The sequence below is a fragment of the Dermacentor andersoni genome, chromosome 8 (assembly GCF_023375885.2).
Source record: "Dermacentor andersoni chromosome 8, qqDerAnde1_hic_scaffold, whole genome shotgun sequence".
NCBI classification, from domain to species: Eukaryota; Metazoa; Arthropoda; class Arachnida; order Ixodida; family Ixodidae; genus Dermacentor; species Dermacentor andersoni.
Genome location: NC_092821.1, coordinates 104,942,861 through 105,087,039, shown reverse-complemented (window position 1 = coordinate 105,087,039; position 144,179 = coordinate 104,942,861). Strand labels below are relative to the sequence as shown.

The window sequence follows — 144,179 nt, the reverse complement described above, 5'->3', positions numbered from 1 at the left end:
ACAGTTACACCACGCGCTGTCCGGGTCGCTCGAAAGGACACTTCCAACGCGTACACTGTCAGTGTAAGCCGAAGACCACACGCCATATACGGTAAGGGTAAACTGGAAAAACACCTTCATCACAATGGCAGGTTTAGCAGAACTAGCACACGCAACACACCGCCTGGATTAGCGGAAGGATCACATGCAACACGTTGCCAAAACATGCAGAAAGAACACACGCAAACCTTGTCGGGGTTAGTAAAAACCACGTACGTGACGCATGGTTATAGTGTTGGCACAAAGAACATGTGAACTACGTCCCCATGATTCGTATAAAGAATGCGCACAACACAATGCCTGGGTTCCACATTTACACATGCGATACCGTGCTATGGTGGGAAGAAAGAAGGCATGCAACACAATGCCATGGTTGGCACTAAAAAACATGCGCATGATGCTGCAAGGGTCCACAGAAAGAACACGCCATAGCCCTGTTTAGAGGTCGGCAGAAAGCACATCTGCAACACAATGCCTAGGTTTCCGCATGTACACATGCAACACTCTCTCAGGATTGGCAGAAAGAAAAGAAAATGCAACACACTATCTGAGTCGACGAAAAGAAGCGCGAAACACTTCCGCAGAAAGTACTCCTACATCAGCAACCAAATATCGGGGTTGGCATAAAGAACACGCGCAACAAACTTGCGGGGTCTGCAAAAAAAAAGAACATATGCAACAGAATGCCAAAATTAACAGAAAGACTATGTGCAACATTTTTCCAAAGCCGGAAGGACACTCGCCAAAATGCCAATATTGGCAAAACTAACCCATTAAAAACACTGTCACGTACGGTAGAAGTAACACACGGCAGAGACTGCCAGGATCAACAGAAAAATCACATGTAACATGTTGCCGTGGTAGGTAAAACAGATGCAACGTAATGACAGTCTAAGAAAAAAAGCACGTTTAACGTACTGCTGGGGTCAGCGGAAAGAATACATGCAACACATCGCAAGGGTCCCTGCCACGCTGCCAGGGACAGTGTGAAAGAAAAGTGGTAGTAACTGAAAGATTCAGTCGAATACGGCAAAACAGTGCTTATAAAATAATTTTTCACTAAAGATGAGAAACAGCTGCGTAACAGAAAGAAAGAATCTAGGTATACCCTAAAATTGGCAGATGAAGGACGGCACCTGCCACTTTTAAGAAACAAATCTTAAAGGCGCCCAATCAATCACACACTTAGTGAAAATGACTTCTTCAATTTATGTAAGGCAGAAATCCTTACTGTAGGGGAATGGGACGTGTCGCTATTCAGACAAATTCCTTACAGATGCTTCTAGGGTGTATCACATAATTGCACGCTTCTTGAACCTAGCAGCAGTTTCTTTTCTTCCAGTATTTCTTTCTTTTTTTTTCTACCGTCCGCATCGTAGTCACTGCTCTGTCGTGCCTGTACATTTGGGGCTGTGATATGTGCTGGTGGGCGCAATACCAGGCGTCGTATTCAACTCGCGCCAAAACTGCGCGCAGTTTGGAAAGTTTCGTTCACGTCTACGTCACGAATGCGTCGAGCGTCCGCTTCGAGCCCGCCGCACGCGTCCTCGCTTAGATGAGTACGACGCTGTACGGTTGGTTGCCCAATTTGCGATGCCCGCGATGCCTATAATCGACGGTATCCGGCGTCCCTGATATGCCGCGTCGTCTGCCCGATCACATGAAGCTTGCGGCGTATGCAGCTCCGGGCCATGGCACGTTACCTTGAAAAAAAAAGCCGATGCACGGGGTTAACAGGCCCTTCTCTTTCCTATAAACAATTTCTTTTTCTCTCCCTCCCTCTAGGAAATAGGCACTCTTGCACTAAGCTTAAACCCAAATCCTGACTTGATTGTTCAAGTACACCAGACCGCGTACATTCTTGGGTGATCGGTCAACCGATGCGAATAATATTTTTGAAATCTCGGACAGAAGATGCAAAATTCTACCACCCGTAACAGTCTAATGTCTATATTTGGAGCTGTAGAATTTTCCGCACCTATCCTTCCAGAAGCTGCTAACTTTTCAGCAGTTTGAAGCTGAAATTCGTACCTCCGCAGCAAAAAGCAAATGACATTCCACAAATTTATTTTGTATGAAACTCTGAAGCTGGCAAGATACGTTTGCGGAAATCTTACTTTGCGTTGTTACACTGTACAGGCGTGTTTTGCATAAGTCTCTGCATGTTAGCGGTTGCACTTGATTTCGGTGTATAATGACCGTATTGTCCTCGTTGCACAGCATAATTGGCGAGTTTGACAGAACTGCCATGTCTGTTCTCGCTTCGTAGAGACAGAATTCTAAACTTGGTGCTTCATCTTTCCTAATTGTTTTCAATGTACGGCAGTTTCCTAAATAAGCACTCGAACGATTAAATCAACATAATCTACTCCAACAGGTTCCGATGTTCGAACTTTCACTTTTGAATGCAACAGACCTCATCCTCGTTGTTTCCTAGAACGCCATTAAAAACAATGTGTTCATTACCACGTGTTCAGAAAGAAGCTCTTCAACGTTAAGCTACCGCCTGAATCCTTCGAACAGCCTTCACGTGGCGTCTTCAGATGTGACTGCATACCTGTAGTTTCTATAGCCTTAAAAAGACAAACAAACTGAATTTCTTCCATCAACAGTGACGAATCTCTAAGGAGAGCTAAAGTCTGGACTTGATTCTTTTTTGTTTCAGCACAACACGAAATGCACTTAATGCCACGTTGTGTAAGACATTATTTATGCGCTTCTGACGCATTGGTGTGTCTGCAGTGCTTCTTGATATTTTTTTAGCTTTTCATGTGTTTCTTATTCTTGCCTGAATAACAGATACGGCAATATTTGGAACAGCCGAATCTACGAAGGCTACCTTCCCACTTTTCTGCAACTAAAATTCAAGGATTATGTGAGGCGCCTTAAAAAAATTTGTGAGAGCTTTCATAGGAGGGGGAAGGGGGAGGGAGAGATGAACGCCGGAAATTTTACATTGTTGAGCGCAAGCCGACTAAGCCAGAAATAAGGAGCGAAATCCGTGCCCGAAAGGCTGTTTCTTGAAGATTGGGAATGACTACACGCACCTTGAATTTGCTGCATGGCGACGAATGACGCAACCAACAGCGTTAACAGAAACTGGAGTAGTATGTCCTTTGTAGATGGAGCGACCACTTCTTTGGTATTACGTACAGGCTCGGTATCGGGCTTGTTCTGAAGGCACCGTTAGCGAGGCGGACACTTAGGTGGCGAACAGGATCCATCACCTTGAGAGCGCTGGGTGTAGCAGATTGATGTTAAGTACGGCGCCATAGCCTAAGCGTGATCGTATAAAACTCCTGTGAAGGCCTTTGAGGCACTTCCTGTCACTACCTTATGTTGTAGGCGACAGAATTTTCAGAGCGCTCATTCTTTTTAAGCATTCCCTTATGGTATCTTATGGACGAATAAAGGTAGGTTCCGAGTCTTATAAGATGCCTAAAAATTGCGTTCAGTGTTAACAGATAAGTGCTGTCCATGAAGTTCGATATTGGGATCAAACAGCTATTATTTATATATATATATATATCTATATATATGTGTGTGCGTGCGTGCGTGCGTGCGTGCGTGTGTGTGTGTGTGTGTGTGTGTGTATGTGTGTGTGTATGTGTGTGCGTGTGCGTGTGCGTGTGCGTGTGTGTGTGCGTGTGTGTGTGTGTGTGTGTGTGTGTGTGTGTGTGTGTGTGTGTGTGTGTGTGTGTGTGTGTGTGTGTGTGTGTGTGTGTGTGTGTGTGTGTGTGTCCGGTGTATTGATGCCCGCTGACGCGCCAAGCCAGCACAATTTGCGCGTTGAAAAGCTGAACGCCTTCTCCGAGCTTGTTTGAAGAAATGAAAGTTAATGAGAGCAGATTTTTGGGAGAGTTGGTACATATACACGATGGCAATATAAAGAGCGCAACTTTTACGCAGACTGATGGTGAAAGCAGACACACACAAGCACTTGTGTGTGTATTTTCAGCCTACAGGCTGCGTAAAAGTTGCGCTGTTTATTTCCATCATCTTTGAAGAAGATATTTTCTTTTACTGTAGGTGAAATTACTCTTTTCCTTTTTTTCTACTTCCACAAGGTAGCGAATGTGCTGGATGATTGCCATTACAGCTGACACAATGAGGTGTGCTAGCTCAATTTTTTAGGGGTGTTCTTGGCATGCATATTTCGCGTCCGTGGATTGACCACAACGGCAGCTCTGCGATCATCGCCTTTGAAGTAGGAAGAATCGACGAGGGTTGTAGATCACATGGTATGACACGTGTTTTTTTGTATGTGCAGCTTAGAGAGTTCCTGGAAGAACACTGGATTCAAATGTAAGAATCAGGCTTTTGGTAGAGATCTCTTTGTCGTCTCGTTTTATTACAATAATTTGAACGTCTTACCGATGCTCCAAAAGCTCCGCTATTGTGAGTTCAAAAAGATTCGATTCAGAGATGGCGCCATACATGGTGTGACTCTGACTGGGTTGTCGCTAAATGTTGCAAGTTACACGAGTTTTTCCTTCAACAGCTTGCCACGAATCCCCACGAGGAAGTCGGCGCTCGCCCCTTTTACTTACCTTGTGTCCAGGGCCAATCGTTTCAGTTGAGCTCTCGGCAAGGAGGAATGGCGGATTAAGTCTCACTGACTATTTTTGGCTCTCTACTGTGAAAGATGTGCAAACGGGAACAATTTTCTCTGAGCTGAACAAAAGACTTCAAAGACTCTCCGGTGCGCCCTCTTTGTTAAAGAGGGCAAATAGGTGGTCGAGAGAACGACGTAGAAGCCATAAACACTTATCAAATTTCAGCAGTACTGCCAACCGCCCACCATCAAGCACAACAAGATAAAGCGACGAGGCTGAAAGAATTGAAAAGGCCCACTCTACGTTGCCACTGTAACCTAATATAACAAACCTTAGGTGGGCTACACGACACCAAGTTAACACGAGCCGCCTGGGGGAAAAAATAATTTTGAACGACATTAGATGGCATAGTTGGAAGTAAGGTAGATCACGAAGAAAAATATCGGGAAGTACTCAACGCTGGGCGAGGTCGCATTTCGTACTGACGAAGAATAGCGCGAAAAACAAAGACAATTAAGAGGAAGCTTTAGCTCGGGTGCTCCTATCTAAATACATGTAAAAGGAGAATTCGTTTTTCTCGGCAACCACAGCACCAAAGTTGACGGAGTTTGTTGCATTTAAAAAAAACACTTAAAATCTAGTGACTGTTGGTTTCGAATTTTCGATTTATGTCGCCAATTTTTTATTAAAAATTGGCAAAAATGGCAAATTTTCAGAAAACGAAACTAGCAAGTTTACAACTCTGTAACTCAGCAAGAATAGGTGATATCGCAATTCTATGAATTGTACCTAATAGCACATCTAAAGCGGACAGATTTGACATCTTATACATGAATCTCAAAAAATTTATTATTATGTAATTACAACTTTTGCAGAACCCTCGTAAACAACGTAACAAACTCACGTAACATGTAAATTGACATATTAAATTTGTCCGCTTTGAATGATCTAATGGATGCCGTTTACAGAACCGCGATATCTGTTCTTGATGCAGAGCTATTAGTTTGTAAACTTCGTGCTTCTATTTTTTTCAAACTTCTGAAATTTTGTAAATCTCTTTAACAAAATTGAAGCCCTAAATCAAAATTCCGCTTCCAACAGTCACTAGAATGTAACTTTCTCTCTCAAAAGCAACAAATTTCATTAAAATCGGTCCAGGGGTTATCTCAGAAAAACGTTTTTGCGTTTTTACATGTATTTGAATAGGCCGCGTCGGAGTTGGGCCCGAGCTAAAGCTTCCTCTTAAGGACAGGGACAGGAAAAGGTGACCGGCCGTGTTCCCCGCAGATGGTTAAGTCCGGAGGGCGCCGCCTACGTGAAGTCGAGACAAAAGATATACGTCACCTCCACCCAGTGGCCATAAATGTTCAAACACTCGGCATCGGCTGAGCCCCGTGATGACCTTTCCTCCGGGCACGGCTTAGCCACTCACGGCGAAGCGCGGGAGGGTCCAACCCTCATGTGCTCAGGTGCGTGTGTCGCAATGCACCAAATACCTGCTGACACACACAGACACCATTGCGGGGGTAAAACCTGTTTCACGTGGTGCGATTTTCGTCCCAGCGGAAGCGCAATTTCCGTCGCATGCGACAAAAATCGCAGTCGCAGGCGTTTCTAAGCCCCCTCCCCCCTCCCCTGCGACGGCGTCCAAGCGGTTGGTCGGACATCGCACCGATCGCTGGGATTGATGCGAGGAGCGACAATCCTGACTAATTTTTGGAAGCCAACAAAAGAAAATAAAGAAAACGGAGGGGAGGAGATCCATAGAAATTGTGGCGTGAGTTATTTTGCGGTTTCTTTTGGTTATGGCGGTTGTCGGCGAAACGTCTGTCATTCAACAAATCCAGAAAACTGCAACTAATTGAGTGGAGCCGTAGATTGGGCAAGGGGTACTTGCCATTGGCACCTACACGCGAACAAGTCACATAAAAACTCGCGTTTCAGATTCGGTACTACGATTTCTATGCGTTTGTTGACATGCTGGCGCGTTTTCACGTCGGCAGCGGGTGCTGCCAACGTGAAAGAAAATACGTACTTTTACAGACCTTTCGGGTATTCACGCGCTTTGCGAGTTTTATACACTACGAGGTGTCCGTCCGAAAAGGCACGCGGCCTTCGAATATCGTCCCGATTTTCTGGTTTGTCGCGTACATGGTACTCGCGATATGCGAAAAAATTGATAGTGGCTTAGATCAGTTATCCCAGGATATACGTAGCGTAAAGGTACGGTGCACCGACGAGTCTTGTGATCGTCTTTGACACTCTCTTGATCCTGCCGCTGCTGTTGGGAGGCCATAGCACGGTGTTGAGCTTCTTGGCAACGTCTTTTCGCTAGGCGTTCTTCGCGTTGCTCCGGTGTCTCGACCGCACGTTTTGCCTTGGCACGCTCGTTCTTTCGACGCTTGACGGCCAACTGCCATGCGACAACCTCGGGGTCTGAAGAATTTCGGTTTTGCAGTCTTTTGCGCCGAATGGCAGCGGCTCGACTCTGCTTAACCTCCATGTCGAGCGAGCTGTATCAACCGTCTCTCCCGCGCATTTAGACGCACGGTGCGCCCTCCTCGCTCATGCGCAGTGCCGCGCGGCGCCGCAATCGTAAATGCAGCAGCGGGCGCACACGGCGCCGGCGCGTCTGCGGAGACTGCGGCGTCACACCTCTGAAATGCGCCGCACTCGGCGGCGGCGAAGAGCGCGCGCTGGATGCGGCCGCGGTGGCGGCGAGGGCGACACAGCTGCGCCTCTTGTGACGTCACGCGGCTCTCGCGCATGCGCAGTATGGCAGGCGCAGAAGCACGCGAAGCTCGGCTGCAACCCGCGTAGTGTAGCTTTACGCTACGAGACACCGCAGTTGTAGCGCGGTATCCTTTTACGAACGGAGCAATTTGAATGATATGCAACTACGGTCAGGTGTTGTACCGAGGAGATATGACATGACAGCATAGTATCCGACGTTTGAACGTCTCGATACTAGCGCGTCTCGACTTCCATGCGTATTTATTTCCGGTGAATTAAGCGTCTCAATTCAAGGTGTCCTCACTTCCGCTGCGAGACGTGACTGCTTATCAAGCTCGCAAAGCGCACGAGCAAACTTTGTACAATGGCGTTTTTAACGCTTTGCACAGTAAATTTGTTTTCGAAGCGTTAATGAGCGATAAGCTAAACAGTTCTGTGACATTTGTTTCGTACGTACTGCTTTTTCTTTCCTGCACAGAAACTGTGATGCGGCATAAAAACAGCGCACAGCTCAATTCACCAAACACAGAGCAACAGCGTAGACAAGAGTTTGACGTAATAGTTCTGCGGAAGCCTGCAAAGTAGAAGGAAGTAATTAATAAGTGGAAAATGAGACATCCAGCGGCTGCCCCGGAAAGGCGGTGGTCCCAGGTTCGAGCCCCGACCAGGACGAATTTTTCTTCAACTGCGAAACTTTTCTTTCGAGGAACCCGTTTGGGTCTCCTTTGTAGCAATTGCAACGTTTGGATAGATGTCTTATTTTCCCTTTATTAACAGCGCAAACAGGTGGCATTCCGTTGTCAATCGCGCCCTTAGAAGACTGTGTTACGAAAATAAGCGCGACTGGGACGCCTGCCTACCAGCAGCACCTTTTCTATGCGGTCGGTACCACATGAATCCACTGTTTTCAGCCCCGCCGAGTTGGTTAACGGAAGGTCACCGTACCGGCCTTTGCAAATGGTGCAGGAGTGGTGAATATGAAGGGCGCGAAGACGACTTTACAGTGGTGCAGTTTGTTTTGAACCAGTTGGAGGGTCTGCATAACGCTAAAGAACTTGTGGAGGCCAGCATGAAGTCGGCTTAAGTTCGATTCAAAGTCTACTATGATAGAACCACCCGTCAGAGGACCGTCCGTATCGGTGACAAGGTAATGTTACTGAGAGCCTCAAGGAAAAACAGGCTCGAAGTACAGTGGGAAGGGCCTGCTGAAGTGGTTGCAAAGCTCTCTCATACCAATTACGTGGTGACAACCCCAGAGAAACGTAAAGAGGTGCACATTTATCATTACAGCCTCACGAAACCGTAGGTGCAAGGAGAGGCAGTGTAGAATATGACCCTAAACCTTCTTGAAGAGATGAAAGACAATCTGGTTTGCCTAAGTGGAGGAGGAATAGCGCTGAAGAGCTCCTGAAGACGACTGAGCAGAGAGAAGAACGGAATGGATCCCAGTTGTCTGATCTTGGCGAAATTATAGCAGAGTTTGATTAATGCTTCATCGGCTGACCGGGTAGGACTGACTTGACTGAGCAAGATATTGAGCTGACGTCCGAGGAGCCAGTGAAATCAAAGTGTGTTATCGATTCTCTCCTAGGCAGTGAGAAATCCTGACAGGGAAGTCAAGCATATGCGCGAATTGGGAGTAATTAAGCCCTGTGAGAGCGAATACACTTCACCTATGACCTTGGTGGAAGCTCCGGGTAAAGAACCAAGGCCCGTAGTAGACTATCGGAAATTAAATGCTCTCACCAAAGATCAAGTGTATTCTGTTCCAAATATTGATGAGAGGGTGGAACAGGTGAATCGAGCAGCCTATGTGACTACACTAGACCTTACTCGGTACCGCTCACTGAGCGAACCAGCAAGCAGATAGGCGTCATTCGTCACACCAACAGGCTGCTATCAACCGACAATGATAAGCTTCCGACTCAAAATGGCTCGTTTTTGTTTTTCACGCCTCATGGATAAGGTTCTAAAGCGCTGTGAAGGATTTTTCTTGCCCTACTTAGGTGACATCGAAGTCTTTTATGATTCGTGGTTAAATCATTTGGTGCGTCTTAGATCGGTGCTCAGCCGTTTGTGTTAAGCTGGGCTCACCGTAAAGATCTAGAAATGTTGTCTTGCAAGAGCGACTGTGAACTACCTAGGTCACCACATAGGTCAAGGTTTTAGGAAACCGAGTGAGGTTAAAATATAAGCAGTAGCAGGCTATCCTCGACCAAAAACTAAGACGGAAATTCAGGTATTTTCGTGGCTCACTGGATATTATAATCTTTACATGCGGGATTATTCAACTTTGGCCAGCGCCCTGACTGATGCTCTCTGTGGGACTGAACCGACAAATGCAGTCTGGGATGAAAAGAAGGAAGCTGCCTTCTGAAGTCTGAAGGCTGTATTGATTAGCCGTCAGGTATTGCGAGCTCCCGATTTTAACCATGAATACATGGTGACAGTATGATGCTCCTTTGACCTGGTTTGTTCAGAGAGGGCTGAGTGAAACTCAAACACGTTTGCAAGCAAGCAAAGACAGCTCGAAGAATCTGGTCGGAGTCATGCCCGACAATGTGGCAATCGACGGCGAGTTTCTAGAATTCATCTGGCGAAAATGAAGTCGTCTCTCTGTGCAGCAGCGGTGACTGATGCCCTCCGTGACTATTTTGGAGGGGAAAGGAGCTGTTATGACTGCAGCAGACAACATGCTGTTGGTCACACGCTAGAATGCGAGAACTAAGCTGGGAAGATAGTTGGAGGAGAGTTCCCACGCAATGCTGGGCCCTGCCAATTTTCCCGTAACAAGCTCCCCTCGTCAACAAACAAGCGCCACAAAGGGAAGAAAGCGTTGCCGCTGCTCCGGGGGAGGCCGAGACGACGTGAAGGGCTCATGCAGGTTTCTCGGAAGAAATCCGCCACAAACTGGTGCCTTCCCTATACTAAAAAGCAGCGGAGAAGACCAGTGGAAGTAAAAGATCTCTCCTGTTCACACGGTCAGACACTCTCTCCGCCTAGCGCCCGCTGGAACTTGGGAGGGACGCCGGTGCAATATTCCGTCTGCGACTCCGTTGTTTGTGCTTCTTGATTGAATGTCGTTCTGGTGGGTTGTGACCTGTGTGTGATTGTTCCAACCCTCCCTTCTGGTGGTAGTCAGAGGTGTTATAATGACGGTGCTGAGAGAAAACAAGCGGTTCTGGGCCATGGAACTGAGGCCCCGCCAGGCCATCATTGCCAAACACTTTATTTGTTCTGTTTTAGTTATTCAATAATGTAAATAAGGTTGTTCAAATGCCAGTAAATTTGTTGGTCATCGTTTTCCCAACTTCCGAGCTTCAGCTTCTTCAACGCGAAGGCTCCGCCACGATGCCGTATCGAGCAGGATTGGGCTAGGCTGCAGCGGCACCGGCACCATGTTTAATCGCTGCTTGCTCTTCATGCAGTTCTTCGGCTTCCTTGCTGTACCCCCCCTTTGCGGTGTCACATGGCTTGGAACTGCTTCGTCTGACTTGGCTCCCTCGGCGGTCGAGCACGTGGACGTCATCGAGTGCTTGCCCAAGAACTGCGCTATCGCTACCATATGCGATTACCTCGGCGTGTCCCACTTCAAGCTACAGCATGCCAGTCACCCCGATGCCCTGTCCTTTGATCAGCCAATCATCGACAACTCTCGGTCTGTGACGTCAGCAGCCGACGGTATAAATGTCCAGCGCGTGGATCGTCTCTTCAGTGGGCTAGGCTGCAGCGGCACCGGCACCATGTTTAATCGCTGCTTGCTCTTCATGCAGGTATGTTACTATTCTGATGCCGAGTGTATCCGATCTGATGATCGCTTTCTGCTGCTGCTCCCTTGCCCACAACGTCTTGTATCTTGCTGTTCGCATGCATTGTATTGCGCAAGTTGTCTCCTATTAAGCGGAGATGTGGAAATCAACCCTGGCCCGGGCCCTCGGTCTAAGTCTAGGCGTGCATCCGGTTCTGCTCCCGATGAGAATGACGATGCTCGCCCTTCCTTTGATAGCCATGATAAAAACGACCCTTCGGTATCCGATATGTTCTCTAAATTATTGGAGGGGCAGACCCAGTTGGCACGAGATGTTGCGGAAATTAAGTCTTTTCAACAGTCAGTTGCGCGTCGCTTTGATGTTTTAGAGTCACGTGTTCATGCACTAGAATCCACTCCTATGTCCAAAGACTCTAGTTTACTGCGTGATTTACGCGCTGAAATAAATGCCTTGACTACTAAGGTAACGGACTTGGTCTTAAAAAATGATAGCCTTGAAAACCATTCTCGTAGAAACAATCTGATAATACACGGTATTTCTGAAGTAATGGATGAAAACGCTACCACCCTGATGAGTGCAGTTTCATCTGTGTTTACTCAGCACCTGAATACTAGCTGCCCTCGTATTGAGCGCTGCCACAGGCTCGGTAGAGCACGCACTGGTTACATTCGTCCCGTCATTCTTAAACTTTATAACTTCAGCGACAGAACCGAGGTTCTTAGGAACGCTTCAAAACTCAAGGGCTCAAATTTCGTGATTAAAGAAGACTTCTCTTCTAGGGTTCGGTTAATTCGGAAAAAAATCTGGGATGCATCAGCCTCTTTTCGGGACAGCGGTTCTGTTGTGAAGTTGAGATACGATCATGCTTTCATTAACAAGGTTCGTTATAACTGGGATGACAGTTCAAACTCATTAGTAATGGCACCCGCTCAACGTGTTTCTTCTGAGTCTGGCCATTTGACTTCCCTTCCATCCACTTCCTGAATTCGTCCTGGTCATTTTGAGAACCTTGTTGTCTTGAATATAAACGCTCGTAGTATTGTTAAAAAATTTCCTGATTTATTGTCCCTTATATCTATTCATTCCCCCCATGTTATCGGCATCACTGAGACTTGGCTGCACAATGGTATTTATGAATCTGAGTTCACTCCACCCGGTTTTGTTGCCGTGCGCTTAGACAGAGTTAGCGGTACTGGTGATGGAGTGGCACTGCTTATCCGGTCGGATATACGATTCTCAGTCTTGCCTTCTCCTCCAGAAACAGAATCCGTGTGGTGTAAAATTTACCTTCACAATCGGCGTATTGTGATTAGTGTTATATATCGTAACCCCGGCTCTACTCTTGATGTTCTTCATGCTGTTTCAAACTTCATGAGTGAGATCAACATTGCTTCGTCGAATTTTATCTGTATGGGTGACTTCAACGCCCCTGGCATCCACTGGCCGTCATTGTCTGCAGTCGGTCGCGACACAGCTATTTGTAAAGAACTAATCAACATTTCCTTGTCCTTTGGTCTCACCCAGGTTGTTTCTAGCGCAACCAGATTAAATTCCGTCCTTGACTTAGTTTTTTTAAGCGCTAACCTAGCCGAACGTTACTTTTCTTGCGACGTAATCGATGGTATTTCAGACCATAGAGGCGTTTTAGTGTCACTCTCCTGTCCAATTTCTAAATCCCCCTACACGTTTACTAGTTTCCCTGATTTCACTCGTGCGGACGACAACTCCATTACTGATGCCTTATCTCATCATTTCGATACGTTTAGTGCACTTGCAGACAACCAGGACGTCAACTGTCTTGCTAATTACTTTGAGCGTCTTGTCAAATCATGTATCGAACGTTTTGTGCCCATTAAGACTAAGAAAAAAAATTCTGACATTCCTTGGATGACTCGCGATATCTTGCATTTGTCCCGTCGCGTTCGAAGGTTAAGGCGTTCCAGAAGAGGCACTGATCCCATGGCATTGGATAGGTTTCTTAAGGCAAAGAAAGAACTCAATCTTATGTTGCAAAATGCCAAGGATTTCTTTTTTCGCGTTCGCCTGCACAATTTGTTAAGGACTAACCCACGAAAATTTTGGTCTTCTATTTTACCTCGCGGTGCTTCATCCACTTCTTTCAGAATAGATAATGACGTCACCAACGACCCGGTGGTGATATCCGATGCTTTCAACAAGTATTTCCAATCCGTGTTTGTTTGCGATAACAACTTTATCCCGACACTTACCACTATAGTTTCTTCTGAAGCAATCACTGACGTTGAGATAAACTGCGAAGGCGTCCTCAACCTTGTATTAAACCTGGATGTTAAGAAATACACCGGTCCGGACGGGATACACAATGCGTTCCTTGTTCGTTATTCGTTGTGGTCATCAAAATATCTGTCAGTCATATTCAGAAAGTCCTTATCATCCTCTACTGTACCTTCTTCATGGAAGTTAGCCAAAGTGCTCCCTCTTTATAAATCTGGAGATAAGCAGTGTTTGTCGAATTACAGACCAATTTCACTGACGTCACAGTCATGCAAAATGTTGGAACACATCATTCATAAGCACATCACGCTCTTTCTGGAATCAAATAATTTATTGTCTAACATGCAACATGGGTTTAGGCGCGGCTTTAGCACGTTAACGCAGCTAGTTGAGTTCACGCATGACATTTCATTTAACCTTGACGTAGGCAACCAGGTCGATGCAATTTTTATAGATTTCTCGAAGGCATTTGACACCGTTTTACATTCTAAACTTATTGCTAAACTTAATGCTGTACTGAATAATCCTCATTTGGTTAACTGGATTTTAAGCTTTCTCTCATTTCGCTCCCAGTTCGTCTCTTACAGTTCGACTGACTCCGCTACTGTTGATGTGACATCAGGCGTGCCCCAAGGCTCCGTCCTTGGGCCACTTCTTTTTTTATTATACATAAACGATTTGCCACTTCACTACTCTTCTAACATCCGTCTCTATGCTGATGACTGCGTTTTATATGAAGTGATTAAATTTTCTAATGATCATTATCGCCTTCAAGAGTCGTTTTCTAGGTTTTGCGATTGGTGTAACACTTGGCAAATGAACATTAATTTCAATAAAACCGTTCTGATGTCTTTCTGCAACAAATCTTCCCCCTCCCTTTTCAGTTACTCGTCCAATGGCCGTACAGTAGATAAGGTTTCCGAGTATAAGTATCTTGGTGTAATTTTTACGCATAACATGTCATGGTCCAAACACATTGACTACATATGCAGTAAAGCACTAAAAAAGTTAGGTTACTTGAGGCGAACGCTAACCCGATCTCCTAAAGACACAAAGTTACTAATGTATAAATCTCTAATCCGCCCTGTTCTTGATTATGCATCTGTAGTTTGGAGCCCGCATAAGCAGTTGGAGATTAATAAACTAGAGGCTATACAGAAAAAAGCTGTGCGATTTATATATCATCGTTACGATCGAGACTTTTCGCCCTCTTCTGCACTTTCTTCCTTGAACCTAAACACGCTCTCTTCTCGTCGCCGTGTCGACTCATTAAAATTCTTGCACTCCATAGTCAATTCTTTAGTTAGGCTCTCAAATGATAATTACATTAACTTCACGCCGGGATCATCCACGAGAAGACATCATGACCTAAACTTGATACCCTACTACGCACGTACTAACATGTTCAAATTCAGCTTCTTTCCCCGCTCAATCGAAGACTGGAATTCATTACCTGGATCCATTCGCTCATGCTCATCCCAAATTTTTGCAACCGCCATCCCAGATGCATAATCATGGGTATAGGTATGGGCAAAATCAGGCATGGGTATGCCTGGCAGCATTTGTATTTGTATAACTTGTGTATTCTTTCACCAGTGCTCTTTTGCAAAAGTGTTTACTTGTATTTTTGTGTATTTTCTTTTTTATCTGTGCTCTTTAAAAGTGTTCACTTGTGTATACCGCTGTATACTCCAATGCTTTTTTTTGTACATTTTCTTAACCCACTCCTGCTATAGCGCAAATTGCGCTGCAGTATGTATAAATAAATAAAATAAATAAATAAATTCGAGACATGACCTAGAGCCGCAACAGTGCCTACAACACGTCCCCAGAACATCCTGGTATCAAGTACTACGCCAAGAAATCGTACGTGATTTGCTTGATGAATAGATGCGCTATCGAGGCTAATATTCATCCGCGTTATTCTTCGCTCCAGTACAGGGAACAGCATAAAACGGGCCTTGGATGCCGAGATGGTTAATCCTAACGGTAAAACGTAGGTTTGTGCGGACACTACTGTCCGTTGAGCCATCAGTGCCAAGTGCTTGTGGTGGTATCCGGATAGTTAAATGCATATATTGTCACATGTACTGTCCTGTATCTATTCTTCAAAGTACCTGATAAGCCCACCATGGCCACATTAAACGGCAGAGGCTACAATGCACTTTCCTGCCGCAATATTCGTGAAATTGTGTTCATTGTACTCAGTGCCGGCCTAGTTTCCCCTGAATTTGCCGACAGTTGATTAACGTATGTATGCAGAAACCAGTGAACTTCCAATTTGTTTCCGACATTGCCCCTTTACGACATCAGTATTAAGCCTCAGCATAAAATTGCATTTCTCACTTACTTCAGCGCATTCAATTCCTCTTATTTACGCTAGTCATAGCATATCCCAGTATTCTAAGTAACTACTTCGCCATAAACACTCCTGCCATTTCAATTGCTTCTCTCTTTGTACATACTGTACAACAGATGCAACAATGTGTATAGTATACAAACATCCTGTTTTTATGAACAATAGATTACACATTAAGCAAAAGCAAATAAAATCGTTCGGTTAAGTCAGTCAGTTGCATCCGTTACTGCGATAGATCGGATCATTTCAAGTGCTGACAGTTCTAGTACATCGACAGCTAATCAAGTATGCAGACGTACCCGAGGCACAAGCCAAGCCCAACAAGAGAAGCAAAGTTACTAATGAGTTTGCATTTACATGTGTTACTGCAGGAACTCACATAATGAATATCCTGCTTATACTGCCTGCCTAATTAAAGTATCATGCAAGTTGCAAGATATACAAAGGAAGCATTACATTTTTCTATCTGAATCTTTTTTTCTGTTAGATTGTGAGATGCAGCTATTTACTGCTTCATTCCATTGTCTGGTTCAATGGCATGTTTGTGCAGCTCCCCGAAATGCTACTCAGCCTGGCTCACACGGACTCAGACTCAGCCTAAATTCTAGTCAGCCAAGGTTCGTCTGACTCATATGCACAAAATACTACACAGCCAAGCTTGTTTGACCAATATACATTAAAATTCTACTCTGTCAAGATTATTCAGACTCGTATTCACCAAAATACTACCCATTTGTTCTTCCCCCGACTCATATTCGCCAAAATTCTACTCAGCCGAGCTTGCTCCGACTAATCTTCATCAAAATTGTACTCAGACGAGCTTGCTCCGACTCATTTTAATCAAAACTCTACTCACTCGAGCTTGCTCTGACTCATAATAACCAAAATCTACTAGGTCGAGCTTGCTCCGACTCATATTCACCAAATACTCAGCCGAGCTTTCTATGACTAATATTCCCCAAAATTCTACTCAGTCGAACTTGCTCCGACTGATATTCACCAGAATTCTACTCAGTCGAGCTTGCTCCGACTCATATTCACCAAAATTCTACTCAGCCGAATTTGCTCCAACTCATATTCAACAAAATTCGGCTCAGTCGAGCTTCCTCGAACTCATATTCACCAATATTCTACTCAGCGGGGATTGCTCTGACTCACATTCACCACAATTCTACTCAGTCGAGCTTCCTCTGACCCATATTCTCCAAAATTCTACTCAGCCTAGCTTGCTCCGATTGATACTCAGCAAAATTCCACTCAGTAGAACTTGCTCCGACTCAGATTCACCAAATTCTACTCAGCCGAGCTTGCTCCGAGACATTTGCACCAAAGTTATTCTCAGCCGAGCTTGATCCGACTCATGTTCACCAAAATTCTACTTAGTCGAGCTCGCTACAAATTATACTAAACAATATCCAATTCGTCGAGCTTGCTCCGACACCTGTTGACCAAGTTCTAAGCAGCCGAGTTTGCTATCACTCATATTCACCAAAATTCTACTCAGCCGACCTGGCCCTAACTCATACTGACCAAAATTCTCCTCATCCGAGAGTGTTCTGACTGGTATCCACGAAAATTCCACTCCGTTGAGCTTGCTCCGACTCATTTTCACCAAAACTCTACTCACCCGAGCTTGCTCTGACTCATAATAACCAAAATCTACTAGGTCGAGCTTGCTCCGACTCATATTCACCGAAGGTCTGCTCAGTCGAGCTTGCTCCGACTCATATTCACCAAAATTCTACTCAGCCGACCTGGCCCTAAGTCATATTGACCAAAATTCTACTCATCCGAGAGTGTTCTGACTGGTATCCACCAAAATTCCACTCTGTTGAGCTTGCTCCGACTCATATTCATCAAATTTCTGCTCAGTCAAGGTTGTTCCGTCTCATATTAATCAAACTCTACTCAGCCGAGCCTGCTCCGACTCATATTCACCAGAATCCTACTCAGCCGAGATCGCCCTGACCGATATTAACCAAATTTCTACTCAGCCGAGACTCCCCTGACCAATATTCACCAAAATTCTACTCAGCCGAGATTGCCTTACTTGTATTCATCAAAATTCTATTAAGCCAAGCTTGTTCTGACTCATTCACCAAAATTATATTCCGTTGAGCTTTCTCTGACTCACATTCACCAAATTCCACTTAGTCCTGCTCGCTCCGACTCATATACGCATAAATTCTACTCAGCCGAGCTTGCTCTGACTCATATCCACTAAAATTCTACTCAGCCGAGCTTCCTCTGAATCATATTCCCCAAAATTACACTCGGCTGAGCTTTCTCTGACACAAATTTATTGAAATTCTACTCAGCCGAGCTTGCCCTGGCACATATTCCTCTAAATTCTACTCCGTCAAGCCTTCTCCGGCTAATATTAACTAAAATTCTACTCAGCTGAGATTGCTCGGACTCATATTCACCAAAATTCTCCTCCATTGAGCTTGCTCTGACTCGTTGTCACCAAATTCTACTCAGTCGAGCTTGCTCCGACTCATATTCACCAAAATTCTAGTCAGTCGAGCTTGCTCCGACTAATATTAACCAAACTCTTCTCAATTGAGCTTCCTACGACTAATATTAACCAAACTCTGCTCAGTCGAGCTTGCTCCGATCATATTCCCAAGAATTCTACTCATTCGAGCCTTCTCCGACTCATATTAACCAAAACTCTACTCAGCCCGGATTTTTCCGACTCATATTCACCAAACTTCTACTCAGCCGAGCTTTCTATGATTAATATTCACCAAAATCATACTCAGTCGAACTTGCTCCGACTCATGTTCATGAAAATTCTGCTCGACCAAGCTTCCTCTGACTCATATTCACATTAATTCTACTCAGCCGAGATTTCAGGCATAAACGTATAGGTGAACATGATGTAGTGTGCAAGCTGAAGATGACGACGACGTCCACCATCATCAGCGTAACGGAAAGAATGGACGAAGCACGAAATCGCGGCAGCATGAAATCCCGGCCGAGGCGACAGCATTGTGATGGGGGCGAAATGCAAAAAAAAAAAGTACTTGTGTCCCGTGCATTGGAGGCACGTTAAGGATCCCCTGGTGGTCAGAATTAATCCGGAGTCCCCCACTACGACGTGTCTCATAATCAAACCGTGGCTTTGGCACACCAAAGCCCAGAATGCAATTCAATTCCAGGTATGGACAAACATAGCAAATCCAGTTTCGAGATTTTATTCGATGTCACTGTTAAAAACAGAAATGTTCTTCCGGTGGCGCACCTATATAATGCAACCTTCAAATGGCCATTTCAGGCTCGCTGCCGGTGCTACAAAGGCTGTTTTAAAGCTATATTATACTAGCAATAGGTACAGGGAAAAAAATCTTTTGGCTTCATTATCAGCGTTCAAGCAAGCGGTCCTAATAAAGCTTAGTTGTCTTCATACACGACCTCTCAAGGGCTGCTGGAGCGTTCTAAAACGAGCATCCGAATGCGTCCTGTGGGTCCAAAGAACAAGACGTCAAGAGAAATATGCATAAACTCCCCGGGCCAATATGGGAAGGAACACCGCGTTAGTTTTCAAGCAAACGCTGACTCGTGACGTGCGGATTCAAACCCCCCGACGTGCTAACGTGCGCCAATCATCTTTTCCCGCTGGAGATTTCGTCCCGTACCCGCTGCGATGGCTCTGGACCGCCAGTGACTGTAGCGCTATGCAGCTGAGCACGAAGTCGCCTCTTTGGTTGCCGGTCACTGCAAGCGCATTTCGGTACGGACGAAATGCGAGAATGATCGCTTACGTAGATTTTTAAGTGTGTGTTACGCAACTCCAGGTAGGCGAAACTATTTCGGAGCCGAGGCAACAGCATTTTGATGGGGGTGAAATGCAAAAAAAATGTACTCGTGTCCCGTGCATTGGAGGCACGTTAAAGATCCCCTGGTGATCAGGATTAATCCGGAGTCCCCCACTACGACGTGTCTCATAATCAGACCATGGTTTTGGCACGCAAAAGCCCAGAATCCAATACGGTGCCCTGTACATAGTCTGAGTGTCTGCTTTGGGACACAAAGCCTCATCGTTTGAAATAAGATACACAGTGGGGCGAGTTGTCCTAGATGCGTAGTTGAACATGGCGTAAGGGAAACAAGGAACAACAAAAAAAGGAACCATTTCCTTGCCGTCCTCTGCTGTTGCGCCATTTACAATTACCTATAATTTAATTCGATTTCGCTCCGTGGTGAAACACGCACTTATGTTCTGCAGGAACATTAAGCTGCTATGGTTGGATGCTCATAAATTTACGCCGCTTGGTTGTTCGTCGCCGTATTAGTCACCGAGTTACAACACGAAAGTATCTTTTTTTTTTTTTTACAGTGCCGTCTGTAATCGCAAACAGACGAGCACCCACGATGCATACATGGAGTGAAAAAAGGAGGTTAATAACGACTCGTCTTTCCGGTATTGCAAAGAAGGAACCTTATCGCGCGTGCAAAGCGTAGCGCGGAATCTTATTTGTTTGTCAAGATTTATTTCTTCTACTAGAAAAACAATATCCCCTTGACGCTCGAGCGAGTAGTAATTTAGGGGCCGTTTGACAAACTCCCGAACACCGAGACTCCTGCCAATCACACCTCCCTTCCCATTGGCGATTCGCCTGTAGCGCCAGGCCGACACCGTCGTCCCGACAGCGCTCTGCTGCCTGTTTTCCCCGAGCTTCACCCGCAACCAGAGCTTGCGTGATGCGCGTCCCACACGGAAACTCGACGGGTGACAACACAACACCCTCGTCGACTGGAGCGAGTACGTACCCACCACCGTCGACTAGCTTGTGCAACGGACTACAGCCCTAGTGCCAAAGGCGAAACGCGATGACGAAAGTAAAAAAAAAAAGAGAATAAATGCGGGAAAAGGGCAAGGTGGGGGAGAGAGGTAATAGGGAAAAACAAAACGAACAGACGGCAACAAAACGAGACAGACGCAGAAGCAGACCACAAGCAGAAGCGAACCCACGCCAACTCGCCATTAAAGCTCGGCCAGCAAAACCTTACTCTCAATCTGCAGTCCTGCTACAAGGCTAAAGGTGAAAGAAAACAAGGGAGGAACAGGCTGACGACGAAAACGGGACAACGGCGCGGTAAAACAAAAACATGGACTCGTCAAATCACAAGAACTTGGAAGCAGGCGACGCGTACGCAAAAAGAACGAAACCACCGCCAACTGGCCATAAAACTCGAACGTCCGCTACACTACTATAAGAGAGATCCTAGTTGCGGGGGCTGCTATTTTCCGCCCGCGGGCGCCCTCTTTTCGCCTCTCCTTCACCCCCGTTCACATCACACGCGAACACACCACGCCAGCTCTTAAAGCAACACACAAACGCACGCATAGGAGCTGGGACGCGATAGCGAAAAGGCCGGATCGAGGAAAAGGCGGCGCGATCGATGCGTGCGCCACGTGACCCGACCCCGTGACGTCACCTTTGACGTCATAGTGACGTCAGCGTTGACCGAGCCGGCACTGGCGGTGCCATTATTACGAGTGCAACAGAGCGCTGGACGGGGGCGCACGAACGGAAAACGCACGCACAGAGCCGACGGCTTCGACGCTGGCCTGGAAACGGGGTTACCGCCCGATCTAGGCCAACACGCGCGCGCTGCTTCGAAACGAGCGTCAACGGGTGGTACGAGAAGGAAATGAAAAGTGTATGTATATATAAAGGAATGCTGAAGGAACGCCCTGGGGATACATCGCGTTCCGCGCTGGGATTTGCTGCAGGTCGGGCAAAGTTGTATACGACTCGCAAAGCAATCTGCAGTTATTAAAAAAATAAGGCTAACGCTTTCTGCGTTTCTTTTCAGTTCGTTCAAAAATATGCAGCTTATTGCACACTTACAGTGGATGAAAAGTAGGGCTGTTCGAACAGTAAGATTTCCGAATCGAATCGTATACAAATTGCGAGAAAAGCGAGCTTCGAATATTGAATAGAATACTGAATATTTTCTTATTTGCAACAAGGTAAAAATAGAGCCCGCGTGGAGTCCGCATGGTTAAAAAAAGGATTATTTATGATACTACATATGGTACTTATTTAATATTCACAAGCCTCGTTGACAATTGGACTTTCGGTCAACCGAGGAGCTTAAATTGTGGAACATGCTGCTGCTTTGAGGTATCTAATGCACCATGACAGTAGCAGCACGGCAGTAGTAATGAAATGAAGGAACTTCACGTCACGAGATTCTGGTAGAGTGCTATGTTCGTTTAAGGAAGTGAGTGTAATACTTAAAGCACCGCGCATTGTCTTAAAGGAATGCAAACATGATGAAACTCCAGCCTAATAGTACATTTCTCGCCCGAATCAAGACAACAAATTCTAAGGCTGCCTAAAAGCGAAGAATTCTTATTGAAGAATAGGCCTTGCTTAAAACATGGCGGCTATGACGTATTTCCTGCACCGCGATCGCTTCCGGCGTATGCAGTTCGTAAAAGCATAGCCCCTTCGAGATCTGTACTTGTTACTCAGAGACAGATCGCTAGTGGTCGGTGTGCAACAACAGCTGTTCTCCTTAGGGCAGTACCATTGGGAACAGTCCTCGCACGCGTGGAAGATTTCTTAGCTCTAGTGCATAAACAGCTGTTAGAAAAGCAAATGGGCCAATAGTTCACGTCCTTTAGCGCAATTTCACGGCATTCACGTGAAAACTGGTTACTTTCATATTCGTTCCAGGTAGATCTGCTTTGAGAACTCACTGGCTCTAATACGTGCATTTCAATATGTGCCCTAATTTAATCAGTTGGAGACTTTATTGACGAAACATCGCTGGTTGTACAGTTAACGCATTTTGATTTCTTGTACACGCACGTAATATCCGCCTCTTGGGTTACATCAGTTATTTGTGTAGGTTATATTTGTTCTCAACACCCTCAAGGCCTGCAGGGCATTACAGCGAAGAGTGGGAAGACGTAATATGGTTGTGGCACACTTTGTTAGAGTTGGTACTGTTGGCAACGGCAATGATTGAGGCAGGGAGGCGGTTCCATTCTGTACAGGTGCGCGAGATGAAGGAATTGTGGTAAAAGCACTCTCGAGCGGCACATAGGCACTCCAACCTTGGACTGATGGTCAACGCGTGATCAAATGTGAGACGGACGAAGTAGAAGCTGGTCCTCAAGATCGGGATTGGCGTAAGAAATTTTATTAACAAGACGTAGACGAGAATTCTTGCGCCGCAGTGGGGACGTCAGGTAAACCAGGGATCGATTTTTACGGAGGAGACACTCGCGTGAGAAGAATAATTGGACAAAATGAAACGGGCGGCGTGGTTCTGAATGGACTCAAGAATGCTCGTGAGGGAAGCATGCCAAGGGTCCCATATGGAACATGCATATTTGAGCATAGGTCTTATTAGTGCTTTGTACAAGAATAACTCTACCGGGACAATTGCAGATGAGAAATTGCGCATAATTGCGCCCAGAACCCCCAGCACGCAATTAGCGTTGTTGGATATGAATTCCAAACGTAAATTCTCTGAGACGTCGTCTATTACGTGGACACCAAGGTATTATATGAAGTGAAGCTTATCAGTGCTGTAGTATTCCGAACATATATTACTGGGTTAGGATCATTTAAAATGACGCGAGATACGCATGCATTTGCACTTTATTAGTAGAGCTCCATTGGCCAATCCGAGCACCAAGGAGAAATGTTATCCAAATATTTCTTGTGGCATTGTGTTGTCAGAAGAGGTAGCGATAGTTCTGTTAATTAATTCGAGTTTAATGGTGCAAAAGCAACTAAGGCCATGCTGCGCCGGTCATATGACAGTACGAGCAATAGCTGCGTTACCTTGAAGTCGATGTAAATACCCAGTTTCATCTAAAACACGAACAAGTTAGTGAATGGCACTAGCGGCTCGTCACCCAATATTAAGGCAGGGTGTAAAAGTATATGCAAGTTATAGAAACTCTTGAAATGTTTCCGCCTCTTTGTTTCAGTATGTGGACATGGCATAATGATGGGGTTTACTGTAAGCCATTCATGGCATTTCTCGCAAGTTGGTGGGTTTTCTTTTCAAAATAGAAAATTGTGTGTTAGATGCGTGCCTCCAATTCGAAGTCGCCATAACATCACCTCATAGAACCGTTCTTGGTGGCTGCATAATTTCCATTCGCCAAGCAGGGGTTTAGTCACATGTAACTTGTTATTTATGCACGAGTTCCATTGTTGCTGCCATATTGATGCTAGGGCCTTACGAATCACCCGGTTACTGTCGTTGTATGGAAGTGTTATGTGAGTTATGCTTTCGTGCGCTGCCAGGGATACGCTTCTATCTGCTGCTTTATTCCCTGCTATCCCCACGTGGCTTGGGACTCAGCAGATCGTATGCAAGGTTCCTCCGTATTTCTTATTAAAGACCATGTTTAGGATATCGTCAAGCAGGGGTTCAGACGCGGAGTTTAAGTTTAGAGCTCTCAGGGTACTTAATAAATTGGTATAAATAATAGCATTCTTCTGCTTGTCGGTAGTAATTTTCTTAACTGCCATCCATATTGCATAAACTTCTGCGGTAAAGACTTAAGAAAAATTAGTTTTCCGAATGCTATTTCCCAATTTTTCTTTATGATCCAGACACTTACGTACTCTTGTGTTTTAGAGCCGTCAGTCTAAAATTGCGTGTTGTTCTTATATTTTTCTTGAATAGCTCGGAATTCGTGTATTGTGTGTTCTTCTTGAATGTCTTCTTTCTTTAGATGTGTTAGTGTCCAGTCACATAACTGTGCAAAATTACACCACGGGGGCAATCTTGGTGGCCTTTCAGCAACCTGCAGGACTTCATGAGGAACATCATAAGTCTGACAGTATTCTTCGTGTCGTAAGGTAAGTGGCAAAATCATGTTCGGTTTATTTGTGTAGTGTACTCGTGATTTGCACTGTGTTACGATATTGTAGCATATATGCTGCGGTGATGACCGAATTCCCAGTACATATAGCAAAGTGCAAGCAGCGCTCTGCGGTGCTGTAAGGAAGGCTCATTGCAGTCAACGTATAAACTTTGGATAGGCGATGTTCTGTAGGCCCCGCTCGCCAAACGTAGGCCGAGATTATTAACTGGATCAAGTCGTTTAATGTAGGACTGCCTATCTGCACCATAAACTACACTACCGTAGTCGAATATGCTACGTACAAGGGGCCGGTATATACACAGTACACATGTTCGGTCAGATCCCGAGTGCTTGTGCAATGAAGCCTTGAGGATATTTAGCGCTTTATTTGCTTTAATTTTAGTTGTGTTAATCTGGGCCAGGAAGTTCAGCATTGTGTCAAAAGTTACACCTAAAAATATGTAGTCTTCTTTGACCGGCAGCGTTGTACCATCCAATGTGAAAACTGGACTGCAGTGTAACCCTCGCTTCTGGGAAAAGAGAACTGTAACAGTTTTGTGTGTTGAAAACCGGAAACTATATTTGTCAGCCCATTGCGTAAGTTTATTTATCGTTATTTGTAGTTGTCTTTCGCAGGTGAGTAAACTTGAGGTGCGGCAAGCCACTTGCAAATCGTCGACATATTTTGAGCGCATAACAGATGATGGGATGATCTTACTAATAGAGTTTATTTTGACTATGAAGAATGTCGTGCTCAGAATGCAACCTTGTGGAACGCCTTTTTTTGTGCGTAAATGTGCGTGAAAGTATTGTGCCGAGATGTACTTAAAATGTTCTATTTGACATGAAATCACATAGACAATTTAGCATTCTGCCGCGAATTTCCAGATCAGCCACTTCTCTCAATATTCCATATCGCCACGTGGTATCCTATGCTTTGTATAAATCGAAGAAAACTGTCAGACAGTGCTGTTTGTGTAGAAACGCGTTATGTATTTCATGTTCTAGTCGTACAAAGGTGGTCAGTTGTCGACAAGCCCTTTCTGTATGCGCAGTGGTGCATGTCTGTTAGGCTTCTTGATTCAAGGGTGAATGAGAGTCTTATGTTTATGATACTTTCGTAGGATTTGGCTAGACAACATGCTAGTGCAATGGGTCTGTAGCTGCTTGGGGATGTTGCGGGTTAACCTGATTTCAGAAAAGGCACTACTACTGCATTTTTCCAATCTGTAGGCATCACCCCCGACTCCTATACGTTATTGAAAAATTTAAGAAGTGCCTCTACCAATGCTTGAGATAGGTGCACCAGCATTGTGTAGTGGACACGCTCAGTACCTGTTGCCGTTTTTTCACCGGCAGAGAAAACTCTGTTCAATTCCTGTACTGTGAGGACGTTATTATAAAGTTCGTTTGAAGCCCCAGTAGTGAGCAGTCTCCGTTTCTCAGCCGACTCTTTATATTTTAAGAATGCATTTGAGTAGTTTGCTGAGCTGGAGACATTGTAAAAGTGTTCGCCTAATAAGTCGGCCTGGTCCTGTTCGCCTAATAAGCCTAATAAGCGTGTTCGCCTAATAATAAGCCTAGTGTTCGCCTAATAAGTTGACCTGGGCATTGCCTGTTGTCTGTGTGCCTGGACATGTAAATAGTGGTATTTTCTATGATGAGCACTCTCCTTTCAATTTCTTCACCTGGTCCCACATTCGTTTTGATGTGACTATACTATTGATTCAAGATATGTGTTTTTGCTATGATGATTTCTCCGCCTTTCTTCGAATAAATCGTGCTTTGGCTTTGGCCTGTTTGAAATTCAAAAGATTGCTATAAGTGTGGTACCTCTTCGGGATTCCCCAGGCCTTATTTTGTTCCTTTTTGGCTTCAGTACACTCGTTTGTCCACCAGGGATTTAGCTTTTTGTGCACAATACCGGATGACTGGGGCATTGCCTTTTTTGCAGCTGAGATTTTAACCTCAGTGATTTTTTGTTAAGTTCTTCAACACTTAGCTCTGGCGAAAAGACAACTTCCAGTTTCGCGTTCTCCATAAAAACTGGCCAGTCAGCGAGCTGTAATTTTCACCGGCGTGGTCTAGTTACTAAGGTTTGTGGTGATGAGAGGAGCTTGATGACTGCGGGTAAGTGATCGCTACCATGTGAAGTGTCAAGGGCTTCCCATTTAAGATAAATAAAAAGAGATAGTGAGCAAAAGAGTAAATCTAAACAACTGAAAGTGCGGGAAGTCGGTGAAAACTAGGTCGGAGCACTTGAGTTTAAAAGGCAGATGTCATTGGACAGAATAAAATCTTCAACCAGCTGCCCTCTTTGGTCAGTTTTGACACTGCCCCTAAGAGTACAGTGAGCATTAAACTCCCCTACTACAACAGTGGCTCCGGTAACTGATCTGTTAAATTTTCTAAGTGTCTAGTGGTAAAATGGGTGTGGGGTGGAATATACAGTGAACAAATGGTGATGGTTTTGTGAGATAGAATGGTGACAGCTACGGCCTCGAAAGATGTACTCAATTAAACATTTTGCGTAGGTGTGCCGCCCTGCACGATTGTAGCGACTCCTCTTGACAAGCGGCTGCAACATTCACGGTCCCTTCGGACAACGGTGAAATCTTTGAGAATTTGACTATTTTTCGAACCGAGATTCGTTTCCTGAAAACACACTGCAACTGGCGAAAAGGTGTTGAGGACGTCTTTGATGTCAGCTATATTGTGTATAAGGCATCTGCAATTCCAGTGTACAATGAAAGCCATGATTCTGAAATGAAAAATGTAATGATGTGTGTAAACTTAAAAATTAAAGGTGACATGCGATAAGGAATAATACACGTTTGGTGGACGGTAACCATTCAGGTTACCTGTCCCTTTTTCAGCGCAGATGCAAGGAGCGTGTCCTTCTTAGAGCACTCAGAAGAACGCTGTTCCTTTGGCGTTGATGATGCCGGGGTTTTCGCATCGACCTCCATCACCTTCTCTGAGGCGCTGGATGGTCGAGAGCCAGGCGCCGAGACACGCGTCTCGAGCCTTGGTGTTCGGTTTAGTCTTGGGACCTGCGGAGCAGCTGCCTGCAGGGCCGTCTTGAATGATGGTGGAGCAGCACTAGCTGCTGCGAACAAGGGGGCGGATGCGGTTGCTACTGAACCACTGACTGTGACCCCTGTAGACTCCTGAGACCGATGTGGTGCTGCCCCCTGCCGCGCCACATTGGCATAAGTTGTTTGAGGTAAGACTGAAAGCACTTTCCTCGCTTCGAAAAATGAAATCGTTTCTTTTACTCTTAGGGCAATCACCTCTTTCTCCTTCTTCCAACAGGGACATGATCGTGAATATGCTGGATAATCCCCTTTGCAGTTTACACAGCGTGGAGAAGCGTTACAGTTTTCAGACGGATGTTCCTCGGCACTGCATTTCGAGCATGTTTCTTTGCCTCTACATGATTGCGATGCATGACCGAACCTCTGGCGCTTGAAACATCACCTTGGGTTCGGTATGTATGGTCTCACATTGATCTTTAGATATCCTGCGTCGAAAGAGGTGGGGAGATTGCTAGTACCAAATGTAAGAATTACATGTTTAGTGGGGAAATGTTCATCGTTTCTTCGGATTGAAATTCTTTGAAATTTGATGACATTTTGTTCTTGGAACCCCTCGAAGAGTTCCTCGTCACTCAAGTTGAGAAATCTTCCTTCAAGATAACGCCCCTGCAGGTGTTTAGAGAGCGACGGGGGGAAATCTTGACTTTGATTTTACGAATATTGGCAAGTTCGGAAAGCTTTTGCACTTATTCTTTGTTTCTGAGTTCTATTAGCAGGTCTCCGATGGTCATTTTCGAGGCTTCGTATTCTTTACCAATTTTTTCTACGAGGCATTTCGCCAACAAAAAAGGGGATAGCTTACGCATACTTGTTCCTTCGCTATGCAAGACGTGGTAACCTGGGAAGTTGTCTAGGTCGGTTCGGAGGGTGAAATGAAAAAGTGCATCGGTGCAACCACTTTTTAAAGGCCGATCTGTAAGTCGCGGGAACGCTTCTGCCATTGGATTGTTGCAAATTCGGCGGTGGTGGTAGCCACCCACCACCGAGCCCAACAAGGGGACGCTACAGGTTCCAAAGAACCTGCAGACGCCAGCTATACACCGCCACTATAACCTAATGTATATACCTAAGGCTGAATATATTACATACGGTTAACGCTTGCCGTCCGGAAATTCGGAATTAGGAATAAGTGAGGTAGAAGGCAGGAAAGGTTGAAAGCGAGAGAGAAAGAAAAGATTGAATAGAGGGACAGGAAAAGGTGACTGCCGATTTCCTGCAGGTGGGTCAGTCTGGAGGTGCCGTCTATGTGAAGCAGAGGCCAAAGAGGTGTGTTGCCTCCGCCGGAGGGCCTTAAAGGTCCAAACACCCGGCGTCGGCTCAACTCCCAGGATCCCCCTTTCCCAAGACACGGCTAAGCCGCGCACGGTTACACGCGGGAGGGTCCAACTCTCGTGTGCTCGGGTACGTGTTGTCGCAACACACCAAATGCCTGCTGACGCAGAAGCCCCTGCGGGGAGTGATAGTTCTATAAACAACACAGTCATCAGCAAACAGTTTGATATTAGATTGATCTTTAGTAGGGAGGTCGTCAACATAGACGACAAACAACAGTGGCACCAGAGCAGAGCCCCGTGGTGCGCCGGAGGTCACAGAGTAAGTCTGGAACCACAGCCATTACCGAATGCGTATTGTGAGCAATCGGAAATAAAACATTTAATCCAGTTTATGATGTTGGGATTGACGTTAAGCTTGCTTAGTTTATAGAAAAGTAATTCATGTGAGCCGTAATCAATTAAGAAAACCTAGAAGAATGTAGCCTATCATGAGGCCATAATCGTGAGGCCAGGTTGAAATCTAGGCACAGTGATAGAAAATCCAAGCACTGTAATGAATTCTCACTAAAGGACGGCGGATTAGTACGCCAGTTAATGGTGGGAAAATTGAAGTCACCAACTAGAAACACCGGAAGCGAAGGGAAACGTAAAGCTACGAATGAATGAACGTGGGTGGTTTAGTGGCGCAAGGGCCAGGTATGGCCAAAGAGCGCCATGCCAGTGTTAGTTCGCAGTGGAGTGATGAGTTCTATGAAGTTGATGGGATGTGGCTGTAAAAGGGACTAAAAATAGTATCTGTAAAGTGCGTAAAATGTACATGCAATAAGATTATGGCAATAACTAATGACGTGTACTATGAGCATTAAAATGCATTGCGAAAGAATAATACGATATACAAATTATGCCAGATGCAAAAATTGGCTAGAGCACTACTGCCTCACCAGAGCCCTTGAAACACAAGGGCCTGGAGGCATGTGTTATACAAAACTACTATCACAGCGGAATCCTCTGAACAGAGCATGCGCTTCAAATTTATTGGACAAATAACGTACAAGACAACATCTTTCAGGAAACTTAGGACTGTATTGGTATCAAAAAACGGTTCTGGACCGAGAAACATTACATGATGAAAAGGGACGTGCTGCAAGTATGCTAGGGGAAAATGAATCTTTCAGATTCGGCTTTCCGACGCTCCAGGAGGACGTGGAGGACGGTTAGCCTCTCCCCACATCTACCACAGGTTGGAGGTTCATTTCCAGTAACTAGAAAATTATGGTTGCCAAATGTGGGTCCTATTCTGAGACTACAGAATAGGACATCAGTTCGCCGTGATTTTGTTGCGGAGAGCCAGAAACCTAACTGTGGCTTTGTCACGTGAAGTTTAATATTTGTTACCGCGTCCCACAAGCTTTACCAGTGGCTTCGCAGTTTCTTTCGTAAGAAAGGCTTCAGATCTGTGACAGGGATAGCAGCGGTAGGATTAACAGCATGCGATGTAATTGACGAGGCCATTTGGTCTGCTAGCACATTACCCTCGATGCCTCTATGCCAAGATACCGAATGACATGCTGGAACAGGACGCTCTGAATAGAGCTCAATGAGTACCGGATTTTTCTGCTTACAAGACGACTTCAAGCTTTTACGACGCTTAGGAAGCCTGCGTATATAATTGTGTTTTGAAGTTTTAATCTCCTTATATGCTTCACAGCTGACAATAGAGCACAGGCCTCAGCCGTAAAGATACTTTTTTCCAGGTGGAGTACACCGGCTTCCGAGAAGGATGGACCGACGGAAGCATAAGGTACCCCAGCATGTGACTTAGAAGCGTCTGTGTAGAACTCTGTGCAGGAGTGCTTGTACTGGAGTTTCAGAAAATGCATTCGGATTTTGAGCTCTGGAGCGTGCTTTGTAGCTTCTAGAAATAGTATATCACATTCTAGCACCTGCCACTCCCAAGGAGGTAACATCTTGGTTGGATGCATTAAGCGAAGTTCGAGGAGTGGGACATGCATTTCATCGCTAAACTCCCCCACACACAGCGAGAAAGGCTGTCTTACAGAGGGACGATTACGAAAAAGTGTAGCGCATGCCATATCGTTAACAGTATTAGGAAATGGATGTTCATGATTAGAGCATATTTCAAGAAAATATGTGATGCTGATGTATGTTCTATGCAGATGGAGTGACCACTCATTTGATCCTACGTATAGGCTTTCAATGGGGCTAGTTCTGAAAGCGCCAGTGGCTAAGCGGATACTCAGATGGTGGACTCAATCTAGCATATTTAGCGCTTTCTGGGCAGCAGAGTTATGTACGATGGCACCATAGTAAAATCGCGATCGAATTAGGCTCTTATAATGGTTCATTACACACTTCCTGCCGCTACCCCATGTTTTGTGGGATATAATTTTCAGTAAGTTCATTGTTTTTAGATATTTTGCTTTAAGATATTTTATGTGTGGAAAAAGATAAGCCTGGAGTCAAGTATACTACATAGAAATTTATGTTCTTTGTTAACAGGGATTTGTTGTCCACACAGTTCTACACAAGGATCTGGAACCAGACCGCTCTAGTAAAAAGAACACAAGAACTTCTATGGGGTTAATTTTAAATCAGTTTTTGTCTGCCCACTTGGACACCTTCTTTAAGGCCTGCTGTGCCCGTCTCTCGCACACTGCGAGATTACAAGACTTGAAGCCTATTTCTATGTCATCCACGTTTCATCATCATTTGCTTTGCATAATCTTCCACTTAGTGGCTACTATATTGCTGTTTTATGCTGTATATTTGACAAATGTATGTGTTTTCTGACAGTAGGTCCCCTTTCACCCACATGCTCTGGGACCTCCTTCTGTATACTTACGTAAGCATGTATCCACTTATTATTGACGGAATAAAAGATAGCCAGTGGTAATGAGCCATGGAGTGTGTTCATCTGAACGATAAAGAGCTGAGCACGCCTCCCTGAGGTACACCAGTTGCCTGTATAAATGGACTTGACAAAACATTGCCGACTTTGACGCGGAAGGTACAATTAGACAAATACCTTCCTTTTAGGTTTAGCATATTCCCACGGATGCCCATTTCCGACAGGTATAGCAAGATTCCGTAGCGCCACGTTGTTTAATACGCCTTCTCCATATCGAGGAATATCGATAAAAAAAACAATTTAGGTACAAATGCGTTACGGATATTTCCTTCAGTGCGCACAAGATGATCGATTGTGGACCGCCTTTCTCCGAAGCCACACTGATAGGGATCAAGCATTTTGTTCAGTTGAATGAAATATATGAGTCGCCGATTAATCATTTTCTCAAACAGCTTACAAGGACAGGTTGCGAGAGATATACCGTGGTAACTTGCCACTGAGGAAGGTTCTTTATCCTGCTTTAAAACAGGGACCACAATCGCTTCTTTCCATGCGGATGGAAGGTATATCCGGCAGCCCAAATAGTGCTGAAAGGCGTGATTAGTGTGACTAGTGTGTCAGTATGTAAGTTTTTGATCATGTTATACATGACTCTGTCAGGTCCCGGTGTAGAGCTATTGCGTGCGATCAAGGCAGATCTCTGCTCAGCAATACTAAAAGGCCGGTTATAGGGTTCCTTCCATCTGCATTTACGTACCACTGACTTACATTCTTCTGTTTGTATTTAAGAAAGGATTGTGAATAGTGGATTGAGCTTTACATGCTCAAAGTGCTCCCCGAGAGAGTCTGCCTATTCTTGCAAGGTATTCCCTCGGTCGTTCACCAGAGCCAACGGATGGATTTGTTGCCCGTTTAGCTTTCTTAAGCTATTCCACAATTTCGCCTTCTGTGCGTACGAATTTATACCAGAGAAGAACCTCACTAAGCTTTCTCTCTCTGTCTGACGCCGCGTCGGCCTTCCCTGTGGTTTAATGTTTTCAAGCGAAAGCTTTATCAACCGCGTCGAGCCAAGTTTCGGCGTCACCAGCGATTTGACCTTCATTTGACCGCAGCTGCGTCGTAGCCTTGACAACGCATCACGTGACTCGCCGCGCCGAGCTCCGCCACCGGCTTGGCGCATGCGCTCTCCGCAGCTGGGTCGCCGCCTGACTACGTGACTCGCCGCGCGCCTGGCTAAGAGGAGCGCCGCGCTCGCCTAGTCAGTGCGAGCTTGGCCATGCATGAGAACGAGGCCGGGCCGTCTTTTCTGAGCGTTACGCGGAAGCAGGAGGCTTTGAACCGTCGTCGCCAAGCGGCGTCTGATCACCCCGCGGATATCGCCCGGCGAGCTGCTTCACTGGAGAGGGTCCGGAATGCAACAAGCATCACACCGTCGAGATCAATGTAGTGACCGCGTTCGGGCCCTGTCCGTTTGTGCTTCGACGCTGAGCCTGTTCGCGGCGTCTCTTGGCACATCTAGCCCTTGCGCTTTCCCTGTGGCACAGCAGTCGTCGCACCGTCGAACGATGCGTGTCTACCCAAGCTTAATCATAGTCATGTCTAGCCAACGACCTAGGGACAGCCGTCATACTTGGCTTAACAATGATTGTATAACTAAGTATATTAATTACAGCTAAATCAAAGGTTATGCAAGTGAAACCAAGACTTAATCAGGCTAAACCAAGCGTTCGCTTTGCATATCCAAGGTTAACTGAGCTGAGCCGCAGCCAATTTTTTTTTTAATTGAATCAGATTTTCTGCATTAAGCGATTTACACAATACGCTCCATGCCTTATTCTGCCTCTTTCGCGCCTCTCTACAGTCTTCGTTCCACCACGGAACACGTCTTGTATGTGAACCACCATTCGTTTCGGGGATAAACTTTTCGACTGCAACAATAATAAAAGCGGTAAAATGTGCAACAGCATCATCTATACTAAAACCGTTTATAAAATATCGTGGTAGATAAGTTGACTCTTTAAAATGCTCCCAGTCAGCCGATGCTAATTTCCATCCAGGAAAATGTGGGGGGGGGGGTTCTCATGCTAGTTATCAGGTTTAAGGTTACAGCAAAGTGGTCATTTGCAAAAAGTTTCTTGATGACGTTTCATTCCAGGTGAGGCAGAAGAGAAGCAAAGCCAACTGCTTGATCTAACAATGAATACGAGTTGTGTAGGACGTTGTAATAGGTCGGCTCCTTCTTATTAAGCAGGCAGGCACTAGAGGTCAGAAGAAATTTTTCATTGGATCGACCTCTCGCGTCGTATCGCGAGTCTCCCTACATCAAGTTGTGGGCGTTAAAATCACCCATGAGTATGTAGGGGTCCGGAAGCTGATCAATGAGGTTATAGAAATCGCTTTTTCTGAGATGTTAGTTAGGGGGTATATACATAGAACACACAGGGACCAGTTCATTAAAAAGGATTGCCCGAACTGACACTGCCTCAAGGGGCGTCTGAAAGGCGACGTGTTGACAAGCTACAGATTTGTCGGCAACTATTGCTAGACCGCCGGAGGCGTTAGCCTCGACATTGACTTTTCGGAAGATGGTGTAATTACGAACAAAGTTAGTGGTTGTAGATCTCAGATGTGTCTCCTGAATACACGGCAACATTGAATTATGTTAATGCATTACTTCTCTAATATCGTCAAGATTATGAAGAAGTCCTCTAACATTCCGTTGACCCGCCATGGTTGCTCAGTGGCTATGGTGTTGGGCTGCTGAGCACGAGGTCGCGGGATCGAATCCCAGCCTGAGTGGCCGCATTTCGATGGGAAGAACTGCGAAAACACACGTGTACTTAGATTTAGGAGCACGTTAAAGAACCCCACGTGGTCGAAATTTCCAGAGTCCTTCTCTATGGCGTGCCTCATAATCAGAAAGGGGTTGGCACGTAAAACCCCATAATTTAATTTTATTTTTTAACATTCCATTTTAGTATTTGTGGCTCCATTGTGATAAATGTCTCTTGTGCTGTGTGTTCAAGGGACAAATATTAACTCACGGGCCCTTTCCAGGCGCCATGACACGAGGTTTGTCTTTTTTGGAGCGATCGCGAGAATCTCGCCGCTTCTGGACGATGGCGGCACCATCTGTCGTCTTCTCGTCTCGTGTCCCGTCTACGTTTTGCGATGTTAACACCAGGATCTGGCTGGTCGTTGTGTCCATCGCCTCCTGCGAGGCGCTGGACACGCGTTCCTGCGTGTGCTGTGTTTGACGCCAAGGCCTCTACGCGTTGGACGAGACCTTTGGCGCCACCAGCCCAGAGGTCGATGGCCCCTTTTGCTGAGGTGGCGGAGCAACACCAGCTGCAGCCACCGGAAGGAAGGGGGGTGCAGATGGTTTTCACTGCCGGCTCACTGTGTGTGGGCCGGACAGGTGTGGAAGTCGTTGCGTCGCTGCCCCCTGACGCGTCACATCGGCAGAAGTGTTCTTGGGCAGGTAGGATACCCGCCTACGTGCCTCCTTGAAACTTATATTTCCAGTTACTTTAATCTTTACAATTTCCTTTTCTTTTTTCCAGAATGGGCACGACCGCGTGTATGAGGCATGCTCCCCATCACATGTTTACGCAGTGGAGAGAGTTCTCGCAAGATTCAAAGGTGTGTTCATGGGCACTGTATTTCGCACAGGTTTGGCAGCCTCAGCAGCTCTGTAAACAGTGGCCGAAACGCTGGCATTTGAAGTATCGGAGGGGATTTGAACATATGGCCTAACACGAAGCTTGATGTACCCGGCCTCGATGGACTCGGACAGAACACTTGAGCTGAAAGTATCAGGTGCTATGTCTGGATTTCTTTGTTCTTAATTTGATCTTAATTCGTTTAACGTTGATGACGTTCTGTTCACTGAAGCCCTCCCAGAGTTCAGCTTCAGTCAGCTCCAACATATCATCGTCTGAGACAACGCCACGGGTGGTATTCATAGTACGGTGCGGGTATACTGTTACTTGGGCATTCACAAATGACACTAGATTAGGCAGTTTGTCATATTGTTTCTGGTTGTGGAGCTCCAAGAGATCACCGCTTGCCATCCTGAATGCTTTATAACCTGTACCAAAATCTTCGATGGGGCCCCTCTGAGCGAAGTTCGCTCCAAGTGTACGAGGCACTTTTTGTGGGCTACATACGCTACAGCATGCCTGTGTTATCTAACATGGGGTCATCTTGTATACGCACGCTGGAGAGCCTTCAGGCACAAGCACTACGGATATGTCTTGGCCTGCCACGCTGCACGTCAACTAAGGGCACAATAGCGGAAGCACGGGCTTGTCCTATCGACATATACAGGTCTTGTGAACCTGTGCGAGCGTATCTTCGCCTGCTAACCAGACACTCACACCATCCACTGTCAACACTTCCAAGCACCAACCTTGACTGTGCTTTTGCTAAAGCTATTGCATGTCACGCAAGCATTATAACTGCAAGATTCCAGGCCACCGACATCCCCGCGACACCTCCATGGACATTGCCAAGACCACTAGTGAGGCTTCAGATACCCGGAATTATGAAGAAATCTCACGTTTCCTCCATTGGCTTGAAGCAGCTCACCCTGTCCCAAATATTTACATTATATAGTGGGACTGTACAAGTATATACCGATGGTTCGGTCACGCCATCTGCCACAACGGCCGCATTTGTCATCCCACAACTTGGAATTACTCAACGATTTCGATTAGACCACAAACCGACATCTACGGCTGCGGAACTTGCGGGAACACGGGAGGCTGTCCGTTTTATGAGAACGCAGACACCCCATAAATGGACGATATTGTGCGATGCCAAATCAGCGCTACAGGCGCTAAAATACTTTTTCAAGAAAGGACCATACTATCTGCTCGTGCTGGAAATCGTCGAAATTCATCACTGTGCCGAGTTAAGTGGCCACGCGATCACCTTTCAATGGGTGCCTAGCCATTGTGGTGTTTTTGGTAATGAACTCGCTGACAGTGAGGCAAGATCGGCCTCCTCTTCCTCTGATGAAGTACGGATTGCCTACTCGCGACCTGACACCAACTCCATGATCAAGGCACTCATGCAGGACCTTACAAAGGCTTACAGAGCCCACTCTGGTAACATTCACAGACGTCTACATATGATTGACTCAGACGGTAAATTCTGTCTGCCCCCGAAGCTTACACGGAGCAAAACATCATTGCTACACAGGATTCTGCTCGGCGTTGCTTTCACCCGTCGCTACGCACACCTCATCGGCCAATCGAACAGCCCTGATTGTGAACACTGCCAGATGCCCGAAACACTGCAACACGTACTGTGCGACTGCCCAGCATATATGCTGGAGCGAAGGACGTTAGACAGTTTCCTAGCCAGCGTTGGCAGACAACTACTGTCGGAGGAAGCTATCCTCGGCCCATGGCCTGACACTGCAATTTCAATGCGTGCAACAAAAGTATTGTTGAAGTTCCTGCAGGACACCAAGCTCGACGAGCGGCTCTAGCGAGGCAACTGTCTCATGTACATAAGCACTCACCACTTCTCTTATCATCATCATCCATCCCAATACTTTTACTCCCCTTCCCTCTTCCCCAGTGCAGAGTAGCAGACTAGAGCGCACTAACTCAGGTCGACCTCTCTGTCTTTCCTATCAATAAATTCTATTCATATATATATATATATATATATATATATATATATATATATATATATATATATAACCGGTGCGAACAATCTCATCATTCCTCGTTTCTAAGTCTTTTATCGAATATATATATATATATTCGATAAAAGACTTAGAAACGAGGAATGATGAGATTGTTCGCACCGGTTTGTCTGGTTTTTCAGAGTGAATGACACGGCAATGGCAGAAAGATTCTTTTTGACGACCAAAAAACTCGAAGACTTCATCGGTGCGCCCCCTCTTCAGGGAGCGATCAGGTAGCGGGGGGAAGGAACCAGGTGAGTGTATTTTTTGTAACAATGCCAGCCACCCACCGTGGAGCCCTAAAAGGGTACGCTGCAGGACCTGTGAAACAGGTCCTGCAAACGCCAGCTGTATGACCTAACTATAACCGAACTATACCTATACAACCTAATTATAACCGAATATGACATAACCTAGGTCAACTAATCACACAGGGTTAGCCCTCGCTGCCTAGGAAATCGGAAGTAATGCAGAAGAGAGGAGAGGACAGGAAAGATTAGAACTCATAGAGAAAGACGAAGACTGGAGAGGAGGATAGGAAAAGGCAACTACCGAGTTCCCCCTGATGGGTCAGTCCGGAGGTGCCGTCTACGTGAAGCCGAGGCCAAAAGGGTATGTTACCTCTACCAAGGTGCCTTAAATGTCCAGACACTCAGCATCAGCTCAACCCCCAGGATCCTCTTTTCCCCGGACATGGCTAAGCCTCGCACGGTTAGACGCGAGAGGGCCCAACCCTCATGTGATCGGGTGCGTGGTGTCGTAACGCACTAAACGCCTGCTTACGCAGATGCCACTGCGGGGAAACTTAGAGCTAAAGTGCTTAGTACATCGTGAAGGTCAGAGCAGAAATTATTGGATGCAGTGAGCGAGTGCTAACAGGCACAAGAAAATGAAGTACTAGTAGCCTACTGATAATTGTACGCACACTATTTCTAATGGTGTTGTCAGGACGACGGCGTAGGATTTTAGATAATCACGGACAGCGAGGAGGACACCACCTCCTGAGCGAAGACTACGATCGAAGCGATAAAATTTGTTAAGCGTTTGCGCACTCAAAGATTTCGCTCTCGGCAACTGCATCGGAAAGCCATGTCTCAGTAAGAATGACATTGTCAGCTGAGCACGTATCGATAACGGCAAACAAGGCATACTGCATAAGTTTAAGTTATGGGGTTTTACGTGCCAAAACCACTTTCTGATTATGAGGCACGCCGTAGTGGAGGACTCCGGAAATTTCGACCACCTGGGGTTCTTTAACGTGCACCTAAATCTAAGTACACGGGCGTTTTCGCACTTCGCCCCCATCGAAATGCGGCCGCCGTGGCCGGGATTCGATCCCGCGACCTCGTGCTCAGCAGCCTAACACCACAGCCACTGAGCAACCACGGCGGGTTGCATACTGCATACACTGCGTACATTTGTGTATAAGATAGACGCGGATTTGGTAGTGTGGTTTTTAGATAGCTACGAAGGGGCGGACGAACTACCAGGGTCAAAAGCCTGATCAAGAAAGTTATGCGAGAGACGCCCGAGGAAACTTCAGAAACTGTATCCGTTAAAGCGCTGTAGATGTAACACGTTTGCTTAATGTGCAGCCTATTGTGCCGTAACGTGAACTGCTGTCTTTGCCAAATTTTGTTAGTTCTTTTACGCGATCGCCTTGTGACCCGACAGAAGTCCTCACTAACTGAAATTCCCGACCCCCTGAGCTTGCCGCGCTGAGCAAGAGCAGCACCTTTACGCTTGAGGACGTGAGGATGGCAATAATTGGACAATCCTAGCCGATAAGCGGGAAAATTTCCGTCATCAGGAATGCCAAGATTAAATTTTTTTTCGCGCAGGACATGACGCACACACTTTTCAGCTTGAGACCAATTTTCCGATGAGGTGTTACCGATGCCGTAGAATGATAAATTATCCGTACGGCATCTGCCCCCGAGTTCATCAACACAGGAGTTCACTATAGTTTCATTCCAAATAACCTTGCTAACAGTGTTAGGCAGAGCGGCAGTTATCTGTGCAACACTGCGCAGATAACTGCTATCTGCCTAATGTGATACGCAACATGATATGTACCTAACATGATACGTATCATGCGACTCAAAAGCGGCTTATACGGTAGCAAAGCCTCAAGGCTAGATATGACACTTTCACTTACAGTTTATTTTAACTTCTGCTAGCATGTTAACTAATTCCGCATGCTGTGAGTTGGATTTCGATGATAGCGAAGCAATAGCAGCTAAGACGTCGTTATTCTGTGAAGTGTCGCCTCCGCGGGGACCTGGGTTTGGTTCAACGTCACCAGCTAAGACAAACAATTCGAAAACATGCAGACACTCGCAGATACAACTCAAAAACACTTGTGGACCAGGGAGTAGCAACAAACAAGTAACAAACAAGCAACAAACAAGGTTTGGCACAATGTGATGAGTTTCTACGAGCCTGCACAAGAAAGCAGAATGGGTTTTGAAGCGACGGCATTGCTGTCATTCCCCCCTGTCCACTGAAGACGCTGGGTAGACGGTCCGGCTTTAAATCCAAGTTGGGCTGCGATGTCGTTGACGATGGTGCTTTTTTTTAATATAGAGGAAGCCACGGCCGTCGGTGCTATAGAAACACTGTTCACGTCGGAGCTAGGCGATGCGACAAACAAGCACATTGACGACTGATCGGCGAAAGCTGGATCCCCCAAAGAAAGGCGATAGCCATGTATGCAGAACGAATGGAATCTGCGCAAAAAAAGCAGAATGGATTTTGAAGCGACTGCGTTGCTGTCTCTCCCCCTCCCCCCTGTCCACTCAATTTGTGCTATGTCCCTCAGTCGATCGATTCTTAAGAAAAATGGTTAACGTTGAAAAAAGAACACCTGGATAGATTGTGGCCTGGTACAAGGATTGGCTCTTCCTCACCTTTGATTTCGCTGCTTCTGCGATAGGCCCAAACAACGAAGAACGGTGGGTGACCTGCATTGTGACATCGCAATAAAATAATAACCCGCACGCAATGTCTGAAGCCGAAGTTAAAGCTTTATTTGCCTGCCTTTCTTTCCTACACGCGGGTTCCCATGATTCACATTCAAAATCAAGAAAGAGGCTGACAGATGGAATAGCACACTGTAGTATAAAGACTTCCATCTCTCCTTGTACAACCAGCCGCCACCGACAACAACCGCACGTGACGTCACTGTACTAACGTTTTAAAACTAACACGCCAAAGGTGACGAGGCCGCCTTTGACGAAGATAGGCCCTCATATCTAAACGTTGGCTAGCCTTTCTGAGGCACCTTATCCCTGTTTATAAGTATTATTTACATTATCACTCAGATACACACGGCCAGCTGACGACAAAATATTCGTTCTGGTATTGCGAGTTGGCCGGTGTGACTGGAGCGCCGCAACAGCAATTTTACAGCGAAGCTGTATATTGCTAGTTTCTAGCGGATCGACGTCCCTAGACCAAAAGACCATGGGCCGATCCCGCAAATGGTGCAATACTGGGCTGACCCGCGGCGCAGGTGAAGCAGACTTATAGCCCTCCGCCAACTTGCAAAAATAAGTTTGATATCTTGCACCCAAACACAACCCGTATCAGATATTAAGCTGATAAGAACAGACACTGCATTTTGACCCGCGTCGGCCTCGCCTACGTTCGCACCGCCCTTTCTTTGTCGGCGTTCCAAACGCTTGCATATCTCCTTTCCTTTCCTTCCGCTCTACCGTGGTGGCGGTCCCGTCGAAACATCGCGCCTGTCTAGTTTCCTTTCGCTCCTCGGCGCTGTGGTCCCGTCGTCCACGCTTATGTATACAAAAATCACGGCAAACGAGTCCGTAGCTATGTTCGAAATTCTGTGTCGCCTCTGTGTCGTATACTAAACAGCTTCGCTGGCCATCCACCTTCGCAGAGTGGAATGGCTCATAAGTTTGTTTTGTTGCGATAGCAGTCATACGGACACTCGAGGCGTGTTCGCGCCGCTGCCGTTGGCGCCACCGCCGTCGTGCTATCTCGCCATCAACGGCGCATGCGCCGCTCGCACGCGGAGGGTTATGGGGTTCTCCAGAGATGCGGAGTGCGTTTGACTGCAAAGTAAAACTGACGAAGCGAAGTGGACGCACCGTCTGCGCACCGCTCAGTCGGTTCGGTGCATGGCGGAGCGTGAGAAGCGGTGCCACGCTTCTCGTCTCGGAGGCCACGCGTTCTCACGCACAGGCGCACCACGCGTTTCGGAGGCCGCGCTCAGGCTTCGCGGTGGCGGCGCTAGATGGCGCCGAGTGCTCTTACAGTGAAAAGCGAAATAGGAGTCCCCCGCTGCAGTATACACGCCTCATATATAACTCCTTTCGACGATGGCAATACGCTGTATCGCTGTATTGATTCAATGGTAAACGCATTACCATCGACAGTCATCGTTGAGTTGGGTTTTTCCGAATTTATTGCATGTCACCCCCCATCGATATACAGCAGCCGCATTCTGCATTCGATCCCGCGACCACGTACTTAGTAGCGCAACGCCATAGCCGCCAAGCCACCACGGCGGGTCGCGAAGCGATCGAAACACCCGCTCAATTACTGAGGTCACTACTGGGACGCGGAGCGACGTTTTTTTGGCTGCATGAGTAGTACAGTACACTGCCATATCGAAGACATTTAAGTGCAAACTGATGATAGCGACCCGCCGCAGTTGCTTAGTGGCTATGGTGCTGGGCTGCTAGGCACGAGGTCGCGGTATCGAATCCCGGCCACAGCGGCCGCATTTCGATGGAGCAAAATGCGAAAACACCCGTGTACTTAAATTTAGGTGCACTTTAAATAACCCCAGCTGCTCCAAATTTCCTAAGTCCCCCACAACGGCGTGCCTCATAATCAGATCGTGGTTTTGGCACGTAAAACCCCATATTGTTTAACTGAGGATACATTTGCGTTTGAACCGTAAAGGCTACTCAACAATAGACCATATTCACACTATCAATCAGGTGATAAAGAAATATGCGGAATATAACCAACCCTTATATATAGCTTTCATTGATTACGAGAAAGCGTTTGATTAAGTCGGAACCTCAGCAGTCATGGAGGCATTACGGAATCAGGGTGTAGACGAGCCGTATGTAAAAATACTGAAAGATATCTATAGCTGCTCCACAGCCACCGTAGTCCTCCATAAAGAAAGCAACAGAATCCCAATTAAGAAAGGCATCAGGCGGGGAGATACGATCTCTCCAATGCTATTCACAACGTGTTTACAGGAGGTATTCAGAGACCTGGATTGGGGAGAATTGGGGATAAGAGACAATGCAGAAAACCTTAGTAACTTGCAGTTCGCTGATGATATTGCCTTGCTTAATAACTCAGGGGACCGATTGCAATGCATGCTCGCTGACCTGTACAGGCAAAGCAGAAGGGTGGGTCTAAAAATTGATCTGCAGAAAACTAAAGTAATGTTTAACAGTCTCGGAAGAGAACAGCAGTTTCCGATAGGTAGCGAGGCACTACAAGCGGTAAGGGAATACATCAACTAAGGGCAGGTAGTGACCGCGGATCCGGATCATGAGACTGAAATAATCAGAAGAATAACAATTGGCTGGGGTGCGTTTGGCAGGCATTCTCAGATTATGAACAGCAGGTTGTCATTATCCCTCAAGAGAAAAGTGTATAACAGCTGTATCTTACCAGTACTCACGTACGGGGCAGAAACTTGGAGGCTTACGAAAAGGGTTCTACTTATATTGAGGACGACGCAACGAGCTGTGGAAAGAAGAATGATGGGTGTAACGTTAAGGGATAAGAAAAGAGCAGATCGAGTAAGGGAACAAAAGCGGGTTAATGACATTTTAGTTGAAATCAAGAAAAAGAAATGGGCATGGGCAGGACATGTAATGAGGAGGTAAGATAACCGATGGTCATTAAGGGTTACGGACTGGATTCCGAGAGAAGGGAAGTGTAGCAGGGGGCGGCAGAAAGTTAGATGGGCGGATAAGATTAAGAAGTTTGTAGGGACGACATGGCCACAATTAGTACATGACCGGGGTAGTTGGAGAAGTATGGAAGAGGCGTTTGCCCTGCAGTAGGTGTAACCAGGCTGATGATGATGATGATGATGATGATGTTGATGACCTTTGCGTTGAGCGCGCAAGGAAAACGTGTGTAGCGTGCGCTGTGTTTCGCTGCTGCGAAAACTCAGGTAAATGAATTATTATGAGGCGTAGAGAAAAAAAAAGAAATGCCAGGCTCTTTTAGATCCATGGTCACAAAAATTATACCTACGCCATGTATCCCTGCTCGACTTCTTTTGAGGTATAGGTAGGGTAAGAATACGGAGGCAAATATGAATCATTTTACGAGTTCGCGTAGTAACTGCGTCAGTCAAACATCAGAACTACTCATGCACGTTCGTTAAGTTGGAAATCGTGATTTTCGCACGATCGCGTGGCATGGAGCAAGTCTTAATTAGCATAACACAGGTGCGAGAAACAAGCTTTCGATTGTGAAACAACGGGCAGAAACCCGGTGGCGTTACCACCTCAATAATGGAATGACAGCTAATACCTTCTGGAACTAGGTAATCACATTGGTTATTTAGTTAAGCTGCTAATTGGACAAGCGGCTACAGCCTGAACAGATGTTTATAGTGCTGCAAGTGCTACTGGGCTGTGTGGTGACGGCATGCGGTGACAGTATTTGACTGTGATTGTATGTCTATGCTCCTTTCTTTCTATATCTCTACTTTGCTGTCACTTTACCTCCCCCTCCCCTCTCTCCTGAGCGTAGGGTAGCGAACCGGATCTACACATCTGGTTAACCTCCCTGCCTTTCCCCTTTCTTCTGTACCTCTCTCTCTCTCTCTCTCTCTCTAGCTAAGCTGCACTGCACCCAGGATGTAATGCGAGGAATTTGCTAGAAAAACAACCACAAGCGCCGACGGTGCACGGAGAAAGCGACGGCGGTTTCTCGAACCGGAAGTCGCGGAAGAATACGTCGTACCCCACAATCCTTTGCGAGAATATGGGACCCGGTGATTCCTCAGCAGCAGTGAAAGTCACCGATATCAATGTATTAATCGTTTCAACCTGCTCCAGAATCCGCTTTCCCCGCCGACCGCAGCGCCACACCCTGACGGTTTTCAGCAGCGGATGTAAAGCAGGAAACACGAGAAGCGTATACTTATGTCGTTCGTTTCGAGCAGTTGCGCACAGAGGTCAAACTATACACGCTGATGCCTTGCATGTAATCGATGCTTTTAAACAAAAAAGAAAACGTGTTTTGTGCTTTTTTTTTAACTGTACATAGGTCTCAGCTGTGTGCAGCATGAATCAAAAACCTCGGCAACTGGCACCATAGGTGCGCTGTCCAACGCGTTACACAAAACGCCGTCAGTACAGATTCTATAGGTGTTGCCTGGCGCCCTCTCACGTCGCGTTGCTCTGGGCGTGATGGCGATCCACGTTTCTTCCAAATTTGTTTAATCAAACGGGGTGGATATTCGCAGTATATTGCGTTCCAATTCCGTCATCTGAAAGAAGCTGATTAGAGAGATTGAGCTTGCCCGTAAACGGCATCACAACTGTTCACCGGTACACAGAAGACAAGCGTCCTCGACCACCTCAATTGTATCGGACCTCCATGGCATTAAAGGTCGCGTCATTCGGGTTTCAGAGCCGCGGTATACCGTGAAATGGTAAAAGAAGCGGTAGCACACAATGCTCGCTTTAGGAAATGTATACACGCGCTCACCGCTGCTAGCATTCATCGCAGAAGCGTTACGATCATAATGACAATCGCAAGCACTCGCGCGCAGTCCTCACATGTTTTCAAAGTTTCGCCGAGAGCCGTTCCGTTTTCGTTGCTTTGGCGAAGGACAGTTTCTCTGCCACCCCGTAACACAGGCGCCCAATGCCAAGTCCTCACACTGGCGTTCGAAATAAGATCACACGCTCTACACAAGCAGGAACTGCATAAATATATTATTCGCTAAAAGCACTTTTTCTTTTTTCTAAATATCATCGGTCGACATGGAGTCAATTGTGCACATGTTGTCGGCCTTTCTCGCGCTGTCCGTGCTTTTTCTCTTTATTCTGCTGAATTTGGAGACTTTCGAGCACAGGTGTGCTGTTGCGCACGCAATGGCGGAACGGCTTCGCAAAAAAAAAATAATGGCGGAAAACTCTGCTCGATCGGCTGCCATACACCCTAACAAGCAGCTGGCAATCACTGCCCTAATTTTTGAGGGTGCGATGATTAATGAAAAAATGGACAGTGTGAGGGTTCGAGCATTGAGCGAGAGCGATGAATCCGCGGGTAAATACAGTGTATCTTTGTACCAGAAGGTCACCTGCTGGAAATCACGTGTTTAAAAACTTAACTGGACGTTGGAACACGTGACATTCGGATTGTCGCGCGCGGCTTGGAATGCTACAGGTCACGCAGCCATCCGCGCTTTTCGCTGCAGTGGGGGGAAATCAAGGCTCGCTCATTGCTTGCTGCTAATCCTATCGTTAAACCGGCGTAGAATAGGGCAAGCACAGTACTTTGCCAAACCCATCGCACCTCACCGCGTGGTGAAAGCAAGTTTCCAGTTATCGTCGTACGAGCCTGGGAAGTAGGAGGAGGCGAGGACAAGTTCTGTGTGCATTTCAAAAACGCTTACAGTCCCCTGTGAACAAAAGTGAGCACCCAGGAAATTTCTGGTATGTTACGCAATCTGCAATTATCCTGGGCACAATGGCACAATAGCCTAACCTGCTGGCCTAGCTGGCATGCAGTCATGGTGCACCGTGCACGGCGCTTGCTTGCTTGCTTGCTTTTTCTCCCAGCAGCCACAATTGAATGAGTTGCCTTAGGACCACGTTGAAGGTGTGGTTGCAGACATGTGTGCTTGAAGGAATGTAGAGTAGGGCGACTAGACTGAGCCAAACACTCAAATCAGAAGAAAGGATCCTTCCGCGTTTTGCCCACTTTGTAATGTTTAGTGGCGCCACATTTGACAAATGTTGGAACTGATGTGAAACAGCTTGATTTTCTTTTCTTTTTTTTTTTGCGCAGGTGGTGCAACCAGCAAAAAGCACCTGTGAGATTTATTATTTATCGGAAATCTTTTGTTTCAAGCACTGCTTAGTACAACTCGTGAGTACTAGTAATTACAAGACATTGTATGGCTCTACTAATGTGCAACACTCGTTGTGAATAAGCGTGTACGTGAAAAAGAATGTCAATTTGCACGGACCTCGACAGTAGAAAAATTTTCTCATTTCACTGCTGCCTTGTAGATACCTTAATCAAGACGAGGCAACTTTCTCTTCATAGAATTGCAGAGAAGGGCCTGCTGCTTGATTATTGAAAATTTCAGAGTATCAGCTTGAACATGTTTGCCTATTCTTCGGTAATGCGCGGCCAAGTATAGCCATAAATTGCCAATTGGAAGTAATAATAACTCATGAACTGTTAATTAGAACACTAAACATCTTCGCTTAGATAATAAGTGCACTGTAGCCTAGAAAACCACTAAATATTGTTGTTTTGCATTGAAAAGGAAGTTATTAATTCATAATCTTTTCTTTTTTGCCAATTTTTATTAGGGCCTATGTAAGTTTTTAATTGCGTTACACGCAATATTTCTTCACAGAAACCTCGTATAACATTTCATTTAAAGGCACAGCAAACTTCACTTTGTTATGTGGAACAGTTCTGTCGGAAACGCAGTACAGCGGAGGTTAGTGCAGCAAAAACGCCGTTTTTCTATCACACTGTTTTGATCGCCCTTGCGTAACGCTTCAGGCTAGGTGATATTACGAGGCGTCGTTGTAAAGCTCAGAAAGTAAGCTTTCTAATGCAATGTAGTTTACATCCATCCAATGAGCACAGAAAGCACAGTGCATCCGCAAACAATGACTAAAATGCGGAGCGCGTGCCGCCGGAGTGGGATCGCCACCTTACGCAAGCGAATGTCTTTCCCCTGGCACGATATGCGGACGAGGAAGGATGGAGGACGAGGAGGAAACGCAGCGTCCGCCGCCTGGCGGGGCGTAGCCCCCTAGCGAGCGGCGCACGAAGCGCGCCTTGCGCGCCCTCTCCGGTGCTGACGTCAGAGCATGTAACGAGCGCGCGAGCGCAGCTGTTGCGAGCAAGCGAGCGAGCGAGCGAGGAGGTGTGTGCCGGGAGAGAAGTGAGAGAGGAGGGAGTGACGTCGCAACCGCTCTGCTAGACAGATGTTCAGTCTATGCCAGGCAACTGGTTTCCATTCATTAGCCGGTTAAATATCATGTGACCTTCTTGTGCGTATACTCTTAAGCAAAGTTACACCCTTTGGAGTGCCCCTTCTGCCACACAACACTAATCGTTATCTGCCTTGATGCGTTTCCTTTCTTGAAAACGCCGCGTCCGCTACTTTCCTGTCGGGAATGCTATCATGCTGATAACGCGCATGCCCTTCGTTACTGGAAAGTACCGGGCTCGCAGCGTTAAAGAGAGGAAACGTATGAAGGCAGATGACGATTGTCGTTGTGTGGCAGAAGGGGCACTCCAAAGGGTGTAACTTTGCCTAAGAGTGATTAGCTATAGCGTCATTAGTGACGTCATTACTTCCGCTTTCTACTTCCCGGTTTCCAGGAATTTCGCCAAGTCGTGCTCACGTGGCGAGTCTCTAAAGTCTACGATTCTGTGCTTTAGTGTGCGGTAATCAGTGATTTCTAATTCTTATTATTCCAGACACTTCAGTAACTCAACTTTTAACTAACCTTATGCTCGGGTATCATATCTATAATGAGTCCCATGAATTTTGTACAGTACTATTCTTTTTTTATATATACTTTTCTTGTGTATATTGAATTTCGCCCCGGTCGTCTCAGGAGGTGAACCGGAAGTGTTGCGCAAGAAACAAGAGTGTCACTATAGAAGCCCGCGCCACTAATGATGCAATGGCCAAGTTCTACCTTTCGACTTGTGCAAAGACGTCGGCTCCAACAATCACTAGAATGCACTATTCATTTCTTGTTCGGCCTTATGCGACTACAAAAACGCAGCAAAAATGTTTATCCTGCGTTCTGGCTAAAAAAATATCCTCGGAAGAAGTTGCTACCAGCGCTGCCACGCTAAGGTAACATCGTCCGTCAGAAACAGCGGCAACAGATTGTCGTCGGAAGGCCACAGTGGGAAGGCAGCTTTCGCTACCACTGAATGAAAGCAGCGTTTTGACTGGAAGCAGCGTAATGAATGCGAGAGGATGTGCCTATATTTATTCGTGTGATTTTATTTTGAATTTGTAAGCCGAACAACTGTTTTTTTTTTTGCCCGCGTCAGTTGCGATTTTTTTTTTTTTACATCCTAGGTCTTGATGATACAAAGAACGCGTTGTGATGCCGAGCTCTGAAGGTGAAATATGGCCGCTGGGCCTCAATAAGGACTCCTCGCCTGTATTCATCAGCCCAGGAAAGAAAATGGCCGTGTCGGGAGAAGGCCTGGACGAGGGCTTCATTGAAGACGATGTTTCCAAGGGGAAGTTCATTACACGTTGTGTTACGTTTACAACCTACACAGTCTTAATTCTTTCAGAGATTTCATCAATATTACACATAATAACACAATCACATATATTATTTGCAATCGCATGACTATATGACAGAGATACTTCAGCAATTGGTCATTTTTGCCAATACATTTCAACCATGTGTATTCATATACATTATGCAATTATACAAGATTTGTATCGTACTCATTGATAATTACATTTATCTATATTTTTATTCCATATTTGTGCGTGCGTATGTTTTATGACTATGACTATGAGCAATGATTGACCATTTTCTATATATATATATATATATATATATATATAGAAAATTATCAGTCATAGCTCTCGTAGTATAGCCCTCTGGACCGTTTCCTTTTTTTTTTCTTTCGAAAGTAGTCCTATTAGGGTTATTATAATTACACGAAGGTATTTCGCCCTCGTCAGCAGCAGTCCTTGAGATAGTTATTCTGGCGGCTAGCTTCCCACGCTATGCGTGCCGCCCCCGCACCTGGTTAAGCTGTTCCTAGACGCTAGAGTTATACTATGTCCGCGCAACCTTGAGCGATCGGAAAGCGCGTTTTCCCCTCTTGGCCGGCGGAGAAGGGAGGCTTTGTTTCCGGCCGCAGAGCCCTCCACGTCTCAGTAAAGTGCCTGGTGGTGGTCTCGTGCGTACGATACCCTCTCGGTGAGCGCATATTCCCCCCTCATCTTTTAAGAGGTTCAATACTTACAAGCATTGGTCTCGCAAACCATATTTATTTCAAGGGAATTTTCCACGTCTCAATAATTTCTCTCGTCGTATTCGAGTGTTGATTGCCGTGCTATCGTTTGATAACGAAGCTTTCCCTCAAGTCTGAATATTTTAAGGCAGTTTTCCTAGTCTCTAAAGCCGCTCGAGTTCGCTCTTCTCCTCGGGCGGCCATTTTTCCAAGAAAGTATGCCTTCCAACTATCGCGGACAACATTAGTCCCTTTCCTTGTAAGTATGAGGCTCGGAGCAGGAGCTATGGCGCTTGAAAGTAACCTGGGGCCTGACGAACCAACCGACTGAGCTATCTTTCCGGGCAACATCCAACGGTCATGAGTTCAAATAACCTGTTATGTTCGTTTTTTCCCCCCTTTTTCTTTCTTTCTTTTCTTTCTTTTTAATGTCTTTTCCTTTATTTTATCACTGTGCGGGAACCCTTCTAAAATAAAAAAAGAAAGATATATATCTTCAATTATGTATGGCCACACATGTGCAGGTCATAAATACCAGGTTCTCTAGCCGAGTGCCATCCGTGCGGTATAACCGAGCTCAGATGGGTCCACCTTGACTGATCAAATAGGGCACCACTGTAGGTTAAATGAGGCGTACAACTCCTGCGGGACCCGCCGTGGTTACTCAGTGGCTATGGTGTTAGACTGCTGAGCATGAGGTCGCGGGATCGGATCCCGGCCACGGCGGCCGCATTTCGATGGGGGCAAAATGCGAAAACACCCGTGTACTTAGATTTAGGTGCACGTTAAAGAACCCCAGGTGGTCGAAATTTCCGAAGTCCTCCACTACGGCGTGCCTCATAATCAGAAAGTGGTTTTGTCACGTAAAACCCCATAATTTAATTTTTAATTTAACTCCTGCGGGGTCGGTAGAGTATCCGCCTCCCGTGCAAGAGGACCGTGATTCAAATCCCGGTGCCGCACAATTCTCCACCGGGAAATACAAAAAAAAAAAACGTGTGTTGAGAAAATTGCACAAACAGGCCTGGAGTGCGGCCTGATCCCGGTGACCAGAACCGATAACGCACTCTCTCACCAGAGCAGGATTGGCCACCCTGGTGCAGTACTTGGCCACAACCTCCTATATGAACACAACAATCAAACCCCGGCCCTCAGTCCCCAGCAGCTGCGAAGCAACTGACCACGGCGGCGGTCAGACCTGCGACGCTGCAGAGGGTGCTAAGAATCCCTGGCTCCGGACAGGCCGCCATTGGAATATGAACCTGGCAACGTTTAACGCTAGAACGTTATCTAGTGAGGCGAGTCTAGCAGTGCTATTGGAGGAATTAGAGGGCAGTAAATGGGATATAATAGGGCTCAGTGAAGTTAGGAGGCCAAAAGCAGCATATACAGTGCTAAAAAGCGGGCACGTCCTGTGCTACCGGGGCTTAGCAGAGAGACGAGAACTAGGAGTCGGATTCCTGATTAATAAGAACATAGCTGGTAACATACAGGAATTCTATAGCATTAACGAGAGGGTGGCATGTCTTGTTGTGAAACTTAATAAGAGGTACAAAATGAAGGTTGTACAGGTCTACGCCCGTACATCTAGTCATGATGACCAGGAAGTCGAAAGCTTCTATGAAGACGTGGAATCGGCGATGGGTAAAGTCGAAACAAAATACAGTATACTGATGGGCGATTTCAATGCCAGGGTAGGCAAGAAGCAGGCCGGAGACAAGTCAGTGGGGGAATATGGCATAGGCTCTAGGAATAGCAGAGGAGAGTTATTAGTGGAGTTTGCAGAACAGAATAATATGCGGATAATGAATACCTTTTTCCGCAAGCGGGTTGGCCGAAAGTGGACGTGGAGGAGCCCGAATGGTGAGACTAGAAATGAAATCGACTTCATACTCTGCGCGAACCCTGGCATCATACAAGATGTAGACGTGCTCGGCAAGGTGCGCTGCAGTGACCATAGGATGGTAAGAACTCGAATTAGCCTTGACTTGAGGAGGGAACGGAAGAAACTGGTACATAAGAAGCCAATCAATGAGCTAGCGGTAAGAGGGAAACTAGAGGAATTCCGGATCAAGCTACAGAACAGGTATTCGGCTTTAACCCAGGAAGAGGACCATAGTGTTGAAGCAATGAACGACAATCTTATGGACATCATTAAGGAGTGCGCAATAGAAGTCGGAGGTCACGCCGTTAAACAGGAAACCAGTAAGCTATCGCAGGAGACGAAAGATCTGATCAAGAAACGCCAATGTATGAAAGCCTCTAACCCTACAGCTAGAATAGAACTGGCAGAACTTTCTAAGTTAATCAACAAGCGTAAGACAGCGGACATAAGGAACTATAATATGGATAGAATTGAACAGGCTCTCAGGAACGGAGGAAGCCTAAAAGCAGTGAAGAAAAAACTAGGAATAGGCAAGAATCAGATGTGTGCGTTAAGAGACAAAGCCGGCAATATCGTTACTAATATGGATGAGATAGTTCAAGTGGCTGAAGAGTTTTATAGAGATTTATACAGTACCAGTAACACCCACGACGATAAGGTGAGAGAGAATAGGCTAGAGGAACTTGAAATCCCACAAGTAACACCGGAAGAGGTAAAGAACGCCTTGGGAGCTATGCAAAGGGGGAAGGCAGCTGGGGAGGATCAGGTAACAGCAGATTTGTTGAAGGATGGTGGGAACACTGTCCTAGAAAGATTGGCCGCCCTATATACACAATGCCTCATGACCTCGAACGTACCGGAATCTTGGAAGAACGCTAACATAATCCTAATCGATAAGAAAGGGGACGCCAAAGACTTGAAAAATTATAAACCGATCAGCTTACTGTCCGTTGCCTACAAAGTATTTACTAAGGTAATCGCAAATAGAATCAGGAATACCTTAGATTTCTGTCAACCAAAGGACCAGGCAGGATTCCGTAAAGGCTACTCAACAATAGACCATATTCACACTATCAATCAGGTGATAGAGAAATGTGCGGAATATAACCAACCCTTATATATAGCCTTCATTGATTACGAAAAAGCATTTGATTCAGTCGAAACCTCAGCAGTCATGAAGGCACTACGGAATCAGGGTGTAGATGAGCCATATGTAAAGATACTGGAAGATATCTATAGCGGTTCCACAGCCACCGTAATCCTCCACAAAGAAAGCAACAAAATCCCAATAAAGAAAGGCGTCAGACAGGGAGATACGATATCTCCAATGCTATTCACAGCATGTTTACAGGAGGTATTCAGAGACCTGGAGTGGGAAGAATTGGGGATAAATGTTGATGGAGACTACCTTAGCAACTTGCGATTCGCTGAACGTCAACTTTCATCGAGCGGCCGTGGCCGTACATTGCGAGGAGGGGGTCTTCTGTGTTTGCCGCAAGATGGCTCTGCGTGTGCGGAGAGCGCAGAAGAAATTTAGCGGAAACGTACTTCGCTACTCGTGAAACTACGACTTCTGTAAGTTACATGGTCATAATTACCGATATACACCGCAGTATAACTATCTAAGGCACGTTTATAAGGCAACACCGCATTCACTAGAGGCGGTTTTGTCCCGCTTTAAAGGAACGAACTCGTGGCTGAGGAAGAAGAAGAAGAGGCTTGTTGGAACAGCCACGTTTGCGATGAGCTCCGCTGGAAACAGCGCATCGGCCCTCGGCCGAGGATCACACCCACCGTCAACTACTGATTCCGGTAATTATAAAGTCGTTCTCCCTCGTCTACCGACTGGCAACACCGTTCTCAATTCAGTTTTCCTGCATGCTGACCTGGTAGGGCGGCCGTATCGGGCCCCGGACTTTCGCGATGCTCTCCTTTCAGTGCTAAATGCAACTGATATCCTCGGCGCTGGACAATACCAGAAGAGCCATTTGTGGTTAGTCACATGTGTTAACAGCATCGCGAAACAGAAACTTGTCGACAAAGGCGAGTTGCTGGTGAAAGGCCTCAAGTGCCTTGTCATAGACCCGGAATGCAAAAATATCAAGATGAAGCTTCTTTGGCTTCCCCCACACCTCGAACATAGACGGATTGTTGAAGCGCTAGAGCCATATGGCACAGTGCAGTCCATCACGAGAGAAATGTGGCGGTGTGACGGCATGGAGGGCTGGCAAATGACTAATCGAGACGTCGCGTTCACATTGAAAGATGGGGTTTCTGCCAGTAATCTGCCACATCTATTGAGCATATATGGCCACCAGTGCCTTATCTTGATTCCTGGCCGACCACCACTTTGCCTCCGGTGCAACAGAGTTGGGCATATCCGGCGACACTGTAGAACACCGCGCTGCAGTAACTGTCACCGCTATGATCACCCTGCAGATGCATGCATCGGAACCTACGCTGACAAACTTCGTGCAAATAGACCAGCTGAGGATGATGCCATCACCGATCATCTAATGGACGTGAGCGAAGTTGTGGACGCAACTGGCGAAACACTCCCTGAGTCTCATCGACAAGAACAGATTAAGCCGTCATCGGCTGACATTAGCGTTAGCCAGAAGCCTGCGAGCGAGGATGACACTAAGGCACCTGATGACGAACCAACTGTGTCTTGGGCAGAATCTCCACCAGTTCAAGATCGCCCACCGTCAGTGGAATCTGGATCGATGTGCGAGGCCGCCAAGAAGCGTCCACCGCCATCCGACAATCCATCGCCCTCGGCAAAGGAGGCTCGCGTTCCCAAGGTGTCAAAGTTGACAAAACCGCTCCGGGGAACACCTACACCTGCTGATGTACCTTGTGTTAACGTGCACAAGTCCATAGTGCATCACCTCATCAAGAAGGGAGTGGTGCACCTCTGGAGCAGCGTTTAGACGCTGCACCTACATAGGTAATCATGGCGGGCGCTCTTCCCTTCCATTTTGGCACTTTAAATGTCCGTGGCTTACGAAGTAAGCGACGGCAAGTACAGCTTTTTCATTTGTTACGCAATCGAAAATTAGATATTGCTGCTATTCAAGAAACAAAGATTGAATCCGACGAAAACACAGAAATAGCTCTATCTCCATTCATATCTGACTATAATGTTTGTGTCAGCCATGCAGTAGGCGTTTCCGCAGGCTGTATGTTATTTGTTAGCAAACATTTACAATGTGATTCGCTACATTTGTTTACAGATAGGGAAGGGCGCCTAATCTGCTGCGATATTGATATCAGTGGCACGAGCTTTAGATTTGTGTGTGTTTATGCCCCGAACAAGTTACGTGAACGCGAGTGTTTCTTCTTATCTCTAGAACATCATTTCTGTACTGATCGTGCATTGGTCCTCTTTGGAGACTTTAATTGTGTATGTAACGCGCAAGATCGTACATCACTGAAGCTGAGACATGATCCAAGTAGTGATGCGTTGCAACGCCTAATATGTGATTATCAGCTTGTGGACATTGGGGAAAATGAAAAGGCGGGATGTCGATATACGCACTTCCAGGGTACCTCGCATGCAAGGCTTGACCGAATTTACGTTTCACTTAGCGCGCTACCTCTTATTCATGGTTACACTGTGCATCCTATATTCTTTAGTGACCATTGCCTAGTCTCAGCATCTTTTGGCAGCCGTCGGTACCACAGTCGGCGTATGTGCTGGGAGCTGTGGAAGTTTAATAACCAGTTACTTTCGCGTGAGTGTTTCTTAAATCGCATTACTGAGCTTATAGCTCATGTGTCTTGCCGCAAGGATTTGCTACTCTTTGCTTTGTGGGAATTATTCAAACAGGAAGCTAAAATGATAGCTATCGAAGAATCATCAATATTAGCCTTTGAAAAAAAGAATAATTACAAAGCATTGTGTAGACTTTTGAGTGAATTGCATGAGCTTGAATGCATACATCCGGGTCAATATATTGATGATATTCATAAGGTCAAGGCACAGTTACAAACTTTGAACGCAGAAAAATACAGAGGTGCACTAGCGCGTGCGCGAGAGCAGCGTTTGATGGAAGAACAGCCTTGCAGTAGGGCCCTTGGTGATGAGCGCCGACACGCGCTGTCTAAACAAATACTAGAGATAGAGTATGGTGGAATGATTGTTAACGAGCCTACTCTAATAACTAAAGCATTTTTTGAACATTATCAAAAACTATTCCGAGACCATATGCCATTGGATACAGATGCTGCCAAAAAAATTGTATCATTGCTGCCCCAGTTAAATCAGGATGAGTACGATTATACAAACGAAAACATTGATATCAATGAGGTAACTTCATGCATCGATTCGTTAGCGAAGGGCAAAACGCCCGGCCCGGATGGCCTTACTGCCGAATTTTATCAGTGTTTTCGTTCCCTCTTATCGCCATTATTACTTCAGGTGTACCGAGAGGCCTTGGAAGTAGGGTACCTAACCGCCACAATGTACGAAGGACACACAGTCCTTATAGCCAAAAGCGATGATGAAGAGAAATTGCAAAAGGTTGACGGATATCAGCCTATCTCCTTATGCAATGTGGATTATAAAATCTTTGCTAAGGTATTAGCTAACCGTTTGCAAGTTGTAGTAAGATCTGTGGTCGGTGATCATCAAACATGTGGCATCAGGGGGCGGTCCATTCAGACGAACATTCATGTTGCGAGATCGGTGCTAGAGTGTGTAGCTGAGGGGATTGGACAGGTGGCAATGGTACAGCTAGATCTGGCTAAGGCGTTCGACAGGGTGAATCACTCATTCCTGTTTACTTTACTAGAGCATATAAATATCGGATCTCTGCTCCTTAGAGGTGTCAGGATATGTTATGCTAATGGCTCAACGCGGCTTATAGTGAATGGCTCTCTCTCCGATCCGATTAGGCTTTTATCATCAGTACGACAAGGATGCCCCTTGTCACCGCTTCTGTTCTGCTTGTATTTAGAGCCACTTTGTATGGGCATCCTTAAAGAACAAAATTTCCAAGGATTTAAATTACTGACTAATGAGGTTCGGGTTCTTGCGTATGCAGACGACGTGGCCTTTTTCTGTACCGATAAAAAGAGCGTAAAGACTGCTCTTGCAATTACAGAAGAATTTTGTGCTGCTTCTGGTGCAAGCGTTAACTTTGAAAAAAGTTCAGGTTTTTGGTTTGGATTATGGGCCACAATGCCATCACATTACGCAGGAATTCAATGGAAAGAAGATCTGCGTTATTTAGGTGTGCCTCTCTCACAGTATAGAAATAGCAACGCTCATTGGTCGGGGGAAGTTGGCAAAATTCAACGTAAAGTGAATTCATGGCGAGGGCGGAATTTGTCAGTGTTCTTTCGTGCTGAAGTGTGTAACGTTTTCTTAGCTTCCCGTCTTATGTATGTGCTCCAAGTACTGCACTGCTCAAGACTTCGCCTTTAGGCACTGCATCGCGTATTTGCAACATTCATTTGGAGTTCGAGCTGTGAATGGATGCGGCGCGACAATCTGTTTCTCCCCCTTGAACGTGGTGGTCTAGGATTAGTACACCTCTTCGTCAGGCAAATTGTTTCTCGCCTGTTTTTCTTTCGAGACCGTGACCATCCGTTCTTGCGTGAAATGTTGCAACTGCGTTTAGTTCATTATGTTCCTAACATAGTAGTGTCATCAAATGTCAAACATGTCCCACAGGCTCCTTGGGGCTTTCTCAAGGAGGTTGTTAACACATTTCTTTTCTTGAAAGTTAGATTCAGCCTTGAGTACGTGTTCACAGCGAGTCGAAAGCCAATTTCTGCGGCACTGGTTGACTCTATTTTCCCAGATCCTTTGTATCGTGCGCCTTATTTAAACCGACCTTATCAGGATGTACTTAAACACGTCCGAAAAATGCGTGTGCCTCCTGGAGTAAAAACATTTTTCTTTAAATTACATTCGGAAACACTCCCTGTTAAAACTTGGTTGAATTCGAGGGGTTGCTTTGTGCCGTGGTCAACAAACTGTCGGCTCTGTCCACGTGCCGAAACCATAGATCACTGTTTCATAGACTGTAGGGACGCTGTATTTTTTTGGGACATTCTCCAACGGACGCTTAAAAAGGACATTGACATGACTCCATACTCAATTAGGTTTCTACCGTTTAAGGTTACAGGTGGTCCTCCCTATGACATGTTCATTGTACTTGGTTTATACAGCCTGTGGAGAAGTAGACTCTGTGATCGCCATGCCGAAAGCCTGCGAACTACAAAATCCTTCTTTCGCGACAGTGCTGCGTATGTAAGAAGTGTGTACGCTGTGCAGGAACCTCCGCCAGACTGGATGCACTTGTTGGATGCATGTGTGTGTTTGCCTGAGTTTTAAGTGTGTAGTTGTGTCCGCTTTGTTATACACCTTCAGTTTTCTTTTCCATGTAATAAAGAAAAAAAAAAACTCGTGGCTGACTGGTAGCGTCTCCGTTTCACACTTCGGAGACCCTGGTTCGATTCCCACAACCCATCTTGCAAGGTGTTTTTTTTTTTTTTTATAAAGTGCCTTCTGGGATTTATCTGTCACGGTCAACGCCGCTGACGCCGACGACGCCGGCTTTTCTGCGACACGAGCTCCTTAACGCTGTCGCGTTAATATGCGCGGGTTGGTTTTCTCGACCGCGGACGCCTACGCCGACACCGGAATTTCTGCAACGCGGGGCCCTTAACGCTATCGCGTTAAAACCTTGGGTGCCAGTGTCATAAAAAGGGTCGCTTCCCCGTCTCTCCTCAATTCCTTTGACAGAACTTGGCATAGCGGAAGTGAATTTTTTATTATAGCGTAGAACGCGGCTTTTTTTTTTTGCTCTTCGCTTACTACTGCTACATTCCTTCTTATTTAAATAACAAACATTCTGATTAGAAATAATTATGCGCCTTAGGATTTTACAAAAGGCGATGTAAAGCACATGTTATTAAACCGTCTGATCCTGGCCCTGTTTGATTAATGACAGTCAATTATTTCTTTTGTTCGTTTGTTTGTTCGCTCGTTTGTTACTTTTTTATCTCCTCTATAGTGATCGGGGCGACAAGCATGCAACGCAGGTATTTCTTTTAATTGTTGCCTGTGCTGCTGCTGCTGCCGCCGCTGCCGCCGCGCCGCCACAGTGCGCTACCTTTGCTTTCCACTGAACTGCTTTGACCATATATAAGGAATTGAGAGCTCTTTTTGAAGAATTTAAGCGCGAACTGAAGGAGTTCCGGAACGGGTCTGATCGTGATTTTCGAAAAGAAATGCGAGAAATTAAAGCTAGCCTGGCAAGTATCAGTAAGGCGCATGAGAAGGTGATTGCCGAAAATCGGCTCTTGAAAGAGACTAACACCAGGCTTGAAACCCGTTGCGTGACCTGTCTCAGCAGGTCAAAGAGCAGGAAGGCAGGCTTGTTCAGCTTGAGCAACACTCCCGTCTTGCAAACCTTGAGATTAAATGAGTGCCTTTCCGTAAGGAAGAAGATCTTACGGAAGTAATCACTAAGATTGCCGAAGTCGTTCAAGAACCCGTAACACCTGCCGATATCTATTTCGTCTATCGAGTTCCTACAGCTAAGAGTCCCACTAAAAATAATGTTGTCGTACACTTCGCCAGTCGCAAGAAACGAGACCTGTTCCTTGAAAAGGCCCGCAATATTTGACTCACAAGCAGCGATCTTGGTTTTGATTCACAGGCTCCGGTCTTCATCAATGAGCATTTGTGTGCATCTTTGAAACGCCTGTTAGGCCAAGCAACTGCTCGTAAGCGCGAAGTAAACTGGAAATATGTGTGGGCGCCCAATGGAAAGATCTTTGCCCAGCACTCTGATAATGCACCTTGTATTAAGATTCCACGAAGCGAGGATACTGCCATAATGTCGGCGCATGCTTGAGATAATGTACCGTGAGGGCTGTTTTGTACCGTTCTTATCATTCTGTGACGGGAAGCTAACTGCGGCCGCTTTAGTCCATTCTTGTTTGCGAAACCGAGAACTTGTATTTTGTGTAGCCATATACGCCACCAGCTGCGAAGCCATCACGTTAAGCCATGGCTGTATCGGACACGTGTACTGATCAACGCGGATGCGCATCGGTGATGCGCAGTGTGTACAGCGCGCTGCATTCATGTCTTTATAAGCCACGCTCTCAATAAACCTTTGTTCTTTCCTGCACTGACCATGCTGCTGTAAGCGTCGTCTCCCTTGGCACGTTACAATGTCAATTTTAGATGAGAAGCACCTGCGTGTTCCCTTGCTCTGTATCTACAAGTTATTCTTACTTCTCTGCCACACCCAGTGCTGTGTCTATTATTTCCATCATGGCTGCTGTAAATTATTATGATCGGGTCATGCAATGCGACATCAGCAACAGTGTGAACGCCCACAATTATTTTTCCGCGGTGCATTTTAATATTCGTTCAATGAAAAATAAGCACAATCAATTTGAAAGTTCTTTGGGTAACCTTGCGGTGACGTTTGATTGTTTGTTATACACCGAAACGTGGTGTCAGCATGAAGTAGACCTACTGAAATTGCCATCGTATGCCACCTTTCTTCTAAATAGGCCTTCCCGCTGGGGAGGAGTAGTTATTTATGTTAGGTCTTCTTTGAACTGCACCATCATTACAGAATTTTCAGTTATAACCAATGACTCGGAAGCTCTCGCGCTACAACACAACACTTACATTCTTTCTGTAAGTTCCAGGCCCCCTGGTGGTAACCATAGCACCTTTTTCCAATTTTTGAATACTTTTCTTAATTACTGTTCACCAAATAGTTGTACCCTATTGCTCGGCGGCGACTTTAATATTAATATAAACGAAGTGAACGCTGATTCAGTAGAATTTCTTACGGCCATTGAATCCAAAAAAAAAAATTATGGGGTTTTACGTGCCAAAACCACTTTCTGATTATGAGGCACGCCGTAGTGGAGGACTCCGGAAATTTAGACCACCTGGTGTTCTTTATCGTGCACCTAAATCTAAGTACACGGGTGTTTTCGCATTTCGCCCCCATCGAAATGTGGCCGCCGTGGCCGGGATTCGATCCCGCGACCTCGTGCTCAGCAGCCCAACACCATAGCCACTGAGCAACCACGGCGGGTTCCATTGAATCCAATGGGTTCACCAACACCATCACATCTCCAACGAGAATCACGGTCTCTTCTTCAAGTATTATTGGCTTGTTTATTGGTAACATAGATATCATGGTAAAATCTTCGGGTACACTGCCTTGTGATCTAAGCGATCATCTTATTTTTATTACACTAGAGAAGCTCAACATGCACCAGTTCGAAGCAGACCTGTAACCTTTCGGGCAACTACTGATACCAAACTACAATCATTCAGGCGACTGATTAGTGAAACGCCATGGGCACAATGTATCAACTATTCTTCAGTGGATGAGGCTTATAATGCGTTCACTGTTAAATTTAAAGTGCTTTATGACTTACGGTTTCCATTAAAAACGAGACAATCATCCAAAAAAATTAAGAAACCGTGGGTTTCACCTAGCCTTTTAAGAATGATTAAAAAAGAAGACCGCCTGTACCACAGTTTTCTGGTAACCAGAAATCTTAATGATTACGTTTAAGCAGTTCAGAAATAAATTAAAAAATGACTTGCGCAAAGCCAAGCGTGATTATTACTCAGAAATTTTCTCTGGAAGCAAGCATAATCCAAAGCTAATTTGGCGTGCAATAAATGAAGTAATTAGCAATAGAAATATATCGAATCACATTGGCGAATTGATTATTGACGGGTCACCAAAGTCAGGCGCACTATTAGCCGATTGCTTTAACAACTTCTTCACCGAGCAAGCAACAGCAACATATAACGAATATGCGTGTTCTGTTATTTCAAGTAAAACAACCAGCTTAGTGTTCTTTAGCCCAACAGATCCGTTAGAACCTTTTACCGTTCTCATGTCCTTAAGAAATGATTCCAGCTCTGATTTAGAAAGCCTCACAATTAAAACAGTAAAGTTTGTTGCTGACTTTCTTGCAATACCTCTGTGTCAGTGTCATATCATTAGCCTTTCACTAGAATCCTGTGTTTTCCCTGCAAGAATGAAACTGGCCCAGGTAACAGTCATCTTCAAGTCAGGCTCGAAAAACGTCATTAGTAATTATCGCCCCATCTCTATTCTACTCCCTTTTTTTCGAAAGTGCTATAGAAAAAATTCAGCTCAAACTTTTGCAGAACTCCTTTGATGCTGATCATTTAATATCACAATCTCAATTCGGCTTGGGTAAATGTTTTTCTATGGAATCAGCTTTATTAGTCCAAAGAGAAATTATTTTACAGGATATTGAAAACAAACTCTTAAAACTAGGGATCTTTGTGGATTTTAGTAAGGCTTTCAATTGTCTAGACCCTAACATTCTCTTAGATAAGTTAAATAAGTACGGAGTCAAGGGACGGATACTTCAAATATTTAGTTCATATCTTAAAGACCATGAACAAATAGTGAACAGAGACGGCTTTTGTTCATCCAAACGTTATCTTAAATGCGGCGTCCCTCAGAGCAGCATATTAGTACCTTTTCTTTTCAATGTCTACATAAACGATGTGGTAACAATTTAGACAGAAGCTGATCTTGTAATTCACGCCGACGAGGCTTCCCTATTTATTTCTGGTCTTTAGGCCACAGAAATAATTTCAAAAGCAAACAACACCCTAAACAGCCTTTTAAATTGGTCTAAACTAAACAATCTCAAAATAAATACAACTAAGTCAAGAGCTGTTATTTTTCGCGCTATAAATCGTCACATAGGGACTAACTTAACCGTTAATCTAGGCAATAATATTATTGAGGTCGTCAGCCACCATAAAACACTGGGTGTTATATTTGATGAGCACCTTCGATGGACTGAGCACACTAAACTCGTAGCCCTAAGTTTATCAAAAGCTGTTCGAGCACTTTCCCAGTGTCGTGACATTCTTCCAGTACACGTTAAAAAACAGATATATGTTTCATTATTTCAATCACACATTGCATATTGTCATCTTGCTTGGGGCACGGCATCACCGACTAACATGAATAGAATTGTGAGCCTGCAAAAGAAAGCGATTCGTATTGTTGCAGACGAAGAGTACTGCGCACACTCCGAACCGCTTTTTATTCCGTTAAAAACTCTGCCCGTCAATGTGATGCTACCGCACATTATTGGTTCTTTATTCACCACTAAAGCCACGCTTCGTACTAACCTCCTTATCACAATACCAGCGCTCAAGGAACGCGTACTGGTAGCCAACACTCGACAATTAGAAAAGTGGTGTCTTCCCAAAACTCGAACGAATTACTGTCAACAAATGTTAAAGTATGTAATACCTTACATCCTGAACGATAATACAACCTTAATTGATGGCCCCGCAGTAAATAAACGTGCTTTAGTGAAACACTTTTTAAACAGAATTGCTTAATCGGTAGCAAATTTTTATCGTGTAGTTTACATTCGGCGTTGTGCGTTGTTTTGTGTGGATTAGTTTGGAATGATTTTGCAGGCATTGTCCAATTTCACTTCTTTTTCTCTCTCTCGCTCTCCGTTCTTATAGCAGTTCAATCTTTTTAAAATATTTAACGTGAAGGTGTACATGTGCGCACTTCAGTGGTGTGTATATATGCCATGTGCGTGTGTATATGTGAATGTATATGCGTGTATGTATGCGTATACATATGTATATGTATATATATATATGCGTATATATGGGCGTATATATGCGCGCCACTTCTACGGGTGTTTGCGCGTGTATGTGTGAATTTAACATGTCAGCGTACAATATAGTTTTGTATTGGTGTATGTATATGTAATTTCTTTTTCTCATTTTTCACAGCTTGGTGCGAGCGATTTCTTTCTTTTGTTTTTCTTTTTTTCTGGTGTTGCTTTTTTTTCCTTCTCGTACGGGTGTACGACATACACTGCTGTTTTGCCACTGTTGCCGCTTCCTGTAGGGCCCCAGGCCTTGTCAAGCTGCTCAATGAGCAGCTTTTTGTCTGGGGTCCATTTTTCCTTGAGGAAAATAAAAACTGATCTGATTCTTGGGGCATCGGCAACCTGCTACATAATGATTACATTTTCTTTTCAGGTTTGGTGTCGTCTTGATTTTCTTACGCCATTAGATTTTCAAATCGCTCATGAAAGGTTGTGTTTATGTATTCTTCCGTCATTTGAAATGTCTCTTATTTTGGTTAACACTTCCCGTACTGTACTTGTGGTTCTATAGTCTGTGTAGTTTCCGTTCCTCTCTCTTTTATTACTAGAGTTACGACTTGCTTTATTTCTTTAGGTAAACGCTTGTGCTTAATTTTTATAGTTGCGTGTATTGATGTGTGAGGTAACACGTGAAGCTGCACTCTCAGGGTTCTTTGAGCGCCTTTCCAGTATCCTAGTTCGTGTAACTATTGTGCCGTTGTCAGCTGGAAAGAGGACTTGGCACCCGGAGGTGCCAAGTCCCAGAGCTCAGATGTACTCACCAACCCAGCATCATTCAGTACATTGACGCCGGCACACTCCCTTCTACCCGGGTTTACTGGGCGAAGGGGGGGGGGGGGAGGCGGGAGGGTTTGGTTCGAGCCAACGGTCTTTCCCAGACAAGGAGGCCGCTGTGGAGCAGCACAAACTGAGCTACTGCGCTCACCACACAAACAGCCATGTCTGCCTTACAGGACTTGAGCCCGACACAACCTCGGATTGCCTTAACACAGACGAGGTCAAGCCTTACGACCATCGAGACCACCAAGGCCGTCCGCGGGGCCGCGCGACCGCACGAGAGTACGCCACGACCGGTTTTGGCTCTGGGTTCCACTGAGCCAAGCAAAACTCCGCGGATCGACTGGCACACGCGGCCAAGTCGAGCGACCTTAGGTGCACGTAACATAACTTGATGGAGAGCTTTCCACCCTACTCGTCAAAAATCACGACAGGGCGAGCCCTGAAATGACACTGTCTGTTCACTGTTACCAAAAAAAAAAGAGAATACCATAACACCTGATTTTCTAACGCTTAATTTCAGACCTAAATTCTCGGCTTCCCGTCCACAGATAGCCATGCGTTGCATATCACTTTGCTTGTTAGCTAGCAACACAATGTCGGATGGATGGATGGATGGATGGATGGATGGATGGATGGATGGATGGATGGATGGATGGACGGACGGACGGATGGACGGACGGACGGACGGACGGATGTATGTATGTATGTATGTATGTATGTATGTATGTATGTATGTATGTATGTATGTATGTATGTATGTATGTATGCATGCATGCATGTATGTATGTATGTATGTATGTATGTATGTATGTATGTATGTATGTATGTATGTATGTATGTATGTACGTATGTATGTATGTTATGAGCGCCCCAAGCTCTTGCTATTATACTGCCTAATGTCCCTTAGTTAAACAATAAAAAAATAAATATAATAAACGCTATGAACTCCCACACCCGAATTTTCTGATCCCCTATTGCTAACTGTGCTTTTGTACGTCTCCGTTTTTTGTCGTTTCCCTACTTTTCGTCCACCAATCCTCCAATCGCCTCTTACTAATGCCTATTGCGGACATGTTTGCTTTACCATTGCTCCTGCTGAACCCAAGGGCTTCAAGGAGGCCAGTGGTGCCTAAATCGACAGCTGGGTAGACGTCTTGACATTCTAATAAAACATGCTCCATAGTTCCCCTAGCTTTTCCACAGCAAGCACATGCTTCTTGTTCCTTCTTATATCTCGCTTTATAGGTGGTTGTTCTAAGGCATCCCGATCTCGCTTCGAAAAGTAATGAGCTTCCCTTTGAGTTATCATAAATTGTTTCTTTCCTGATTTCGTTTTTTCCTCTTAAGTAGTTACTCATGGCAGGTTTCCTTTCCATTGCCGCCACCCATGAGATTATTTCAGCCTCTCTGACTTTCCGCTTGACCATCTTTGTTGCTGTGTTGCCCACCATACAGGCCACATACTTGCTGGTAAGCTTCCTAGTTCTTTTCCTCCACTGTGAATCAATGTTTTTCCTGTACAGATACCTGAACACTCTACCAGCCCATTTACTTTCTTCCATATTCCTCAGGCGTTCTTCATACTCAATTTTACTGCGAGCTTCCCTCACTTCAAAACTAGTCCAGCCCATATCACCCTGCACAGCTTCATTTGTAGTCTTCCCGTGAGCGCCCAATGCGAAGTGACCCACTGACCTTTGGTTCCCATCGAGTCCTGATTGTACCCCTGATTTAAAGCAAACAACCGCATTTCCAAAAGTAAGTCCTGGAACCATTACACCTTTCCACATACCTCGGAAGACCTCGTACCTATTGTATCCCCACAGCGCTCTGTGCTTCATTATGGCTGCATTTCTCTTCCCCTTCAATGTTATTGTTTTTTCCTGTGTTTCCACATATCTATTGCCCTCGTTTATCCATATACCAAGGTATTTATATTCTGTTACCCGAGGTACTTTCTGGCCCTGTAACTCACTGTTTTCACTGAACACCATAACACCTGATTTTCTAACACTAAATTTAAAACCTAAATTGTTGCCTTCCTGTCCACAGATATTAGCCAGACGTTTCAAATCACTTTGCTTGTTAGCTAGCAACACAATGTCATCCGCATAAAATATACCTGGGAGCTGCTGCTCTACTACTGTACCCTCCTTTTTGTAAGAGAGATTAAACCCGATATTACTTCCTTCTAGCGCCCTCTCCATCCTCACCATGTACATCATAAACAGCAGCGGGGATAAAGGGCACCCCTGCCTCAGTCCCTTGTGGATATGAACTTTCTCCTCGCTCCTCATCCCTTGCCATTAAACGCAAACAGTATTTTCTAGGTAAAACTCTCTCAAAAGCTGTAGACAATCGTTACCTAAGCCTTCCCCTTTCAGAATGTCCCACAAAATGTTGCGGTCTACGTTGCCGTAGGCTCCTGTAATGTCTAAAAAGGCCACATACAACGGTCTGCTTTCTGCTTTTTATATTTCAATACACTGAGTAAGAACAAACAAGTTATCATCTAAACGCCTACCTATTCTGAAGCCATTCTGAAGCTCTCCCAAAATGCCATTATTCTCTGCCCATGCTTGAAGCTTTAATTTGATTGCCTGCATTGCTAGCCTGTATATTACCGATGTAATGGTCAACGGTCTATACGAGTGAATTCTGTCTTTCTCCCCCTTTCCTTTATAAATTAAATTCATTCTGCTTTGTCGCCAACTGTCTGGTATTCGCCTATCTTTTAAAGTATTTTCCACTGCTTTCACCAGAGCTTCCTTACTTTTTGGTCCTAGTTCATTTATCAGCCTAACGGGAACCTCGTCTAGCCCTGTGGTTGTGCGCTTAGGAATTTTCTCTTCCGCTTTCTTCCAGTTTAAATTTGTCAGCACCAGCTCCTTTTCCACTTGGGTCTCTTTCATGCTCTTTTTTTCTTCAAATACAACCTCGTCATTGCCTTGGAAAGATTCGGCTGTTACTTTTCGGATATAATTTATTGCCGCTTCTCCTTCCAGTCTGTTTTCATCTTCGTCTAGGATATGTTGTTGTATTGTTGTTGACTTCCTGCCTAATAATCTTATGTGGTTCCAAAATATTCTAGGTGCTGCCTTCTTTTTCTCACGTATTTCTGACACCCAACGTTCACTTTCACCTTTTAATTTTGCTTGCACCAGTATTTGAACCATAGACTTTTTCTCCCGGTATATTTCCCATTTACTGGTTACTTCATCCTGCGGCAACTGCGCCTTCTTTGCCTGCCTGTGCTCTCGAGATGCTTTCTGTCGTTCGGCGATCGCTTCTCGTATCTCCTTATTCCACCAGCTTTTCGGTTTCTTTTTTCCTTTCGAACGAACATGTTGTTTCTCTTTCCGTATTTCTGTCGTTATTACACTTAGAAGCTCATCAAATTCCCACTCTTTACTTGGCCATTTGCCAAGTGTTTCCTCAACTTTAGTGACTATATTTGCTATTTGTTCAGCGTTCAAATTTGGACTGGCCATTTTGCTCTCCTTGCTCTCTTTCCCAACTACATATCCCATTTTCAAAATGATGCGTTTATGGTCACTCCCTATGCTGCTAAACCCTTCCTCAACGATGGCCATTTCTCTCAACTTATCATGAATTCCTTCTGTCATCAGACAGTAATCAATGGTCGATTGCCGGTTTCCCACTTACCACGTGATCTGTCCTTCACACTTAGGCCCTGTATTCACGATAACGAGGTTATGTTGCTCACAAAGGTTTAGCATTGACTTCCCGTTATTGTCGGTATAGCCATCTAAATCATGTATGTGGGCATTCATGTCACCTAATAGGACAATTTCAGAACCATTCCCGAAACCCTTAATATCAACGCTTATGCATTCCACTAACTCTTTATCCTTCTCTGTGCAATTTTTTCCGGTCCACAAATATGTAACGCCCAGCCAAGTTTCTTTCCCACTCATTGTACCTGGTAACCAAAGATGCTCTTGAAATTGTGAATTCACTCTTTTCCATTTGGCTCCCTGATGGATGAGCGTTCCGACTCCCCCTCCCTTTCTTTTCGACTTAGTTCTGTTGCACCCTTCCCAAACATCATTCTCAATAACTGGCGGCTCCTCTGAGTCTCTAAGGTGCGTTTCTGTAACCGCATACACCCCTATTTCTTCTCTATGTAACTGCTCCTCAATCTCTGCCCACTTTTCCTTTCTTCTGCCGCCCTGCATGTTTATGTAGCCTATTGCATGGAGAGCTCTTTTTCTTGCTTTCCTCCTTTTTCTGTTATCGACGACGATGCTCTTCTGATGTTTCCCTAGGGGACCCTCTTCATTACTATCTACTCTGACCTCCTGAGCGCCCGTGGGCCCCCTAAAAAAGCAACAGCGCGACCACCAACTCGCCAGCTCACTTCTCGTGCCAGCCTGTAATTGAAGTGGATCCCGTCTCGTTTAAAACCACCACAACTTCTCACTTCCCTGTTTACTTCGACAACCTCGAAGCCTTTCTATCGGCTCATTTTCCATATTGCCTCATTAGCAGCCACTGCGGCTCTTTGTACGTGACTGGCACCTCCGGCACCGTGCACACCACGATCTGCACCTGATCTGCACACCGATCTGCACCGATGCGCAAGTCGTCCATCCCCTTCGCCAAGCACTGGGCTAGTCCTGGCCCTTTCCTGTTTAGGACGTCATTTAGCCCACTTGCTACTATGACAAGGTTGCGCACGTGGGCATTTTCCGCGAGCTTTTCTTTTGCTCGCTCCATGACAGACCCAGTGTCCGCCCTGGAAATGTCCCTACCACCACTGTTATGTCGCCTTTCACCCTCTCCACAATTGCTTTTCAGCACCCAGCCAGGTTTGAGTCGCCAGCGATAATCACCCTTTCACTCTCTCCTACTTCGCCCCGCTTCCCTTTGTCCTTTTCCGCGTGATTCGGACTCGACAAGGGGCATTGTCCCCTGGGCTCCTGCTTTTTCCGCTTGGCGGCCTCAAGGTAGGTGCCGCTCTTTCCAGCTAACCCTTCATCACCCTGCATGCATTCCACGTATTTCGCTGACACTCCCTCGCCAGTCGCGTGGGCGGTCTGCGTTCCATTGTCACGCACATTCTCTTTCACAATGGCGGCCCTGTTCAGCTTTTCCTCGGCTGCTTCAAGTCTCTTTTCAACTACCTTCCGTGCATCATGAACCCTGTTTAGCTCATTTTTGAGCTCTTGCACCTGTTTGAGAAGCTCTTCCTGGAAAGCCTCCATTTTCTACAGCCTAGTATCGACATCACATTGTCTGCCGGTTGATTCGATGCCCTCTCCATTCTCATCCGTCTCCTATATGCATTGAGGGACGCCCCGCGCACTGCTTGCTTTCCCATCTTTCTCGCCATGTCGTATTCTGGGTTGGCACCGCCGACTAGAGGCAAACGCCGGAGCTAGGCGCTACGGCCAATAGCCTCCGACATTGGGAGGTGCGCCGTGCATGCCACCCAGTGTCTGAGGCAATGGACGGCCGATGCTCTGCGCTTTAGTCGCCGACGGGCGGGCGTGAAAGCGTACAGCAGTCCATGCATGAGTTGGTGCGCTCTAACTAGCTGCTCGCCGAAATAATGAAATGCATATACACAGTCCTTATCTATGTGAAGCCAAGCCATCGTGAAGTGGTTAAATGAATTCTTTACGAATAAAGTGGCTGCGTAGAATTGCCTTTCTTTTCATCATATGCGAAATGTCAAAACATGAAGTTCTTTTTGTGTTTATGCATCGCACACTTCGCACCTTTGACGTCACGCAATGTTCGCATTTATGCACTACACCGTTCGCAAGAGACGTCAAAATGCAAACACAATTTCAGATGAACGCGCAGTGCGAGACGTCGGCGCAATGAAGGTCATATGTTTGCTGCTTGTCGAGGAAAGAATGGTGAGGTGCGTATGCACATGGAAGTACGACGCGTAAAATTTCACTATCATGTTGCCCTTGCGCTGCCGCCTTTATCGCCAAGCTGCAGGTCACATATGATGCAATGATCAGCTTGCGATACCAACTACTACAAGAAAAAAGCGTCGCAAGTATAGTTGCATGCACAGACTCGACCCAAGCGGTGAAAGACAACCGCAAGATACTTCAACGAATCGCCTCTCGCCGACACGGTGCATATAACTAAGTGTCGACGTTCCCGTGCACAGTGCGAAGTGTCCGCGGGTACCTCGTTTTACGTTACCCCAGGTGCACGTAATGGCTGACGAGGTCAGTCGCAAACACCCAATCATATACATATGCTCAACCGCTCTTCCCGCAACTCCTGTATTGCTCCGCAGGTGGCTATCAAGAAAGCAGTTCCTTCGTCGTTCCACACCAGGCATGACACCAACGGTCTCTTTCACCACGAGGAGGCCATGGTTAAAGGAGGATCCGCGTGGCTGCTGCACTAATATCAACTGCTCTTCTCGAACGCCTAACGGCACGTCTTGAGGAGTGGCCCCCGACTACGCCTCGTCAAGGCGCCACTGGGCATGTCGAAATAAGGGCTACATCCGATTCCCACACACGGGGCCGCCATCTACGTAGCTGCCGTGGTGGCTATAGCGGATATGGCGCTGCGCTGTTAAGCCTGAGGTGGCGGGACCAAATCCCTGCCTCGGCGGCGGCCTTCCGCTGTAGGGCAGATATGCAAAAACTCCTCCCGTGTACGGAGCATTGGAGAAGACCTCGGGTGTTCAAAATTATTCTGGAAACCTCCACTACGCGGCGTACCTCGTTATCGGATCGTGGCTTTGGCACACAAAACCCCAGAATTCTTTTGATCAGCCCAAATATAAAGAAATAAGGTTGCTAGTCGGTTCGTAGACTCTGCGAAACTTTAAACTGCGCGAAGGAAAACGGGACGTGAACAGAAACACAAATGTGCACACACAAAGCGCTTTGTGTGTGCGTCTGTGTTTGGGTTCAAGTCTTCATTTTTTAAGTATAAAATAAAAAGTTCAAAATAAAGTTTAAAATTTTGCAGAATCTATATACAGGGTGCCACAACTACCACATAAGATTTAAAATGTGCGAATGCCCCGTAGCTGACAGAACATAGGTAGTGTTGTTTGCCGTCGCTCGGATGGATGGATGGATGCAAAAACTTTTATGAAGGTCCTGAGGTACACGACTCAGCGCGCTGCGGGCCGCTCCCATGTTGGGACAGTCAGGCCATGCCCGACCGCCGCATCGTGGGCCCTCTGGATAGTCCGTAGTTGCACCCCGGCATCGGGGCTCTTGATAGCGGATAGCCACTCGTCCTCGTTGGTTTTTTCTGTGCCTCGTAACGAGGGGCAACGCCAGAGCATGTGGTCTAGGCTAGCGATGTCATTGCAGTGGCTGCAAGAACTAGTGCCATAGGTGCTGGGATAAAGCTTGTGGAATAAAGCCGGGCTGGGATACGAGCCTGTTTGCAATAATCTGAGGGTCAATGCCTGCGCTCTAAATTCTTGTGTGGAAGGGGAAAGTCTCTCCTGCCGCGATAAAAGTGCTGCGCAATTTCGTTGTATGTGGTCGGTTGATCTCTGTTCTCCACTACTGCGGGCCGGCGTTGGAGTTCTCCATGGTCGCGGAAAGCGAGAACTCGCGCCTTGGAGTGGGCCAGCTCGTTGAGGTTTCTGGAGCCTCCCATGATGGATCCCATGTGAGCGGGGAACCACGTGAGAGTGCCGTCGAGGATGCGACAGGCTTCCTTACACACGGCGCCAACGCTGAAGGCGCGGATGGCTGCACTGGAGTCGCTGAAGATATTGGCATGTTTGTGGTCCAGGAGGACCAAGGCAATGGCCACTTGCTCGGCCGCACGCGACGACGTGCTTTGTACACATACCGAAGCGGCGTTAACAGTCGAGCCCCTGTGGTTGATTGACACTACCGCGAAATTGTCGCTGTTGCCATACTGGGCCGCGTCAATGAAGCAGCTGCCGCCAGGGAGTTCTGTTGCGCGGCGTAGGAGCGCCACCGCTCTGGCCTTCCTTCTTTCTACGTTGCGCTGGGGATGCATATTGCGCGGGGCGGGCGATATGATGATGTTATCTTTCTGCTCTTTCGGGGGGCCCTGGTAGGCGTCTTCGACAGTGGCCGGGGGGACGCCCATCTCTGTTAGGAGTCGTCTGCCCGCCCTGGTGCCGGAGAGCCTCAGAATCTGTGCCCTTTCTTGTGCTTATGCAATTTCTTCCAATATAGTATGAATACCCAACTGCAGGAGTCGGTCGGTGCCTGTGTAGTTTGGTAGTCCGAGCGCGCTCTTGATCCCCCTCCTTATCATGGCATTTAGCTTGTCTCGCTCGGCCCTCTTCCAGACGTGTATGGCCGCTACGTACGTGAAATGGCATAACAAGAAAGCGTGGACTAGCCTTATCAGATTCTCTTCGCTCAGGCCTCTCCTTTTGTTAACTACCCGCCTGATTAGACCGATGGCGCTATCCGTCCTCTTTGCTAGTTTGTGAATGGTGATGCTATTCGTGCCCGGCCCTTCGAGTGTCATTCCCAAGATTCGAATGGACGCGACTTTGGGAATGGGGATCTCTGCACTTGGTGTAGAGATTGATGTCAATTTCAGTGGGGGGTTTCCAGTTCTGTGGCTTGATGCCCTTTCTAGTTGGATTGCAGAGAAGGAGTTCCGATTTCTTTGGGGAGCACCGGAGTCCCGTGTCGGTTAGAAAGCGCTCTGTAGTGTCGACAGCTTCCTGGAGAGCGGCTTCGATTTGTCCGTCACTGCCACCCGCGCACCAGACAGTGATGTCGTCCGCGTAGATCGTGTGACCGATGCCCTGGACCTTGCCTAGGTATCTTGAGAGGTCGACCATTGCGATGTTGAAGAGGAGCGGTGAGATGACTAACCCCTGGGGGGTGCCTCTTCTGCTCAGCTCCATTTTCTCCGATTCCAAATCTCCAGCCTTGAGCATGGCGCATCGTTTGCTCAAGAAAGACCTGACAAAGGCATGGAAGGACGAGCCTAGGTCGAGTTTGGAGATGGCGTCGAGAACGAACTCGTGACGGATGTTATCAAAGGCCTTCTCCAGGTCCAAACCAAGGATGGCTATCGTGTCCCGAGTGCAGCGTTCCAGGATTTGGATCTTGATAAGCTTCATGGCGTCCTGCGTGAAGAGGCCTGGCCTGAAACCTATCATGTTGTGAGGGAAAAGGTCGTTGGTCTCGATATACTCGGCAATTCTGTTATGGATGGCGTGCTCGGCCACCTTCCCTACACATGACGTCAGTGAGATGGGGCGGAGGTTGTCCAAGCTGGGCAGTTTGCTAGGCTAAAAAAATATTGAATTGTTCGCTTCTGAAGCCCCTCTACAACGCAACGAATGGCAGTTGGCCCTAAAGTGAATATTAAATGTTTGGCATAATCCATCTTAGTTAATTAACTAATTCAGCAGAATATAAAGAATACTCTAAGCAGCGCCACATGATGGCAAACCATATACCGTTGGTTTAATTCAGCTGTGGCTAACCATTCTTTTTGAAATCCTTTGTTCAAGTTACGTGAAACTAATATATATATATATATATATATTCGAGTCCATGTTGACATAATATTAACCTTTAGTGTCCCTTCAAAGGCCAATTGCAACCACATTTGACCGGTTATGAATGAGTAGCGTACACTGCTGAAGCAATCTTTGGAAAGTTGCAGGACTAGTAATTGCCCAATTTTGTTATCGGCTGCCTTTAAAGGGACTGACAACCGACTTTTATGAACCTAGGTTTTTTTTTATGACGCAACGCAAAGCTCACCTTTGGTAGTGTTTACATCTGCAACGGTTACATCCAAAAGTGCATGGATATGTAGTAAGCAGAATTTTTCGTTCTGAGCAGCCTCTAAAAAAAGAGCCCCTCCTCCAGCAACACTGAGAAGTGAGAGCGATGTTGATAGCCCGCCTTGCAAATTGTGAAAGCCACCCATCCTTCTGCTTTCACAAGAGTGAGTGTAACTGTCGGTAACCACCCACGTTTTGACCTTTTAACCACTTTTGAGAATAAAAAGCTGGTGCAATAAGTTTGCGTTGTAAAGACATATCTTATATTTGTACCGCGTTTTTTCCCCAAGTACACACCTCCGTCATGGCTGGCTGGCCCCCATTGTCATTGCTCTGTCGACAGACGAACCAAGCCAACGCATTAAAAATGAAGGCAAAGGCAGCACCAGTTTTCTGCTCCCTACAAACGAAGGCTTACCTGCACACTGCAAGTCAGGAAGAACTTTCGGTAATAAAGTTAATTATTTTAGGACCTCCAGTCAGGAATTGGGCAAGGCACACAAGCTTGAAAAGCTGTCAGTTTTATTTGCAAAAAGTGTGTTTCTGACTAGATGTATCACAACAGTTTTTTTAAGGCGACGTATGCAGGCTGCCTGCATGAGATGGATGAAAACAAGGAATATATAGCAGGAACTTCGTTTGCTCTCGCTCTGGAGTAGACAGGGTCTTAATTAAAGCTCTTTAAATACAAATATAAAGCAAAGCACAACCCATCACAACAAAAGGAGAGAAGACTGATTGATGGGAAGAACACCGAAAAAAAAAATACTCCACGCTCACATCCCCACAAAAGAAAAACAGCTTGCAAAGGAACAAGACTGAGAGAGAGTCCATCAGAATGTGAGCAATGACAGGAGCACCCAATGTCTAAATTGGGAGCTGCTAAAACATGGTCCCAACTGAAAGGAAGAACAAAAAAAGGTCGAGCATGACGCACAATTTCTTCAGAAATGATATGTTGGATGACATATGCGTTGCTTCCCAAGAGCCTAGATACCAGCAGCACAGACCTTTGGTTGAAGAACCACCAGCTTTCCGACACAACATGGCTGCCACATTGTTTGCTTCCTCATTACATTACATATTAAGTGCCAAGACTACACTTAGTGCTTCCCTTCAAAATGGAGGCACAACATTTGCAGTAGTTTTTGGCCCTGTGACACACAATCTTAGGTTCTTCTGTAAAAAGACATCGCATGCAAAATCCAAAAATTCTCGCACTCTCAGCAGCTTGTAAATACTCATGTTGCAAAACCTCTAACCAAAGCTCATAACTGTTAGTAACTCACACCGAACTGGTACCAGTCAAGTCTTGAGAGTGTACACAAAGCTGGCACCATAAGGAGCGTCATTTACATGTGCAGTTAAAGATAAAAGAGCCTTTCCCTAGCACAGGCACAAAGTATTGCACAGCAGCATACTCGATAATGGGCAGTGCTACAGACGCACTGTGATAACAGCACAAAGCAAAACATTATGAACAGGTATCTGAGCCACTGGGCATACCAGCAACAGCCCATTTGAGCTTCTATTCTTTTAGACATGAGCAGCCGTGGAGGTGTTGTGAGACTTCCTGGTATCAGGAGCTGCCGACAACTAGCACCAACATATTAAAGAGCGAGTAGTTGCATGGCTGGTACCAGCATCTGATGACTGCAACCTTTCCTAAATGCAAGCAGCTGCATAGATTTCAGAAAAAAAATTCTGAACAGATTCTGCACAATTATTTTTCACACTGCGCTGGTAACCAGCAGCAGTTGCTCACTAGTAGTTACATTAAATGCTGCCAGCTTTATTTGATGTACCCAAACAAAAGAGTAACAACAATTCATCACCAGCTGCCATTGCTGCAGCACCAGCCGTACAAGATATGTGCGATTGCATAGCAAGCAAGGAACACATTACTGCTGATGGGCCTCAGTCAACTACTCTCCTGTATAACGGTGCTTCACACACCACATCAGTCAGGCAAGAAGCTGGCGGCTTGACTGACCCCTGTCATTCCTCTCTGTTTGCTGGTACCTGTCCCAGCAGGGTAGTAGTCCAAAATCAGTGGAATCAACTAATCCCCTCTGTGTTTTGAGTAGTGCTCATCAGTCTGCTCGGATACAGCGGTACACAATACACCGCAGTCACTCGGAAAGCTGGTGGCCCAGACGATGGCAACTGCCTTCCTCTATGCGCTGGTACCTGCTCTGTGGTTGTGCGCTGGTGCTCGAAGCTGCAGCACCCAGCCATTGCTACCCCCAGTCTCATCCCACATTCCCTCACAACCCCTCTCATGGTTTTGAGTTGCACTCATTGCTGTGCTTTTGTCTCAAGGGCATTTGCAGCTTGCACGACCACTTGGGCTTGCGGTGGCTTGTTGGTCAGGGCCGGTGTGCTGTCGCCCTGCTGGATCTGCATGTGGTACTTGTAGATGTTCTCCGTACTCTCGACGAGTCCTGGCAGGAGAGACAGGAACCAGTATACAACCAAAACAGTCCAGCATTTTCCTCGTGGACTTGTCATTGGCTACCAAACAGCCTTTGGTAAGGCATATAATGGTGACTGACGTGGCATGCTGCTGTCTCTACATTTATTCTTGAAGCAAAAGACCAGCAGGCTGCAACGTCCAACTCTATCTCCTGGTGACGACTGGCACCAAAGACAAAATTATATTTACTGTACTCCCCGCGACAGAGATGAAGCCCTAAAAAAATTATGAAACATATTCTCACAGTTGCAAACATGGTAAAACATGGTCCATGGGTGGACCTTGGTGTGGTTGTAATGAATGCCAGTGAGGCTGTGAAACCTCAGATGGACGATGTATGAGTGTTGAGGTAATGCCTGCTTCAAGCCAACGAGATTGCAGGTGGTAGGTGCAGAGCAGTCCAACAAAAGAGGTTTGGGGTTTGATGCCACAGCCACTGCTTCCATTGTTTCCGAAAGAGATGTAGGGTCAACAGCACTTCATGCTACACCAGTCACTATCACTACATACACTGCATAGAACCACTGTATGAAACATAGGTGAGGCTAACTAGACCAACAAATCTGCTACGTTACCCTACAAGCTAGGGCCTTCCAGTAATGCAATCAACTGACCAACGCGCTGTGGCCCACCGCTCAAAAGATCCACATCATGTTGAGCATGCTGATGCTCAGGCATGCTGCTTAGGTGTGATGCTTAGGATGCACTCTGCCCTTGCATTCAACTAAGTTCAGAGTAATACAAAGAACATACTTTTTAGGGCACCAACAAAAATCATGAAAAGTTTCTAGTTTAATGAATTTTGCGTGCTTACCAGATGTGATGTTGAAGCTACGTCCCCGAATGCCACCCTCCTTGGCAGTCGGCGACCACCAGTTGAACAGGGAGCCCACAATGGGGACATGCCTCAGGAGCCCCTGAGCAAAAGAAAACTATTTAGGCAAACATCCACACAATCTAAATCTATTCATCAATGCCTCAGGAGCTCGTGGTCAAACAGAGAATACAAAACTGAGGAAGTGACCAGCGAGTCTGTCCGTCTGGCCTAGACAAGTTCCTTACTGAGAAAACTGAAGAATTGGAGATCGCTACTGTAGCAGCGACCATACTAACAGAATAGAAGAGTTAAATACCTTTAAACACTCATTACGCATTTGCCATCAGCTTCCCTAGAGGTTGCACATATGCTTTGTCACACACAGCATTGCTCAAATTACGTACAAGCTGCATAAGCTAGCACTCGGCCGTTGCACGTGGCTTCGTCATGGCACTTGCATCTACACTTCCCACCCATTAAAGAAACGCAAACCGCACACAAAGCACCGATTACAGAACTAGCTGTGCCGCCATTAGATTGACAAACTGGCCTGCAGGAAAGCTAGCTTTACAGTTACGGAAAAGAGGTCATCAACTGAGCGTTGCGCCCAGAAGCTCACCTCCTGGAGGATCTTCTCTTCATTCTCCTGCTGGAGACCCTTGCTGGCCTCCTGAATGCCTTGCTTCACCAGCTCTGACATCGACTCAAGGGCCTGCAATCACAGGAGTGAAAGCAAAGAACACTCGGACAATTGAGACACAAAATTAGTTGAACAAGTCATATCAGGCTTAATCCACATGCATACTGAATGCAGCAGACCAGGGCTTATGCAAACAAGAAGCTGCCCATGGAGGGGCATCACATGTTCACAAAATCATTGCATCGCATCTAAAAGCAAGGACACACCCTGCCAAGCCAATGTGTCTGCGTTACTGACATTTTAGATTTTGAACAAGGATTGATTTTATTTTATACAGAAGCTCTTCTTGCACACAAGATATCTCGTAGCTTATCACAGCATATGTAACAACTTCAAATATGTTCATTTTAGGGAAATCCAACAAGGGGGAATTTTACACAATGACAAACACAACATAAAATAATACTAGTGCAAGGCACAAATCAAAAGAAAATCAAGAAGCATGTGTCGGTACAATTTACCTTTCCACCATATATGCACATTACGGGAGCATATATGTAGGGGACCATATAAGCACACTATGGTTGCCTCTTAAACAATCAATGCTCTGCCCCATATTGCAGCTGATATACATAACACAAAGGCCAGCTACAGACCAATTATTTGCACCTGCAAGGCACAAATGTCTGACTAACGTATGATGTAGACAGATAGGTATTCCTTATGTTAGGCACACATAAATGTCTGCCTGATGCATCAGCCACTTTGAAGCATCAGCCACAACTTGAAGAAATGGTAGTTCCACAAATGTTTACGGTTACAGAAAGTGGCTCTACTGTCAGATGTTTCCTATAAGAGCAGACTATGCCTAGACTGTAGAGCAGCCATATTAAGTCCACATTATTAAGATTTAGGAAAACACAACTAAGTCAAGGGGTACAAGCTTACAAAGAAACAGAATAAAAAAATATAGAGAAAGCGTAACCTTACAGAGATCAAACAAATTTCGCAGTGCTTTCACTTTTTGAGCATGGCTCTCCCATCAATTCACTGCGAGTTATTTTGCTTGGTGATTTATCACACAGCTATGCCAAAGTAATCTAATCCAAGCTTGAATGAGAGAGAGACGAATAGTCGTTTCTCATTATGGGGTAAGCTGTTTCTGCAAGTCCTGAGTGATTTTTCTTTTTTCAATGAAAGTGCAATTCAGCATCTTATTTTTTATTTTTATTTTCAACATTAATATTTTTGTGTGTGATTCTTCCATTCAGCCATGCCATCCACAGAACAATTATTGACCCACAGTGGGCATGGGCCTTTATCCTGATCACCTGGTTCTCGTCCCTCATCAGCTGATGCAGCTAATAGCTTTGATTATCTCACAATGTGAAACGGCGCAGGCACCTTTGTAGATTCCTCGAGCTCTATGCCAGCTCCAAGGACAAGCCCGACAAGCTCCTCAATGTCGAGGTCATCCGTCACCATGCCGAAGCGCACACAGGACAGGCCGTCCTCGCTTTCACCTGGGAAATAACACCACGAGAAACAGGTGTAGGCATGCATGACAACTTCAAAGAAGCTACATGCACCTTCAGCACATACAAGCAATGAGCTATAAATCGAATACCAGACGAAGACCTGGCACCAGTTAATGTCATAGCCTCCACAGCGGTCGCTTTTTATTGCTTCGCTAATAATTTGGTAAGCAGAAGTGTGCTTCTGCTCTTTTATGAATGCACATGCTTTCTTTTGTCGGCAGTGAGCACCAAAAATGTAAAAAGTGTGCTCAAGACAACCCTACGTAAGTGGCTCCACCACCGTAGTTCAAATGACGGCCGCTTCCCATTGGTTCGCCGATGATTCGGCAGGCACAGAAGTTATGTAGGAGGATATGTTAGTGTCTTCATGCACCACCACTACTGGCTGTCCATGCAGCATGGTAATGGTGGACAGCTAAGGCTTTGACTAAGCATTGCCCTTAAGCTTCGCATAACCTTGCAGGTAGAAGCGCCGACATGAAAGTTTCGAATCGTCGTATTTCTTTGCACGAAATGAGGGTCCCCGCCGTGTAAAAAATACTGGCAAGCATCAGAGCACCATAAATACTTTACTACAATACAGTCGAACCTCAATATAACTGACATAAGTATAACGAATTGTGGAATATAACAAAGTAAATAAAACTTGGTTTGTCATGCTTTATTTCAATGGAGTATATAGTCCCGCTATAACGAAACCGAAAATGCAGGATCCGACGCGGTATTGGTTAAAACTAAGAAAGTTGTTGTTTGCATGCACCTCAAAATATATATTCTGGTAGCAAAAATGGCAAACACATTCAGACACCTGATTTCTCAGATCTGCACGATTCCTGCAGCACTACCACCTACCCCTCGCGCCAATGTATGACTGCAATAACCGAAACTTTCAGGCATGAAATGCGCGAGCGATGCCGCAAAGATGGAGGCCTTGAACAAAGTTGCCACCATGTCGACTGGCATGAAACCGCTACTTTGACTGCCGACTCCCAATGAAGCGATGCTGGTTAGTCATAGCGCTCCAAATAGTGCAGCCAGCAGGTTGGCTGGTGACAAGCCATCGCGGTAAGCTCGCTGTCAATATGTTCACACTCGTAAACTTTATCAGCAATTAAGTGTGAGATCAGACATACGGGCTAGACTGACGGCCGTAGTAGTGAAGTACAGATCCATATGCAGTCCCGTTCATGTCCAAGCAATCTTGTCAACATTGTGCATATTTTGGACAGTGGCTTGGCTTTGTTTGACTGCAGTCAGCAAGCCAACATGCCGATCCCGCGTGATAACACCGATCATATGGTTGCCTGCTCACGACAGTACCAGAGCAAGTGTATGTAAATTATGGTTGCTCTTGTATCGGCACAACAAAAAGATGTTGACGGGTCATCAAAACCTGCAGGAATCCCTTTACTAATCTACCGAAGCAACCCTTGCTTAACTTTCTTTCGTATACACGTGACAGCAACATTGTTTTGCCGATATCTGCATGTACGCTTATAAGAAAGATTGCATATAACGAAGGTACTTTTGTGTTCGAAACAACTTCCTCCTAATGAGGTTCGACTGTACTTGTTTCACCGAACCAGTCTTAGATTCAGTACAAAGGAGACGAATGCATCACGACATCAATCACAAACTATCGGCTCACTCTGTTCCTGTAATCGCTGCGACTGCCACACGAGAGTGCAGCCAGAGGTAATGCGCACAGTGCTCCTTATTTTTTTTCATTCCCGACCCTACTGTTGCACGTAATCGGCAAATCTTGCCTTGTGTCATGACGTCCCAATAATGCCAATCATGACATTTCAAGACGTGAAAGTAGTATCAAATTAAAATGCCTCAAGAGAGTTGCCCAAAATTAAGTCTCGCTATATTACGCCACCCTTGTGTGCGAGAAGCATGTGGTAACAAATCTACATGTTCAAAGCTATGCATTGGTACTCTTCTTACCCCCATATTCTAGGACATTCCTCCATTTGATACACCTCGCTGAGTTGAGGAAAGGTGTGGCCGGAAGTGCCAAATTTACACAGAAGTGGCTACTGCGCTTACGCTACGCTCCTTTGGCAATACCTAAGCGAAAGCTTTTGTACCTGGCCACCCTTGCGATCTACTTCAACACACTGCGAGAGAAGGTGCGTTTCTCAAGCAACTCCTCGCCATCGGTGTCACCCACCGAGGAACATTATTGAAGCACATTCTCTTCAAACAAGGGGTGGTTCACTGCTCAATCAGTCGGAGTTGGGAATGAATTTCACCTTAATTGCCATTGGAAATTCATGTTAAGACAATAAGCACTCTCATTTGCATCCCAATGTATACAATTCGATGGCTTTCAGAATAAAACCACGTCACAGCGACACAGTGGCCGAGAGGTACCACAGCCGAGGCTCTGGATTACTTTTGATTGCCTGAGGTTCTTAAGGGAACACTAAAAAGCAACACTAAATCAGTTTAGGCAACTTAAAGTACTCTTTTGAAACTCTTATTCTTCATTCATTTGACGGAAAAAGGTAGAAAGAGTGATGGCCAAGCTTTCATTTCATAAAGGTTTTTTGCCATAATCTCAGCATCAGTGTGATGTCACAAGTTTCAAAGTATGTTCTCAAATTTGGGCTGTTCTGGAGAAGAAAAAAGTGTTGAACTTGCTTGGCCAGTTCCTTGGCTTCTTTACCATGAAACGTAGTCTTTCTTTAGCAATCAACTATTAATTAGACCCAAGCATAAGTGGTCAAAGTCTCGAACATCATGGCAAGCAGGGTTTAGAACCTAGCAGCATGTCCCCACTATCCTTTCGTTTTTGTGCCTTTCTTGGCTCACCATGCCTCGTGCTAAGAGTGGTCGTTTTGCTATTGAAAAACAGGTAGCTTACTAATCCAGCTCAAATTGAACATTCCTTCTTAGTACCTCTTTCAGGGGGCACCTAAAACTTACTATGTTTCGTTTCACACATACCAGGCAATGCTATGAAGGGTAGAGAGACTTCATTCATTGCTGACATTCGCGACCAAAAATATAGTGTGCCACTCATGAAAGATATCAGTAAGCGTCATGTAATTTGAAGCAAAATTAAGCTCTCGTGCACTTTTATGCTTAGAAATATGATGTAATTGTTACGCAGAAGGCGTTGCACATCCTGAGCCGGTTCGCCTCAGAAATAGCCGAGTGACATGTTCCTGTGATCAGTAGCTGCAGCTACATCGCTTGCAACCAAGAAGTAGTGCGCTGCAAACTGGAAACACAAAGGTGTACAAGCAATGCAGAATCTGATGCGGCCTCATGTTCGTAAGTTGTAGTTGAAGTGTGCGGAGTAGTTATTCCACAGAAAGCGTCGCAGATAAAAAACAACGGCACTGCGAAACATGTAAAGTGGGACTTCAGTGATCGCACTACTTGAATATCTTCTGCAGCATTGCTTCCCAAGTATGAAACGGAGCAAACAAGCAAGTTTGCATTTTGCCTCCATCAGTATGTGGCCACCACAGCCAGAAACCAAAACCACAATAACCTCATGCTTGGCAACAAACCACCAAGTCTCCGAGGCAATGGGTCCGTGTCACGCAACCCATGACGTCTGACTCACCAAGAGAGAAGGCCGAGTCCGTGTTCTTCAACTTGAGGACCAGCTCCGAGTTGAGCTGGTTGAGCTGGTCTCTGTCCTTCTCGTCAAGGGAGTCCACATGTCCAACGTACGCATCCGGCACAAACCGCACGCCACCCAGGCCGGCCCAGTGGCACACTTCGACCAGCTCCAGGTTGGCATGCTTGCTGAGGGCATCGCGGAACTTGCGCTTCTGCCGGACCGTTGCATTCAGGATGGCCTGTCAAGCAAATTGTGCACTTGGTAAGGAGTCCTGGAGTGGAAGGCTGATGATAGTCACAACCTGGCCCTGAGCTTGGCAGCTAAGTGTTCAAATCAAACAACTCATGTTAACCAAGCATTTCTGATCAGAATGTGAAAAAAAGAGAAGGAAAATGGAGCAGTTGAGAACGAAACAGAACAGGTATGACAAATCAGACTTAGAAGCAGTCATCCATACACATGTACTTCAGCCAATGATAAAGATAATGGTGACCAATGTCATACTAGAACCTACCAGCACAAAACTGGAAACCTTGCATAAGAAGCAGGCTGAACCTTAAGAAGGAACAGATAGTGTGTGTACAAGAAGGCTTTAATTTTCTCATCATATTAGTGTCCTCCAACAAAACTGACCACCGATGTTATGCATCAGGTATTGGGAGGAACTGGTCTGAAGGTCTCCTAGAAGGACAATTACATTCTATCAGACAAGCTGCTTGACCGCTTGTTTAAATAAATTTCTCAAGCTCACTTTCAACCATGTCAGCCACTTTCTATTGCGCTTTCTTAGTTTCTTTCCAGATGACATCATAAAGTACAAGATACAGCTTGCAGAAACCAAGGGGCACCTCGGTTTGAAAAGTGAATAATCTTCCATAGCTAGGCACTCACCAGATGTTTGAGGAGACAGTTGTGCAATTCCTCCACATCCTGAGTTGTGGTGCCGAACACTGCATTGAAACGAGCAAATGCACAGGTTGAGGTCCCCTCACATGCTTATCAGCATGTAGGGGGTGTTCCAATTCTGGTTCACATTGTGGACAATCTACGTTAACAGCTAAGAAGACCGCTTCGAATATGCGTCATGTCACAAACGTCTCTGCAACATGATGCCACTTCATGTTGACAAGAAAAAGCTAATAAAATACGATATCATCGCTGTATTTTAACACTTAACGGGTTTTCGCCTATGAAAAACATGTCGCTCACATTAAGCACATAAAAAAGCATGACTGAAAAAAAAAAATTTCCTGCGAACAGATAACCTTCCCTTCGAGTTTCCAATCTTTCTACTCATCCGTCGTCTTGCTTGGACAGCAACGTAGCCCACACTGCTTTGATTTTGATGCTGCCTTGATGAAGTTATCTCTTTTGCCAGCTTCGCCAGAACTCGAACCAGACTTAAGATGGCCGCTGTCTGCTTAACTGTCTACTTACTTAGTCTTCTAAGGGGAGTATTGGAACACAGCCATACTGGAAAACACTTCAAGAATCACAAGAAATATGTGGGACAACCCGTTACCATGAGCGCTCTCTAGCGGACAGAAGCGCAAACAGGCCCCATATGGATCCAGGTCGAGGAGGTCCAACGCTGCACGGGGAACATCACGGTTGAGAACTTGGGCCAGCTGCAGGCAAAAGAAAGCCCCCATGTCAAAAAGATGTTCAATTTAGTTGTATCATTATCATCAGCCTAATTTATGTCTACTGCAGAATGAAGGCTTCTCCATGCAATCACCGATTACCTCGGTTTTGTGTCATATGACTGCATCCTATGCCTGCGAATTTCCCAATTACATCGCACATCGCCAAGAAATAATGTGTGCTACATGACAGCAAGATATCTGAATGTGCTACACAATTCGATGCAAGGTTGACTTCAGACATCACAATCACAATATATGAAGCAATTGTCACATAGAAGACAGAGCAGATATGAACCTGTTAATCACGAAAGTTCAAGTGGAATGACGCATCTATGTTTACACAAATGCAATTTGTGTATAGCTTCCACAGCGCACTGCCAGCATTAGCAACAAAAAATAGTGCCTCACATACTAGTGCAAAACAGTGCATCACAAGGGACACAAATAATAAATTACTTGACATATTATTAACTCCACATGTTATTGTTACACTATATCAAGACGTTATTCCATAGCAGACCCCCTTTCAATACAAAATGAGCGCAATGATACATTTCTGTAACTACACTACTTGCGTAGTTTCTGCAACGCTGCCTACTAAATACGAAACGGAGTACAGCACACTTTGAAAGTGCTCACCCAAGAGTTGAGATTGTTGCGATATGACGTGTCGTGCACGGATGGGTCGTCCTCCAGGACTGCCTCCGTCTCCGCCTTCTCCCCGGCGGCCTCATCCGGCGTGTTGCGCTTTGACTCGGTCTCCGACGAGAGCTCCGTCGACTCTTCCTCCTGAGTTTCCTCCTCCTCCACCCCCTCCAGCAAGGCCTCTTCTGGCAGATACCGGAACGTCACCACGGGCACGACGACGTCAAACAGCAGCTGGAGAAATGATTGGTTGACGAAGCTCAACGAGCCGAGTAAGTTGTTAACTTGGTCCGGTTGATTATATTTTTCTACAAACCGCCATACAGGAGATACAGACAAGCGAGCAGACAGTACAAGCGTCAGTCATCTGTCTCTCTCTTTTTTGCTGTTTTCAGTGTGGGGTTTATTGGGCCAAAGAAAAACAAGCAAACCAAAGCAAAGGAAGACTTTAGGTTAATTCTGACCAACCGGGATAGGTGAGCGTTCTTGCCTTTCATCTTGAGGGACCAGGCTAGAAGTCAAACCTACGACCATCAGCCTAGCAGCAGAATGCCATTAGAGGGTACCACACAATGAAGTTAAAGGTACATTGGAGGAAAATATCCCCGTAATATCCCGAGTCATCACCCACCCCACCTTTAGGCAAAAAAGCGATCATGTCAAAACCATCAAGTCATCGGCCATCCCTACAGAACACAAACCACTGGCCTCACAATTTGCAAAAAATACCCGCAGAAAGAAAAGTGTTTTGTTTACATACCTAGGTAGTTGCAGTTGTATGCAACAGCTTGTGCTTTCTTTCTAAAGAGGTCTATTTAAGATGCAATTTTGCATTCCGTATTCCCACTATCTCTGCCGTTGCCAGTGGCGTTGCTGCCTTTTTCTTCCAGTTCCTCCACAAAAGCCATTCATGGTTTGTCACGCTCGGTTTAGGTCGAGTGGTGTGTCGTCCATGCCAACCGGACACCCAGTCGGCCACCGCTGTGTGCATGTTTGGTTCCTGAGACATGGCCCACCCAACTTTTTCTATAAATTTCAGGTGGCGGGGGGGGGGGGGGGGGGGGGGGAGAGATTGACTCGGGATATTACGGTAGACAGATAGTGGGGTTAAGGGTAATAGCACTTATTTTTTCACTTCGCCGATAGGTGGTGCAGCCATCCCGGAAGTTTCTCTCGTTAGGCCTCGACATGTTCGAAACTGCAAGTGATCCTGTGTTCTGTTGTCTTTGTCCCTTTGCAGTTTTTCTAGCAATGAATGCACAGCAACTCGCCAAGCTCACCATTTTGATAAAGTTTTTTTAAGAGTATGACACCTTTTCTGCGCTAAAGTCACAGAAGGATAACGAATAAGCTTATTGACCACATTATGCATACTCCAGGCACAGAAAGGGTACTGAAAGGCTGCAAAGAGAGAGAAAGATTTTTCCCTGCATCAGATCTCAATATGAGATCATGAACACAAACACTGCAGCAATCACCTTCTAGTGATTGGCAGAAGCATTATGATGATCATATAAAATAATTATCCTCATGTTTTATAAACTATTTTTAACTTTGTTCTAGTACAGAGCTATACAACAACAAAAAACTTTTGTTTTTTTTCCTTATATATATAGTTTTTACGAACAATAAAAATTGTTTTCATCATTTTTTCAACTTACTTGACTTGCATTCAAAAAATAAAAACAATGACTTCAAAGCTCTTTTACATAAAATGCACTTAAATCCACTCAGTCTTATTAAATCTGGCCATGAAAGAACAAAAATGGTCTCTAGGACCGTGTCACCACCTCGGTTACTTAAAGTGCAGCTCTGTAAATCAGAAGCAGCAATGCAGCGGTCTTGCAGTATGAAGTCATTATGCTTAACCCATTATAATCTGCAAAATCTGAAATATTCTTACAAAACGTGACAGTAAATCTAGGGCAAACAGTAACATTTTTGACCTCACAAAATATTAAACCACACTTACATATCAGCAATGTGAGGAATTAGAAAACAAGCAGAAAACACGGTTCATACCAGAGTTCCCACAGACTTGGTCACCACATCAGCCAGAGAAAGCACTTGCCCTTCTTTCGACACTGCCCGGGGCCTGCCCTATGGAACAGACATGGAAATGAGCTAGATGCATAGTTTTAGGCAGGGTTCAGCACTCCAAGCAAATCGATAGGTGACCTAGGTTCACAGATTGATTGGGTTTAACTTTAGGCAAGACTTCTCACCACAAGCAAGGCGAAATACAATATTGATTCATTGATTTATTTATTCATCAAGTTTAACACGCCAAAGCAGCAAAGGGACTATGGAGATATATACTGTAATGGGAGCTCTAGATTAATTTTGACCACCTGGGGTACCTTAAAGTGCACCTAAATCTTATGAGGAAGCTTTAGCTCAGGCCTGCCCATTTAAGTACATGTAAAATGCAGATCTCTGAGATAAACCCTGGGCCAATTTTAATATTTGCGGCATGAGAGAGAAAGTTAAATTCTGGTAGCTGTTGAGAGCAGAATTTCGATTTAGGGCCTGAATTTCTTTACAAAAATTGCTGATACGGTAAGGTTTAAAAAATAGAAGCACAACGTTTACAAACATATTATTCTGCACTAAAAATAGATATCAGACTTCTGTAAACTGCATCTATTAGAACGTTCAAAGCAGACAAATTTGATAGGTTGATTTATATCCTAAGTGAATTTGTTACAATGTGTAGAACGGTTTTGCAAAGTCCTACTCAGACATTATGGCTTGCTTAGAGCCATGTATGTATATAACACCAGTTTTGTCAATTTCAAGAATTGTGGTATCATATTTGATTGCAAAGTAAGAGAGTTGGAAACTTGACAGTTTCTTTTTCTGAAAATTTGTGGTTTTAACAATTTTTACTAAATAGCTTACGGCCTGAATAAAAAATCTGCCTCCAAGTGTCATTAGATTCTAAGTTTTTCCTTTTAAATATAACAAAATTCATCAAAGTTGATGCACTGGTTGCCGAGAAACATAATTTACGATTTCTCCTTTCCTGCGCATTTAGATAGGAACCCGCAAGCGAAAGCGCCCTCTTAAGTACATGAGTACTTCTTTTATTCCATCATTGATCACCAGGCAACTGTGGCATTTCTGGATGTGATTCACTGATTGATCTATTGATATGGTTCGTTCAACATCCCAAATCAGCACAGAAGCTAGAGAGACTGTAGTGTAGGGATTTTTAATTTTAACCACAAGAAGTTGTTTGACATGCATTTCAATTGAAGTAGAACACCGGTGTCTGCACCTCACCTCCCCAAATGCTATTACAGTGGCTTGGGATCAAACCCACAACCTTGTAATCAGTAGCAAATTCCCCATCCACTGAACTCCCATGGTGCGAGGTAATATGGCTACGTGTATTGGACCAACTTTTGCCAATGTCCTCGGCCAGGAGCTAACAATCTACTATAAACAACATGCACCCAACTGTCCCGCAGCTAATAGTCAACATTCGTTCGCATCCAGTCACCCTTTTTTTTTCTTTTCTTTTTCAGTCCACTCCGGCAACGCAGTGGTAAAAAAATCCTGTGTAACCATTCCCCCAAACTGAATACACAAAACGTGTTGAACTACCAAACTCACGAACGTATAGCCCATTTCAAATGCTCTCCGAAAATCCAGCTACATCAAAGGCTGCACCCCCCCCCCCCTTGGGGATATAGCTCCAACTTACCACGACTTCAATCTCCGGCATCTGGTCCAGCCGTTCCCGTAACATTTCACTCTGCACAAATAAAAAAAAAAAAAGATGTAGCAAACTACTCTTCAAGAGACAGCAGTCGCTCACACGTCGCCAAAATTTACTTTATACTAAAAAAAATAGAAAGCTTGTTGCAATGCCAAAGCGTATGTTTTTCAAGGTGTTGTTCCTGACTTGCACATCTGGTGCAACTGAGAGCTGCAACTATAATGATGTCCCTGAAAACATAAACTGGCATTTCCTGGTTGCATCTACCTGCTTAAAAGGCCACTATGTGACAACAATCACTGACAAGTCCACAGTGATGTCGGAGAGACGACCAATCGTAAGCAGCGCTTTTGTCAACATTCAATCAGTCGTACGACCGATATCGGTATGTCACGAAAAGGGGTGCACATGGTGACATTGGAGCTGCTTAGCGCAATAAGAAATGGTAAGAGCACCACTCGTAACCAAGTTTATTCATAGCAGACAGGTTCAGTTTTGCAGGGTAGGTGCCAACATGTGCAAAAACACATTTGCGCACCGCAGTCAGACCACAGAGATGAAACTGCAAAAGTGCATTCCAGTTGTGACATACAATCAAAGAACTGATGTTCAGTGCTGGCTCTGCACAGTACTGAACATTTTTTTTTACTGTATGCTGGAATAGGAATGCAGCTTTGCAATTTCATCCCCACGGCATAATTGCGCATGCTGGAATGTTCCCCATAACAGGGAATCTATCTGCTATGAATAAACCCAGTCACGAGCGATGCTCTTTCCTGTCTTGGCCTACACATGAAATGTTTCGTGTCCTACAGACCCTTTTCATAATTGTATAAAGGTAGCTTTCCTGCGAGGCGGTTTGCTCAACTAATGGCGACGTGGTCATTCTTGCAAACAGTGTGTACACAGTTTACTTGTCTTATGAGATGGGAAATATCAACGTGGCTCCGGTGACGAAAGCACACTTAAGAGACAAGCCCCAGCACAGTTAGAATTTTGTTTTTCATCTCAACGACGACCGGTGCTGCCACCTGTTGGGCAAATGTGCAACGCAGAGAAGCGTACTTGAAAAATTAGACAAAGGGTTATACATTACATCGTGACAAGTATGAACTAACTAGCCCAGCAGAGCGTTAGCGCAGTCACTGGCTCGGAGGTGCCCGTCTTTTACCAGTTGTTGAACGAAAAGCGACAACGCCACTCACCAGGCGTAGACAGTGAAGCACCCGCTGCAGGAGGCCCTGGTGTCCGAGGCTCTGCAACCCCACCCACAGGGGGAGGCACTGCAGCTTGCTGTGCACGCTGAACGAACTCAGGCCGGCCGCGTGTGCCAGGGCTGCCTCGCTCGTCTTGTAGAGAGTCTTTGACGAATCGTCAAGGAGGAGCGGCAAACAGCACAGACAGGAAATGCCCGACACACATTTCACACAGGCGCCGTGTCATCAACCCTCTGATGCCCAGCGTATCAGATTAGATATAACGTGCCAAGTTTGATACCTCGAAATTCTGATTTAGGCACTGTGAATTTAACGGATAGCCTATAAATAGCATTTTTAATATGCTGGAGCAAGTTTTCAGTGATGGATAGCTGAGAAAACCAATTGCTGATCAATGACTACAGTAATGAAGTCCTAACTCTAATAACATTTCAATTTTTTTTTGTACAAGTTGTACAAATAAAGGTGAACAAGTTGTTTGAATTTTCCCTGATGCTGAGCTGTGTTTCAGCACTACAAAGTTAAAGCAAAACTAAATATAAGCACTTAATAGAGTTAGACTAATGAAGTATTCTTTCAAAACTTTATATTAATTAATTTTGCCAAAGGGGGTTGACTACTAGAAGAGGAAACGAAGGCCAAACTTCAAATTTTTTGCATCGAAACACCCACACCGGCCCGTCAGTATGGCATTGCAGATTTCAAGTTATCTTTTGAGGGGCTCTGGTTAGTGCAGTAAAGCTTCTCGAAACTTGCCAAGCTCAGTATTTTGACTCCTTTAGGATACAATATAGTCCATCTCTGCCAGTAAAAAATAGCATAGTTATTCAACTATAAGGCAAGGTTTTCTTTCTCAGAATTCTTAGCCGCGAAGTCACCTCCCTACCCCCCGTTTCACCTTATATGTGGAAGCTGATGGATTTACTTACTATTTCGATGTGGCAGAAGCAGCGCCACATTTACTGCCATCCAGATTTTAGACGGCAGCACAAATTTCAGCAATAAGCCATGGCAGGTGAGGCAGCACCATATCTTTGTGTGTATTACCCACATCGTGAATTTTAAAAATTTAACAGTAAGAACCGGGTGTAGGTTATATGCAAATTTCGCCTTGAGGTGTGACTTCACGGCAGTGCGAATTTCACTTTTAAAGTGTGGCTTTATGACAGCGAGCATGCATACTTAAGTTATTTTTCTCAGGTCCCCAAACTGCATCCTTGCCTTACAGTCGTGACCGTCTTCTAATTGAATAAGTACAATAAAATAGGCTCAGGCATATGCTGTTAAAATCCATGATGTATGCTATAGCTGGCTTGTGCAAGAATGACGACTATTATTTCTACTGGTATCCCCTTCAGAATGGAGTGGTAACAAATAGGTACCTAGCCTGCTTGATCTAATCAGGTTTTATGTATATAGTATAGTATATATTTCAGTCTAGCCTTCTGCCTATATCTCCGTTATCTCTGTTTTCATTAAAACCTTTGTTTCTATGTTGTATGTGGACGCATCATCACTGGACACATCAGCGTCTACACACAATGGCGTTATTAGCACTGTGCCAAGACAGCGTCAGCACAGAGTCAAGACGACTGATCCTTGCGCAATACAGTAGAGCCTTGTATCATAACATTCAGGAACAAAATGCAAGAAAGAAAGTACTAACTGGGAAAACGTGTGATCCAAAGTCACAAAATAGTTTGGCAGACTGAACTGCAGTTTACTTCTACATAATGCGAAGTGTTACACACGAGTCGTTGCAATACGAGGCTAGCAATTTGCTGCCAGGTGAAACGCAAGTGCAAGCGACGCTGCTGATGCTGCCCCACTACCTTTTCCTAGGTACTTTCGAAGTTGAGATATCAAGATATACGGGATTCAGTGCAATGACTTTGAGATACAGGGCGACAAATGCACAGGAGGAAAAAATATGTTGGCTGAACCGGTAATTTGACATGTCAGAGTTAACAAGCATTTAGGTGCTGAACGTTCATTTTATAAATGAACTGCGTGATGGTAATATCTGCAGTGACTGCAGTAAGTTCCAACCATAATGTCACCAAAAAGATTTTAGTGAGTGAAAGTGCTAGAAATGCTGCTAAAAGCATTGATAGAAAGACATTTTACGTATAGTATATTATGTTACTTCAGAAATGTGAATTACTGTGTGTTTATGTCAGTGTGTTAGCAGTAACTATGAACATTGAGTGCGAGAATACACACACTATGCGTTCGACAGCCTAATGAGTTGCGCGAACCCACTACGCTGCAAGCAGCATGAAGTTTTCATGACATTTCACTTTAATGGACTGAGCTGTTCATGTCACTTTTTGTGTCCACGCAGCATGGGTCTAAGCCAGCTACACTTGAACAGCTGCGCTATCACAGACAAATTAAAGGTGAACGGGAAGCTATAAAGCCGGACAACTTGTTATAAGCAATAACTCAACTACAATTCTACACTGCCGCCCACCTGGCTGCCCACGACAGTGTGGAGTCAAACCACATATACAAAGCAACATGGCATTGGCACCCCACAGAAGCACAAAAAATGTGCCCTAATCTGTTTGCGGTTCCTTTTCTTCATGGTATTTCAATGCACAGCCATTTTCACGAGACGGTCCACAATTTGTTAGCAAATGTCTGAAGGATACAACGTAGGGCACAGACGGTAGGCCTAGCCAGGTGCCAAGGGGGAGTGACACGCTGTCTCCAGTACGAGCCGGCTGCAAAGAGAAAAGAATACGAAAAGCTATTCTCAGTTTCATTTTTCAGTCTCATTGCAGTCAACCATACAGCATGTGTTCACACTAGGAACAAATCAGAAAGAACTGGCACGTAAAAATTCTGGCAGAACCCATCCATAACAAATGTCTAAGCTAAGCAAGTACCTGTTGTCACAGCACACTTATTTTCACACTTCCCTTACAGGCGATTGAGCAGAGTGAGATGGTGTGTCCGTTTGGATTTGTCACTTTTGCAGCCAAATATACTGCGTATGAATGAAGACCTTCAAACTCGCAACATGCGAGCCACACACACGCATCAGTATCACGACAGCATAACGACAGCCGTGCTCTTTCACTCTACTGTTGCAAGTACAGTAGACAGTCCATTAATTTAACTCTAGTTAATTCGACCCCAACCGAAGGTTCTGGTAGGTGCTATGTATATCTATGGGCCCAAATCTTCCTTATAGCGATCCTAAAATTGGTCTTCGATGGATAATTTGAACTTGACCAGACAGCGCGCACATGCCGGATATACAAGGTGACCCCGAAATTTACTAGGGCTCAGCAACTGCCATTAAAATCTATTAGGCCATCAAAATCTGAACTTCAAGGTGGCCTTGCCATTTTTCCTTAGTTTTTGTCCCTTTTCTGGCTTACCAAGCCTCACTGTATGACTGGCTTCTATTGTAGCAGAGTAAACTACTAACACAGTTGAAATTATTTCTCACTTTAGTGTCCCTTTAAAGTAGTGGTGTGCAAATACCGAATAGTGGACTTCAAACCGAAAATCAAATATCATAAAAAGTGCAGCTGATATGGGAATCACAGTTGCAGTTTCCCGGCGCCACATGCACTATTCACTAACTGCTAAACAGAAAATGGTGATCTGTAAAGAGGGGGCGAAGGCCACCTTGGAGGGGAGAGGGAAGCTTCAACACGCAATGGTGGGAAGAGAACTAAATGGCAAAGAAACATGCTTTCACGTGTGACTTCCCAGCAGCACATTCAACGCATCCGTGAAGCCACACTTAAGAGAGAAATTCCCATCCCACGCTGCCGTGAAGTCACACATCAAGCCGAAATTCACCTATACAGCGCACCCCGACATTAGTGTTACATTTCTTGCATTTTTGTTGCAGGCTATTGGCACAAAAATATAGCAAGTGCTTCTTTTTTTATTTGAAACTAATGAATCAGTGATGTTCTTTTATATTGAATACAAATAGCATTCTCAGTTTATTAGTGGATTTGTGTTTCACAGAAATTTTTTACCTACTGCATATAAAGATCTGCTCTCCAGTTTTTTCTCAAAAATACAGAAGAGCCATCCCAACTTTATAGCAAGTGGGTCATCTTAAGGCCAATATGCATGACAGACAAAAGAACTGTGCACCACGCGACTGGATCTCTTTTTCACGCATAGCCAGCGTCGACGGTAGAGAGCAGACACCGTCCTTGCCCTTTTATTGTCAGGTTCAGCGTGATTTGCCACCTGTCCAAGATTCTGAAATCTGGAGGATGGGGGCAAGTTTGCACAACGTTCACTTTCCCACTCCCTTCCTCCTCGTTCATCCGCCATCCGCACAAATCTATGGAACTGGCCTTGACACTTTTGTGCCCTACAAAAACACCCATGGCTAGTCTTGTGAGGCTAGCTACAAAAAGAGACCGATGTGCATCAACAAACAGCGTCAGGAACAAGAGGCTGCCATACAGTGCATCTCAAAGATGGCAGCAGTGAACAACTTAGTAGCCATTCCATGCATTCACTTTCGTTTACGAGGCGGTTTGTCGTCTTTCTGAGTGTTTCGTGGCTGCTGCAAATAGATCTGCATCCATATGGCACCAAACTAACTTTACTCGCCGACACCAGCTGAAGCAGCGCTGATTAGGCCTAATGGACTAACGGACGGGCCGCTTGCCATCACGGAATCCTTGGGACTAATATGTTCGTACAGGTGGCTCAACAGTGATTGTTCCTTAAATCCCGTGCACGGGTTATATTGACAGCTGTAGAAGCAGCGTAAAGATCGTCCCCACATATCCAACACCATCCGCATGCCTATGGGCAGCTAATCGGCTCCATTTTTGCACATGCTCTCGTGCTTTACAAAATACTTGCTGCTTTTGTTGCCGTTCCCTCTGTCCACGTCGTATTATCATTTTCGCCGACCTTTTCAACCCAGACGAATATTGTGCTGACAGAAGTGGACCTCGTCGATGTAGCTCCATTCTCACAGTGACAAAGTTTGTTGCCCAGGGTGGCCAAACCAAGGTGCGCTCCACGCTTCTTTTACACCGAAAACAGAGTGAAACGCTCGCTTCGGCGGTATCTAGCACGACGGGCTCCACAGCACATGCGACATGTGGCACTGCGCAGGTCTACACTGAATACATTGAATATTCGAAAAATCTAGCAGCATAAATTAGACTCACGAATCAAATTATTCTAGCGTTCACTATTCGATTTGATTGGGTGATGTTGAAGCATTCGCACACCTCGCACACCCCTACTTTTGTGTCTACAAAAGTTTCATCCATTCTTTTACTGAGGTTGTGCTTGGAGCACCGACTGTGAGCAGTGGGTACAAGATCACGTTAAACCCCTCTGGCTTGACTGTGAAGACACACACATACAAGGTTGGGTACTGAGACGAGGCAGAGCGCGGCAAGCGCGTGGCCCTCGACGTGCAGCCACGCCTCGTGCCGCTTGCACAGGTCCTGCAGTCCCTGCAGGGGATCGACCAGGCCGATGGCTGGCGAGCCCGCGCTGACCACGACCAGCGTGGGCACCCGGCCCTGCGCCACATCCTCGTCCATCCTCTGCTCCAGTGCCGCGAGGTCCTGGAAAACAAGGTGGAAGCAAGGCGGAGGCAAGGAGGCAGAGATGTAAGGAAGCACTCAAAACGGCCGCCAAGCTCTTTAACGTGACTGTCAAGGTTGTTGACATCTTGACAACTTCATGATCATGTGCCAATTTGGCCACCGAGTCTAGCAAAAAATAGCGAAACTTTCGTTCCGACACATCGCCGGCATGGTCGCCAGTGCCTCCTCGAAACCAAAACTAGCTAAGCCTAGCCAGTGGTGCCTCCTTAAAACCAAAACCAGCTAAGCCCAGCTGGTGTCAGAGTTACCAAAGCAAATTCGGTGTTTCTGTGTATCTGCAGCAACAACACAACAATGGTCGAGACACGTGCCTTGATTTTGTGGCAATGTCTTCCGCTCAATTCTATGCTGCTCCTATCTACCGTTCGTGGGCAGCTGCTCCCGTCAATAATGTGTCGGTAGTGTCACTTTAGCCACTGACAAAGCGCAAAAAGCACCAGAAGGAATTGCATAAAAGGCATTGCTAGAAAATGGTGGCCATAGAATGTCCACACCACAGGCAAGCATATATGCAGCATGCAACAATTCCTTGACAAACTCGGGCTGTATTCTTGGATGATTACTTGGTCTCTTTTGAAGACACTTTCATGTTTGCAATATTTCATGGGACTAGCACCAGGTTTGTCAACGGGTGGCAGCGTTTCCACACCGTGATAAGATGGTGCGCTTCGCACTTGCCAAGAATGCCGTCACTCATAGACATTGATGCATCTTGTGCTAGTTCCATGAAACTGAACGTGTTCCTGAGAGTGACGATCCAAGAACATGGCACACCTTTTTGGCCCCTAGTGAAATAAAGTCACTTATTTTCAAGTCAATCCAGCATTTAAAACTCCCAATTATTTGGACTCTGGTAGTCCCCATCAAGTCCGTATTACCAGTGGGTGACCGTACTATCCTTTTTTTAATATAACCCCTTCAGGAGCAGATTGGGATGAACAGCGTATAAATGTATAAAATTTAGACAACTTTATTCCAAGGCATTCGACACCCCATTGCAAGAAAGAGGGGGTGGTAGGATAGTTCTTTGTGCATTTTTAATGAGTCACCATTGTTAAAGATTGATTCAATATATGTTTATTTTCCACGCAGTAATGCTCAGTTATTGCATAAGTGCAACTGAATCACGGGCTAAATAAAGTACATGCACAATTCAATTATTGACTGCATAGGTTACGAGAAAATAAATATGGTTCTTTCAACATTGCTGCAGGAACAATGCACATCGCATGTCCCTTGTAGCATGATGGTGCCTTCAGCAAAGTGGTCATATGTATCACTGTGCAGCACATTGAAGTGAAATAAACACTGAGTCTGCAGGGGGTTGGCTTGTCTGAAGCTCAATGTCTGTTGCATTTGCTTGGCCACCACATGACAGAACTGGCATACACAAGTCGCAGGCACAAATGTGGACACTGCCTCACGGATATAATCCTTCCTGCTTCTTCCTTCTTAAAAAGGGCCTTGAAACACTTTTCTATCTAATCATGAAATGGCCTCACCATTAAAAGATGTCGTCTGACAAATCTCATGCCGCAAAATTTTTTCGAATCCTTCAAGTATTACTGAGAATGTTCTTGCAATCATGAAATCAGCCAACAGTCATGTACTAGTGGGTCCGGCTGCTTACAATGGCATTGCAATACGACACTGCAGAAGTGACAGCAAGTTATTTTTTTTATATTTTCAACATGAGACTGTCAATTGCCTGCTGCATGCAGGGTACAGATCGGCAACAATCTCTTACAACGTTCAAAATGTGTTTCAAGGCCCCTTTAAGTCTTTGTTTCCAAGTTGCGCTAATATGCATCCCTTCTCCTACTAACTCACTCAGCAACAGATTTTACTGAATCGCGAGATGTACAAGCAGCACGTTGCAATGAATCAGGTGCCTGGCACATTGCTACGGTGAGAATGCCGACTCATAGGAAGAGCCACATTGCAGAAACTCCACAAAGTTTAAACGGTGATACTGGCTGCGCATGGCAGTCCCCATAACAGCACATCGGAGTAAAACAATGACCCCCACTTACCGTCTGATAGAGGGAGCCAGGTGTTCCTGTGAGGGGGATCATCCTGAGGCAGGAGATGGGAAGTCCCAGCTGCACAGAAATGTCAGCGCCACATTGGTCGTTTATTTTGTATTTGACATATTGATTATTTGACATATTCTGCTATCTGGACACATATCCAAGCATCGAACATGTTCACTTCACTGTAACCAATGTCATCCTGCATTTCCCTCCAATCCTGCCCCACCCCCCCTTTTCAGTTTTGTTACAGCAACAAAAGACTCATTCAAAATAAAGCATGGCCAACCAAATTTTAATTTCATTTCATTACATATGAAAATTCATTACATCCATGTTCATTATATATATATATGGGTATGACTATAATCATTTGTCACTGCCTAATAAAAATAAAAATTGAATGAAATTTCAGGGCTTAATATCGCGAAACTTCACGGTGGGTTATGAGGGCCAGTGTAATGGAGCACGCCGAATTAATTTTGACTACCTGGGGTCCTTTAGCGGCCACCTAAATCTAAATACAACTGCATTTCTGCATTCTGCCCTATCAAAATGTGACCACCACAGCCGGGACTCAAACCCGCGATCTCACACTCGGTACCAGAATGCCATAGCCAATGGCCCACCAAAGTAAGTCAGTAAAGCCATAACACATTCACATGCAGGTTCATTATAAATGAGGTTTAACTGAGCCACCCAGACCAGTGTATGCTAACAATTCGCATGCATCAAGTCAGCATAAATGCTAGCAATGTGTGTGCAAGGTTCATCCCGATAGTTCTTGCTGTTCCTGCTCTGTTAGAGAGCAAGAACAGCAACTTCTTTGTTGTTTTGCAGCCAAGCTAACTACACATTACTCGTGAAATGTGAAGTCGACGCAAATCTCTGTAGTGCCTCAGCACGTGAAATGTGAGTGAAGTGCATTGTAAGCAGTGCTCAGCTAAAACTGCACAGGAAGAAAGAGGACAGGACAGAGCATTCTGTCCCACTCTATTCTTCTTTTCTTGTCGTTTCCCATAAAACTTGAACAACGGTTCAATGTACACTCTTAAAAAAGTTTGCCCCTTTGGGGGGTACCTCGTCCCACAACGATAATCGTTATCTGCCTTGCTTGCGTTTCCTTCCTTGAAAACTCAACGCTCGCTACTTTCCTGTCGAAAATGCTATGTCACACTGATAACGCGCATGCCGCTCCTGACCTGGAAGTACCGGGCTCGCAGTGTTAAACAAAGGAAATGCGGGCGAGACAGCTGACGATTATTGTTGTGGAACAAGACAAGCCCCAAAGGGTGCAAACTTTTTTTTTGACGAGTGTACCCACAACTTTGGTATATCTATGTTCAACTTTTTGGTATATATGTTCAACTGTATTTACCCTTCCCAAACAGAGATTCGCTCTGACGCTTACCTGAGAACAGAGATGGTGTCCGAGGCTGGTGCGGGTGTGTGCCCCGATGTACAGCACGGGGGGTCGCGAGGCCAGCGCCTGGAAGCCCTCCCCCTGAGCCAGGCGTGGGTACTTGGCGTGCAGGGCAAGGCGGCAGACGCGCACCAGCCCCTCCCGTGACTCCTCGTGGAAGAAAACGGACGAGTCGAAGAACCTGTACGCGTGAACAAAAATGTGAGCAATGACGGGCGCACGAGCCTAAGAAAACGTAGAAACATCGTCATTGGAGCAATCAAGGGTGTGTTGAACAAGGGGTGCCTGTGCAGCCAACGTTTTGGCAAGGAACAAGTTGCATTCGTCAGGGCGACTGCTTTCCTTGACAGCGCTGTCAAGGAAAGCATTCCTAAGGACTTTGACCTGAGCGCACACTATTCTTGGCATACGTAAGTGCTTATGTCTTTAGATCGCACAGACTTTCTCAGCAACTTTGCTGCTGCCGATTTTGCCTGCTTCAGGGACATGTAGTGAATAAATTTGCTCAAAGAAAGTACCTTAACGGTATAGTAGAGTGTCTCACACTGCCAGAATTTAGCATGAATTTTTTCTTTTTTTTTTCAATTTTGTGCCCCTCTACTCATCTTTGAACAACTCGGTGTTTTCATTAACAGAATTTATCGTTGGTAAAGCATGGCGCAACATTTGTAAAATCGTACAACGAACCCACATTCACAAACTTTACGAAAAATTCTGGAGAGTTGGCCGGTATGAATTCGCTATTGTAGAGGTACAGCCCTTCCCGGCCCCTTACCTAAAGAGACGCGACACCCAGAGCCCTGTGTCGGAGACGATGCGTGCCGTCACCTTGCGCAGCACAGCAGCTTCCAGCGTGGAGAGGTAGGCGGCCAGAGAGTGTGAGGCGACCACGGCCTTGCCAGCATCGTCCAGTCGCCGCAGCATTTCTCTGGGACATTTATTATGAAAGGGGAAAATTGGCATCTGCCCTACTGTAGCATCAGACTACAAAGGGCACCGAGATAGAACTTGTAGCTGGGCTGACAGGTAATTCATCTTGGCAACATCGTCAGGGCGCCAGAAAACACGCCAAAGCATGCACATGCACACACACACATGAACACGCACACACACAAGAAAGGCGTAACCTTTTCACGCAAACACTTGTGTGAAAAGACGAGGCCTTTCTTGGGTGTTTGTGTATGAGTGTGTGTTTTCTTGCGCTCTGAAGCAGTTCCAAGGAAAGATGGCCAAATATGGGTTTCACCGAAAAAAAAAACGTTGAAGAAAAGTTTGTCCTGGCCCAAGGATCGAACCTGGGACCAACGCCTTTCCCGAGAAGTCCTAACGTCTTAGCTAACCAGGAGGCTAGCAGATCACAGAGTGAGGCCGAATGAATCGACAACTTGAAAAGAAGGACACTAAATACAGCAGATCAACCCACAAGGTGGAGGAAGGTTCGTGAAGGAAAAATTGTCATCCACCCAACGGCAGTTTCATGCTAAAGTCAGGTGGACGACAATTTTCCATTTTATGAACCTTCTCCCACCTTGCAGGCTTACAGAGAACTAATCTGTCATGGAAGATTTATTTATAAACAAACAAACAATTTTCTGTCCTGTCATTTCCTTCTTCGTCTTTTGTTAGCAGTGTTCATTAGTGTGCAGGTCATATGACAGCAGATCAAGACAAAATATTGATTAATGTAATCTTAACTTAAAAGTTCACTCCAAACAAAAACAAATAACATTATGACAAGCCAGAGAATGAAAAACAAACAAGCTGAATTACTGCGCCAGTTCAAGTTGCAAACTGCTGCGTGATGTTCCGCATCCTCGTTATAACTACAGTCACAAACACATTTGAACCCCGCAATAACGAAATCAACAGGCAAATTGAAAAAAATTTCCTTCGCGAGAATTTCGTTGTTACAAAACGAGACAGCACAGACAGGGAATGCGTCGCAAAACAAAACTTTACAGTCATAATTCCATTAGCCTACATTGGCAAGCCTTGATAGAGGCTATAGAATAGTACTGCCTACATAACAATGTGCCCCATACGTCGGCGTTGGTATTCTCAGATGATCGCTTTTGCAGATATGATCGCTTTCACAAGATTTCGTGCAACTCGGCACCAGGCGTGGAGCGACAGTGGTCGTCATGCACACAACAGTGTTCTTCCAGTGCGCTCTGTCGCCCGCAGACGCCAACACGTCTGGTGCCAAGCGTGGAAGTGAATGCATCTCTTATCCCTGAAAGGAACCGACCGAGAACGTGGCCCCCTTCACACGAATCTTATGTCCACCAACATTGAACGCGCAAGCGATGCCCTTTGGGTGGTTGGTACTGAAACTAGCATTCTTGCAGCAGGGGACACACATTCGCGGAGGGTTGCTTAAACACGGCCAGAGGGGTGCCGCCATTTAAAGCACCATAAGCAAGTCTACGTTGGTGGGGCGTGGATTTCTGTTATTGCTGCCCTTTTCTCACCAAGCTGCAGATTATGCACAGCACAAGGTACGCAACATGCAGCCATGCTATTTGAAACAGACCATGAAGATGGGAGGCCATGACATGATGATTTCCGGCATTCGGCTGTTTTTGTAAGCAAAAATGGCAGCAGGCTCGCAATCACACTGTGATGGCATTTTAAAAAATTGGAGTGGGAAGAAAGTCGATTTGTGCGCTTTTTGTACTCTGTTAGTGTTACGCAGGTAGACAATATTAATATTGGGTCTAATGTTTTCGCAGATTTCGTTGATGCAGGATTGCAGTTTAGTGATGTTTCGTTGTCAAGAGATGCAATATACAATGAATCTTATGAGCTTCTGTCGAGGATACGAAAATATTTTGTTGCGGCACGAATTTCGTTGTCTTAGGCTTTCGTTATCGTGGGGTTCGACAGTTGTAGCCACTCTGGGCTCCTCAGGCAGGCCACAACTTATGGTGCTGATCGCCATGGTGATGAGACAAGTGCCACAGCAAAGGGCATACAAAGATGGTCCTTACGTGAGAGAAACTAAAAATATGCGCCCAGTACATGTCCAGCGATTTCAGAGTAACCTAACCACATAATTCACCGAATGCTGTCGGCACAGCACCACTGTTTCATGCATGTAATCAACCCCTGCATATATGTAAAAGCAGCACCTTCAATTACAACCTTCAAGAAAAAAAAACAAAAAAATCTGCTCATACAACTGCGAAATTCAACCCTGCGCAATTATCGGCACAGAACACAGCTTGCGGAACAACAGTGTTTTTATTTGTTCAGCCTTTATCACTTTCACTGCACCATCCTGTTCGACTTTAGCAGCTAGCAGCTGTGAAAGCGGTAATGCCCAAACACACCCTATTTTTAGAGCAAGAGCTTTGACATTAATGGATAATTTTACAGGCTTGTCTGAATAAATTTAGACCACGGTTTTTTTCTGCATGCGGATATTTGGACTTGGCAGTTTTGCACAAACATTTATTTTCCAGGCGCTGGTAAAGTGTAAAGTGCAGTGTAAAGAGCAGGTGCAGTTTAGCTTACACACATGATGACACGGCGATAGTACAGAGTAGCAGTGTTTAAGCAATATCATACTTTACTCAAAGTGCCTCATAAGGTGACCAAGTGTTGTTGGATGCATTCAAGAAAGCTGCTCTCAATTAAGAAAAAAAGATGTTATAAAATGTGGGCTCCAAGGATACCTTACCCAGGTAAGTTCCTCATGTGAGATGACTGCGTCAAGAAATGCTGCTGCACAATGTTCTCCAGGCTCGCTCGTATGTCGTCCAGCGACAGGGCCCTGGGAGAATGCAAAAAATAAAAAGTGAAAATCAAGAGTGTGCGGCACGTTCAGTACGAGCATAGTTGTAATTGCCATATTTGCACAGATACAATGCAGCATTGTCTTCTGTGTATGAAATTACTGGCTGACGACAGCCCGTTACAACATGACTCCTTTATTCCCCACCCCCCACTAACTTCCACACTTCAATATGCGGTGAGCTCAACCACCAGGTGACAATGACTGCAGAAAAGCCAACCCCTCCATGAGCTACTACAAGGAATACAGTCCCACGTGCAAGAGGTATGTATATATGCACGTACGTACAGTACAACCTTGTTAATTCAGATTTCAAGGGACCAAAAAGAATGTCTGAATTAATCAAATGTCGAATTATCAATGGTATAAAGAAAATAACGAATGCTTACTACGTCAACACACTTTAATTTACTGAATGAATCAGCGAATCCTGTTTCCAATTTGCACAAAGGCAGTGTGGAACATGCAGATGTAGTTCTTGTCATCTCATGGCTGATTAATGTCATCTAGGGCCGCTGCTGCAAAGCCTGCGCGTAGCCTTCGAAATGCATGGCACACCGATGCAAGAATGTGGCGTCTGCAGTGACTGCAGTGGCTGCAGTGGCAGAGAAAAGCAATGTGTCATGACATCATGGTGTGTCGGCTTCCTTTGAATCAAAACCAAAATTGGTTCATAGAAACAGCTATCATATTAAATTATTAAAGGTACGCTGATGCTAGCATTTCTTTATAATAGCCAGCAGAACTTTTTGTTGGGCTAGTTGGTGCATGTTACTGAAGTACTAAAGCACCAAACAGACGACACAAGAAGAGACACGGACAAGCGCTCGTCTGTGTCTCTTCTTGTGTCGTCTGTGTGGCAGTTTAGTACTTCAGTAGCTTTACAATAGGTTTCTTCAAACATACATACAATAGATAAAATGTATAGATATCGATCCATACATTGGACAACTGAATGCCAGCGATAACTGATCGATTATATGGCTCACTGATTATTTGGTTCAGTGATTTTAGCAACTCAAAGCAACACAGATGAGCTTCATGTGATGCAAAAAAAGACAAATGAAAAACAGTCGTGTCAGCGCAGTTTGGAAAGAAGGAACAGGGAATGCTCACATTGCCTGAAGAGGGCCAGGAACGTGCTTGTGGGCATCTTTGCGGGCTTCCGCCTCGTCACCGCCACCAAGACACTGCTTCCTGTGGAAGCGCGCAAAAAAAAGCAGCATCCCACTGTTTCAAGCACCAGTCAAAGCAACACACACTGCAAAGTTAGCGTGAAAGAACACATCTCCAAGCATCAAATACGGGTTTGGGATTGCATCTACATATGCACAATGTTTAAATACAGTCTTGATGAAACAAGCCAGAGTTAATGGCAGCGACTTCCCTTTTCTTTTAGCGATGAGAACAGATGCGTCCCTTCATGACACACATGCGAAAATGTTATTCAATTCAGAAACACTTCATTAAGACTCAGAGCAGAGTTAGCAAGTTGCCCATTTCAATTGAAACGACTACAAATCCCAGCTTGGCTTATAATACAAGATGCAACTATGGCTTTGAAAGAGAAAGACTCTAATGAAGTGTGGAGATGTTAGCCTAGGGAAATGCCCAACATGCTATTCCAGATGATTAGGGTGAAAGATGAAATAAAAATAGAAGAGCAGGATGAAGCATTCATTGATTTTAGTGTTAAGAAATGAAATATTCTAGGTTGTAGCACCTGTGTACTCAGTGCTTCATTTACAATACACTGATTAACTGTCATTTGAGCACAGTTCTTCGAAGTAAAGAAAATACTTTATAAACAGCAAAATACAGTCACTTTCTTTCCTGGTAGCTTCTTTGTTTTTGCCAGGGCAGACCTCACATCTCACTATTGGTTTCAGAATAGTAGCTTTGCAGATGCAAGACAAAGAACAGCATCTGGTTTACGAAACTAGAAAATCTCAAAACCTTTACATCTCAAAAACCTTTCAGTACATTTCTTTTGTATTTACATAATAAAACTTAAGGTCCTGCAGGTAATTACAATGCAAAAAATATGCACAGTTCTGAACATGGCTGTTCAATGAGTGAAGCTTTAATTCATTGTGTGAATTCATCCCTCAGCTTGAACCACACCATGTGAAGCCACTGTACTTATGGTAGTGTTATCACTTACCAACATGACACATTGCACAAGCGAATCTTTGAGTGTCGCCGGCCAAGCTCAACATTTAGTAATGTCTCATGAGCGACTGCCATTTCTGTTGTCGTCACATTCCATGACAAACATCACATTTCTAGCAACAGGTGCCAGTACAGAAAGCTGGATAGGATTCATTATACAAACACACCTGCCAAATTGTAAAGTTTAAAATTCGTAAAAACGCTGAGAGCAACACCAGAAGGAGGAGGAGGGTTAATGGTATGCACTTGTGGGATACATAAGCACTTTATTAACGACAATTCATCTTTAGATGCAGCAAACAGAACGGCTTCACAATCGGAAGACATCGAAGGGCATGGCTGGAGACCAAAGGAGGAAATTTTTTCACTTTCAGAGTTCACTTCTCATTACACTAGATGAGACGTAAAATTGTTGTACAAGCTCGATTAGATGAACGTTATGGAAAATTCAGGATAGTTCGCAAGTATGTATAAATCTCTACAAGTAAGAAAACTTCATCAACATCCAAAAACAGTCCTTTCCTATCGCTCTCTCCAACAAGTGACAGCAAAGACTCACGTGTGAGTTGTCTCCATCTGATTGACAGCGCCAGCTGCCATGTTGAGCAGCTCCTGTACGGGGTCGTTGCATGAGCTAAGCTCAGGTTTGCCTCCCCTCAGGTCCTGCGGCTGATGATGCAAACAAACACATGGAACCAAAACAGCACAGCATAAACCCACCATAGGCCACACTTCTGCAAATTGAAAAATGACACTGTCATGCATCATGCGAGTCACGTCTGGTGTGCCACAAACAGCACAACATCCCCTGAGGCAGAGTCATAACTGTTTTCATCGAGTAGTTGCATTACTAACTTCAATTGCTTGTAATTAACACACACACAATCCAAGACGTTGCCAGCATAGGACTTGCCTGTATGCACTGTTGACCACATGCAATGCATTAGAGCATTCAAATGCCATTTGTTTCTTCACTTTACATTCGTCTTTAGAGCTGTTTCATCATGTTACTGCACTAACTCGCCCAGCTGTTCTTATTTTTGCATAAGAAATTTTTAGCCAGGGCTGCACTTCACCCGCACACTTTTAACTTCACGTGCACATCAGCCATAATGTTCCACCATCCAACCAAATTTTACTTCAGTGGCTTATAGTCCTCCCAGGATAGTGTGCTCAATTCTATAGTGTAAGTGAACGCCACACTTTGAACACGGCTTACACATGAATTTCCTTAGTTCTTCAAGGCAGGCATCTCCAATAACGTATGGTAAGGGAAAAAACGACGGTACAAACTTTATTAGCAAAGCTTTTAATTATTGCAGGAATGTTAACGCTTCTCCACACATTCCACATAACACACATCCAATTTTCACCAAGTGTTAATTTAAAATTATATTCTGGGGTTCTAAGTACCGAAACCACAATCCGATTGTGAGGCACGTTGTAGTGGGGGACTCCAGAATGATTTCGACCACCTGAGGTTCTTTAACACGCACCTAATGCACGGTACATGGGCGTTTTTGCATTTCGCCCCCCTCGAAACACAGCCACCACGGCCAGGATTTGATACCGCAGCCTCATGCTTAGCAGCCCAAGGCCAAAGCCACTAAGCAACCACGGCAGGAGTTCACCAAGTATGAACACCGTGTGTTGTAGCCTTCTTGGGATATTGGGAAACATAGCGGATTCGAGCACACAATGAATCACATCAGCTGCCATTACAAAGGCTGTAATTTACGAACACACATTTAACTACGCACGAGCATTGGCTATAATGCCGGCTACTTCACCCTCTTCTTTCTTTTAAACCAAATTTCATCCCAGTGGCAATTTCAGGATGGCAGGCTAAAATCTATGTCATTCATAAAATACACTTGTAATGTTCCGGAGGACTTGCATACATAATTTACTAGAAAGGCCGTAAGTGACCCACATACCCTCAATTTTGTGAACACATTCCCCCTCCCCCCTTATTTTCACCAAATATCAAACAAGTATGTCATTTAGTTCACCAAGGTCATCAGGTAAACATACCATTCCTCGTGGAATGTGCAAAAATAGGCAGAAAATGATCAAATATCCCAGTAATTACTTGTGAACGTTAGAAACGTTAAACATCTTTATGCATCATACCCAATATGAGCCCCGTTTTTGCTGAATTTGAGCTTGGTGTCGTGCACAATTAAGACACTAGAAAACAATAACGGTCCACTCATGCTATCAAGCTCCTGCTGAAGCAATTTTTGCATTGACTATACTTTAACAACTCACATTTTACTTCGCATGCTCATTGGCCATAATATTCCCTTCGCTTTCACTGAATTCTATCTTGGTGGCAAGTACAGTTCTCTCAGTACACTGTGCTAAATTCTATGCCATTAATGAAACACATTTGTAATGCTCCAGAGCGCTTGGCCACGTAATTTACTGTGAAGGCTGCAATTAATCCAGATACTTTGTCCTTTGCCTACACATTAGACATGATATTACCCTTATTTTCAGAACATATATACAAGGTATACCTTATTTAACCCAGGGAAAACAATGGTGAAATCGACTATGAACCTCGTATAACATATAAGATTTGAGAAAATGTAAGAAGATTGAGAGAATGAGGGTTGAGTATTTATTTCCAAAGCTCATCATTATGCAATGAAATGCTGACATTTCAACACACATTACACTTACTATGCCCCATACTTTCGCCAAAATACAAACTCGATGGTATGCCAGTTCTCTTGGGACATCGGGAAACATAGCTGATAACAGCCACATCACAACTTCAGGCACTTGATTAAGGAGTTTTTCTCAATGACTGCGATTACCTAATGCTCTCAAAGTTTTTGACCCATGCATTATGCATAATATGCCCCTCATTCCCTCAGAGTGTCAGCTGCATGGCATGTTGAGTTCTTTCAGGACATTGGGCAAGCGTTCCACATGGTTTGTAAGATATGCTTTTGAAGCTTTTGGTGCATGTCCCCCATAACATGGCCCCCATTCTCTGCAAATATAATATTGCCACCACCTTTTGCTCCTTCTTTAAGCAATGGGGAAACTTCGTGAGTTTTAATAACCCCTATAGACAGGTAAAAAAACAAAGGCTTAGTAATTGTCGTTTAGCCTTTAATTACCCAACATGCTTTAATATATGTGTGTGCATTGCTGCTAACATTTCCTATATATATAGCTTAGTTATAAGCAGTACACTTGAAAAAAATTACACAAAAAAACGAAGTATTAAAAAAATTCAGCACTTTGTGTGTGCCCTTACTTATTTTCTTTGCCCATGTTTCTATAAGTGCGCTGCTGATAACTAAGTCATGAATTGTCAACTAGCCCATCAGTACATCTTAAAAGGACACTAAAGAGAAACACTACATATTTTTAGATTGATAAAGTCTTCTTGAATAACTCTAGTTTTGTTTATTTTGCATAATATATATATTTATAGGTTTACTAGTGGAAGACAAAGTGAAGAGCCAAGATAATTTTCTTCTTTTCAATTTCGCGCCAGAAACCCAGAGCTGCTATGTCAGTGTTAACGTCATGGATTTTAGGGTGTTTGCTCTAACCTGAGCTGTTTTTCGGGAAGTGAAAATTCTGGAAATTTGCCAAGTTCTGTTTTTGGATCATTTAGGATACAGTATAGCCCATGTTTACTAATAAAAACTCATATGGGCCCGAGACACCACCATCAAAATCCATGATGTCATGGGGCACTTAGTGTGGTAACTTCAAAGCAGCGTCACCTTTCGTCTTCTTGCTTTTGCATCTTTTTGAGGCGACCAAGTGTCGTCTCGCGGTACGGGTAACTTTATTTGGTATTGTAGAAGAAAAATATACTAATGCGCAGCTCAAATTGTTTTTCTTCTTAGGGTTCTTTTAAGCACTAAACAAAATTCTGCGAACAATCTAGTTCTCCCAGGACACTGTTAATACATACGTTCAAGCTTTTCGAGCGCTTCTGGTCGCACTAAATGCTTCGCCGTAAACGGTTGTGCAGCAATGGCGGCAGCGGTGTGAACACTTAAGAACATATTTATTCTCTACAGATGGAACCTATCTGCACCTTTAGAAATGAAGGTTAGCTTACTAAATTCCTCTCTAATGGGCTTTTCCATATATTATCAGCATTCACAAAAGACGAAGCAAAAATATTAATAAAAACCGGAGCATGTGAGTACCAACAATACTATACAAGGTTTATACTAACAGTGTTCTGCTACGCGAGTTGGCATGCCAGTACCTGCTACGTGCCGCAGTCTCAAAGCTGAGGAGTGATAAATTGTGGACCGAGCACGAGATGATAAATTATGCATTTACTCCTTCATTGGCACATGTACTTGTCGCCCAAGCAGGCATTATCATACCTGAAAACAGTATTGATTAAAATTTTAATTATGTAAAACACAAAATAGCAGTCACTTTTCCACATGTCTGCTTATGGCATGTTTGTCTTTTTATATATTTATTTATGAACGTCTTACATGCCTTCAGAAGGCATTGGCAAAGGGGGAATACATCAGCATAATACTAGTGCTCTTCAACAAAGCAAAAAAAGAAAACATCACGTAACAGAAAGCATTATTTACACCGCATAAATAGCGTGCAATGCCAATACAGTCAATACAAAATTTACAATAGAAAACTATGGCTACATCAACGTAAAACAAGTGTCATTCAACAAGACACAAAAAGCATCAACACAACACAAGCTTTATTCACCCAATGGAATATAACGCTACATGAAACTCAAAATAGGAAAGGTAAGTAGGGAAGGATGCTCATAAATATTACACAAACATCATAGCACTACATAGTAGGCGTACAAGCACGAAAATTTCCATAGCAATTGCTGAATCACCGCAATGTCAATTGCAAAGAAAAAAAGAACTAGGCAGATGGCAATTAAACTCTGCTATCTACGATAAGCTACCACTTCACAGAAAATGGATGGTGTGTGAAACCACACATAACTTGTTTAGAAAAATTTATTCATAAACATAAGTACGGACTATAGGTTACTACAAAATCAACGGTAAGGATATAGAAAGGCACAAAAGGACTAAGTAGTTAAGACGGCAAAATGTTTGAGTCAAAGCTGAAAAAGTGCCTACGATATATGTTGCAAAAATCTTCTGCAATGCGTGAAAAGGTAAGCAATGCGCATGTTGAGACCTAGCGCAGTCTGCCTTCTACGACCGCCCCCACGGACGCCAGAGCCCTAGGCTAACAGTGCCACCTCTGGCCAGATGGGCGTACACACCAGATGGCACTTTTTTGCTGGGGAGCATGCCGAATGGGACGGTCAGAGCAAAAGCTGCCAACGCACGCAGTCTCGGAGGCCATGGTTGAAGCAAGTGAATACACCAAAGGCAGACGCTGTCCTTGGCAAAGCAACATTATGGCACGCACAACGCAACAGAAATGACGCAACTGAGATTTGCAGTGCCAGCTGAGCTGCCTGCAGCGACAGAAGAGCCTGCACTGAAGGTATGCCAATTTTCTTAGGACACTATTCAAGCTACACCACTTAATGAGGAGGAGGAAGGGCAGGGAGGTCGACCGTACGTGTGTGCACATGATTACCCTGTCTCTACACGCCACCTACGAATTCAGCACAAGCTCGTACGTACGGTGTACGCATGATTACCCTGTTACCCTACACACCACCTCAGAATTCAGCACAAGCTCCGCCCAGAAAGACCGCACTGCACTTGTCGTCTGTGCCTCCGCGCTCCAAAACATAGTTCCCGCGAGACGCCGACACTGAAAAAGACACTGACGTCACGTCTCCGCCGTGACGTCACGGAAATAAACCAACGTAACTGGCTAGCGCATGTATACACAAATTCTCCTCCGATTTCGAGAGACGCGCATTACGTTGATTATTAGCAAAGTGGAACTCTCCTTCTGAGTCGGTGTCGCCTGAAAGGCTTGCGCTCTCGGGCAAAAATTAGTTCTTAAACTACTTCTGCCCTTTTGAGTTAAGTGCGCCTGCGTGACGCTTCTTTCAAGCGTTTGTTCTTGCGCGAAAGGGCCCTCAAAGGCCCGTAAACCAGACGGCACCAAAACCCCCGCTTCAAGTGGCGCGCCCTCGTTAGCTGCCTTTCAAGCCGCGCTCCTTTCTACGGGGACGTCCGTCGCCTAAAAGAAAAATAAAAAATAAATAAAGAAAAGGAGAACTAAGCCGACATCTTTGTGCGCATATAGAAAGGTCGCGCAGCTGCTCCGAAGAAACTTTTGAAAAAAAAAAGAAAGAATGAGAGATCCCAGTAAATCACGTTTAAATTCCGGAGCGCAAGCGTCTGACCGCGCGTTCTCCCAACGTTGGGCGTAGTTAAAAAATCTCGTCCATCCACGACTAGTTTCGCTTTCTCACACCCGAAAGTACGATCTTTTATGCTCCCCGTGTGCCGGTTTTTCATATGGCTGATCTGGCTCGGCTGTCGAGTTATGACGCAAGCTACCGCCAGTCTTCGCGACGAAGAAAGATATGAGTAAACATGACTTCAGATCGTGCAGCGTGCACATGCGTGTCCCGACGAAGCAGCGTACCGGCGCGCGTCGACGTTGACGACGCAAACAAGCCGGAGCGCGATCGCTGCGGGGTAAACGAGGCGTGCCGTACACCGGCTAAAAAAAAAAAGAAGAGGGACGGCGAAGGCCATCGAGGACTGCGCGAGGGTTCGCAACGGGGTTAAGAAAAACAAAAGCAAACCACCTAACCAAGCTGGTTGCATACGCCACGACCTCCCGACCAGAGAGGTGTGTTCTCGTGCAGGCGGAAGCTGATTGCCGCAACAAGAAAAAAAGTAAGGCGGCGAGTCGAGCGCGAAAACGATCATTTGCATCTAGTGACTCGTGTCTGTAGGGAGAGCCTGCGGGCCAGAGCGCATCGCTGAAAAAAATGAGTTCAAAGGTCGCTTTAAAAGCAATAGCACCAGACCCGGATTCGAACGCGTAGGAATGGAACGACGTTGACAACCAAACCCACCACCTAAGGATCGCAGAACCCGAAACTGCGCGTGGTGTTGGACGTCAAAAGACAAATACTCTGGCTTCGGGAACGAGACAGACGTCACTCACGTCTCCCATGTCTGATTTCTTCGAGTCTTGGCCGTCGCCGGACGTCGGAGAGTCGGCAGGGGCGACGTTGGAAGCTACGACACCGCCACGATCGCCGCCGCTGTCCGCCATTGCTGCCCTCAAGACACGCTGGCATCCGAGACGTCACTTCCCATGTCAACTTCCGTCGCGCCTGTTGCCATGGAGACGATCCAGGAAGCGTCGGCCTAATTTCTACCTTTTGGTGCACCCACTCCCAAGCGCACAAAGAGAATAAAACAAAGTAACGCAGATAAATTTTATTTCTACGACAAACGCGATAAAGTTGCAATAAATATCAGCAATAAAACAGTCAAAGGACGTAACGCGTATAATGTAGGCGTGAGAGTTTGTATATATATTCGGTTTTCTCTGAAACCGAAACCTGGGGACAACCACGTCTAGTGGAAACACTGCCCCATTTTGCATCCACGAAGGGCGCACGCATCTTTTTTTTTTTCATTCTTCTTCCGCCCCTATCAGCCGCTCCAGACAAGCTGCCGTTCTCCGAGCTGCCAGCAGCTGCGATGTGCTCGTTCTCGGTGTGGTTTGCGAAAGCCGCCGCGAACGCTTCGTGAATCGTGACGGTGTGTGTGTTTTTCCGTGTGCTACGACAGAGCATTTTGGCCAAGGGAAAGCGCTAGCTGCACCGGGCGACCATGGGACGACGACGTGCGCCTGGCCGAACTACGCGCCGCCGCTACGCACTACAGCGTCGCTTACCTGCGATCGGAAACGCCAAAAGAACAACCACACCTACGCGCGTAAGTTTTGTTTCTTTACAGCGCATCGTAGCATCTATAGCATGAATTCTGAAAACCAGGCGTGCGATGTGAAGCAGTGCTGATAAGGCACTATATCTCCCGAAACTCAAGTGGTTTCTTGCTCATTCGAAGCCCGGCTTGCTCGGTAGTTTCACCTAGCGCCCGTGCGGAGCCTCTTTCTGAGAGGAGACGCAAATCCTACAGTATTTTTGTTTTGTGTTTTGTGCAATGCACGTATCCGAGACAGCGCGCTCTGTCATTTGATGGACGGCGTCCTCTCTAGTCGTCCATCTGCTGTCGCATTCCCTAAAGTTGAAAAAAGCGTACGTACGTTCACTACACACGTGCGATGAGCAGTGACAGCTTGTCTGTCCTCTCGCTTTTTGTTACATGTATTTTTTTCTCGCTGTTTCGCAGCTGTTAGCAAACGCCTGAAGCTTTGTTCGGCACATACGTCGGGTTATGTTGCGTACGCTCTAGCTGTTTTGTTTGTACTACAAAGAGGGAAATATATACGTCATTATAACGATCGGCGTTTTAAAAGAAACTCTCGGGAAAGACGTGCATCGAAAATACGTTTGTAAATCGCTATGCGCGCTTTATATATGCGCAGTTTCAGCAAAAGCAATAACTGAACTAAGCTGAATTCTCGATCGCTTGACTTATTTTTTCTTTTTGGGGCAAGCGTGCTTTCGACGTTCCTTTAGAGCTATATCTTGCAAATTATATAGCGAAGGTAATATGTGGAGATCGCTGTTCTGAATTCCTGTGCAAATCACCATTATAATATGTGACATTGTTGTACACTGCACGTGTTGCGTTATGCCGCTCGGATCACATCTTTATAAATCACTTCTTTGAGATTATCGCAATGTATTTGACTCTTTATTATGGTATCGAGGGATGTACGCTGGAGTACTAAGTGTGCTTTCGGAGTATGCCAGCCCTAGCTTAATTACTCGCGCGCATTCTTCTTTTTCTTTCTTTCTTTCTGTTTCTTTTTTGTGCTTATGTATAATTAGAGTAAAGTACATGGTATCCTGTATAATAATACTTATAGGTAGTTTCACCGATTCCCAAGCATAATCATCTTCTGCAAGTTGTCGCGGTCAGTACTAATGAAGGCGATAGAGCCAAGACAGGTGATCGAGCTGTATATGTCATAGACGTACGACATCATGTCAATAACAAGCGACCTCGTTAACGTTTCGTAGGTAGACGTGGCCAACGTGCGAAGTTAAAGGCACTTTGATTTTCCTTTCCTGGAAGTAATTGTGTAAATATACGTAATTGTACAGAAATGACGTGCGAGAGGCTGCCGATTAGGAAATTATTATGTTCATATAATGTTAACATTCCTATGAGGGAAAAAAAACTCTTCTTGCCTAAACTTGGCAAGATGTGTATCGTGGCCCCAGCCAAGGATTGGTTGGGCCAGACTTGGCAAAATAGCTTGAGCCTAGTTTGAGGGATTGACATCGAGTGGATGCCTGGGTATGGTGCCTACATTGCTTTAAAAAAAGCTGCCAGTTGCACATTGCATGGACCAACATATATTCTTGAATGGCTCCGATGTTTGTCATTTGTTTGGTCCTAAATAACTATTTCATAGGCTATAGGACGTATTGTTCCGATGGACATTGTTATCGCAGATAACGTTAGCCACGCCATGGAATCCTAACATGTTTAGAAAGTGTTTATTAGTTAGGAGATGATAAAATATACACACACAGGCAGCTCCGTCACGACATGGACATCACATATTGTGGCTTCGTGTATATAGCTTCTCCAATATCCTGCAACGAACTTCCTTATTGTGACGCAGATGGGCGTAGTCACAGGTGCTACTGGATATACAAGGTCTCCCAGCTAACACTGACCGATTATTTTTAAAAAAGACTCGTCGTCTTACGTGAACATAGCGAAATATATATTCGCTGTCGACTTGAGAAGCCACTGGCAAGCTTTTCATGTTTCGCTGGCGTCCCTGTTCAGCTGTAAAATGTGGGTACGCTAATTTTATCTACCTGAAAACAACCCAGTTCGATGATTCTAATAATTGTCTGCAACTTAATCAACGACTTGAAAATTAGGGCGCTAAATAACGAGTTAACAAATTAATTGTAACAAGGTAATTGAATGTCACCACAGACAGTTTCGTTCACGCAGAATGATCCATCTTTTAAACCTCGGTCCATGTTAACCGAGACATTCTGTGCTGACCCATTTCATGGCAATCTCGTGGATGCCGCCATGTTTGGTCAAGTGTTAACGCATCCATTGCTTGCCTCAAGTGCCTCCGTTGCCTCCGTGTTTACACATGATGCTGGCTCGGCACTGCAAACCTCTGTTTCGGCTGATATCGTAGACGGTAACTGGGTGGACGACACGCAAAGTTTAGGCTACAGCTTCAAAGGACATGGAAGTGCTTTCGGGGTTCATTACGCTCTGTCTAAACGGCGCGAGCAGCGTATAAGGTGCTTGTAATAAATGCGGGGCATAAAATGTATTCCAAGCTATCTTAACTTTCCGCTCACGAATTGAATCAGTGTCAGTGTGCTTAGCCCTTTGTTCTTTATTCACCAAATGCTTCTAAGCGGCGGCTTGTCACGTTTGTGACTCAGTAGGTTTCCCCAGATGGTCGCTACCTGTTGTTTATTTTCTGCCCAATCGCTCGCGGGTGTGCTCAGTTGTGATTTGTCCTTACTGGGCACAAGGCTTGTAACGTAGACATTCTGTACGTTGTAATAGCTTGTAGTAAATATGTGTTGTCGCTAGTCACTCGCTTACTGTGTGGACCGTCACGAAACGTTAAGCTAATTAGAACATTAGTGTACTGTCGGTGTTGTCGCTGTCACCCATGCTTTGGCGCATTGATTCAAGTGTGCTCCCGTTCACTTATTATTGATAGACTGGTGATAGAGTGGACGTAAGTTTGTTTGTGAGTTGGGGTGGATGTGTGTAAATAACATGAGAGAAACTTACCATATGCCAAGAAGCGGCGCTACTCCCTTGTCACTGTATAATGAGTGATACTCACTCGTGCAGACGTTCCGTGGTTGAAGTCCTTTCCTTGTAGGTTAGCGCTACAACGCTGGTGGATGAGTCGTTTTTGTTTATCCTCGATGGAAACTCTGCATCACGAAGAGCCTGCGACACAGGCAGTCCTTATGTAGCAGTGGTCCAGGAACACACAGATTGATTCCATTCCTGAATATTCCAGTGACGATTTTTTGCAGCCAACTACTGCACATGTCTTCACTCCACCGCTCCATATTCTGAAGCATGAATGGGGCACAGTAAGTTGGAGAAAACCCATTTGCATTTCTGACAGCTGATCGCACAGAAGCAGGGCAGAAGAGGTGATGGTTTCGTATGCATGCGCTTTCGCTGAGGCCACGTGTGGTGCGCCGCTAAAAGCGCCATCTCATTTCGCTCTAGAGTAAACGGCTTCGCGAAAAAGGGTCAATAGTACTTGTGCAGTAAGATAAGCTCGGCATTGAGAGATAGGCGTACTCCCGGCCAGTGCTTAGTTACTCTTAGGACCTTAGCACTTGGAACCACACCTGACAGCATCTTCTCATGTAGCCGGCGAATACGGGACACAGCTATACTTGTCTTCACATGGCGTAAAGTTTGTGTTTTGTTTGTGTTTGCTCCTGTTTGGCTATAATGTCTATAGCTGAAGGCGGCGTAGGCTTTTTCCCCCAAGCTTTAACACGTGCGAGTTTATAACCACGGGTGGTGGCTGGTGTCGAACCCAGGACTTCCAACTATGGAGGCGAGTACTGAAGATGAATATCTGGGCACACAGGCCGTTCTCTTTTCGTTTAGCCGGTTGGTCACAACACAGAGAAGAATCAAACCCGGGCCTCGTATGCACTGGGCAGTATAACTCTGTGTCACCCACGAAACACTGTAATCCGCCTTATAGCTTGAGTTATAAATATCAATTATAGCGCGAAAATATACATACGAAGAAGCAGAAAGGGCGCTTTGTTCACAGTGTTTACGTGTGTCGTTGTAGTTCTAGTTTAAGATGTATGTACGGTATAGTTGTGATCATTTAAAGAAGAATACACGTGGACACGTTTAACAGTAATCAGAACGCAATACTCTGTTGTTTTCTTAGTAAAACAAGAGCACATAGGCACAGACACCAGCTTCTTTCTCATGCATGCCTTCTACTGAGCGTCTGCCCATATCGCTGTCTTCTGCCCCCCCCCCGACTGCCACTCTCTTCTTTCTACTAATACCCCTGCAAGCGGGCAAGTTAAGTGCACTTACGGAGAGTGCCACTCAGTTTAAGTGCACTTTCCCAAATCTAAACTTCGCAAGTCGAATGTACCCGCAGTAGGTTGCACTCTGGTCAGAGTGCGTTCATGATGGGAATAATTGGAAAGAATGAAATGAGTGGCTTTATTCTGAATACATTCGAGTGTATTAATAAGCCTGTGCTGACAGGGGTCCCAAATAGCAGAGGCGTGTTCCAGTTTCGGTCTAACAAGTGTTCTATAAAGAGAGAGTTTAAGAGAAGATGCTGCAGACTGCAAATTCCGATGCAGATAACCAAGCATGCGGTTATCATTGTTAGAAATGTGGTCTTTGTGGACATGCCATGATAAATTGTTAGCTATTTGAACTCCGAGGTACTTGTCGCATGTGACAGGTGACAAGGGATAACCGTTAAGAATATAGTTACGCACAGGCATTGTGTTAGAATGACGAGTCACATACATAGTAACTATGCTGTTGCTGACGTGTTTGCGCCGCTAGGACATAGCCCGTCATTGCAATAATAGTTTTGCATGCTGTCGTTGAACTAACAACCACGGTTCATCTTGCAGCAGAATCATTCAGAAGAGGCTCCATTCGCATCGATCTTTATCTCTGTGTAGACTGCAACAACTGCAGTTGCCCTCTATTGTAGTATTCAAGCAGAACGAATATTTGACGTCTTCCAATTGTGAATTATCGAATACAAATCGAATAGCAAAGACTATTCCATTCGTATTCTATATTGCAAACATTTTGCACGTCCCTACTAAATAGCATTTTAGGAATAAGTCGCAGCTTTCTGTCTCGAGTATGTTGCACTACTGGCAACTGGTCGGCGCTATTGTCAGGCTAGTGGGCTCAGTTGTGTGACAGGCCGCGTACCCTGCAAGAACAGAAGGGCGGAAAAAGACAAACTGGCATGCCATACGTGAGTGACAGCGGCAGACATGAAACCTTGCTCCTTTCTTTCTTTCTTTCTTTCTTTGTAAGGTGCGATAGCCACCGCGACGCTAGCAACTGCCTTGTTTGGCGTGTTCACGTAAAGCTGCTAAAGCAGCAGCTGTGGCCAGAGTGCGCGTCTAACCATAAACATATGGGGCAAGGATTTGTCCTACAACCGAGCTGCGGGGAATGTTTGAGGCTCAATGGGAGATCATGACTTAACGTTCCAGCCACCAAAGAGGAACACTTGGATAAAACTTGAAGCAGCACGAAGAATACGAAGACAACAATCGAAAGCGCACACAGGAGGACGAGCGCTGTACGGCCAATTGGAAAATTTATTGAAAGATCACACACCTTTGTTGTGTTTGTTTTCGATTGTTGTCTTTCGTGTTCTTAGCGCTGCTTCAAGTTTTATTCAAGGTGAACCACCTCGCCCAAATCAAGTTGTTGCCACTGCAGGAACACTTGGGTTCATCGTTTATATAATCAGCCCATATTTATATCCACTGGAGGACGAAGTCCATCTGCCAGCGATCTCCCCCCATGTCTTGCGCCAGCTGACCCCATTTTAAGCCTGCAAGTTTCCTAATTTCATCAGACTGACCCAGTTCTCTGTCATCAGACCCACCCAGTTCGCAATGTCTCCCTTCCCTTCCATGCTGTAAATTAGGTAGACCGCCGGTTCTCTGTTCTGCGCATTACATGACCAGCCCGACTACATTTCTCCGTCGTAATATCAACTGGAATATCGCCTGCCTCCCATTTAAGTTACTCGTCTCTTTTTCAAAGGAGAAAGAGCGTTGCTTGCCTGCATGCCGTGGCCTCCGAGATCGCACGTCTGTGCGGATCTCGGAGGCCACGCGCAGGCGGACCTAGCCTTGCAAAAAGTTTGCCGGCAACCGCTCAGGCCGAGCGCCACTTATCCTGTGTGATGCATAAGACCTTAATCAGCGTCACATTACATCTGGTGACACAGCGGCATCAGGTAACGCATGGTGTATAATGCTAATTGCGACGGTAGATTTGAACCAGTACTTCACTGCAGGCGTGCGCGCCGTCCATTCCTCGTCGACCCGCGCGGCTGCACCATTCATGCACGTATGTCATTCAAGCATACTCCGCGACTTCCGGTTTACGGCGGCGCCATCTTGGGGAACCTATAGGCTTATGCGCGCCTGTTGACATAGAGTTACTATACTGACTCTAGAGGACAAGCTACCCATAGGGCCCATGCATTGAAATGGGTGGATGGATGGATGTTATGAGCGTCCCCTTTGGAACGGGGCGGTGGGTTGCGCCACCAAGCTCTTGCTACTGTGCTGCCTGATATCCTACCTAGGTTAACCAATGAAAAAAGAAAAGAAAAAAAAACACAATGACCTAACACGTCCAAATTTTCTGATCCCCTATTGCGAACTGTGTTTTTGTGCGTCTCCGTCTTTTGTCGTTTCCCTACTTTTCTTCCACCAATCCTCCAATCGCCTCTTACTAATGTCTATTGCGGACCTGTTTGCTTTACCACTGCTCCCGCTGAACCCAAGGGCTTCAAGGAGGCCAGTGGTGCCTAAATCGACCGCTGGGTAGACGTCTTCACATTCTAATAAAATATGCTCCGTCGTTTCCCTAGCTTTACTGCAGCAAGCACATGCTTCTTCTTCCTTCTTATATCTCGCTTTATAGGTGCGTGTTAAGGCATCCCGATCTCGCTTCGAAAAGTAATGAGCTTCCCTTTGAGTTATCATAAATGGTTTCTTTCCTGATTTCGTTTTTCCTCTTAAGTAGTTACTCATGGCAGGTTTCTTTTCCATTGCCGCCACCCATGAGATTAATTCAGCCTCTCTAACTTTCCGCTTGACCTTCTTTGTTGCTGTGTTGCCCACCCCACAGGCCGCATACTTGCTGGTAAGCTTCCTAGTTCTTTTCCTCCACTGTGAATCAATGTTTTACCTGAACACTCTCCCAGCCCATTTACTTTCTTCCATATTCCTCAGCCGTTCTTCATACTCAATTTTACTGCGAGCTTCCCTCAAAACTAGTCCAGCCCGTATCCCCCTGCACAGCTTCATTTGTAGTCTTCCCGTGAGCGCCCAATGCGAGGCGACCCACAGACCTTTGGTTCCCGTCGAGCCCTGATTGTACCCCTGATTTAAAGCAAACAACCGCATTTCCAAAAGTAAGTCCTGGAACCATTATCCCTTTCCACATACCTCGTAGGACCTCGTACCTATTGTATCCCATAGCGCTCTGTGCTTCATTATGGCTGCATTTCTCTTCCCCTTGACTGTTATGATTTTTTCCTGTGCTTCCATATATCCATTGCCTTCGTTTATCCATATACCAAGGTATTTATATTCTGTTACCCGAGGTATTTCTTGGCCCTGTATCTGCACTCTCTGTTCACTGTTTTCATTGAATACCATAACACCTGATTTTCTAACACTAAATTTCAAACCTAAAACGGAAATCGGGAACCGCAAGAGCGCCGCCATGTTGCTACGCGCCGAGGTTGCCAGCTCCTGAGACGCTTGCTAGACTTGGTGACAGTAGTCAGTTTTAATCCGGCAACCATAGCAGCGTAGCAGCATCTATGGCAGCATGGCGTCTCGCATGTAGTGTCGTGATGTGTGCGTGCAGCCGTGTGTTTGGGCTTTATAAGTTGGTTCTTTATAATATGTTGCGGGACGGTGTGGGTGTGGTCCATGTTGGCCGTATAGGTGGCAGTTATGCAACCGAGGGATGATCCTGTTGAAGTTTCCCGCGGTATGCGGTTTTCAGCGGCGGTCACGCCTGTTGCAGGAGTGTCACTCGACGAGGTTACGAGCTCGAAGCTGTGGTCAGATTCCTCGTTGGCGTTCCTTAATTCTCTTCGCACGGGCGCGGTATGTTGCAAAAGCCGCTTTCGCGATCTATCGCCGCGACGATAGATCGGGTTTTTTTATTATTATAAGTACTGATCCAGCTGTAGGGTACATGTAACCGACAAACGGAAGTCTCAGGAGAGCACCTGAGATTATAATAAAGCAGGCGGCGCAGGAACTCCAGGGCACCCATGGGACAGTGGGGGGATCAAAGCTCGGAGCAGAACGGTACGTAGGTTGGGGCCGCCGAGGCAGGTGTGTGCCAGGGAGTGTTCGCACGGACAGCTCCCCTGGCACGCGCAGCAGTGCCTCGCAAGGTCGAGATACTTTAAAGGCACCTGCGCCCATGATCTTTCTTTTGCCTCGGTGCAGTGAGCACGATTAATGAGAATAATATGGAGGGCATCCGGTGCAGTCGCGAATGCGTCATGGCAAATGTAGCTCGCGTCGCTTGGCGTGTGTAGTAATATCAGAGTTGGTTGTATGAACTTTATGCATAATACACTTTGTTACGCTACCTTAACGGAATGGGCCTAGAGGACGGTGTTGGTACATTTTTTCGTACCGCCCTAATCCTATACCCCCCACTACAAACACACACATACCCCCCTTTTCTTATGTATACATACAATTCCTTGCCATGACAGATCATAGCTTCCTTTATTTTTGAAAAATAGAGGAGGCTATGGACGGATTGACCAGTTCAAGTTGTCAACTTGTCAGTAACTGTCATAGGAATCACTGTAATAAACAATTCCACGATCGGATTGTTTACTTTTTTTGTTGTAACACTGAGGACTACATAGAACTTTATTTTGTATATGTGAGAGAAGTATGTAGATATCACGAACTTAAGCCAATGTGCGATACACAGACAAAGCAGCTGCTACAAAATGAACTGCCTTGAGGGCCACACAACACATACGTAATTAAAGGTGCAAAATATAGGGGGAAGCTTCAAAATACGCTCTGTAGCACTGCAAAGTATAACATATATTGTATGTGTACAATAAATGTTCAAAAAAACAATACATCAATGTCCCATTTGCCATCAAGTTTATTATCGAGTTCAAGTTTACTGAAGTTTATTATGAGCATATGTACAACAGGAATCTACTGACACACCCGCAGTCAAGGTGGCTGTTCGAGGTGTGCTGGCTGCCTCAGTGTAAGAAAAAGAAATTGGGTGAATGTCGACACCAGTGCCACTGCTTCTTGCCTCTGACTTGCACGTGCCTCCGCGGCATCTTTGTGCACAAGAGTGCTGGCGTGGCGAGGCGTAGGAGTCATCCGAGAGAAAGAGTATCGTTTGCATGGAGAAGTGGCTGTTCACATTGCCTGTCGCTTTCCCTCAAATGTTTCCTTGGCGACTAGGGTGACACACCCGCAGTCAAGGTGGCTGTTCGAGGTGTGCTGGCTGCCTAAACAAAAGAAAAAGTAAGAAATTAGATGAATGTTGATACCAGTGCTATTGCTTCTTGCCTCTTACCTGCATTTGCCTCCACGGCCTCTTGGCTTGCGGAGTCTGTATGAGGGAGCTGCTGTGGCTAGGCGTAGGCATTGTCTAAGCAAAAAGAAAAGGCCATTCAAATGGGGCATTATGGAAATAAATGCAGTTGTTATGTCTGCTTCTTGCACTGTTCTTGCCCAAAAGTTTTCAAAGCTAGTGTCCAGAATACACCAGCACTTTGACTGCTGCTTTTTACCTGCAGGTGTTGCTGCGAGATCCTTAGTATGGCTGCGTGCAGCATTGTAACACTTGGTGGAGGCATTTGAAATGGTAGCCAAAAATATAAAGAATCATCCTTGTCTGCATGAATGCTTTCAATTTCTAAATGCAGTGGTAACTATCACTATTAGTGCAAGGCCCCCCACATCTATGCGGCAAGTGCCATAGCTCGAAACTGAATTTTTCCTTTCGTGTTTCACAAGGTGTCTGATATGTCCACATTAGAAGACATGATCCGTTTCTTATTATTTATCCCAGTGTGGAGAGAGCATCATTAAATAGGTTTTTTTTTATTTTTGCATGGCTTGCTTTTTGGTTTGTTTCTGAATTTATCAAACAGCAGTCTCATGATGCTAAAGTGACTCATGATATGACAGTCATCAGTTTTAGTTTTTCAGAAAAACAACGCATTTCCTGACCCATTGTGTGCTATCCCATTACTCGCATAATTTCTCAGAGTATTCTACCTATATTGACTTGCTTGACCTCCACTAAAGAGTCTTGCAGTTTCAAATAAGACTGTTTCCTTAAAATCATTCGACACTTCTCATAATTTCTGTACCTTGGGCTTCTGATACTCTGCATTCACCATTTTTGCTTGTCTCTGACTAGAAATGTCTTCTTTAATTTAGAGCTTAAATTCTACCTTTGGAACACACGGAAGGGCTTGCCATTGCATATCTGCATAGAAGGGAAACATGTTTCATTAAACATTTGCAAAATCCAATTGAAGATTGATGAATGCAGCTTGCAGTGTGATATGACTGAATGAGCCATAAAAGTAACTCATCTCACTTGGTAAATTAAAGCACATATTAGTGTGATGTACGAGATACGTTACACTAACGTGGTGGGTTCTCTTGCTTATACAGCAAAATAATCGGTGCGCGAGAAAAAAATTATTTTTGCATACCCCTTGTACACACTGATTAAAGGAAAATGAGCTGGAGCTGTCCACACGATCTACTTATTCTACCTGCGAGTATGGTCAACAAAAATGTGTCCCAGCTGCTTAGTGGTATATGAGATTATGTCAGTATTGCATATGTGCCTGTTGTCTAAAATAATTTAATTTTGAAAATGCTCGCAGGGATCTGATGTGCATATCTGCAGTTTATGGATACATGTAAAAGACTCAGCATCAAGTGCAAGTGAACGGTCCCACAGGCCCGGAGTCGATCATGCAAATAGATTCGCTACACAAATTTGTGACCAGAAGAGATATTCCACATGAAATGGCATGCAAGGAAGTGTTGAAAATATTGCACAGTTAATAAAACGCCTACGCTATTAACATGTGGTTTGATGCACTCGTTATGCAAAACGGAGGTGAGGCGTGCAGACAGGACACAAGAGTAGAAAAGTGGACAACACGAGCGCCGTCCACTTCTCTACTCTTGTGTCCTGTCTGCACGCCTCACCTCTGTTTTGCATAATGAATCCTTACCAACCAGCTCAGCTTTCTGTCGTTTTAAGTCTCGATGCACTCGATTTCGTCCGCATTAGGCACTCGCCTCTTGATTACTTCGTAGCACATAAATACTCGGCATCAGGCTGTTTTTCTGCTGTGGCCTTTGTAGAAGCATGATTGTTCAAAGTGCAACAATTAAACAGATTCTTTGAGTTGCTTGTGGCTTGGCCAGTACAATTCCGGTGCGTTGGTCCGCCTGTCCAGCGATTTCCTACTGAAGGGAAACCTGCAAATAAAAACACCGCTCCGCATGTAGAAAAATGCTCTACTGTGACGCTTCTCAAACGATTGTGATGCACCACAAGAGCTGCCTACTCGCCTGACATTTTGAACAAGGAGATACATTCGTTTACTTACATGTGAAGGTATATGCCAGAGCACTTCGGGGCTTCGGTGGCACATGAGGCACGAGTGTGCCATAGCGTCCGATGTCGACGCGCGATCGCATGTCAAACCTAAACTGTACGAAACTACTACGCATCCCAAAAACAGATTCGAAACCGAAATTCGCGTCATCCTTTATTGCATGAATGCGTACATCGTTATTTACATAAGTCACGGACTTAGCGATCGCTTTCTGTAAACTTAATATTAACGCACCACCTTCATAAAGCCATCAGGTATGCGTTTTTAGATGACAAAGCATAAGGTGACCTGTACTTGTTTTCAGCTCTTTCAGTAGTAATTGCGCTGGCCACATTGACCAGTAGCAACAGGGCGGCGCCCTAGAGGTTCCCACTTTTCCGGCCCAGCTTTTCCTCTAGAGTTGTTCTACTAACTCTATGCCTGTTGATAAGGTTTCCCAAGATGGCGGAAGGTAGCGGAAGCAGACGACAATAGCGGATGTGACGTCACGTGTTTACTATGTATTTGTGTGTAGCTCTGTATCGTCGAGTAATTTTAAGAGGAGCCGAAGCACGTCCCTCCTATAAATATCCAGCGTCCTCGCGCGAGCAAAAATGTCACTCGCTCTGAGTGCGTGTGGCCCATCTTGCGCTTCAATCCGTCGATTAGCACTTTGCGTTCTGCGTCAAAATTCGGGGCACCCGCAGTAACAACCAATAAGGGTCGATGTCACCGAAAGCGTGACAGTGCGCACATTACGATGACCTCGCCAAGGGCTCGCGCTCCGAGAGAGACGTTTTCGTCGGAATGCTGTAGATTTATAGCGATCTTTAGTACATTGATATATCGTTAGAGCGTTGTATGCCGCCACGAGCCTGCGTGAGTCGTTTCTTTTTTGATAGCAGCACCCCTCGCGCCGCCCATGCATGCACGCCCGGTAAAGTGTAGCATAATCAGCAACTAATGGTGTAAAGCTAGTGCTTATTGACACCGGAGTAGTTGAGACTTTGGCAAGCAGCCCTTCTTTTTTTTTCGCTGTCTGTGTCTAGAGTAAAAACATGTATCTGATCGCCATTTATTGTTATTATAATTATTACCATCGTCGTCGTCGTCGTTGTTAGTGAACTCGTGTCTCAATATTCCATAATTCTTTATTTCAGTTATGGTACTTATTCTCCAGGCAGTTCTGTTTGTAGTTATATATAGCATATATGGGTCAGCGGCGTAGCCAGAAATTTTTTTTCGTTGGGCCGAGGATAGGGGTAGTGGGGGCGCAATTGATTGCGGTCGGAGAGGGAGGCTGGGCAGGCAGCAAATGTAGCACAAATTTTGAGGGGGGCCAACGTTCGCGGTGTGCCCCCGCACACCCTTGGCTGCGTCACCGGTGGATGTCGCAATGCGCATGTAGCGTGCATCGTCTTTTGCTCTTCTGTATATACAGCTATGTGAATAATGCATTCGTAAGCATTTACGCTATGCGTCTGTTTCAAATAGGCTGACTCAAATTATATATTCACACGGCACACTTGTACACCTGCTATGGTACGTCTCGGTAAAGAGACTAGTAGTATCGATTTTTCTTTTTTAAATAAGACGACACTGAGCGAGAAAAATTGCGTTAAGCAGCGTCACTAAATTAGATTTTTATAATATAGGTTTAAAACCGGGAACACAGGCTTGCGACGACACAAAAAATACACAAAAAAATTAACATCTAGAGACTGGTGGCGACGCCACTGTGAAGTTCCCGAACTAACAGCAGGGGGAGTGGGTGCTTCCCGTGGCGTCATGTATTTTGGCGCCGTCTCTTCATGCGTAGCTATAGTTTATCTCTTCTAAATTTTGTCGCTTTATAAATTAACCGAATATCGATCAACTCAGGCAGTTTCGATAACCTTTCGTGAGCTAATTTAAAGCAGGCCAAATACGAGAAAAAGTTATTGAAGCATCTGCGACGGCCCGAGTTCGTTTCTTTTTCCAGGCCGATCTGTGACGTCAACAAGTTCTTATTATACTTGCTGTACCACCGTTGGCCGACCGAAATCATTTGTTCCATCGTGACGTTTTCGTGGTCGACCCCCCCCCCCCCCCCCCTGCCACGCTTTGCATTCAAGGGAACAGAAGTGACGCGCAAACTTACGCAAGTTTAGGGAAAAAATTAGGAGAAAGAAGTTTGGCAGAGGTGAGCGCCGTTTCACACATAAGTTAACTATATTTTTGTTATAATGTCGCGATTACGGGTTCATCGTTAAAGGAGAACATTGGAGGCAAAGGTTTCGAATTTGGCGCCGGAACCCCAGCGCCGACACGTGAATATGACGTCACAGATTCCTGAGTATGTTTTTCACGTATTTGCGCCTTTTGTGACGCATCAGAAGTTCTTGAAACTTGCTAAGTTTAGACTTCAGATCTACTGGAGAACAACGTTATCTATCGTTACGGATAACAAGTGCATTGGACTCGAGCATACGCTGTCAAAAATTTGTGACGTCGCCAAAAGCTGGTGTGACAAATTAACGGCGGCGGCGCCACCCTTCTTTATAGCACACGTCGTGCCTGGCATATCAGGCGTACTATATATCAGATATATTGGTATTGTATAGAAGGGAGAATTTACTAATACCACTTAAAATAATGTTCAATATTTAGCGTCCCTTTAAGTGCGCTCTGTGACTTGAGGAGGAATAAGCCTTAGCATAGATCTCTAGAGCCTCGCCCGACTACCACCACTCATTCCTCCCACATCTGACGTCACGTCCTAGGATGCATAGTTGGGCCAGTTGATGTTTCGGCGTTGGGAAACTGGAGCTCCGGCAGGACGGAAACGCGAGCCAAAGAGGGACTCGCACACATGCCTGTGTGTCTTCGCGTTTCGTCGTCCCAGCGCCGTGTAGCTCCCCCAATTAATGACGTCATACTGAGAGGGTGAGGTCCCATTATCGCAGTCCCGGTTTCTTGTAGTTCACTGTCTACAATTTTAAACCGAGGCGACGCGGTCTACAGTGTCTCCCGGCGCCGCGGTGCAGAGCGTCCATATGCAGGGTGTTTCACGTAACTTAATTGAACCAAGGATTTAAAAAAAAGTGATTAGCCGCAGCTGAATGAAACCAGCGGCATAGGGTTTGCAGTCATGTGGCGCTGCTTAGAGTATTCCTTATATTCCGATTAATTAGTTAATTAACTAAGATCAATTATGAAAACAATAATAATATTCACGTTAGGGCCAAGTGTGTTTCGTTGCATTGTAGAGGGGGTTCAGAAACGACCGATCTAATTTTCTGTGGCAACGTATACATGCTGCGTGGCGATTTTTTTTCTTGTCGGCGTTTAAAGAAAGTTCGCGAAATATGCATGAAATAAAACCACGTGACTGGGCTCGTGCGCTGTCGTATTGCAGCGCCCTCAATCGGAGTTCATGCGAAAGAACCGTGGGCGCGGACCCAGGTGAAGTAGAGCAGCCGCGGCTCTAGGCATCGGCTTTACAGTGCGTCCATAGCGCGTCAGCATCTTTGGAAAGGAACAGCCGCCGATAGGCTCCACGCCCGGCTGAGAGCGCTGCGATACGATAAGCGCACGGGCCCAGTCGCGCGTTTTCATTTCATATTTCGCGGGCTCTCTTTAAACGACGAAAGGAAAATCGCCACGCAGCATGTAAGTATACGTTGCCATAAAAAAAAATATTGAATTGTTCGTTTCTGAAGCCCCTCTATAACGCAACGAAACGCAGTTGGCCCTAAAGTAAGTATTAAATGTTTGGTATAATCCATCCTAGTTAATTAACTAATTAAGCGGAATATAAAGAATACTCTAAGCAGCGCCGCATGATGGCAAACCATATTTGCCATCATGCGGCGGTTTAAGTGGGCTGCGGCTAACCACTCTTTCTTTAAATCCTTGGTTCAAGTTACGTGAAACACCCTGTATATGTGGTCTGGCCGTTGCCGCCGCACCGGAAGTGCTCCAGCCGCCCGCTCGGCGGTGCTGGTCCTAATCAGACAGCACCCCACTTCTAGGCACGCTATCGAATTCGGGCCGCCGGTTTGCGAAACAGTGAACAACCCGCGCGACGAGTGTCGTGTGCACCCCGCAAGTGCAGGGGTTCTGCGCTCTCGGGGTTTATTTTGAGGCAAAACAAATCGGACGGTGTTTTTGAAGCCTTCGCAGCCTTATATCGTCTTTTGTAATTTCGCACTCCCCCCCCCCCCCCCCCCCCCCCGCACACACACACCTCGAAAACAACCGGTATACTTTGCAAAACAGAAACAAAAGAAAGATAAGGCCAGCGCCGCAGCGAACCTCTCCCATTTATACTCCACTTGTCTTAGCGGAAGGATTCATCGCCGTTACAATTTGCTGTAATGTATGCACGCAGGAAAAGAAAAACAAGAGTTTTAATTTAGGGAACCCAAGCGGCTTGCGTATACGCAAGAACTAGGGACGACGGTACTGCGCATGAGCAGACCCCCCTACGTCTGGGTCTGCGCATGCGCAGTATCGTCGCCCCTAGTTCTTGCGTACCGCAAGCCGCTTGCGTCCCCTAAAATTCTCTATTGATTGGCGTAACGGTACGGGACTGGAAGGGCAGCGGTGCGGATGAGAGTGCGAACGGGGTTATGGACCGATATTCTGGTTGACGTTGAGGGGGGAAAATGGAGCTGGGCATGAACGTGCAGCGCGCAGAGCGAAGAACCGACTGTCTATTAGATTCACGGAATGGGTGCCAAGCAAGGGAAGTGCTTAGACGCCTTCGACTGACGCATACTGGCGATGGCGTTGCGCTGCGAAGCGCGTGGGGGCGCGGGTTCGAATCCCGTCCGTATTTCGATGGGGGTGAAAAGCGGAAAAGGCCCGTGTGCCGCGCAATTTAATCTAACCCCCCCCCCCCCCCCCGCCCCACACCACTACGGCGTGCCTCGTAATCGTAAGGCGGTTTTGGCACCTAAAATCCCGTAATTTAGTTAAAGAAGGCAAGTGTATATAGTCGAAGATGGCAAAGTAGTTTGTGCGATGAAATTAATTAGCCGGGTGAAGGAGGGGAAACAGAAAAAATAATGAATGAAAAGCTGGAAGGTTAACCAGGACTGAGCCCAGTTGGCTACTCTATGAGGGAAGCGATGAATTAGGAAAGGAAAAACGTTAGGAGGAGAAAGTCCACTGCTGGCAATGGTCAACGTATAGCGGCAGTTGCCTGCTCTGTATCATTTAATTAGGAAATTCTCAGGCGTCAGGTGGGGTCAGCTGGCTCAAGACTATGTAGGGTCAATTGGAGTGTCGCTCGGAGAGGCCTTCGCCCTGCGATGGACATAAATAAGGTGAGGCTGATGATACGGGCATGTTTAACAGTGCCTAAATCGTATCTTACGGCGCGCTCTTTCTGATTTACGAAGCAAAACACATATATATGCAATTCCCTTTTAACGTCCGCAACCAGGATACAAGAAAATCCAGTATAGACCCAGGACAGAACGTGTACGCGTGAAAACGCGGGTCATTCTCGGGCATGCATCCCATGCATCCCCCAGAAAATTATATGGGGGGGGTCAACTAATTTTTCGACAGCGCAATACTTCTGATGACCTTGCCAGCAAAGGTACACTGCCGCGCTTCAGTGATAGAAACGACGGGAAACCCGTACCTGTCAAGTTCTGCTGGCAGTTCTGCTGTTATATTTGTTGTCCACGATCATAGAATGACTTACTGGCGCATGCGCCCGTCTTGAGGAATGGTTCGCTGCGCGGCATATGGCTCGACTCGTTTGCAACAACGACATCGTAATGCACTGGCGAGCTGTAAGTGTCATCAAAGCGCTTCATCGACATCAAATCATGTAGCTGACGTCCGCGCACTACATCCTGATGGCCTTCAGCACGTGCTGTTGTATGTAACTAGGCACTTTAGGCGCGAAATTCCAAAAATAGGGGGAGGGGGGGAGCTTACACTTCATTCATCTTTTCTTTTTTTTTTCCACAATACGTTGACCTGTACGTTGTGCATCCGCGCAATACACGCAAAGTGCCTCGAGCGGCCAGTCGCGCGGCAATATTGCGTGCATTTGCTGGTTTCTTTCACGCTCGGAAGAACGCTTTTATGTAGCACGTATTGAGAAACAGAAAGCTGTATCGGGCGCTTTTCGTTTTGCTCTACAATTTTCTCATTGACACTTTTCATCTAAGTATAATATTTGAGAACTTGATTAATTAATTAAGACTTAACTATCTTATTAGGCGGAATGAAGGAAGATAGCTTGAGTATCTCCAAGCGACAGCAAACAACATTACCCTGGTTCTGTCCAGCTACGTGGCATTCGCATATTTTAAAACTCTGGCTATAGTTAGCTGGGGTGCTCTGTATATATACAGGGCGTTCAAAATTAAGATTTATGGTTTTCTTGAAATTAGGCATTGGGAGGAATGCCGAGACCACCTGTGCAAATAAGTTATGCGGTCAGGGGGACACGAAGTGAAACGATAATTATCGCTGTCAGCAGCCCAATTAACTAAAATTTAATACTTAACTTTTTGTTGACCGCAGTAAGTGGGTATGTTTGTATTGAAAAGTTGGAGGCAGTTGTGTTTCTACACAGTATCAATTGGAAGCATTCTAGCGTGTCTGTGCTCCGAGATATCCGAGTCCAAATTTTAATTGTCGTTCGCATGATGACGCACGCACGAGAGTTAGGATCGGCGCAAAGCACCTCCCTGATGTGGCGCGGCTGTTGCGTGTGGCGTTTAGTCTGACAACGGGGCGGAGGCATTGGGCAAAGATGATAACAGTCCCCTTCCCCTCTCGGCTGGCGAAATAAAAAAGATCGAAGAACCCGGAACCGCTGTCGTAACGCGGAACCGCGCAGCCTGTAACGCTGGCGGCAGCTGCCATGCCGAGATAATAATGGCGCGAGCGGAGAAGCCGGAGGGCAGTGCGCGTGCGCAATGGTGACTGGACGAGAGGGCGTGGCCCTTGCCTGGGCTACGCGAATACAGCGACTGCCGATTTCCAAGTAGTGCAAGTTTTATTGAAATCAAGAGCAACAACTGCACGGTACACCGCGCTGTCAAAGCTCGATTTCGCCAGCCCAGAGGGGAAGGGAAACAGTTGTCATCTTTGCATCACGTCAGGGAGGAGCTTTGCGCCGATCTTAACCGTCTCGCATGCGTAATCATGCGTGCGAACGACAATTACGATTTGTAGTCGAATATCTCGGAGCACAGACACGCTGGAAGAATTCTGCCAACTGATAACGCGTGCAGTAACACGACTCCATCTTAACCTTCCAATACAAACACACCCACTTGCTGCGGTCAACAAAAAGTTGATTACTCAATTTTAGTTCATTTGGCTGCTGACAGCGATGATTACCATCTCATTTTGCGTCCCACTGGCCACATAACTTATTTGCACAGGTGGTCTTCCGTGCCTGCCTGCAGTTAATTATGAAGACCCGGTATATACATACACACTCATGGTGGTCTGCACCGGAGCAGTGTTGAATTGCACTTCGCTGCTCGAAGAGGCACGACGCAATGGGGTAAACGCGGTTTAATATCATATGGATCCGGTACGTCGAGGACGTGCGGCCAAATGCTAACGCATAATTCTCTCGCATTTACCGCTAAATCGCCGCTGAATTTTGTTATTGCATGTTCTCTGGCTAACCGAGCTTCTTGTCACGGTAAGAGTGGCTTTCTTTCCTTTCTTTTTCTTTTTTAATGAAATTGTGGAACGCGATTTACCAACACAGCTAAAATCATTTGTCTGTCTCCGTGTTCTCTTCTTTTTATGCGTCTTCTAAAAAAGAAATGAGCATTCGATATTTGCACCTTACACCCTGTGTTCTTATTCTTAATTTAGGACAAACTCTATATGCTTTAGCCGCTATATATGTGTCGTCATTGTTCGGGTCTGGCGGCGGCTGTACAGAACAGGCGCGTGCCCTATAGCGGTTACCTCGTATGGTAATTTGGAGTACGCACGTGCGCTATATTTTTCTACTGTGCTGAGTTCTATACGGGCGGTCGCGCTCGGGTTGTAACATTTTATGACGGCCTATTTTCTTATTCGGGTTATGGTGGTAAGAGTGTTTCTACAAAAAAAAAAAAAACCTCACAGACATGACACTAAACGCGTCAAGGATAACCTTTGCGCATAGCATATGGTATAGATGCTATGTGAGACTGTTGCAAGTCCATCTGGTAAAATCGTCCGTGTGTGCCAGGTGTTTCTTTTGAGGCGGCCGCACATTCTTTTTTGACAGAAACTTCCATATGGTCACTGTCATTCCTTGAGATAGGCTACGTGAATAGGCGGACATTAGCAGAAGGAAAAAAATTCGCCATTTACCTGAAATGTGTCAACTGTAAAATTTTCTCTCTTTTTTAGGACAGATGTAATTGCGAAATTATAGCCGGCAAGTCGGGAAGTGACGTCTGCGTAGCTGCATAGCGGAAATACTGATACTAGCGCCATTTCCGAGATATATGCGCTTTTAAAATGGGCTACGAAATTCAATACGTTCAATCCATTTAACAGTACCCGAAAAGTCTGCCTCTAACAGTTCGGGGTGACATTAACTGGAAATACATGGCATTTTGTAGCAGATTCGCGATATGCTTGTCTGGGAAAGTGTTACTAGTCTATAGGATTTCTGCGGTACAGACATAACTTCACTGCTTCTCAGCTTCAATATCGCATGTACAACGTGTGGTCTGAATTGGATAACTTAAAAGTTAATTAGCTCATTTTAGATAACGGGATCAATTATTGTCGAAAGAAAATTATTTCATGGTAATGTCCGCTCAGTCGCGTAGCCTGCCTCCAAAAACGACAGGGGCCTTAGTATGACAGTTACATTTGAAAGAATGTGTTCCGCATAAAAAGAAACGCCCACTGTAATTAACAAGGTTACATATAGAACCCGTATTGCATTTGGAATTCTTTCGGGCCCTTATAGGTGTTCGCTCTAAGGGAACACCTAAGGGCCGTTTCACGAGGCTCTCGAGTCTCATGGGTATATTGTTGGCCGAGTGACCTGGACCTTGACCAGGTCGGTGAGCGGAGAGGGCCTGGACAGAGACGAGGCGACTTAGAACGAAATAAAGAAATAGCAGGTTTAAATTCATCGTTACGTAACAAGCAGTCAGCTCGACAAGCTGCTCGCGAAGGAAAGGGAAAAACGAAGGCTTTCCGCCCTCGATGACGCGGATAAGGGGAGGCGTGCTCCGGGGAACGCTGTAGTCCAGGACAGGGAGGGAACCGTCGACCGAAGCGTGGCCTTCGAGATTAGGTGGCGCATCTCGGAGGCCACGTCCGACACTTGCGCGACCGTCACGAAGCACTTTCGCAAGCGAAGTTGTCGTCGTCCAGCGTCGCTCCGACCCTTGGAGGGAAAGGGAGAAAATATGTTTCCCCACCTGGAGCCACAAACGCAGACGCTCGCGCAGCACCACTCGTCTTGTGTTCGCCGCCGAAATACGGGCGGCCTTCCGGCGTTTTTTTTTTTTTTTTTTTAACCGTCCGAAAACGTCTTTGTCGTCCCAGCGATAGTTTGAAGAACTTGGCGTTGGCCTCGGGTCACGCGAAACGGAACACGTTACAGCGCCCGCAACGGCGCCGCTAATTTCGCATTCGTACGATGTACTTCCGCCGCGAGATGGGCCTTCACGTTGCCGCATTTTGAAAAAAAAAAAAAAAACTCCTTTTGTGATGACGGAGAAAACTCGGCCTCGCACATCTCTACGGGAACGCCGCCCCCCCCCCCCCCCCTCCACCGTTTTTATTGGCCGTCTTCTTCTAGCCGTCGTGCCGTAGCCCCTCTGGGTAAGTCTCATGCTTTCCCACAGCTGCGTCGCGGCCTGTGAATGTCTCACGACTGCGGTATGTAATAAAACGATGCCGTTGACTGCACAAACGCGCCGTGCTGCGCGACAACCGCCTCTTCTTTTTTTCTTTTTTTTCCCCGATTTTCTGACGCGCGGATCATTACGCGCAGCTTGCCTGTCTTATTGGGCAACAGGTGGCGCATGCAGCACTCTCGGAAAAAAAAATGGAAGGCGACCCTAAGCTTTGACTTAGGTGTCTCTCAGTGGCACTCGATCGCCCCTGGCCGTTGGTGTTATTTAGGTTAACCTTAGGCGAAACACAACGCACGAACCGAATGCGGAGGCAACTGCCTTTTGCAATAATTAGCCGGTTAAATAGCGTGCCGTCTTCTTTTGTGTGACGTCATTACCTTCCGCTTTCTACTTCCGGGTTTCCGGCCATTTCCCCAAAGTCGCGCTCACGTGGCGGCTCTCTAAAGTCTGTACGATTCTCTGCTTTGGTGTACGCCAATTGGTGATTTCTAATGAATTCTAATTATTCCAGACACTTCAGTAACTCGAATTCTAACTAAACTTATGCTCTGATATCATATCCGTAATGGAACCCATGAATTTCGTACCGCACTACAGTGCCTAGAAACCGTACTTTCTGATTAATTTTGCGTTTCCTCCCCAGTCGTCTCAGGAGCTGAACCGGAAGCGCTGCGCAAGAAACAAGAGTGTCACTCGATGCTCGCGCCACAAGAAAAATTATTTGGATACATAATCTGTCGCGTTCTCTTTCTTCGCGGCGCACGCAACATCCTTTTTGTATGGTATAGTAATGCATGTGTTGTGGGTTTCGCAATAAATGCACAGACTTCAACACTCTCAGACTATAAGCGTACTATATTTACTTGTTTGCTTCATACATAACACGTATATGGCCGAATTTACGATGGCTACTTGGCGAAAATTATTTTTCAGACCGACGAATAGCGGATAGCAGCTGCGTCAGCGCAGTCGCCTGCTCCTCGTCCCTTCACTGACGAGCCTCTTGCCCTATAAAACCTGCTGCTTGTGTACTAATAGAAGCTGTATAGTTGGCGTGAGCGCGGTGAGTAAACGGCGTGCGGTTGGACGTGTTTAACATATGAGCTGTAGAGGGAACGTACGTAAACCTCAAGGTGGGGTTAGAAAAAAAAGAAAAGTAGCAGCTCGCGCGCTTAATTATACGCGACGTAATTAGGTGGAAGGACCGCGACCGAGGGAGGGGGAGCCACGTGACTATGATTCGTGTCGCAGAGAGGTTAGCTTCGAGGCTCGTTCTACTCTGCAGAGTAAAGGGTAACGACGTTGAAGAAGGCTAAAACTAAGTCGGCGAAAGCGGTAGGCGACCCTAACATTTGACTTGGGTGTCTCTTAGTGTGGCACTCACACCTCGGCGTTGGTGTTTTTTAGGTTAACCGTAAGCGAAACACAACGCACGAACCGATCGCGGAGGCAACTGTGTTTTCCATTAATTAGCCGGTTAAAAGGCCTTCTTGTGTGTGACGTCATTGGTGACGTCATTGCCTTCCGCTTTCTACTTCCGGGTTTCCGGGAATTTCCCCAAGGTCGCGCTCACGTGGCGGCTCTCTAAAGTCTGTACGATTCTGCGCTTTGGTTGCGCCAATCCGTGATTTCTAATTAGTTCTAATTATAATTAATCCTAATTAGGGTGCGGGGGTGGGCTCGTTTGGCGAAGGTATCGAAGGCTGCGAGCCGGCGTTTCTCGTGTTTCTCGCGGCGTTGAGAACGCGTGGTCAGCTGGCGCGGAGCTCGTTTACTGGGGGAAAAAAGAAAAGAGGAAGCAAAGGCAGTCGCATCTTGTCCGGAGGAATGTACTCTTTTCTTCTTAGCCTCGATTGTTACGCTTGTGGAACTGCGAATATGCCACCCTTAACCACCCAGTCTCGTGTAAGGCTCTTTCGAAATTTCTCGAACTCAATTGGCTCCTTGCGGCTGCTTGGGCGAATAGAAAGTGAGAATTTCGAGCCTGATCGGGCTTGGTCGCGATCGAAAGTGCCCCGTGTGATATTGTATACGGTTAATGCAGGCTTGGCAAGGCCGTAAAAAATGCAAAAGCGAAAAAATAAACTAGCGGTGCCGTCTCGTTAAAGTTTCCTTGTTGTGTACCCTGTGCCGTAATAAATTCTGGAAACGTCTCGCTGAGGCCATGGTGAAGCGTTTTGTTTTGTTTTGTTTGTTTTGTTGTTGTTGTTGTTGTTGATTTGAAAAGGAATAATGTTACGCTCGACCTGGCCACGTTCTTCTGGAATGTTTCGTGCAGACACGCAAAAAAAAAAAATGATCAAACCAAGCGAAAATGCAGCTGAATGTTTGAAGTCACAGTGACGCCACAGCGCCACTTCAGGCTCCAAGTTCGAAATTTGGCCGTGATTGCTTCCGCTGACGGGCCATCCTTTCTTTCCCGCGCCAAAGAAATGCACAGAGATGCAGGAAAGAGCATTCCCGCTCCCGGACGTTTCTTGGCCCTGTGCTGCAAAAGCATGTGTCCCTGCGTTATTGTCACGTTGTCGTGGCGGCGAAGAAAGTAGCGAAACTCTGAATCACGCAAGGAGTTTTTATTGGGCGAACCTGTGCATATACAAAAGCAATTGAGTGACCCTTATGCAAAAGGATTTAGAGTTCCTTTAGAACTCCTAGTGAGTACCTATGGAGTCAGAAGGGGCTCTATAGGAACTCGCGATCTATAGAGTCGTCTGCACAGAATCTCTGTAAGAAGTCTAAAGAAACCTGTCTATAGAAAAGTCATTTCACTCACACACAATAGATGTGCAATAAAGGGTGTATTGACACCTTATGTACTGAATTCTATAAAGTAATTTTTATAGAACCTCTCTAAAACTTCTAACGCGACATGTCTATAGACTGACTCTCCATTCACCCTCTATAAGCGGTCTGTAGAGGGTTTATTGCCATCATATGTACAACATTCTGTAGAAGAATGTTTGTAGAACGTGTTCAGAACTTCTAATGCAGCCTGTCTATAAACTGGCTCTCCATTCCCATTCTACAAACGTGCCATCTTATGACATCATGTGTACTGAATTCTACAGAGGAACGTTTATAGGACGTATAAAGAAGCTAAAGTGCGGCCTGTCTAAGAACGGCTTTATATTTGCACTCTATGGACATTCAACAGAAGGTGTTGAATACTGTTGAATAATGTCTCAAAGTGTCTTTCTAACTCCGAAAGGCAACAGCGCACCCATGGTGAATGTTGTACATGGAACAAATGTGATGTACAATACATCAGAGCGAATTGGACAATTGCATACGCTGGAAGCGCAATGATAGTGGCGAGCGCAGTGGGTTTTTATACATGACTCGTCGAAGGTCCCAGCGTAATCCCTGGTACTCGCATACCTTCCAAAAAATACATTATTCGCATCGCGCATACAATCTGATTACACAAAGCTCAGCGATAACATACACAGTAGGTAGAAACAACGATGATGTTCGAGTAAGTTCCAGGTCATGCACGCGCGTCTCGCGCTGAGCGATAACTTTAATTTGTTAGCGACTGAAATGCATGTCCCCGGAAAAAGGATAAATAAGAGCAAGTGTCAATGTTGTCTGGTCATCTGTAACTTTGGTAGCCGTTACTCACCGACGTACCGTGTTAAGTACAAAAAAAAAAGAAAGTCGTAGCTTCGCCCGAAAGGCGAAGCATCGATTGCGATAGCAAATTGGTAGACAGCTATACGAAGGAAGAATAGCAGATTTATCTGTCGTGTAAACTTGTAAACGTTCGCTTACTAGCTGATTTAACAAGTATGCATGCGCGCACTAGCAATCATGAACACGTTTCGCTCGATGACCGCGGAAACTCACTGTCAAAAACGCTCGATCGAGTGAGGAATCGCGGCAGCAGCAGCGAGTGCATTGACCTTCGTGCTGCCTCTCGCTTCAACGCGAACTATACGCGGCCAGAACATAGCGCCCACGAAGCTATGAGCCCGCGGCGCACCTCTACTCATCGCATATTGCTTTCAACATAGGGCGCGCGCCGCTGCACCATACGCCGCAGCCGCCGGAGTTGAACGCCCCCCCCCCCCTGCACCTCCCCTCCCCCCTGTGCAATGCGAGCCGCCATCGTCAGCTCACCGCACGCTTTCACTCGCACACATGGCGCGCGGCGACGACGTTATCGAACTTGGACTTTACACGGAACACCACGGCGACGGCAGAAATGCGCCTGGAATGTCCATATAATTGTTATCGCAACAAAATTAAGCGGAACCTCCCTGAACGGGAACTGTCCCAGATATGCATAGCATTATATGGCGGTCGAAATGGTGTGCGTGTGCGGAATGTGTTATGCGGGGTAACGATGTGTGTTGGGGTTGTTCTATGCGTTATAATGCCGTGTCCCATCTAACCTTACCTAAGCCGTTCAGCGAAAAAATATATATATTGAAGATACGCGGTGCAAGATATACAGCTATAAGACCTATACGGTGTTTGGTCGTCAGAGGTCTGTCGGCTGGACACTATTGGTCTTAAAATCGTGTATTGCTTCAGGATTTCTTTTTTTTTTTCGTTGAACAACTTGGCTAACGTTAGCTGGGACAACCCTATACATGCGTGAGGAGCACGAGCAGAGAGATGCGCATATTTACATTGCCGAACTTATGCAATCCGCACCACGCCGACCACCATATAACGTTATACGGTTCGACAGATCTTGCTCAGGAACGTTTCGCTTAACTTGTTTTTGCGATGCCCGGTGCGGCATAGCGAGCGCGTTAATGCCGTCATAGGCAGCGGAGGGGGGACGGCTGCACGCGCGTGCATAATGAACCAGTGGAGCATCCTTTCATTTTGGGTCCCCTTTACCCATCTTCCATGCTCACTGGCCGGGTGTTTGCCAGGACGTCCGATACTGCTTGTTGTGCCCCTTTTCGGACAGGCTTGGGCATTTCTGGCCTATGTCTAACGCCTCCTTTCTACGTATGGCGTATGGGCAACGGCGAAAGCGGACAGGTTCATAGAATATTTCGTGCTGGCGCGCCTTCTGTTATCGCGGACACTGCGCTCCGGATCGCATCTAGTATTAACCGCGCACGCAGTGGGTTTCAACTACGCATTCTCGCAATGTATTGGGAAATTGTTTTTCCGGCTTCACATGAATATTGTCGACCAACTTATCCATCTAATGCTACGCATTTACATACATAATTAAAACAAACGACATCGCTACGTTTTTTGCGCTCCCAACACTGACTCACGAGGCGTTACCGCATCTCGTGCGCGAAGTTCTGGTGATGCAGCGCTTCTAACAGTTACATTCCTAGCGATGTCCCATCGCATTCTCCATAGCAATCACGCGTAAGAGGTGTCTCTTTCATTTCGTCCGCGTTTTGCATTGTGTTGGTGGAACGTCTCATATGTGCCGTTCTCTCTTGCAGGTGTAGCCGGAGCAGTTCTGGCGTAAGACAGAGGAGTGCTCCGTCAGAAACCCTCAGTCGGCCCTCTGCCGTCTGCAGCCGGGCCGAGCCATGAGCGTGTACAACGTGCGGTCGTCGCAGACGGTCGCCACCGCCTACTTCAGCCTGGACGCCGCCGCTCGGGCCTGCCTCGATCCGTTCGTGCCCATCTTCCTGCGTCACCACGGTCTGACCGCGCTGCAGGCGGGCGTCGTACTCTCCGTGGCCGCCATATTGTCCGGGCTGTTCGTTCCCGCCGCGCTGTGGCTTCCCAGGTGGCGCCGCAACAGCTGGCGCTCCGTACTTCTGGCCAGCAGCGTCGTCTCGATCGTCTGCTACCTGTCGCTGCTGGCGATACCGCCGACGACGACGACTTCCGGCGGAAGCGAATGGGTGTCGCCGTGTCGAGCTTCCGAGCCGACGTCGTCTTCGTCGGCGCGTGGCACGCACACGGGCATCGCCGTTGATTCGACTGGTGGATCGATACCTTCAATACCGGCGGGAGGGCACGTCGACGGCCAAGACGCTCCACATGGCGGCGGCAGTATTCGTGGAGGAGAAGCGAACAATGGTAGCGGGAGGCCGCTTCCGGCGCCCTCTCCGACCTACGAGCAACTCCCCACGGCCGTGCCTCTAGTTGCCGACCCGGCTTTCCTTCTGTCTTCGCATGGGGCGACGGCCGCAATAGGACGAGTGCACTTGCGAGTTCGCAGGGCACCGAATGTGTCGGAAGAAGAAAGCGACGCGGTCGCAGCTGCAACGACTCGGCGCCCGCCACTGTCCGCGTCCCCTCCCCTCGCGAAGAACGCATCTAAGGACGTGGCGCATCCTCTCGACGAAGTTTCCATACCGATCAAGGACAAGAAGCGCATGCGTCCAGTGCCCGCGGACCCGGATTGTCAGGGCGATGAGACGAGCCCGGACTGCCCTGTGGTTACTCACGTCGCGGAAGGCGACACCGGCGACGGCTCGCGGATGAGCAGTGCCGACCCGTTCCTGGACGACGCCGCGCTGCTGCTCCTGGCCTCTGCCGTCGTGCTCGGTGGCTCCACGTTCGCGCTGGCCAAGTTTGTCGCGGACGAGTCGTACTTCGCCTTCCTAGACGAGATCGACGCCACCGAGAAGTCTCGCAGCCACGAGACGTACGCGACGGTCGTCACCGCCCTCGTGCTGGGCGCCGTCGCCATCTTGGCTTCCCAGGCGCCCTGCCTACCGCTGCCCACGTGGGGTTTCCAGGAGGTCTACCTCGCCGCCTTCGGGACGCTCGTGTTCGCCTCGCTCCCGCTGGCCGCCTTCTTTCCCGAGCCGTACCAGCCGCTTCGTCGCCAAGCGACCTCCGGAGCTTGCCGCGGCGTCGGGACAGTTCTCAAGAACCTCGAGGGAGCCCTGATCGTTGGCGGCCTCTTCTTCCTGGGTGTCCTGGCGGGCCTGGAGCAGACCTTCTTTATGTGGCATCTGGAGGAGACCGGCAAGAAGGTTGAGCTCGGCGTCGTGCTCATGGCCAGGGCGGTGTCCAACGTTGCCTCGCTATTCCTTCTGTGCGCCGGCGGCCTGCCCAGTCGCCTGCTGGCTTGGCTCGCCTTCGGCATCGTCTGCGTCGCGGCCCGGTGCGCCTGTTACGTGCAGTCCGGCTGGGAGCTGGCGGCCGTGGCTCAGCTCCTGTCCCCGCCTTCGACCGTGCTCGTGTGGGTCGCCTGCGAGCGGTGGGCGCGCCGCTCCTCGACAAGGCTGAGCACCGAGCGCGGTCTGCTGGTCGTCATGCGCTGCTGCCACAACGGTTTGGGGTTCTGCGTCGGCGCCCTGTCCGGAGGCGGCGTCGCCTCCTGGCTGGGCGTCCGCACCACGCTGGGAGCGGGCGCGGTTGTCGGGGTGGTCGGCGGACTGGCCATGCTGGCCGCGAGCCGGTTCGTGTCCTCCCGCCCGCCCAGCTACGACCGGCTGCTTTGGGACCCGACGAGCGCTAACTCGGACAGCGAGTCCGAGGAAGAGCCCAAGATGGCCGGTGATGCCGGTGATGCCGGTGTGCCTATTGCGGTGTCGCCTGTTGCATCGTGATCGCTTTTTCCCCCCGGATTTTGACGGGTCCGCGAACGGACGTTGACGTTTTTCTCGGGAAGGAATGTAGCGTGCTGCGGGTACACGCGTTCTTTTCTTTTTTTTTCACGAGATTCAAGCGCTTTGTAGTCAACGTGTGGAAAGACAGGGTTGTCAGTTGCGAAGGTGGAGCGGGAACACACTAGTCGTCTTATACTGCATTGCCGAACACCTCGCGGCTTCGGGGCACCGCTGCATATAACACGCGGATATCCATTTGTGGCCGTGTCCGCAGACGTTTCAAAGTAATGACGCCATCAAGTTTCGCACACATGTGGATATCGTTCTCTGGCTGTGTCCGCAGATGTGTCAAATAAATCACACCATCAAAATTTAGCCGTACAATAATGACTAGGTTGGTACATGTGGCATATAGTGATATACATATCACGTTGCCGGAACCATAGCCATCTGACTCGGAAGTCTGATCGTGGAGCTAATTGTGGTGAAGGGTTCTTTGCTTTTTAATAACTGTGGAGAGAAACGGGAATGCGTGTTCATTTGTGAATGCGTTGGCATGAGCCCACGTCGCACATTCAGTTTTGCCCGAGCAACATTCGTCAAATATGTTTCTCTTATTTTACGCTTTGTTCTTTCTGCTTTCTAAAACACCTACACATTTTGAAAGTTCATACTCATCTCACACGCTTGTAACATGTGTCGTCATGTCCATTGTTCGTTTCATGTGTGAATTAGTACTTGTTTCCGGCGTTGGATATAGCCGAAGCTTGCCCAACATTCGACCGCGGAAACTGCGGAAACTTGCTACTCATTCTTAGAGGACCTCACCTACTGCTTCCTAGTTTACAGACGTGATGCTAACCCTTATGGCACCAACAGGTTTCTTTAGCATAGTCCGTAGTCTGAGAGTGTAATGATATACGGAGCCCGCTTTAGCGCTCGTACAGGGAAGCCCCCTTCTGCAAACGCTTTCCCGTCATGTGAAGTATGCGCTGTTGAACTTGTCTAGTCCAGTCCACTACTTGAGCCAAAGAACACATACCAATGCCGACGTGTACTGTATCTACAGCAATGCTGCGTTTAGATTACGCCATCTGAAGGCTGCATTTACAACACCGAAGTGAGAGACTGATGCATAATTTCCTGGAACAAACCGGTGCGTTGGACATCTGCGCCACCTCGCATGCGTAGTGTCATCCCGCGTGCATAGCGCCATCTGGCGTGCGTGCTGTCTTGAGCGCATGTGGCAGAGTAACCTTGTGATCACACTGGATGTTGAGGGAAGCGAGAATGAATTCCTAAAGAACTCCGTTACGATAAAATACCAAGTGCCTTTCCAGAGACTGCTCTTACGCCCACCGTGCGCGCGAGTCAACAGCGCCACAAGTATGTCTCCTTCTAGTCAAGAGTCTTGTTCCTCCTGTTTTCAATGGTACCTGTGCAGAGTGCTCGATGGCAGTGTTGCTGTGCGTACTGCTTTCGTTCATTTGTAAAATAAAGCGTTGCGTGAAAGCAAAAGAAAAACGCCGTGGTCTATGTATTTCTATAGTGATGGCTGTGTAACATGGCATGTACAGTGAGGTACACTGTTGAAGAGAACAAGTCGACGTGTGGCTCGCACTTTTCTGGTGCTCTAGCTGTGCCAGCGGGAATTACGTCAACGTACTTGACAGGTACGCTGGAGTACAGATATGCGTAGATTTCTCGAGTGTCATTAAACAACACAAGCGAATCAGTAAAGCTGCATTACTCTGAAAAAGAATTTAGCACCCGCCCTGGTTGCTTTGTGGCTATGGTGTTGGGCTGCTAAGCATGAGGTCGCGGGGTCGAATCCCTGCCACGGCGGTCGCATTTCGATGGGGGCGAAATGCGAAAGCATCCGCGTACCGTAGGTGCACGTTAAAGAACCCCAGGGGTTCCAAATTATTCCGGAGAGCACCACTACGGCGTGCCTCGCAATCATCTTGTGGTTTCGGTACGTAAAACACCATAATTTCTTGAAAAAATTTAGCTTCATAATAGCTTAACTTTTTTTTCAGTTTCAGCTTATTCAGGCTAGTCAGTGCTGTACATTCATAATGGAATTTGCATGAGGAGGTCCCAGAGCGCAAAGCTGTATGGGGACCTCCTGTTCACTTACCCTAAATTTGAGGACACTTTCTGTTATTACGC

At 45.9% G+C, this 144,179-nt stretch overlaps 3 protein-coding genes, 1 long non-coding RNA gene and 1 pseudogene across 5 annotated transcripts; 2 read left to right on the top strand and 3 right to left on the bottom strand.

The window, feature by feature from the left end:
- Positions 1 to 40,963: 40,963 nt before the first annotated feature.
- LOC126529498 (U2 spliceosomal RNA) lies at positions 40,964 to 41,142 on the bottom strand (annotated as a pseudogene).
- Positions 41,143 to 52,964: 11,822 nt separating this feature from the next.
- On the top strand, positions 52,965 to 54,537 carry LOC126529464 (uncharacterized). Its single transcript, XM_050177058.3, has one exon. The coding sequence runs from the start codon at positions 53,347 to 53,349 to the stop codon at positions 54,535 to 54,537; it is 1,191 nt and encodes a 396-aa protein (XP_050033015.1). The 5' UTR covers positions 52,965 to 53,346.
- A 19,806-nt stretch (positions 54,538 to 74,343) lies between these two features.
- On the bottom strand, positions 74,344 to 112,409 carry LOC126529241 (pyridoxal-dependent decarboxylase domain-containing protein 1). Of its 2 annotated transcripts, none has more exons than XM_055069717.2 (20): positions 112,256 to 112,409; positions 105,723 to 105,832; positions 104,108 to 104,188; positions 102,878 to 102,970; positions 99,971 to 100,123; positions 99,184 to 99,376; positions 97,776 to 97,844; positions 95,494 to 95,700; positions 92,779 to 92,850; positions 90,113 to 90,268; positions 88,893 to 88,943; positions 87,206 to 87,283; positions 85,178 to 85,417; positions 84,415 to 84,520; positions 83,784 to 83,842; positions 82,893 to 83,130; positions 79,155 to 79,294; positions 77,751 to 77,843; positions 77,129 to 77,231; positions 74,344 to 76,282 (listed from the first exon to the last, which is right to left on the bottom strand). In XM_055069717.2, exons 1-20 carry the CDS (start codon positions 112,364 to 112,366, stop codon positions 76,137 to 76,139), a joined length of 2,499 nt encoding a protein of 832 aa, XP_054925692.1. In that variant the 5' UTR covers positions 112,367 to 112,409; the 3' UTR covers positions 74,344 to 76,136. The 2 variants fall into 2 exon arrangements, with proteins under 2 accessions (XP_054925692.1, XP_050032798.1); XM_050176841.3 differs by having other exon boundaries at positions 79,176 to 79,294; positions 112,256 to 112,404.
- Positions 112,410 to 112,624: 215 nt separating this feature from the next.
- On the top strand, positions 112,625 to 143,531 carry LOC126529243 (major facilitator superfamily domain-containing protein 6-like). The gene is made up of 2 exons (XM_050176843.3): positions 112,625 to 113,037; positions 139,935 to 143,531. The coding sequence occupies exon 2, from the start codon at positions 140,025 to 140,027 to the stop codon at positions 142,005 to 142,007; it is 1,983 nt and encodes a 660-aa protein (XP_050032800.1). The 5' UTR covers positions 112,625 to 113,037; positions 139,935 to 140,024; the 3' UTR covers positions 142,008 to 143,531.
- Positions 122,187 to 123,928, bottom strand: LOC126529264 (uncharacterized). The gene is made up of 2 exons (XR_007599198.3): positions 122,608 to 123,928; positions 122,187 to 122,539 (listed from the first exon to the last, which is right to left on the bottom strand). It is a non-coding gene; the product is annotated as an uncharacterized lncRNA (long non-coding RNA).
- Positions 143,532 to 144,179: the final 648 nt, after the last annotated feature.

What these genes read in the sequence shown, in the direction of transcription:
- LOC126529464 (XM_050177058.3), top strand. Translation starts at nt 53,347, where the DNA reads ATGAGCTCCGCTGGAAACAGCGCATCGGCCCTCGGCCGAGGATCACAC.
- LOC126529241 (XM_055069717.2), bottom strand. Translation starts at nt 112,366, where the DNA reads ATGGCGGACAGCGGCGGCGATCGTGGCGGTGTCGTAGCTTCCAACGTC. An exon ending in CCTGGCCCTCTTCAGGCAAT is followed by an intron (nt 102,971 to 104,107) that starts GTGAGCATTCCC and finishes GCATTCTCCCAG; the next exon opens with GGCCCTGTCGCTGGACGACA. An exon ending in TGCTTCACTGTCTACGCCTG is followed by an intron (nt 88,944 to 90,112) that starts GTGAGTGGCGTT and finishes TTATTTGTGCAG; the next exon opens with AGTGAAATGTTACGGGAACG.
- LOC126529243 (XM_050176843.3), top strand. Translation starts at nt 140,025, where the DNA reads ATGAGCGTGTACAACGTGCGGTCGTCGCAGACGGTCGCCACCGCCTAC.